Source organism: Salvelinus sp. IW2-2015, linkage group LG32, assembly GCF_002910315.2.
Source record: "Salvelinus sp. IW2-2015 linkage group LG32, ASM291031v2, whole genome shotgun sequence".
Lineage (NCBI taxonomy): Eukaryota > Metazoa > Chordata > Actinopteri > Salmoniformes > Salmonidae > Salvelinus > Salvelinus sp. IW2-2015.
In genome coordinates this window covers 18,745,241-18,889,419 of record NC_036871.1, presented here as the reverse complement: position 1 = coordinate 18,889,419, position 144,179 = coordinate 18,745,241, and the positions used below count along the sequence as shown (strand labels likewise).

The 144,179-nt window shown below is 41.4% G+C and overlaps 4 protein-coding genes across 6 annotated transcripts; 3 read left to right on the top strand and 1 right to left on the bottom strand.

Annotated features, from left to right (window-relative positions):
* The first annotated feature begins 1,874 nt into the window (after window positions 1–1,874).
* On the top strand, window positions 1,875–72,820 carry LOC111957236 (laminin subunit gamma-1). Its single transcript, XM_023978014.2, has 28 exons — window positions 1,875–2,519; window positions 43,849–44,153; window positions 47,539–47,669; window positions 50,921–51,090; window positions 51,835–52,023; window positions 52,904–53,021; window positions 53,407–53,505; window positions 54,848–54,984; window positions 55,181–55,303; window positions 55,433–55,622; window positions 55,824–55,936; window positions 56,598–56,819; window positions 57,486–57,674; window positions 58,718–58,963; window positions 59,154–59,307; window positions 59,565–59,707; window positions 59,964–60,142; window positions 60,357–60,513; window positions 60,850–61,055; window positions 61,515–61,594; window positions 61,872–62,009; window positions 62,183–62,327; window positions 62,635–62,784; window positions 68,090–68,204; window positions 68,466–68,665; window positions 68,999–69,157; window positions 69,626–69,725; window positions 69,940–72,820. Exons 1-28 carry the CDS (start codon window positions 2,147–2,149, stop codon window positions 70,194–70,196), a joined length of 4,788 nt encoding a protein of 1,595 aa, XP_023833782.1. The 5' UTR covers window positions 1,875–2,146; the 3' UTR covers window positions 70,197–72,820.
* Window positions 72,821–76,786: 3,966 nt separating this feature from the next.
* LOC111957090 (laminin subunit gamma-2-like) lies at window positions 76,787–91,578 on the top strand. Its single transcript, XM_023977815.2, has 22 exons — window positions 76,787–77,051; window positions 78,412–78,585; window positions 78,796–78,916; window positions 79,115–79,239; window positions 79,340–79,471; window positions 81,704–81,893; window positions 84,135–84,247; window positions 84,508–84,723; window positions 84,993–85,169; window positions 85,349–85,564; window positions 85,712–85,848; window positions 86,907–87,063; window positions 87,319–87,524; window positions 87,667–87,746; window positions 87,853–87,990; window positions 88,137–88,281; window positions 88,806–88,952; window positions 89,204–89,318; window positions 89,733–89,929; window positions 90,179–90,340; window positions 90,530–90,629; window positions 90,832–91,578. Exons 1-22 carry the CDS (start codon window positions 76,925–76,927, stop codon window positions 91,083–91,085), a joined length of 3,429 nt encoding a protein of 1,142 aa, XP_023833583.1. The 5' UTR covers window positions 76,787–76,924; the 3' UTR covers window positions 91,086–91,578.
* Window positions 91,578–105,260, bottom strand: LOC111957091 (nicotinamide/nicotinic acid mononucleotide adenylyltransferase 2). The gene is made up of 11 exons (XM_023977816.2): window positions 105,039–105,260; window positions 101,797–101,885; window positions 101,037–101,104; window positions 100,464–100,542; window positions 97,258–97,387; window positions 96,953–97,033; window positions 96,786–96,830; window positions 96,478–96,554; window positions 96,014–96,115; window positions 95,751–95,818; window positions 91,578–95,091 (listed from the first exon to the last, which is right to left on the bottom strand). The coding sequence occupies exons 1-11, from the start codon at window positions 105,121–105,123 to the stop codon at window positions 94,989–94,991; spliced, it is 927 nt and encodes a 308-aa protein (XP_023833584.1). The 5' UTR covers window positions 105,124–105,260; the 3' UTR covers window positions 91,578–94,988.
* Window positions 105,261–108,940: 3,680 nt separating this feature from the next.
* On the top strand, window positions 108,941–135,421 carry LOC111956267 (nonsense-mediated mRNA decay factor SMG7). Of its 3 annotated transcripts, none has more exons than XM_023976711.2 (24): window positions 108,941–109,267; window positions 110,930–110,961; window positions 117,725–117,842; window positions 121,424–121,556; window positions 123,196–123,367; window positions 123,490–123,561; window positions 123,732–123,882; window positions 125,624–125,759; window positions 126,051–126,213; window positions 126,521–126,680; window positions 126,893–126,963; window positions 127,082–127,142; window positions 127,258–127,377; window positions 130,019–130,436; window positions 130,631–130,769; window positions 130,947–131,086; window positions 131,299–131,553; window positions 131,733–132,083; window positions 133,003–133,149; window positions 133,811–133,885; window positions 134,175–134,328; window positions 134,482–134,652; window positions 134,862–135,028; window positions 135,211–135,421. In XM_023976711.2, exons 1-24 carry the CDS (start codon window positions 109,242–109,244, stop codon window positions 135,316–135,318), a joined length of 3,540 nt encoding a protein of 1,179 aa, XP_023832479.1. In that variant the 5' UTR covers window positions 108,941–109,241; the 3' UTR covers window positions 135,319–135,421. The 3 variants fall into 3 exon arrangements, with proteins under 3 accessions (XP_023832479.1, XP_023832477.1, XP_023832480.1); XM_023976709.2 differs by having other exon boundaries at window positions 131,296–131,553; XM_023976712.2 differs by lacking the exon at window positions 133,003–133,149 and having other exon boundaries at window positions 131,296–131,553.
* Window positions 135,422–144,179: the final 8,758 nt, after the last annotated feature.

The following is a 144,179-nucleotide window of genomic DNA, read 5'->3' as shown; positions in this document are numbered from 1 at the left end:
ATTGATTTGCACTTTTCGCACCAAAGTACGTTCATCTCTAAGAGACAGAACGTGTCTCCTTCCTGAGCGGTATGATGGCTGTGTGGTCACATGGTGTTTATACTTGCATACTATTGTTTGTACAGATGAACGTGGTACCTTCAGGCATTTGGAAATTGCTCCCAAGGATGAACCAGACTTGTGGAGGTCTACAACTTTTTTTCTGAGGTCTTGGCTGATATCTTTTGATTTTCCCATGATGTCAAGCAAAGAGGCACTGAGTTTGAAGGTAGGCCTTGAAATACATCCAATTGACTCAAATGATGTCAATTAGCCTATCAGAAGCTTTTAAAGCCATGACATCATTTTCTGGAATTTTCCAAGCTGTTTAAAGGCACAGTCAACTTAGTATATGTAAACTTCTGACCCACAGGAATTGTGATACAGTGAATTATAAGTGAAATAATCTGTCTGTAAACAATTGTTGGAAAAATTACTTGTGTCATGCACAAAGTAGATGTCCTAACCGAGTTGCCAAAACTATAGTTTGTTAACAAGAAATTTGTGGAGTGGTTGAACAACGAGTTTTAATGACTCCAACCTAAGTGTATGTAAACTTCTGACTTCAACTGTAAGTAACATGATAAAAAATCCATTTAAAAATATGTCTGTTTTAGCTAGAAATATATGGTTTTTTTGTTGCATTTGATGCATCTCAATCCACCACATCTGCCTATGTTGCAGTTTGTTGTATTTCTGCATCTGTGGGTGAAATGTGTAATGCGGCGTTTGTCAGACCATGGGACATCCCAAACATTTTCTCACAAAAACGTCTGTAGCGTCCAAAAAGTTTGACCTACATCTATTATGACCACTCTATGGAAACGGGAGACTCTCACGAACACGATGGCCGTCTCCCACAAGTGTTAGGGGACTCGTCAGAGGTCCGTACTGTTGATTTGCCTTCTGTTTGTAGCGTCCGAACCGTTTGARATACAAGCTAATGTAACCCCAATGTGGAAAGGGGAGATTCTGACAAACACAATGTTGTTCTCTGTTTTGCTCAAGACGCCCACACGTGTCATGGGACTCATCTGAAGGTAACCAGTACCGGTTTTCAAAAAAATTATGAAAGTATGGTAGTGTTGTGCCTACCCAAAATAGGGGTTAAATATGTTTAAAAATAAACATTTCCTGAGCGTTCTTATATCCTAGATATAGGACAGACACTTCAAAACCTTGTTTCTTATCATTCATTTTTTGACTGTCTATTTTGCTATTTATGAACATGTTATTCAAGGCCAAATTCAATATTTTATCAAATGATTTTGTACTTTTTTTATACCTAAAATTCAAAATCAAATAGCTAAATCCCCCCCACCATGGCTTAGACTTTTAAGAATTCAAAGTTGAGGCATAATAATTACAATTTTAATAATTATAATTTACCAGGTTCTGTAAAGCAATTGTAATGACAGTCCACCACAACATACCCAACATACCCAAGAGTTTCTGGATTARCAAAGGGTAGTCTGTGTTAAATTTCATTTTGTATTATTAACACAGTTTGAGATCATTGTGAGGGGATTTCGCCACTGGTTGACATTTTAGTCGCAACAAAGAAATACTTTTACCCACTACACGGCATTGAAAAACGTTTTATTTGTCTATTGTGCTGTATTGAAATGTTTACTCTTTCTGTGCGGCTTTGCGTTTCTGGCATACTATTACCACAGTCAAGGGTGCAAAACTAAAACAGAGGGGTGTCTATAATAATTGTATGATGTTACGCCCACTTCTGTCCATCCTCTGGGCTGCATCCATTCGTATCTCATCAAAGCATCCTCCATACGGAAGTCAACGTAGTTTTTTTCGTGACTTGCGCAGTAGCTGCTAGGGTGTAGTCGGATATCGTTTTTTTCCTTCTGAAGTTTCTCTATGGCGGTGGACACAAAGCACTGAAACCGTGGGAGTCTGGGAAACAGAAAGAAGGGTGCGCGAGTGCAAGGAGGAGAATTCAAAAAAAAAACTAATTTGTAAAAGAGAAGATATTGAAAGAGTTTAACGCATGGTTTTAATTGTTTTATAAATATAAAAGTTCGAAGGTTTAGAGGGATTCGTGTAGCTGTAGATAAAGTTTTTAACTTTTGCTTTAGACGGGCTGAGAATGCGTTGGTTTATTCAAGTTGTGTTTTCATTGACTTGTTTGGCTATATGTAGCCACAGTGCTATGGATGAATGCACTGATGATTCGAGTCGGCCTCAGCGATGCATGCCAGAGTTTGTCAACGCTGCTTTCAATGTCACTGTGGTAGCTACCAATACTTGTGGCTCTCCCCCAGAAGAATACTGTGTACAAACCGGGGTTACGGGGGTCACCAAGTCGTGCCACATTTGCGATGCCAGGGATCGTAGACAACATCACAGTGCTGTGTACCTCACCGATTACAACAATCAACAGGACACCACCTGGTGGCAAAGTCAGACTATGTTAGCGGGCATCCAGTATCCAAACTCAATCAATCTAACTCTTCATCTTGGTAAGTGTTGTTTGAATGCATCATGTTTTTTAGCTACCATAACAGCACAATTCACAATCTCATCTGCATACCGATAAGGTGGTGGGGATTTAAGTCTGAGAAGAGGTTGATTTCGAAACAAGTCACTGTCAATCATAAACCACGAACAGAATAGAGTTGATGTTACAAAGTTGCAATTTGAAAACAAATCCTAGCTGACGAGCTGAGATTTGCAACAATGTTTAAAATAACGTCTGGCAATCACACTGACTGCATAGTTTTTTCTGTGGCAGGCATGAGACAGTTATGAAAGTTACTAATATATTCATCAAATATATATATTTGCGTGTCCTTTGTATATGATTTTTAAAAATAGTTATCATGCTTTCGGTGCCTTACATTTAGACAGAGGAATATATTTCTGATAATTAGTTCTGCTTTTATATAACGTCATTTACGCAAGCTGCCGCGCCAAAAGTTTGTTTCACAGCTATAAATTCTAGCCTTGACTGAGAAGATGGGGTGTTTTTCTAGCTCTATCTGTGTATAATGAGTATTGTAGGGATTTTGTAATGCATGCCGTGTGAATGGACGATGAAACCAGACATACGTTTATTGAGTGGGGGTCACATCATGTTGTGGAGAAGAAGCCAATGTACTGAGAGAGAAAAAAACTCCTTCGGCTTCATGATTGGAATAGGAATATTCTAAGGCTTTTCCAGAGATTATTTCAGAAGATAAACTTTACATAAGATATTTATGAGAAATGTTTTTGTCTATAAACCCAGCACTACTGTTTTTAAATAGTTATAGACATTCCTGAGCGGTTTAGTCATAGGTCTCGTTGTAACTTCTTTGTAACCTAAGGTAGCAAACTTTGATAAACTGGTGGAGGCTGTAGTCGCCTATTCTATAAGTGGACACAAAGTTGGTGTAATCTGCACTTTGTCTAGTTAATTGTAATTATTCTTAACTTAAAAAAAATAGAAAGAGTTTTGAAACAAAAACTAACGTTCGGACTACACGTTCCTCTATATAACACAGTCCAAGCACAATACACTTCAGTATAAGCACACCATAGGCCAGAGATCAACACCTCGATTCAGCGCAGTTTTGTTTTGTGGATGGTCAATTACAAATAACTTTTAGAGTGAAAATTGACCACATGAATCCTAAACAGATATAATATTAAACTAAAACATCATTTCAAACCTTGCTTCTGTTTGTATACACATCTCTCTCATGCGTGGGGATACTTTGAAACAGATTTCCCAAATTCTAATCCCTTGGAGTTGATTTGCTGGTGTTTTTAGACTTATGTCCAACAATAAAATGTAGTATTTGAATTTGTTTTAAACACGTTGTTTTGGCTCTGTTCCATGTGTTTACAGTATCTATTTGATGCACAAAGAGGGAGATTAGATTAAGCTCTGTAAAATGTCACTGTTCCCTTTGTGAAGTAGCACTCAAGATTACAATTCCTATTGACTATTGGTATTACCTAAACTCCTGGTTCAATGAGCCCTAACATTTAGGGTTGTTGATACTGTCTTACTGATATATTATTAGTATGCTTGCTAGAAATGGCAAGGACACTACTGTTATCTAACATGCCTTTCAAGCTTATTAAGTTGTTCAATCAATCAAGTTTATTTTATATAGCCCTTCGTACATCAGCTAATATCTCGAAGTGCTGTACAGAAACCCAGCCTAAAACCCCAAACAGCAAGCAATGCAGGTGTAGAAGCACGGTGGTATTGTTGTTGATATTAATAAACGTGAAGCAGTATGTGGGGGAAAAAGTGAAACATTTCTGTACAATCATATTCTCTCAACGTATTTCCTGGATTGATTTGTTGGCAACATTGAGCTTTTAATATAATTACATTTTTCACTTAGTCCTACATTACCTCACAAGAGCCTTCAAGGCTGGCACTCGTGGCATGAAGWGACCTCTGCTAGTTTCCCATTATCACTCTACAGTCATGAGTTCACTGATTAGATTGTTCATATTACGCAAATCCCTGAATTTCTGCCAACCAAGCAAAATCATATTGTGGAGGAGGGGATTCTGAGGGAATGGGAAAGAATGCGCTTGAGCACCTATTCTGCTTGTCAGCCACTCAAAGCCACAATGGCAGAGGTGGCCGGCCTGTCTTCCTCTTTTTAAGTTAGGCAGGCCTCTGTATACATTTTGTTTGCCAACCTTTGTTTGAAAGAAACATTGACTTCACAACCAGTTTGGTTGTATCTAGTTGACTTGTTGAAGTCAAATCAAATCTTTTAATTCACAATCATGCTTGTGTAGGCATGCGTTTGATCTTATTCTCCAGAGAATAATTGGTCCAGATGGCTCAATTGGTTCAACCACAATACCAGCAACTTCAAGCAGTTTGTGTTTTAATTTCCACATAGGCTGAATCTACTGAGTATGTGTGTTAATGGTAAGTCACTTAAAATAAAAGCACAGGTTAAATTACCACATTTTTGTTAAGATTAAAGCTTTTGTTTTTATCTATTCAGGGCTTTGATGACTTGCATGTCTGTATGCCTTTGAAGGGCTAGTTTGGGCAGGAAGAAGGCATGTCCCGACTTGATAACACACCAGACATTTAACTAGAGGTTGAAGATTTGGGGCCAGTAGCAGGTAGAGGTAGAATTAGGAAAGAAGGAAGAGAGCAGAAGGTATACTGAACAAAAATATAAGCGCAACATGTAAAGTTTTGCTCCCATGTTTCATGAGCTAAAATAAAAGATCACTGAAATTTTCCATATTAACAAAAAGCTTATTTCTCTAAAATGCTGTGAACTAATGTATTTACATCCCTGTTAATGAGCTTTTCTCCTTTGCCAAGATAATCCATCCACCTGACAGGTGTGGCATATCAAGAACCTGCTTAAAAAGCATTATCATGACCCAGGTGCACTTTGTGCTGGGGTCAGTATATGGCCACTCTAAAATGTGAAGTTTGTCACACAACACAATGCTACAGATGTCTTACGTTTTGAGGCAGCGTGCAATTAGCATGCTGACTGAATGTCCACAAGAGCTGTTGCCAGATAATTTAATGTTAATTTCTCTACCATAGGCCGCCTCCAACGTTGTTTTAAAGAATTTGGCAGTACGTCCAACCGGCTTCACAACCGCGGACCACGTGTATGGCGTGTGGGCGAGCCTTTTACTGATGTTAAAGTTATGAACAGAGTGCCCCATGGTGGCGGTGRGGTTATAGTATGGGCCGACATAAGTTACAGACAACGAATACAATTGCATTTTATCGATTGCAATTTGAATGCACAGATATAACGCGACGAGATCCTGAGGCCCATTGTCGTGTCATTCATCTGCTGCCATCACCTCATGTTTCAGCATGATAATGCAAGGATCTGTACGCAATTTCTGGAAGCTGAAAATGTCCCAGTTCTTCCATAACCTGCATATTCACCAGACATGTCACCCATTGAGCATGTTTGTGATGCTCTGGATCGACGTGTACGACGGAGTGTTTCAGTTCCCGCCAATATCCAGCACAGCCATTAAAGAGGAATGGGTCCACAGGCCACAATCGACAGCCTGTGAAGGAGATGTGTCGCACTGCATGARGCAAGTGATGGTCACACCAGACACTGACTGGTTTTCTGATCCACGCCCCTACCTTTTTTTTTTTAAGGTATCTGTGACCAACTGATGCATATCTGTATTCCCAGTCATGTGAAAGCCATAGATTGATAATTGATAATTGATCATTGATAATGAAATGTATTTCAATTGACTGATTTCCTTGTGTGAACTGTAACTCAGTAAAATCTTAAATTGTGAATTTATATTTTTGTTCAGTGTTATGTAGCAAATAGGCAGATGTTCTAATTGAACTTGATAGGCTTTCTAATAGTGTCCTCCACTCTTGAATCCCTAGCCCTCAAATACATGATGATGACGCCATAGAAATAAGGAGGCTGGTCTCACATTTCTGAATTGCAAGTTCAGGAGTGTTCATGTTAACAAATTCTGTTCCTCAGTTTACCCCACATGTTGAAGACAGATTAATATTCATGATGTGCCCATTTGAGTGGAATTTTCTTCACCTATTCCCTGAAATGTCAGTGTCTATAAAGAATGTGAACAATGAGGGAGGAGACGTCCCCTTGAGGTTGTTGTTTCAAATGTACTTTTTTAAAGGCATTTCTAAAGGTCCTTAAATGGGAAGCTTTTTCCTAAATGGCATGTAAATTCCCCCTGCTTAGGCTATTAACAGTGCACACATGGTTGCCAAGGTTGGTTACAGTTTTTATTCCAAGAGGCAACAACATAATGTAGTAAAGTAAAGCAAACTGAACAATCTTTTAACAATCCTGTACTCTTATGAACGTGCAGTGAACACCTGCAGGATATGAACACTTCTGCCTATTGTCAACATAACAATCATAAAGTACCTTATTAACCCAAGATGGTGACTTTGATTTGATTGTGGCACGTTTAAAAAAAGGCATACATTCTTGTGTACTTCATAGGTTAATGCTGCACCATTACAATATTGCTTTCAATGTACAGGTACTGACCAAGTCTTCTGTTGCTGAAGTTTTGCTTCAACTCTTTGTATGTTCTATCCTGTGTAGACCTACATCCATCTGAAAGCATTCAGTATCAGGATATGAAAAACTCTCCACCATAACTTACCCCTTTGTTTTATTAATGTGACATATATATATATATATATATACAGTCAAATGTAAGCTATGTCTTTCTCAGTATGTGAATCCTGTCTTGGATTCTCCTGTGATCTGGGAGGGGGTTAATGGCTAAAGCTTTGGCCGCTAGCACACAGGAAGCGGTTCGTCTGTCCCAGAGATGAGATGGTGCACAGCAGTGTGGGAAAGCCAGGAGGAGTATTTCTCTGGCCCCTGTGGACTCTAGTCATGTTCTTTATAGGCTTTCCCAAACACTATGAAAGACAGTCACTTTTTAAGACAGGCCAGCTGTTGCAAATTATACCAATCTGAAAGTGCAGTGGGGACGAGACGTCATCCTGGTTAGAACCTATTGTTTTGCCGGTGAAGGAATGATCTCAGCGTGGGAACCTTGTATTTCTAACGCCCTAGGTCAGGGTTCCACAATTGGCATCCCACGGGTGATTTGTTTTATTTTTTATTTATTTGACCTTTATTTGACCAAGTTTTCTGACCAAAAAAAAACAATAACAAAAAAAAAACTTTAAAAACACCAGCAAATCAGCTCCAAATGATTTTATTTTTGGAAATATGTTCTAAGGTATTCCCACGCATAATAGAGCGATATGTGATTGTATACAAATGTAAGCAAGGTTTGAAATTATTGTTTTAGTCAAATATTATATATGTTCTTCATGCAGTGTAGTTGATGATCTCTGCTGTAGGTTTTTCTGATGATCACAAACGTGTGTGTCTGAATAACATTTAGGATTAGAAAAGGTGTAGATACGTTTAACAAAGGATACAAATGATTAAGTGGCAAAGTGCCAATAAGCTCCGAAACCCAATCTGCTGTACATATCCCAGTAATGAAGCTCTGTGGGTATATGTGTACAGGTTTGTTTTAATCAGTTGAATGTTGTTTTGCAATAAGATGGACCACTAGGCTATCTGTTATGAGGTGAATTTGAAGAGCTGAAAGGATTGCACTCACTGTTACCCTTTTCCCCTCTGTATACAGTTTTCAGTAGGCCTATATTGTATTGTGACTTATAAAACAAGGCAACAGTTAACAGTTTGTCCACTACGAATGATGCAGGGCCCCCCCCCTTGGGCCAATTGAGATCACGTGTGACCAACATATTTCAGTTAATTACTATAGCTCCTGCTTTGGGCCAATCTGTAATTTTGTGAATGCAGGATCTCTCTGGCAAGACTCATCATTCACCCAAGTTTTGTCAAAATCAGCCCAGAACTGTCTGAGATCACATTTGACGGACGAACAGAGGCAAATCCAGTCCCTTTCACGATTTTATCGTGGGGGAGAATGTTTTGAAATGTGAAGAAACGTGTTCTATTGGACTTTAGGGACTCACCCAGACATTTGTTTTCAGCCACAGGACACATGTTTATAGAGAGGATGTTGAATACATCCATAAAATGTATTTTTTCATTTAAATATATATATATATTTTTTTTTACATCTATCGTAAATTACTGTCTTATTTTCCACAAAAGACTTTGAAGAACTGCATGGAGGTATTAAAGTGAGTAACTGATCCTGCTGCTATTACCCATTAAATTACCAGTCTAAGTACAGCTGTTTTCACATGTAAGTGGAGGATTCATGTGACAGTCAGGTTCATATGGGATTTCACCACTTTTTTCTTCAAACACAGCAGAGGCAAAAAAATGCAATCGAATGTAAATAGCTGGTAATTAACATGGGGATACAGTGCCTTTGGAAAGTATTCCAGACCCCTTGACTTTTTCCACATTTCGTTACGTTACAGCCTTTTCCTAACGTGTATTAAATTGTTTCCCCCCTCCCCCCCTCATCAATCTACACACTACCCCATAATGACAAAGCAAAAACAGGTTTTTAGAAACGTTTGCAAATGTATAAAAAACTGATATCACATTTCTATAAGTATTGACACTACGCAGTACTTTGTTGAAGCACCTTTGGCAGTGATTTCAGCATTAAGTCTAATTGGGTATGACACTACAAGTTGTCACACCTGTATTTGGGGAGTTTATCCCATTCTTCTCTGTAGATCCTCTCAAGCTCTGTCAGGTTGGATGGGGAGCTATGCTGCACAGCTATTTTCAGGTCTATCCAGAGATGTTCAAGTCTGGTCTCTGGCTGGGCCACTCGAGGACATTTAGAGACTTGTCCCAAAGCCACTCCTGCATTGTCTTCGCTGTGTGCTTAGGGTCGTTGTCCTGTTGGAAGGTGAACCTTCGCCCCAGTCTGAGTTCCTGAGCGCTCTGGAGCAAGTTTTCATCAACGATCTCTCTGTACTTTGCTCCGTTCATAATTTCCTCCGTCCTGACTAGTCTCCAAGTTCCTACCTCTGAAAAACATCCTCACCGCATGATGCAGCCACCACCGTGCTTCAACGTAGGCATGGTGCTAGGTTTCTTCCAGATGTGACGCTTAGCGTTCAGGCCAAATAATCTTATTTCTCAAGGTTATGAGAATCTTTAGATGCCATTTGGCAAACTCCAAGCGAGCTGTCATATGTCTTTTACTGAGGTGTGGCTTCTGTCTGACCACTCAACTTTAAATCGGTTGACCTCTAGTATTCATAACAATCAGTAATCTGCATTTTTGGATGCCGATTGTGGCCAATTACATTGCACTCCATGAGGAGACTGTGCGGCAGGCTGACCACCCGTTTAGCGAGTGCAGCAAGGAGCCAAGGTAAGCTGCTAGCTAGCATTAAACTTATCTTATCAAAAACAATCAATCTTAACATAATCACAAGTTAACTACACATGGTTGATGATATTACTAGTTTAACTAGGTTGTCCTGCATTGCAAATAATCAATGCGCTGCCTGTTAATTTATCATCGAAATATTAACTAGGGAAATTGTGTCACTTCTCTTGCGTTCTGTGCAAGCGGAGTCAGGGTATATGTAGCAGTTTGGGCCGCCTGGCTCGTTGCGAACTGTGTGAAGACCGTTTCTTACTAACCAGGACCGTAATTAATTTGCCAGAATTTTACATAATTATGACATTGAAGGTTGTGCAATGTAACGGCAATATTTAGACTTATGGATGCCACCCGTTCGATAAAATACGGAATGGTTCCGTATTTCACTGAAAGAATAAACGTTTTGTTTTCAAAATGATAGTTTCCGGATTTGATCATATTAATGACCTAAGGCACAGCGCTGTTTATGACTTCAAGCCTATCAACTCCCGAGATTAGGCTGGCAATACTATAGTGCCTATAAGAACATCCAATTATCAAAGGTATATGAAATACAAATGGTAGAGAGAGAAATAGTCCTATAATTCCTATAAAAACTACAACCTAAAACTTCTAAACTGGGAATATTGAAGACTCATGTTAAAAGGAACCACCAGCTTTCATATGTTCTTAGCAAGGAACTTAAACGTTAGCTTTTTTTACATGGCACTTATTGCACTTTTACTTCTCCAACACTGTTTTTGCATTATTTAAACCAAGTTGAACACACTCTACCATAAAGGGCTGATTGGTGGAGTGCTGCAGAGATGGTTGTCCTTCTGGAAGGTTCTCCCATCTCCACAGAGGAACTCTGAAGCTCTGTCAAAATGACTACCGGGTTCTTAGTCACCTCCCTGACCAAGGCCCTTCTCCCCCGATAGCGCAGTAGGAAAAGTCTTGGCGGTACCAAAGTTCCTCCATTAAAGAATAATGGAGCCACTATGTTCTTGGGGACCTTCAATGCTGCAGATATTTTTTGGTACCCTTCCCCAGATCTGTGCTTTCTACACAATCCTGACTCGGAGCTCTACGGACAATTCCTTCGACCTCATGGCTTTGTTTTTGCTCTGATATGCACTGTCAACTGTGGGACCTTATATAGGTAGGTGCGTGCCTTTCCAAATCATGTCCAATCAATTGAATTTCCCACAGGTGGACTCCAATCAAGTTGTAGAAACATCTCAAGGATGATCACTGGAAACAGGATGCACCTGAGCTCAATTTTTAGTCTCATAGCAAAGGGTCTGAATACTTGTGTAAATAAGCTATTTCGTTTTTTTAACAAATGTGCAAATTTGCTAAAATTGCTAAATATATGTTTTCGCTTTGTCATTATGGTGTATTGTGTGTAGATGGCTGCAAAAAATATATTTAATCAATTTCAGTATAAGGCTGTAGGGTAACAAAGTGGAAAAAGTCTAGCGGTCTGAATACTTTCCGAAGGCACTATCTGGGGAATATTTTCTCGCAAGCATGATAGCTGCTTTTACTGTAACAGTTGTTCTCAAAGTAACAGTGAATAGGCACTTTTAGTGATGTATGTAATGTTACTATTTTTTGGGTTAATCATCGATGTGAGGTATTTACAACAGGTGTCGAGTTGATATTTTGTGTATCAAATCAAAGTTTATTTGTCATGTGCACCGAATACAACAGGTGTAGACCTTACAGTGAAATGCTTACTTACAGACCCTAACCAACAGTGACATTTTTAAGTAAAAAATAGGTATTAGGTAAACAGATAAGTAAAATGACAGTGGAAAATAACAGTAGCGAGGCTATATACAGATGGTACCGGTACAGAATCAATGTGCGGGGGCACCGGTTAGTCGGGCTAATTGAGATAATATGTACATGTAGATATAGTTAAAGTGACTATGCATAGATGATAAACAGAGAGTAGCAGCAGCATAAGAGGGGTGGCGTGGGGAGTGGCGGGACACAATGCAAATAGTCCGGGTAGCCATTTGATCACCTATTCAAGAGTCTTATGGTTTGGGGGTAAAAGCTGTTGAGAAGCCTTTTGGTTCTACACCTGGTGCTCCGGTACCGCTTGACATGCGGTAGCAGAGAGAACAGTCTATGACTGGGGTGGCCTTTCTCTGACACCACCTGGTATAGAGGTCCTGGATGGCAGGCAGCTTAGCCCCAGTGATGTACTGGGCCATAAGCACTACCCTCTGTAGTGTCTTGCGGTTGGAGGCCGAGCAGTTGCCTTACCAGGCAGCGATGCTCTCGATGTTGCAGCGGTAGAACCTTTTTTGGATCTGAGGACTCATGCCAAGTCTTTTTAGTTTCCTGAGGGGGAATAGGCTTTGTCGTGCCATCTTCACGACTGTCTTGGTGTGTTTGGACCATGATAGTTATTTGGAGATGTGAACACCAAGGAACTTGAAGCTCTCAACCTGCTGCACTACAGCCCCGTCGAGGAGAGTGGGGGCATGCTCGGTCCTCATTTTCCTGTAGTCCACAATCATCTCCTTAGTCTTGATTACGTTGAGGGATAGGTTGTTATTCTGGCACCACACGGGCAGGTCTCTGACCTCCTCCCTATAGGCTGTCTCGTCGTTGTTGGTGATCAGGCCTACCACTGTTGTCATCTGCAAACTTAATGATGGTGTTGGAGTCGTGCCTGGCCATGCCGTTGTGGATGAACAGGGAGTATATGAGGGGACTGAGCACACACCCCTGAGGGGCTCCAGTGTTGAGGATCAGCTTAGCAGATTTGTTGCTACCTACCCTCACCACCTGGGGGTGGCCCGTCAGGAAGTTGCAGAGGGAGGTGTTTAGTCCCAGGATCCTTAGCTTAGTGATGAGCTTTGAGGGCACTATGGCGTTGAACGCTGAGCTGTTATCAATGAATAGCATTCTCACGTAGGTGTTCCTTTTGTCAAGGTGGGGAAGGGCAGTGTGGTGGTCTGCTTGAAACATGTTGGTATTACAGACTCAGTCAGGGACATGTTAAAAATGTCAGTGAAGACCCCTGCCTGTTGGTCAGCACATGCCCGGAGCACACGTCCTTGTAATCCATCTGGCCCTGTGGCCTTGTGAATGTTTACCTGTTTAAAGGTCTTACTCACGTCGGCTACAGAGAGCGTGATCACACAGTCGTCTGGAACAGCTGATGCTCTCATGCATACCTCAGTGTTGCTTGCCTCGAAGTGAGCATAGAAGTGGTTTAGCTCGTCTGGTACGCTTGTGTCACTGGGCAGCTCGCGTCTGTGCTTCCCTTTGTAGTCTGTAATAGTTTGCAGGCCCTGCCACATCCGACAAGCGTCAGAGCCGATGTAATACGATTTGATCTTAGTCCTGTATTGGTGCTTTGCCTCTTTGATGGTTCGTTGGAGGGCATAGCGTGATTTCTTATAAGCTTCCGGGTTAGAGTCCCGCTCCTTGAAAGCGGCAGCTCTACCCTTTAGCTCAGTGTGACTGTTGCCTGTAATCCATGGCTTCTGGTTGGGGAATGTACGTACAGTCACTGTGGGGACGACGTCCTCAATGCCCTTATTGATGAAGCCAATGACTGATGTGGTGTACTCCTCAATGCCATCGGAAGAATCCCGGAACATATTCCAGTCTGTGCTAGCAAAACGGTCCTGTAGTTTAGCATCTGCTTCATCTGACCACTTTTTTTATAGACCGAGTCACTGGTGCTTCCTGCTTTAATATTTGCTTGTAAGCAGGAATTAGGAGGATAGAATTATGGTCAGATTTGCCAAATGGAGGGGAGGGAGAGCTTTGTACGCGTCTCTGTGTGTGGAGTAAAGGATGTCTAGAGTTTTTTTCCTCTGGTTGCACATTTAACATGCTGATAGAATTTCTGTAAAACTGATTTAAGTTTCCCTGCATTAAAGTCCCCGGCCACTAGGAGCGCCACCTCCTGGGTGAACGGTTTCCTGTTTGCTTATTTCCTTATACAGCCGACTCAGTGCGGTCTTAGTGCCAGCATCCGTCTGTGGTGGTAAATAAACAGCCACGAAAAATATAGATAAACTCTCTTGGCAAATAGTGTGGTCTACAACTTATCATGAGATACTCTACTTCAGGCGAGCAAAATCTAGAGACTTCCTTAGATTTCATGCTCCAGCTGTTGTTTACACATATACAGACTGCCCCCCTCGTCTTAACGGGAGTGTGCTGTTCTATCTAGCCGGTGCAGCGTATATCCCACCAGCTGAATGTTATCCATGTCGTCATTCAACCACGATTCGGTGATACATAAGATATTACAGTATTTGATGTCCCGTTGGTAGGATATTCGTGATCGTACCTCGTCTAATTTATTGTCCAATGATTGTACGTTGGCAAGTAACACTGATAGTAAGGGCAGATTTCCCACTCGCTGTTGGCGTATCCTTACAAGGCACCCTGCCCTGTGTCCTCTATACCTGCGTCTCTTTCTCTTGCCAATGTCTGGGATTTTGGCCTTGTCGGGTGTCTGAAGTACATCCTGTGCGTCCTGCTTGAAGAAGAAAACTTCTTTGTCTAATCCGAGGTGAGTGATAGCTATCCTGATATCCAGAAGCTCATTTTAGCCGTAAGATACGGTGGCAGAAACATTATTTACAAAATAAGTTACAAATAACATGGGAAAAAACACATAATAGCAGAATTGGTTAGGCGCCCGTAAAACGGCGGCCATTTCTTCCGGCGCCATCTTGTGACTATATTAGACAGTACTAGGCTTTGTGTGCCACTCACCAAGCTGCCTAGATTTAATATAATAATAACACGTTTATTTAGACTCTTTTATTATGATTTGGCTGTACTGTATTCGAGTCCAGTTCACCAAAGGTCACTTGAATTTCCGGCGTACAAAAATCTGATTTCCCGCTGCAACTTCCTTTGTCTGCCTGCCTGGCCAAACATGAGCTCTTCCTGTGGAACAACAGGGCCATTTCTTCACTTTGTTGTGACATTCCCGCCTTTTGTACAGCAGACCACCTAACTTCAGTGGCTGAGCACTTACATTTAGCCACACTCTGGTCTCAGTTCCTAGTTCATTTCACATGGATTAGACACCGTCTTCATACATTGAAGTGTAGGCTTTTCAAGTTTGTGTCTCGTACACAAGTACACTGAAATGCCTTTTTTGCCAGCTCCAAACCCAACAATACAGTTATCGATATGAATGTAGCACAAAAAATAATATAAGAAGAATTCGAGAATGTAAGAAGCTATATACAGGGTCAGTTCCAATGCACTATTTACAATGTGCAAGCATACTGGTGATGGAGGTAGATATGTATAGGGGTAAGGTGACTAGACATCAGGATATATGATAAACACAGTAGCAGTAGTGTCAATTCTGTCTGTCCATTAGGCAAAATTGTGTGCCTCTTTCCTAAAACTGAACTTAAATATCTTGTTATATAGTATTGGCTGCGTACACTGATTTGCAGATGTTATCACGGGTGCATTGAAATGCTTGTGTTTCTAGCTCCAACAGTGCAGTAATACCTAGCAATAAAAAACGTACACACAAATCTACGAACTTTTAAATATAAAAGTTTTATAGGATGAGCCATGACTATAATACAGTATATACTGTACATATAGAGTGTGTGAAACAGTATGTAAACAGCGGCAGATAGCCTAGTGGTTAGAGCATTGGACTAGTAACCGAAAGGTTGCAAGATCGAATCCCGGAGCTGAACATGTATAAATCTGTTGTTCTGCCCCTGAACAAGGCACTGTTCCTAGGCCGTCGTTGAAAATATGAATTTGTTCTTAACTGACTTGCCTAGTTAAATAAAGGGGAATAAAAAAATACAATTAAGTGACCAGTGTTCAATGACTCGTCATAGGGCAGCAGTCTCTGAGGTGCAGGGTAGAGTACCAGGTGGTAGCCTGCCAGAACAGTGACTAAGGTTCAGGTAGGCATACTCCATGGAGTCTGCATTTGTGAGTTGCTTAGCCTTTGCTTTAACTATGTATTATTATGTTGTTAGTGCAAGGAATTGAACTATTCCTGAATATTAGTAATTGTAACTTAGATCTTAGGCTTATTTGATTTCTGTTAGATGCACTTGTATTTGAGTTGATGACCACCCTTGGTGTACAAATCACTGCTCAGGCTAACTTAGTTATTTTAAATATTGACAACCAGGAATAACTTTTCCAAGGACACATTATTAAAGCAAAWTTTTTTGCCATATCAGGTATTCTGCCAGTGGCAGTTTAAACGTGTAACTCTTTTGAATAAACATTCTCTCTATCAAAGGCCTTCCAGAGTCTGACGATGACAGAGTCCTATCTTTAGATCTGAGGCATGGGTGACCGCTCCCCACCTTCCCCTCCTAAAGTCCTACAACCTCACAAAACTATTTTCTTTACAAGGAGGAGGGGTTTGTCATTTGCTGGATTAGCCTTTTTGTTTGGTCATTCCTACCCGTCTGACCATATTGTCCCATCTATCCCTCCAATCCTTCTCCCTTTCTCTCCTGGATCTCTTTGTTACTTTAATTTACCTGCCTGTCTTTCCATYTTATAGGAAAAGTCTCTCATGCACACCCCTCAAGACAAAACCTTTTCTTTTTGGAGACCTTACATTCTCAAGATTCATCCTGTGATGGGGATCCCTAAAAAGCTTAACTACAGCCTATGTTTGCTGTCCATTCATCAGTGTTTACTTTGAAGTTGAAACTTAACATTCTTGCTGCTCTGAGCTAATTAAAAAGTCAGTGGTAGGTTTAGGAGCAGTCCTTAGCACTGTCACATGCTGCCCCCCCCCCACCCCCCCTCCAAGGCTAGGCAACGTAGACATCGGAATAGGAGATATAWCCCCTCTTCTCAATATTTTTATTCTGTTGAAATGCAGAGGGCTGAGTTTCCGAAGAAACAGCCAAATGCTTTGGTTTGAGTTCCCTCTGCACACTGTGCTTCAGGAAGGGCTGGATGTTCCACTCCTTATGGGAGATAAGGACGCTGTCCTGCTGGTCCATGATATTTAATTTCCCCACTACCCCAACAAGAACTTGTACTTGGGTCATTCCATGTCATTTCAGTGAGCCATGACATCCACCGTCTGATTTTGCTGAAGTTGTTTTCTGTAGTTAGAAACATTCCGGAAACATTATTTTGTTGCAATATAATAAATCTCTGAGATATTAGGCTAATTGATTGCACCCAAATTGGGCATTTTAATTTATTGGATGAATTTAATATTCAATAATTATAGTACGTAACATCTGATTTGGACCAAACTTTTTTCAGACAATGTGTTAGACATGAGGAATCCAAAGAAGTGGTAAAAAGCCATCCACGTTCCCCCCGCGCCAGTCCCTCAACACTTGTTGTTGTGGTCTGTTTGACAAGAAGTATGTAGCTGTGACTAGGAGTGTTTCTTCATCTTATGTCATGTATTCTCAGTGAAATTGGTGCTCTTTTTTTTCTTCTCCCCTGTTCAGATAAATTAGTCATTGAAGTTGTTAACAATGTATGAAAAACTTTTACTGATAGCAGGAATAGCACCATCTAGTGGTCAGAACCTATTAATATCAGGATGTTGAAAATCAGATTGTATTTAAACAAAATAATGTTGCAGGAATGCTAGTCTTATGTTTTCAACAACAGAAAGGATTTCAGAACAATCTGAAATGGTCAGTGTCAATCCTCTTTCTTGTGCTTTTCGAGGTGGAACGACTCGCTTGCGACATTGCTAACTAAAAAGCCAAAGTGATACTAATTAATACCCTAGGTAGCACAACAAATAAGCTCATTATCCTGTGCTCTCTCATTGTTCTAAATCCTAGGGCAGGGATTATTAAGAGCTCCGTTTACATTCTTATCTAATTGCGTTAGGTGTAAGGACAAAATACTTATACAATGTTAGACATGAGAGGCAGAACATGTAGTGTGTCTGCGTTAACACATTTTGTGTCTCTAAAAGTTATGATTAACCAACTTTTGTACATGTTCTTAAAACTTCAAAACATTTTTTTTGTTTCTAATCATGAGGCATAACAACAGTCTGAAACTCCCAGTACATGGCGCCAGTTTATTATACCTTAGAGGTCTGGATTAAGCCTAATACCCTTGCATGCTGCTGCCGGCAACACAGGAACTACCTGGAGCAAGTAATTGAACCAATTTATACAATACATTGCAAAGTTGTAACTCATTTTTGCTCTGCAATTTTTTGTGTGTACTATTTTTCATATTTTTTTACATAGACAATAGACAACTTAACATTTCACAGACATGGGTCCACTAAACTAGACATGACTGACGTGGCTGGGACTTAATGAAGATGAAGGCAAAGACCAACTCGTACAGTTCCTTCAGAAAGTATTCACATCCCTTTACTTTTTCACACTTTGTTCTTACAGCCTGAATTTAAAATTGATTCAATTTATTTTCCCACAATACCACATAATGTCACAGTGGATTTTGTTGTTGTATTTTTTTGTATTTTTTTGTTATCATTAATGAAATGTCTTGAGTCATGAAGTATTCAACCCCTTTGTTATAGAAAGCCTAAAATAAGTTCAGGGGTAAACATTTGTTTATTAAATCACTTAATAAGTTGCATGGACTCATTCTGTGTTCAATAAGTGGTTGACATAATTTCTTAATGACTACGCCATCTCTACGTCTCACACACACACACACACACACACACATACACAATTATCTGTAAGGTCCCTCAATCAAGTAGGGAATTTCAAGTACATATTCAACAACAAAGACCAAGGTGGTTTTTCAATATCTCACAAAGAATTAGTAGATGTGAAGGAAAAAAACTGATGCTGAATATCCCTTTTGCGCATGCTGAATTTATTAATTAGGCTTTAGATGGTGTATCAATACACCAAGTCACTACAAAGATACAGGCGTCCATCCTAACTCAGTTGCCGGAGAGGAAACTAACTGCTCAGGGTTTTCCCAATGAGGCCAATGGTGATTTTAAATCAGTTACAGTTTAATGGTTGTAATATGAGAACTCAGGATAGATTAACAACATTGTAGTCACTCCACAATACTAACCTAAATGAGTGAAAAGAAGGAAGCTTATACAGAATAAAAATATTCCAAAACATGCTTCGTATTTGCAACAAGGCAGTTAAGTAATACTGCAAAAAATGTGGCAAAGAAATTAACTCTGTCTTAAATGCAAAGTGTTATGTTTGGTGCAAATCCAACACAACACTGAGTACCACTCTTCATATTTTCAAGTATGGTGGTGGCTGCTTAATGTTATGGGTATGCTTGTCTTTGGCAGAGATTAGGGAGGTTTTTTAGGAGGAAAACCTGGTTGTCTGCTTTCCACCAGACACTGGGAGGTGACAGTCACCTAAAACACAACATAGAATGTTCCAAATTATTGACGAGGATGGAATGGTCCAACCCATTTGGTATCCCACCGCACCCTCATATGCCATGTCTTGAAATATGCAGATAGATGGATTAAAAGTAAACTTACGTTGCAAAACTTCTGATTGAAAGTTAGCTAACTCCGCCATAACTTTTGGACTKTAGCACTCCCAGAAGGCATTAATTATTAAGACATTTTTTGTTTTACACTTAAGACATGACTCTGTCTGCTGAGCTGTAGAATTTGTTATACTGGATGAAGTGTACGTTTTTGTTAATTTTGTTAGTTATGTACCAACACTCCCTCCATCTTGTGTCAATATCAGTTATTTTTAGGTCTTGGTKCCAATGTTGTCAGTTGGATAGGGTTTCTGCAAGGTTTTGCATATCTCAGCATATATCGTTTGAGTATCCTTTTCTGACTCAAGTAGGTTTGCTTTGATGTCCAAAAGATTTCAGATCTAAATTTCGTGATATAAAAAGTTTACATTAGTCAGTCCAAAACTGCTTTTTAATTATGTTATGGTTATCTTTTTATTGCCTTTTACCAAGTCATTTGCCTGTTACCTGCCAAGGTATTTTGACTCTGGAGCCTTAAATCTTAACGGTGTACTTAGCACTGGCACCATCTCCTGAGAAATCTATGAGAATGGCACCCCAAGAAGGATGGGATTTGAAAGATCTACGCCCTCAAGCCTGACATTGTTTGGCAAACAACTGAATACCTAATGCGGGAGCTTTTCTCTGACCTCTGTTTTAGCCTCTCCCAACCAATTATCATGGATTGATTGATTGTCAACTGTATAAGTCCCAATTTATTTTTTAAAATGTGGAATAGCAAAAAACTTCAGAGTTATCTAAATATATTTTTGGGGCATACTCTGATTTAGTATTAGATGACAATGCTTATTTGAAAAATGTGATTGGGTGTGATGCACTGTTATCTGGTTAGCCTTGTTTTATTCTCCGAAGCTGTCCACTTATTTGTTCACAGCAGGGTTTCCGTTAGTCGGTAATTGAATGATTAAAATCAAATGCTGATAAATCAAATATTTGGCAGCCAAATTGAACAGGAGACAAACAATCCCATTGGGAAAAAGGTTTTTATTCATTGATGGAAATATCAGTCGATGGAAATATATTTGACCATCATGCTTATCGGTCTATAGGTTACTTTGCAAAAATGAGTGGAATTAAATTGGCGCATGTGTATTTTCTTTAGTCGTCCTGTCTCGTATTTATCACATGCGTCCAGCATACAGAGCCTATTTTGAGTGGAATATCATTTGTTCAACAGTGCTGCTACTGCAGCTCTTCCACCGTTGCTGCTGGAATGAAACGTGCTTTTATAAGCCCAGGCATTGCACAACAATTCTAAATGCAATCGCGTGTTAAACAATTTTGATGGCCACAATAAAAAATAAACAAGCCTTTTTTTAATCAACTGGTAATTGAAGTGCATCTCCCTTCTGCCATTCAAGTGCATAGCCTGCCTACCGTTGACTATCAGCACGCCACCCACCACTTTGCAATGTGAGCTGAAGGCAGTATGCATTTTGAAAACATATACTGAATTGTTTTAAAACCTGAACATTTTTACTTCAAAGTAGCCTAGGAAAAATCCGACCTTAGAAACGTGGAGACAATTATTTTATAAAGACTTCCTCATATGCCATTTCATATGTTTTTGGGCTTTTTATATCAACTTTTTTTGTCCAGAAGCCAAAGGCACAATCCTAGTAATATTAGCAACCCATCCTAGTTGTTGCATCTTTAGATTCCCCCTCTTTCTAAGTTTCTAACTGAAATGTTCATCTCTGTCACGTATGGAACCTCTCACATCAGGTGTGCTGTTTAGATGTTTGAAAATGCAAMTGTTTGAAAATGATGTTTTATTGGGTCCTTCATTACAGGATTAATTACCATAATCTAAATGTGATTGTTGTCATTCTGAGCACTGTGGGTGGACTCCCTAATGAGTTACGCACCCAATGCAAATGTGTCCGGTAAATATCTCAAATGGGCAGAAATTTAGTATCTTCCTGGTCACGTTGTCATGCGCAACGTTTTCCCGAACAGAAACTCTGGTTCATAGACCATATTTAGCATGGAAAGGCCACTGCAATTAACTGTCAATCTTTTTTATCCCATGAGTGCATGAGAAGGCCCACTCAGTTGTACTTTGATACAATCATTTTATTAACTTTGTGCTATTACAGCCATTTAAATCTAATCGCTAGAGTTCATACCTTCACTAATTCAAACTAGCTCAGACAGATCCAGCTCAGAGAGGCCTAGCTCATGAGCTCCATCAGCAGCAGATTTTTATTTAGAATGGAAAATGAATGTGTTTATTCAACAGATGTTAGTGCATCAAATCGTTTTGCACCAAATCGCATCGATTTATTTCTCAGAGGAAAAACAGCATTGATATAACATGCACAGGCTTGCTGTTAAGTCATTAGCTTCGAAAGTTCTAAAAGCTTCTATAAACAATATTATTTTATGACCAGTTAACTATCATATACTTGATAACGTATAGAAAAGTATGCCGGCCTACTGGTTTAACGCAATATTTTTGCGTATATTCTTCTTGTGACCTCTGACTGAAAATGAATTTGGGAAACCCTGTATCAGGGAGAAGATGCCTTTGAACAGTACTTTTGTCTTGTATCTGAAATGAAGTTGTTTCTCTTTTAGTCTTTATAACTTGTAGCTACTTGAATCACATCTTGTTCTGTTCTCTTTAGGTTTTCTGTTTTGTGGCTGGATTAACTTGTTGTATATTGCAGGGTTTTTAAACAAGCATACCGGTACATCTTTCTTGTTGGAGGTCTGTTGATAAGAAACCGGGGTGGGATGCCTTACTGGATGAAGTTGCCATCTTTGCGCCAACATTAATATTTATTTTAAACCTTTGCTTGGCTACTATAGGTATGTTATCTCCAGGGGTGGGCCTACAGATTTTTGGCAATGGGTGTTGAAGCTGGTAGATCACAATTTCTATCAGCAAGGGTGAAATCTTTACCCCAGGATCTAAAACATGTCCCGTGGCTTAAATAAATGTTTGAGAAAACATCAATATTTATATATATATATCCTAGACCAGTGGTCACTCACCAACCCTGGTCCTAGAGAGAGCAACTGGGTATGCCAGTGTTTCCAGGCATTGACATAAAGCCTAATCGTATGTGTAATCAGACCAGCTGTTGTCAATATGATTTACCATATTGACACATTAGGTCATGTTGGCGACCTAGCTAAGTGACGGTGCTCTTGTCGCCTTTTCTAAAGACAGCCATGTCAGTTCACATTCTATCTACTTTCGCCCTGCCATAATCTAAGGCTGTGGTAAATAAACTTGACAAACTTGGTTTAGAGCTTATTCTCACTACAAAGGCTTGCCTAGAGATGTAGATAAAATACTCTCGGCTAGACCTTATACTGTAATATAAACTTACAAATGTTCATATAGCGCACAACAGTCTCCCATCAGTTGCCCCCCCTCCAAGCAGGGCAGTGTACTTTTGAATTGTGTGGTTGAGCCCGATGCTCCTACAGTAAAAATTGTTTATAGGAGAGCAATGTTTTTGTAACAGCTGACTTTTTGAATAGACATTTTCCTGTAATGTAGCCCGAAGAGCCATCTACCTATGGTTCAGCTAACGTTAGCTAACACCAGCATTCAGTTAACTAGTAGCTAGCTATTATGATATAGCTAAGGAGAATGAAGAAATAATTTTGTTTAACAAGCTCTGTACTAGACTATGAATGACACTATGATAACTTTACTGTACTTTTATATTCATGTGAGCGGGATAAACGTTCATGTTTCATAATGTTACTAGCTAGCAGTAGCTAGCTGTGTTATTGTCTTGCAAGCTAAATTGAATGGGTGTAGCTACGAACGAGGGGAAAAAAACTTGAATTGTCTGCTTGTGAATCGTTGCATTATTCAAATCTGTAATATGGTTTGGTTTAGAGGTCAACCGATTATGATTTTTTCAACGCCAATACCGATTATTGGAGGACCAAAAAAGCCGATACTGATTAATCGTCATTTTTTTTAAATTTTATATTGCTGTTATATATATTTGTAATAATGACAATTACAACAATACTGAATGAACAATGAACACTTTTATTTTAACTTAATATAATACATCAATAAAATCTATTTAGTCCCAAATGAATAATGAAACATGTTCAATTTGGTTTAAATAATGCAAAAACAAAGTGTTGGAGAAGAAAGTAAAAGTGCAATGAGTGCCATGTAAAAAAAGCTAATGTTTAAGTTCCTTGCTCAGAAAATGAGAACATGTGAAAGCTGGTGGTTCCTTTTAACATGAGTCTTCAATATTCCCAGGTAAGTTTTAGGTTGTAGTTATTATAGGACTAGTTCTCTCTCTACCATTTGTATTTCATATACCTTTGACTATTGGATGTTCTAATGGGTACTTTAGTATTGCCAGCCTAATCTCAGTAGTTGATAGGCTTGAAGTCATAAACAGCGCAATGCTTTTAACTAAATATGCAGGTTTAAAAATATATACTTTTGTGTATTGATTTTAAGAAATGCATTGATTATGATTATGGTTAGGTACATTCGTGCAACGATTGTGCTTTTTTTTCCGCAAATGCGCTTTTGTTAAATCATCCCCCGTTTGGCTTAAGTTGGCTGTCTTTGTTAGGAAGAAATAGTCTTCACACAGTTCGCAACGAGCCAGGCGGCCCAAACTGCTGCATATTCCCTGACTTTGTTGCACAGAACGCAAGAGAAGTGGGACAATTTTCCTAGTTGAAAGAAATTCATGTTAGCAGGCAATATTAACCAAATTTGCAGATTTAAAAATATATTATTGTGTATTGATTTTAAGAAAGGCATTGATGTTTATGGTTAGGTACACATTGGTGCAACGACAGTGCTTTTTTTGCGAATGCGCTTGTTAAATCACCTGTTTCGCGAAGTAGGCTATGATTCAATGATAAATCAACGGGCACCGCATCGATTATATGCAACGCAGGACAAGCTAGATAAACCTGTAATATCATCAACCATGTGTAGTTAAAAAGTGATTATGTTAAGAGTGATTGTTTTTTATAAGATACGTTTAATGCTAGCTAGCACCTTACTCACCTTACAGTCTCCTCGTGGAGTGCAATGTAATTGGCCATGATCGGTGTCCAAAAATGCTGATTACCGATTGTTATGAAAACTTGAAATCGGCCCTAATTGATCGGCCATTCCGATTAATCGGTTGACCTCTAGTTTGGTTACCTTATTGTCCCCCATGATGAAATCTGGGAAGGGACTGTGGATCTGTCTCCATCCGTTTGTTCGTACACTACCGTTCAAAAGTTTGGGGTCACTTAGAAATGTCCTTGTTTTTGAAAGGAAATCAATTTTTTTGTCAAAAAAAAAAAAAAACATCAAATTGATCAGAAATACAGTGTAGACATGGTTAATGTTGTAAATGACTATTGTAGCTGGAAACAGCTTATTTTTTATGGAATATCTACATAGGCGTACAGAGGCCCATCATCAGCAACCATCACCCCTGTGTTCCAATTGCACGTTGTGTTAGCTAATCCAAAAATTAAACGGGCATTATTTAGACTAGTTGAGTATCTGGAGCATCAACATATGTGGGTTCGATTACAGGCTCAAAATGGCCAGAAACGAATAACTTTCTTCTGAAACTCGTCAGTCTATTCTTGTTCTGAGAAATGAAGGCTATTCCATGTGAGAAATTGGCAAGAAACTGAAGTTCTTGTTCAACGCTGTGTACTACTCCCTTCACAGAACAGCGCAAACTGGCACTAACCAGAATAGAAAGAGTGGGAGGCCCTGGTGCACAACTGAGCAAGAGGACAAGTACATTAGGGTGCCTAGTTTGAGAAACAAGTGCTCAATTGGCAGCTTCATTAAATAGTAACCCGCAAAACACCAGTCTCAACGTCAACAGTGAAGAGGCGACTCCGGGATGCTGGCCTTCTAGGCAGAGTTGCAAAGAAGAAGCCATATCTCAGACTGGCCAATAAAACTAAAAGATTAAGACGGGAAAAAAACACAGACACTGAACAGAGGAACTCTGCCAAGAAGGCCAGCATTCGGGAGTCGCCTCTTCACTGTTGACGTTGAGACTGGTGTTTCGTGGGTACCATTTAATGAAGCTGCCAGTTGAGGACTAGTGAGGCGTCTGTTTCTCAAACTAGGCGTCTGTTTCTGGCCATTTTGAGCCTTTAATCGAACCCACAAAAGCTGATGCTCCATATACTCAACTAGTCTAAAGAAGGCCAGTTTTATTGCTTCTTTAATCAGAACAACAGTTTTCAGCTGTGCTAACATAATTGCAAAAGTGTTTTCTAATGAACAATTAGCCTTGTAAAATTATAAACTTGGATTAGCTCTGTACGCCTATGTAGATATTCCATAAAAAAATCTGCCGTTTCCAGCAACAATAGTCATTTACAACATTAACAATGTCTACATTGTATTTATGATCAATTTGATGTTATTTTAATAGGCAAAAAATGTGCTTTTCTTTCAATAACAAGGACATTTCTAACTAACCCAACACTTTTGAATGGTAGTGTGATTTAGTGTGTGACTATCTCAAATGGCACTGGCCGATTTTGACACAACTTGGGTGAATGATGCATCTTGCCATAGAGATCCAGTAATTACAAAATTCCACCTATTGGCCCAAGGCTGGAGCAATAGGAATTAACTGAAATGTGTTAGTGTGTGACTATCTCAATTGCCTTGTTTAATAGTGTAATATGTTTTAGATTAAACTTATTTTTTTATATATATAGATATATAATTGGCATTGCTTACTGGCTTTGTGGCTACTGTTTTTTTTTTTTTTTTACGGTAAGTTGGGAGCTGGAGAGTAAATGTCTTGTTGCCAGCCACAATGAAAGGTAAGGCAAGGATGTCATGTAAATTTTGAAATCTAAATCTATTTGCAATTCCAGTCCTAAGACTCTCTTCCAACCCACTGACCTCCCAAAAATCAAATAGGAAGTGCACTCGAACTGCATGGAGGTGCCAGGTCGTTTGAGAAATTATGATTTTGGCTGTGCCCAGGAAATGATTAAATGCCTAAGGGAGAGGATTTTCTATTATTATAGACAGTGTGTGTCTGTAGACGAGATGTATAACACAAGCATGCAGACTCTTGCAGGGTAATTTTAGCCTGTTCTGAGTGATGATCCCCTTGTGGTTGGGGGAAAAGCAAGGTAAAAAGTGAATTCTTCTTTCAAGGCACTCTGCAAAGGGGAGCAAACGGATAATTATGGGTAAGGTGTCAGATGTGAAATGATTTATACATAGCTAGTCCAGGTAGAAACGTAATACTTGTACCCTTTTGTAGTTCCTTTGCTCAAGACATCTTTTCAAGGTGTATGTGATAATTGTATAGTTGATGGAGATGGGAGATAATACAGAAGACCTCCAACCTTTGTTGTTCATTTAGGTGAACCCCTAAGTTACTCATGCCCATTCCTGGTTTCATAGTATCTTTAAAAAGAGACATTTCCCCCCCCCCAAAAATATGCAAAAACATTAGTTTGATAAAGACAGCATATTTTCATCAGAATCATTAAGAATAGGGGACAAGTACATTAGTGTCTAGTTTGAGAAGCAGACGCCTCACACGTCCTCAACTGGCAGCTTCATTAAATAGTACCCGCAAAACACCAGTCTCAACGTCAACAGTGAAGAGGCGACTCCGGAATTCTGGCCTTCTTGGCAGAGTTCCTCTGTCCAGTGTCTGTGTTCTTTTCCTCGTCTTAATCTTTTAGTTTTATTGGCCAGTCTGAGATATGGCTTCTTCTTTGCAACTCTGCCTAGAAGGCCAGCATCCCGGAGTCGCCTCTTCACTGTTGACGTTGAGACTGGTGTTTTGCGGGTTACTATTTAATGAAGCTGCCAGTTGAGGACGTGTGAGGTGTCTGTTTCTCAAACTAGACACTAATGTACTTGTCCTCTTGCTCAGTTGTGCACCGGGGCCTCCCACTTCTCTTTCTATTCTGGTTAGAGCCAGTTTATGTTGTTCTGTGAAGGGAGTAGTACACAATTAGCTTTTCTTTCAAAAACAAGGACATTTCTAAGTGACCCCAAACTTTTGAACGGTAGTGTAGCTGTTTGCAGATGTAAGAAACACAAACTAATATTGTAATTATAGAACGCTTGTGGACTTATATTAAGATCAAAGTGGAAACAACATCGTTGTCATCAACATTGTTGCATGTGCTGCATTGACCATGCAGACTGAACGAAAGTGTCTCGTGGTCAAGCAACAGCAAATGCGCTCCTTGAGTGACGGGGTAGGTCTAGGTCTGTGTGGAAAGCGGCATGGAGAGAGAGAAGAGAGGGATGACTTAAGTAGCGGAGTAAACTATAAAAATTGACATTACACACGGCGTATCACATTTAACAAACCAAACATTCAAATACCGTTATAGAAGGTAAAATAAAAACCCAAACTGGTCCGCGCATAAATACCTGTGTGTGTGTGTGTGTGTGTGTGTATAGTCAAATACGATATACCGCCCAGCCCTTAGATGACATGGCCTCCACAATCACCCGACCTCAACCCAATTGAGATGGTTTGGGATGAGTTGGAACGCAGAGTGAAGGAAAAGCAGCCAACAAGGGCTCAGCATATGTTGGAAATCCTTCAAGTCTTTTGGAAAAGCATTCCTCATGAAGCTGGTTGAGAGAATGACAAGAGTGTGTATAGGCGTCATAAAGGCAAAGGGTGGCTACTTTGAAGAATCTAAAATATATTTTGATTTAACACTTTTTTTTGTTACATGATTCCATGTGTTATTTCATAGTTTTGATGGCTTCACTATTATTCTACATGTAGAAAATAGTACAAATGAAAATAATAAAAACCCTTGAATGAGTAGGTGTGTCCAAACTTTTGACTGGTACTGTAATTACGTTTTCTCTGACTCAGCTGCTAATTGCTACCTAGCTAATAAATGTACTAACAGGATTAAGGCCCAACTTGCTAAGAAAAGACAAACTAGCTGTTTGCAGATGTAAGAAACACAAACTAATKGTGTAATTCTAAAACGCTAGTGGATTTATATTAAGAAGCAAAGTCAAAACAGCATTTTTGTCATCAACGTTGTTGCGTGTTCAGCATTGACCATGCAGACTGAACGCAAGTGTCTTGTGGTCAAGGAACAACAAAGCTCGTTACTTGAGTGATAGGGGGCGGGGCTAGGTCTGTGTTAAGAGGCGTGGAGAGGGAGCTATAGAGATGACTCAAGTAGTGTAGGAAACTATAAAAATGGACGTTACTCACGGCGTATCACATTTAACAAAATATTCAAATACCGTTATAAAATGTAAAGTATAAACCCAAACCGGTCCGTGCATCAATATCGGTATATCGTTAAATACAGTATCCCGGCCAGTGTGACGGTTTTCTTATTCTTTCTGAGAACAAGCCATTCCATCAAAGAACATTAATTTCATGACTCCCTTTTCAAATATATATATATATATATATATATATATATATATATTCTTCCCTTTTTGAGTAGTTTAGGCCTACAAAACCCATACAGCCCCCATACAGTTAATGACTGAATCTGTTTTTGTACAGTTAATATTAGGCCAGGTGGTTGTAGTTTGACACCTTTATCCGTGTAAATGTTTTATTGATAACAACAGGCCTGGATAAAGCAGATATTATTTCCTGCTACAACTCCCACCCAGAGGCAGTGATAGGAATCTCACTGTCCCCCTCCTGTGCGTAGTATGCTATTTGCGGAGGAGGGCCGGACATGAGGTTTGGCATGACTTAAGTAACTGTATATGCAGCTGTTACATGTCTGACATGCATGTTAAAACATGCGCCCGGGAAAACTGTTTTAAATACTGTAAAACTGTATTATCTTTTGACTTCGACATAGGTTAGTTTAATAGAGAACGTGTTTGAGAGCCTTTCCATCTACCAGAAGACGACAGTTAGACCTATCATTAGCATCGCTATATTTCTCCTGTTCCTTAATTGTTTGAAACCTGGATGTTTTACTTCATATTATGAGGCATGTCTTATCTTGCTTCAAAGTAGCCTATAGCCAAAATCCCACCATAGAAACGTAGAGGCAATTATTTTATAAAGACTTCTTCATTGTGCACTCTCCTATTCTATTGGTTTTCTTTCAACATTCTTTAATTGTCTAGCAGTCAAAGGCATTATCCTAATCAGATTAGCAACCCATGATAGTTGTATCTTTCAATCCCCCTCTTTATATTGGATATTTTCATCTCTGTCCATAAAACCACTCGCATGTGCGGTGCACATTTTAGAACAGTGTTTTCCCCGCAAATTGCATTTTGGGACATTCATGGCCTACTGCCATGTGTACTTTGCTGCGCCTAAAATGTGAAGAAATAGTTTATCAACATTTTCAAGCTAAAAATTCTGATCTGTTTCCATCAGCCCTATTAATTGATACCTCCACTACACTACTTTGATACGTATCAGTGGGGATTAAGAAGTGCGTATAACAATGTCCACTGAGAAATAAGTGGGTATACCTGTATATACTCTCCACTACACCACTGACTGGCACGCTTTTGGAATACATTTTTGTTCTTGAAGTGCTTTTTCAAGTTGATCTTTAACTATGAGGCTCGCTATACAAGTAAAGACATGCCGTTGAGGAGTGAGGCAGAACCCCTTACCACTGCTGTCTTCCTCTAGATCAGATCCTCCTCAATGTATTTTCATATTTTATGAGCCTAATTCTCTACACTACTACATTGTCCTCTGTATATTCTCTGCTTGTAGAGTTGAAGCGGAAATCAATATCACAAATGTATCACTTGCCCTCAGTCTGCCCTTACGTGAGCAACTGCAGATGTATGCACCTCTACCGCCAGATGTGCCTTATCAGTTGGTTTGTTAAAAAAAGTATTGAATATTTTTCCATTTACGCTTTGGCATACTTAATTATTTAACATTCATTATGCTCAGCTTCACAAGTAGCCTACCCAGTTTAAAGATACAATTTTATCAATTGTGATTTCGATTTGAACAAGGAAACAAAGCACTAGCATAACCTTTCCCACTTACACACATTTTCACACTTGCATAGTACAAGCAGGTATTTTTTTTTTTAAGCTTTGACAATCCAAATGTTTCAAGAGGGCCAAAATGAACCACATAGTAATTTACAAATCCTCAGGCAGTCTCACTGCATACCACCAGCATGTGTGTTGTTATATGGTGCAGAAAAGCCCAATGTTATTACTTGTTTGGCTTTATTTTTTAGAAATAGATGTCTTTCAAATGTCTGTATGATCTGTTTTTTTAAGGTCCCAATGAAGCCGTTGTAATCTCAGTAGCAAATTTAATTTCTTGGTAACAATTAAGTACCTTACGGTGATTATTTTCAATTAAAATGATCAAAAGCCTCTTAGCAAAGGGCAATTTCTCAAGCAAGAATTTTGCTAGGACTGTCTGGGAGTGGTCTGGGTGGGGAGGGGAAACTGAAAATAAGCTGTTATTGGCAGAGAGGTTTGGAACTTTGCTATTGGTCTATTGACTAATTTACTGCATGATGATGTCACCATGGAAGGTCAAATCTCCATCCCACCAAAACAGGCAGAAATTTCAGGTGTAATTTTCAAGTAGCTAAAAGAGCATTTATCATTTTCACAGTATTATTACAACATGGGTTGGGCAGTATCCAGATACCTTCATATCGTTCCTGTACCATACAGGGGTATATGGTATTACCGGCAGTGCACAAAAGGGGCGCTATGACTTTATGCTAACAAATGCCAACGAAGTACTAGCGAATTCCCATATCGGATGCTAGCTAAATGCTAACAAGCGAACATAAACTAAATGCAAGGACAGACAACCCAGCTCATAAAGTTATACAACTATCTCAAAAGGCTGCTCACACTTGATCCAGGAGGGTATTGATTGTCTCTGCTGTAACCAAGAGGCTTGATCTTGCAAAATGGTCACCTATAGCTAGCAAGTTAGCAAACCAAATGCATAGCTGGAGCCCTGAGGTGGAGAAATGTATTTGGCACGTCTTAAATAGTTAACTTATAGTTAAAAGATATTTAGCTGTCAATTTGTTTGTGTGAATTTCTTTATAACCTCACTTGTGCTGCTCAACAGTGGATCGTCATGTCACAAATCTTCCGTTTGTTCCATGCGCTCTTTGTAAACAAACTTAACATGTGACTTGATTAATATAATTTTGGTGAATAAAAATACAAAATAAAACTAATTTGGGACGGTATTGAAAATCATATTGGCGACGTTTCAAAATGCCCCAGTCTACGGTATTTGCGGTATACCGCACAAGCCAAATTCCAACCTCATAGTGTGGAAATAGAAAACATAGGAAAATCACGTTTTTGACTGCACTGGGATTTTAAAAGAGCTGAATGAGATTTCCAGACGGTGAGTGAGTATTCATCAGACCCCTGTAGGGGGCCTATTCAATGTGGTGCTATAAAATTAGATACATTACTCATACTCTCTCAATCAAAGTAATTTTTTTGTTAACCTTTGTTTTCCCTAAGGCATTAGTTAGGCCTACCCGTGTAATACACGTGTTGTTCTGGGTCTAGATACATTTGTTGTTCTGTAAATTGCCTATTCCATGGTAGTTTTTCATAAAGCCACAGAAATAGTTTGAGGACTTGTCCCAACTACAGTATTCAGAGAAAAGCCTGGGAGGGCGGTGAAGCAACACTGTGAGCAAATTGTCCCTGCTGTGTCCTATTGAGATCTTTTGTCTCGATTTAATTTAGGCATGGTGGGCAAAGGGGGACACTTTTGTTTGTTCCTGTCATCCATGTGTTGTAACACCTATTGGCTGGGTGGCTTCATCTTAGGTGGCCTGAGCAATTAAAGCTTAGCCAAAGAGTCTCTGTTTTGTGACCCCCATGGATCTAGGCCTACATCAAGGACAAAACAAAACTTGGTAATCATTTTTTATTGTAACTGTTTTTTTCTGTAATACATAACAGAATAGCCTACAGCACTTTGTTTCTGGTTTTAATCTAGTTTGATCAAGTCAGATGGACATGTTTTATGTTAAACAAGAGACTGCTTGTTCCCTCCATGTATTACCAAAACTTGAGGATTACCTCAATCTTCCCATGATGTAACCGACCCGACATTATTCATTAGTCAAGGGACAGTAGCTAGTGGGACAATCACAGCCTTGCCAACACCACTAGTCGTTTTCTTTTCACACTGGTAACTAAGGAGATGAGATCCACCCCAAGTCCTGAATGAATGATGGGGCAGTGTCTTTAACCATTAAAAGCAATCATTACCTCCCACCCTCCCTTGGTCACTTCCTGCTTGTCCTCCTCTGCCCTCCTTAATTGGAGACCCCATGGTGTCCCAAATAGCACCCTATTCCTGATATAGTGCATTACTATAGTGCATTACTCTGGTCAAAAGTAGTGCACTATATAGGGAATAGGGTGCCATTTGGGACGCTGCCTCAGAGAACCTCCCATCAGCCCACCCCCCGGGATACTACACTGTTGTTCAGTATTCTCAACAATGGTCTACCACGATTAGACTACCTCCGTCTTGCGAGGATGTGCTTCGATTTTAATCTCCTCACCACCAATCTGTGCCTGCAGGCTGCTGTGTTTACTGCTAAAGCAGGGGAGGAGATTGAATTGATAGGAACAGCATTCCACTATCATGTGAAGAATTGCTTATAAGTAGAAATAAGCCTACATTTGTTGTTAAAGATTGCTACTCAATTGATTTAGGCTAGAACTAGGCTATATTGTTTTTCATAGAGTTTTTTTTGTTTTTGTGTTTAACAGGTAGGCTTATCAAATGTAACTAGAAATGCAAACATGTAGCCCAAGTCTTGTGAGTATGGAACACATTGAAACGTGGTTATATATTTAAAAGAATATGAATGTGTCAACAGTATTACAGGTTTTACTGTAATACATGTTCCTGATACCAGCCAAGGCTCCGTCCCAATACTGGCCATTGTCCCTCCCCCTCGTTTTCAAGTGTAGTTCGTGGGGGAGTGGCACTTGAAAATGGAGCAACTAAGTGGTAAGGAGACTTATATAACCCTACGGAATGGGACATCACTACATCACTCACTTACATTTGCTTCCTTCCTAGTATTTTTTTGAGCAACTTCCCAGCCATGGGTCGCAGAGCTTTATTGGACTTTTGGGTACCACTTGCTAGCAAGTCAGCAACTTGATTCACTTTGTTTGGAGGGCCAATTAATGTGCTGAAAAGGCACTACACCTCGCTCAAAGTTGAATCGGGACACCACTCCCACTCAAGGGGGCAGGGTTCCGGTCTAGAAGCAGTTTTGACTGCTCCTACAGCCTTGCTTGGGTACTGCAGTTTAACTGACGCCCATTCCAAATCAAATTTTCTTGGTCACATACACATATTTAGCAGATGTTATTGCGGTAGTAGTATCTAACAATTCACAACAATACACACATCTAAAAGTACAATATAGAAAAATGAGGACGAGCAATGTCGGAGTGTCATTGACTAAACTACAGTAGAATAGAATACAGTATATAAACTCAGCAAAAAAGAAACGTCCTCTCACTGTCAACTGCGTTTTTCAGCAAACTTAACATGTAAATATTTGTATGAACATAACAAGATTCAACAACTGATACATAAACTGAACAAGTTCCACAGACGTGACTAACAGAAATGGAATAATGTGTCCTTGAACAAAGGGGGGGGGGGGGKGGGGTTCAAAATCAAAGTAACACTTAGTTTCTGGTGTGGACACCAGCTGCATTAAGTACTGCAGTGCATCTCCTCCTCATGGACTGCACCAGATTTGCCAGTTCTTGCTGTGAGATGTTACCCCACTATTCCACCAAGGCACCTGCAAGTTCCCGAACATTTCTGGGGGGAATGGCACTAGCCCTCACCCTCTGATCCAACAGGTCCCAGACGTGCTCAATGGGATTGAGATCCGGGCTCTTCACTGGCCATGGCAGAACACTGACATTCCTGTCTTGCAGGAAATCATGCACAGGACAAGCAGTATGGCTGGTGGCATTGTCATGCTGGAGGATGAGCCTGCAGGAAGGGTACCACATGAGGGAGGAGGATGTCTTCCCTGTAACGCGCAGCGTTGAGATTGCCTGCAATGACAAGCTCAGTCCGATGATGCTGTGACACACCGCCCCAGACCATGACGGACCCTCCATCTCCAAATCGATCCCGCTCCATAGTACAAGCCTGGGTGTAACACTCATTCCTTCGACAATAAGCACGAATCTGACCATCACCCCTGGTGAGAGACAACGTTTTTGTTGCCGGTGATGTCTGGTGAGGACCTGCTTTACAATAGGCCTACAAGCCCTCAGTCCAGCCTCTCTCAGCCTATTGCGGACAGTCTGAGCACTGATGGAGAGATTGTGCATTCCTGGTGTAACTCGGGCAGTTGTTGTTGCTATCCTGTACCGGTCCCGCAGGTGTGATGTTCGGATGTACCGATCCTGTGCAGGTGTTACACGTGGTCTGCCACTGCGAGGACGATCAGCTGGCCGTCCTGTCTCCCTGTAGCACTGTCTTAGGCGTCTCACAGTACAGACATTGCAATTTATTGCCCTGGCCACATCTGTAGTCCTCATGCCTCCTTGCASCATGCCTAAGGCACGTTCCCGCAGATGAGCAGGGACCCTGGGCATCTTTCTTTTGGTGTTTTTCAGAGTCAGTAGAAAGGCCTCTTTAGTGTCCTAAGCTTTCATGACTGTGACCTTAATTGCCTACCGTCTGTAAGCTGTTAGTGTCTTAACGACCGTTCCACAGGTGCATGTTCATTCATTGTTTATGGTTCATTGAACAAGCATGGGAAACAGTGTTTAAACCCTTTACAATGAAGATCTGTGAATTTATTTTGATTTTTACGAATTATCTTTGAAAGACAGGGTCCTGGAAAGGGGACTTTTCTTTTGCTGAGTTTACATATGAGATGAGTAAAGCAGTATGTCAACATTATTAAAGGGACTATTGTTCCATAATGAAAGTAGCCAGTTATTCCATGTGTATGTATATAGGGCAGCAGCCTCTAAGGTGCAGGGTTGAGTAACCGGGTGGTTGCTGGCTAGTGATGGCTATTTAACAGTCTGATGGCTGTTTTTCTAAAATAAACTGTTTCCAGCAGGTCCAGTGATTCACAGGGAGCCCTGCTTTACTCATATCATTTGTCCCAGCTTTGATGTACCTGTACTGACCTCGCCTTCTGGATGACTGGGTGAACAGGCCGTGGCTCGAGTGGTTGATGTCCTTGATGATCTTTTTGGCCTTCCTGTGACATTGGGTGCTGTAGGTGTCCTGTAGAGCAGGCTGTGTGCCCCTGGTGATGCGTTGGGCAGAACGCACCATCCTTTGGAGAGCCCTGCGGTTATGGGTGTTGCGCTGTATCACCGGCTGCTACAGCAACTGCAACAGGATGTTCTCAATTGTGCATCTGTAAAAGTTTGAGGGTTTTAGGTGCCAGGCCAAATTTCTTAAGCTTCCTGTGGTTGAAGAGGTGCTGTTGCACCTTCTTCACCACACTGTCTGTGCGTGGACCATTTCAGATTGTCAGTGATTTGTACGCAGAGGAACTTGAAGTTTTCCCCCTTCGCCACTGCGGTCCCTTCGATGTGGATATTGGCGTGCTCCCTCTGCTGTTTTCTGTCCACGATCAGCTCCTTCGTTTTGTTGAGGGAGAGGTTATTTTCCTGGCATCACTCCACTTGTGCCCTCACCTCCTCGGTGTAGGCTGTCTCGTCATCGTTGGTAATCAGGCCATCTACTGTTGTGTCGTCTGCAAACTTGATGACTGWGTTGGAGGCGTACGTGCCAACGCAGTCATGGGTGAACAGGGAGTACAGGAGGGGGCTGAGCACACACCCTCATGGGGCCCCTGTGTTGAGGATCAGCGTAGTGGAGGTGTTTCCTACCTGCACCACCTGGGGGCGGCCCATCAGGAAGTCCAGGACCCAGTTGCACAGGGTGGAGTTCAGACCCAGGATTCTTTCATAGGTATTCCTCTTGTCCAGATAGGGCAGTGTGCAGTGGGATGGTGATTGTATCGTCTTTGGATTTATTGGGGCGGTAAGCAAATTGAAGTGGGTCTATGGTGTCAGGTAAGGTAGAGTCGATATGATCCTTAACTAGCCTCTCAAAGTACTTCATGATGACAGAAGTGAGTGCTACGGGACGTTAGTCATTTAGTTCAGTTACCTTTTGCTTTCTTTGGTTTACGAGCAATAGCGGACATCTTGAAGCAAGTGGGGACAGCAGACTGGGATAGGGCGAGATTGAATATGTCCTTAAATATTCCAGCCAGCTGGTCTGAGGACGCCGGCTTGAGATGCTGTCTGGGCCAGCAGCATTGCGAGGGTTAACACGCTTAAATGTTTTACTCACGTCAGCCACGGAGAACGAGAGCCCACAGTCCTTGGGAGCGGGCCGCGTCGGTAGCACTCCTCAAAGCGGGTGAAGGTGTTTAGCTTGCCCGGGAGCAAGATGTAGGTGTCCGCGACGTTGCTGGTTTTCCCTTTGTAATCTGTGATTGTCTGTAGACCCTGCCACATATGTCCCGTGTCTGAGCCGTTGAATTGCGACTCCACTTTCTCTTTGATTGCCTTATGGAGGGAATAACTAAACTGTTTGTAATCGACCATATTCCCATTCACCTTGCCATGGTTAAATGTGGTTGTTCGCGCTTTCAGTTTTGTGCAAATGCTGGCATCTATCCATGCTTTCTGGTTTGGGTAGGTTTTAATTGTTACAACATCCCATATACACTTCCTGATGAACTCAGTCACTGTGTCCGTGTATACGTCAATATTATTCTGAGGCTACCCGGAACATATCCCAGTCCGCGTGATCAAAACATATTTTAAAAAATTTTCCTTTTTTTCTTCCCAATTTCGTGGTATTCAATTGGTAGTTGCAGTCTTGTCTCATCGCCGTGTGTCCTCCGAAACCCAACCAAGCCACGCTGCTTCTTGACACAATGTCCTCTTAACCCGGAAGCCAGCCGCACCAATGTGTCGGAGGAAACACCGTATACCTGGCGACCGTGTCAGCGTGAACTGCGCCCGGCCACAGGAGTCGCACTAGCGACTCCTGTGGTCGCTAGTGCGACTCCTGTGGCCGGGCGACTCCTGTGGCCGGGCGCGATGGGAAAAGGACATCCCTGCCAGCCAAACCCTCCCCTAACCCGGACGACGCTGGGCCAATGGTGCGCCACCCCATGGGTTTACCGTTCGCGGCAGAGCCTGGACTCGAACCCAGAATCTCTAGTATCACAGATAGCACTGCGATGCAGTGTCTTAGACCACTGCGCCACGCGTAGGGCAGATCAAAACAATCTTACACAGAAAGATAATTTCCATTGAAGGCCACATAGAGAAGTCAGATTTGAAAATTCCTAATTACACTTTAGTCATCACCTGCGTGCACAAAACATCCATTTAATTATTTAAATAATTGTCGCTGAGGCTGATTTTTTATTTTATAACTCACAGCTGAAGATCTTAAAATGTTCTGTTCATCCAATGTCTGTCATGTTTTTGGATGATGTGAAATAGTCGCTGCTCCCTGTGTGCTCTGAGTGCTAGTGTCCATGTGAAGTTGGGCCGTGTAAACCAGATGCAACCCGGATATAGACGGTCCATGAATCGATTTATGCGAATCTGAGTAGATTACGTAAAAAATAACGGTCGGTCATCTTGTACGCAGTCTCCAGGTTTTTTTTATACCTTAGTGCCCCCACGCCATGCGGCTCCACGGGATCGCGCACAAAAGCCCTGGCTTAGTTTAGGCCAACCAGCATCAGACAGTGTTTGAAAGATGTGAGCATGGCAACCTTTTCATGTTTGTCAGTCATTTTCAAAATGGTTAAGCCTGTTGTCCCTTGGATTCCAACTGTCCAGAATATTTTAATTGACCAGCTAAAGTACAACAGTTGTATCACCAGTGGCAATGATTCCACTGTTTGGTGGAAATAAAGAGCTGTCAGCCTTTTGGCATCATTGTGATGTTTCTTAAAATGTTGGGAAAGCACCTCTTTCTGACAGGGAGGGGGCTCCCTGTGAATCACTGGACCTGCCGGAAACAGTTTATTTTAGAGATCAGCCGGGTGAGGGGGGGGATCTTTTCACCCATCTGACAGTTCTCATCGAGGCAGTTCGTAAAGTGTTATCTGCCCTTCAGATTATGAACTTGGGCACATTCCTCAGATTCCTCAATTGTAACATTTCCCTCCCCCACCCTTTCCAAATAAAACGTTCAATTTGTTCCGCTTTTTATCTTGGGAGGTTTTACTTGTCAGACTCTGACCCAACATGGCACCTGTTAGAGAAAAGGAAAATGTCCCTAATGCTGTTTGGCCTTTTCTTTTCTGCTGTGGAATGCAGAAGCACACGGTCATCTCTCATGCAGCTCATGCTTACATTGACAGGGGGGGTTGGGTATACACTTGACAGTGAGGCGTAGGCTACTTGGTGTGTAAGCACACAAGCAAGTGATATTTGATATTAATGAATTAGCCCTATAGGTTACAAGATCCTACTGTGATCATATTAGCGAGGTCTATTGGATTAAGCCCTGAAGTGAATTGATCGCAGTGAGTTTATGGTTATTGCTGTATCCTATCCCAAAGTCTGCCCGTGTATTGGTTCAGTCCGTGGGAGTGTTGAGTTAAACAGATGTTTTACATATCTCCTGAGCAGATGGAGGAAATAGTGTACGGGGGGGGTGAAGTGGACATGCCCACATGTTGAAAGTCAAAGCGGTCATTGTTCATCTCCTATGTAAAGAATGCGATGAGGTCATGGGAGGAAATTTAATTGGACCATGCTGTGGCTCGAGGCCTTCCCCTGGAATTAACCCACACCCCATAACAACCCGTAATCCCCCACCACCTAGATATTTCCTGCTGCTCACCCCCAGGCTGTGCTCTACTGGGTGTAAGGGGATGGAAGGAATGCAAGCAAGAGGCCCAAATCACACAGGCAAAACATCCCAGCAAATCCTCTAAAAGGTGCAAATAAGAGCACACCTTAAAAGTAGCATGTAGAGGGAAAAGTTTCTATATGACACCTCGAGATGATATCAACCCAGAGATCACTTGAAAATGTATGTCTTTTAAATGTCTTATTTTGCTGTTTTCCCCTCAACAATGTACATGGAGCGAATCCTATCGACAAGATTTTATGTCTCAGCTATTTCTACTAATTTGGCTGAACTAATGGGGGTTTTTCTAATGATTTTATGGAATAATTAGGCCTTTCATAAGATGAGGGCTTGAATAATCAGAGTTCTCAGCCAGACAAAAGGGTGACAACCACCAACCCCATATTTGCTCCCCAGGAGGAGTTGGAGAGTTAACGACATATGCAGAGATTGATTAAGAGATTTGGTGGGACTGAGCCTTTTCTCCCAGGAAGACACCGACTTTAGGTACCATTTGATCGTACAGCCTCGCTCTGGTTGCTAAAACACTCAGCCTGAAGCCATCAGCTTTGTTTGTTGATGCCTTTGTGGGATATCAGTTAAACCTTATCCCAAACCCAATCACTAATCATCAGTTTCACCACCTCTACTCTGAGACAACTGAGAGGTGTGTTGAAAGACCCTTCATCAAATAGCCAACAGCAAAACATACCCAAGGATTAACCCAAGGATGTCTACAATACATTCAAAAGAATTTGACGTCAAAATAACGTGCCTCGTCTCAAGGGGTGGGAAGCCACCATATCATGGCTACTTGATAGCCTTTAATCGCATACTTTATATGATTAATTCTGTGTAATAGATTGCTATGGCCTAGGACAAACCTCTGGGTTGACAAATTAAAATGTTCAGTTTTAAACTGTTGTCAGACATTGTCAGGAAGGGAACTATGGCAGTAACCACCTGGCATTGAAAATGTCAATGAGTCTTCCAACAGCCACAATGTCAAGGACAAAAAGTTCTGTCTGTTGGCTGATTGGGCACTCACGTAGGCTAGATTATGAATTAATGTGTGTGGGAGTCTTCCTCCCTTGACTGTAATGTTCTCAAGGAAGGATCTCTACTGTGCTAAAATAGATTTATGAGACTTTTCTGTGCTAAAATAGATTTATGAGATTGTCTTCGGGAAAAGCAATATTTTTTTCTTCGACCGTTCACTGCTTTTGAGCATAGAAATTGCCTATGTGATTAACTGGCCAGCTCGGCAAAGATATTTAAACGTTTTGACAGTGACTGCATGCTATGATATGAATTTACTACCTTTTCAAAGACCCCCTGCTCACCCCCTGGAATATCCCCCTTGGTAGTTATCTACATAAAGATCCTGGATCTGTTGGTAGAAAAACGTTGGTCTTTTCATTGGGTTATTGTTTTGTGTTCAACGGGTAGGCCTATCAAATGTAACTAGAAATGCATGTCCAAGCTTGCTTTGGTGACACACATTGTGTTCTAATGACATGTTAGAGACCCTAAGAAACCACAGTGTCGTTTGTCAGAATGTTTGGGAATGTAAATGTGGATTTCACGCTTACTCCTAAAACAGCCGAATGCATCTTTGATCGTCGGAATATATGTTATATAAGCTGCATTTTTATGAGCGGAATTTACTTGTAATTACACGAGTCGCTGAATATTACATTTAATCTTCAAAGTATGTTTTTAAAAGTCCTTGTTCAGTTATTGCCATTAAACAATTGTAAGCCACTAAAGACAGGTAGGAATTCTCAGATTCAATCAATGCTTCATTTGTTGTTCTTCTGCAGAACTTTTGAAGACAATTGCTGATCAGACGATCCACTTTTAGGAACAGTCACGAGCTTTCTCTCACATTTCAACAATAAATATTTGCCTCCCGACACAGACCATTTCCCCAAACGGTGTTCTCCCTCCCAAGTCTTTCTCTGGTTCTCGTCAGCCATCCACTTCACTGGCGTCACTCTGCCGAGCGGAAGCACATTCCAGCCAGTTCCCTCTCAACCTCCCCTCCCCCAGTCACCACCACCATACCACCATGTCACAGCCTCACTCAACTAGAACATGTTTGAGGAGTGGACAGGTGCACACATGGCTGAAGACCCCTCCTTTAGTTCTCTGCTGTAACTCACAAGAGAGGCTTATAATTTAAAACCTTACTAAGGTGGGTGTCCTGAAAAGTGTTTCATGGGGTTAGTGTCTAACAATGGTAGGGTTTAAGTCCGGGTTAACCAATACCAGTTAATTGAGTATTAGGCTACAGCATCAGAGTTCTGGAGATTTCTTTAAGGCTAATTCTTGTGTACAGTATAGCTCTTCCGAAGCTCGTCATGGTGGCTGATGTGGAAGGAGTTTTGTAGATTGTAAATCTGACAACTCCCCTACCCTAGCCGACCCCCACTGTTGCTAATGTGGAAAACGACCCCACAGTTAACCGACTTGTATGTACCTTCGTCTTTATCTTGCGTCTTTTTAAGCCTTAAAAAAAAAACTTTCTTGTGGAGGAACACAAGGGGTCCCCACAGCCTGCCCTTTGTTTGCGTTCTCCGACTGTACTATTATTTTGCTTCTCAATACACCGATTGTTCTCTAAGGAAAGACGGAATTCCTCTTGGATTTATGCTAGACAGCTCTGGGCCAGAAAACTTGGTAAATCCATGGAACACTGCCATTCATGAATTTCAAATGAAGCTACTCTCCTGTGTAAGTCTCCTTCGGATTAGATGAGACATGAATGGAATTCTAACAACTGAAAATGGTGTTTAATCAACTTTTACATTGAGTATTATTGGCAATTTTAAGTGCATCAGCTCTATCATAACTTTAATTGCAATATTTAACTACAATTAGACATAGTAAAGAATGAATTGTCAGCTATTCCTGCTCACTATTGAAGGTTATTACATTACTGAAATGACAGATTCAAAGGGCGTAGCTGGCCCTGGTAGCCTATGTGTATACTGTACTTTGTACAGTTTCAGCCAATCAGTGAAAGAATGCATCTCAGGCTTGACACCTAAAACTAGGCCTCCAGTGACAGCCACAACATATTGTAAAACTCATTTTGGTTGAGAATGTACTAAGAACCAACTTTGGCCACCAAAGACTATTAAAATCCCAGCTGCCAAAGAGTAACCATGTCCTTGTTCAAAGCTAAACCGTGATTTTCATGGCCCTTTGCTCATTATCTTTAGGACTTGCCCTGCCTGTGAACTAGACTACTAGTCTCTAGTGACTGCCTGACCACCTGTATTCAGTGTTGAGGCTTCCTTTGTCTCCACTGAGTGGGCTCCTCTATGTTGGGTTGACGAGGGGCCCTTTGTTGTTTGGCCCTGTGCTTGCCACTTCATTGCTGCGCCAACAGATGCTGTTTGTCTTGTTTGCGAGGATGTGGGGTGGTTTTAGAAATTAGATGTCAATGATAGTCTGTTCCCAGTATGATTTCCCTGCTGCTCCAACCCTCTTAAGATGTGCTTGTTCACAGAATTTCACATTCAGTTATTCTGGTGTCATGCCTGTGCATTGTAGTGGAAGTGACTAGTGGAAAAAGTAAGCAAATTAGTTGTAAATGGTCAGACAAATTCTCAGTTGGCCAAATTGGTTGAGCTTGAAGTTATTCATGTCTATGTCTCGTTGCACTTTGATTTTAGATTTCCCCCCCCCCCATGTTTTAATTTGCATCTTTCTCAGTGTAAAGCTTAACTTCTTTCTACTTGGTTAGATTTATAAGGAGAAATTGAACATGAGCTAATGGATATAAACGCAAATAATCTACATAACTGTATTACTGTTTTGATTTCATTTGAAAAGATTTCTCTGTGTGTTGAAGCAGACCTGTTGAAGTGCACACCTAGTTTAGTGACTCACAGCCCAGTTGAGGTCAAATTTGTACCAGTCATGTTTGAGTAGGAGACTCACACAGGGCCAAAGCAGGCACTCCGGAACATAGCATACTTGACAGTTCACTTTAATCTCAATGTAACGTATGCGTTCATGACAACCAGCTCACACCCTGCAGTAAAATATATATTGCTTTCAGATTAACCTTGAACCACAAAGCTTGCTGGGTTAAGAGGTCCCTCAAGTCAGGAAGTTCATTGTCATGGTGACTGCAACAACATGCATTAACACTTACTTGGAAGGAAATTAACAGATTGAGAAATCTATATTATCTGTGAGCTACATGTCTTCACCTATATTTGTGCCACAATGGTTCCTGTATATATGTTTGTATTTGCAGCTCGGTTTAGAGAGCAATTTATTTGCTAAAGTAAACTGTACCCCCTGTAGCCATGTTGAAAGATTGTCATTTCTTTTTTTTTAAATGGCCCCATAACATTTCCCCAAGCTCTTAGCAGATAGATTTTGGTTTTCATCCCCCTACCACTCCTAGCCTGCTCAGACATGCCAAATAGGTTTCGAAAGGCCCTCTACCATTACTGGAGGACACTGGAGACCTTTGGAAATCCTCCTTTGTCTTGCCTTAAACCAACAATGCATCTGGAAAAGACTTGTTGTAAACTGTGACTTTTAGTGACTGATTTAGCTTTTGGTATCAATTATCTCATGTTTCTTTTTGGTTCTTCAGGCAAGGCTTTTGACATCACTTACGTGCGACTCAAGTTCCACACCAGCCGCCCAGAGAGCTTCGCCATCTACAAGCGCACAAGTGAGGATGGACCATGGACGCCCTACCAGTACTACAGTGGCTCCTGTGAGAAGACCTACCAGAAGTTCAACAGGGGCTTCATCCGCACCGGAGAGGACGAACAGCAGGCCCTCTGCACCGACGAGTTCAGTGACATCTCACCCTTGACCGGAGGAAACGTGGCGTTCTCCACCCTTGAGGGCCGACCCAGTGCTTACAACTTTGACAACAGCCCAGTTCTTCAGGTAAAAAAAAACCTCAGCTGTTTTATAGGATTTGAGAAACCTTGATAAAATAACTTTGTGTGATCGTCTCTAATACTGTATGTTCAAGCTCAGTTCTACAGGTAAAAAAACGGCTGTTTTTATAGTGTTCTAGAGACCTTGATATAGGAACTTCGTGATGCTTCTTGTTCCAGGTCCATATGTGTGATATCCCATACTTGTGTGTCCCTGGGTGGCTGTTAATATTTTGTTTTATTTTTACAGGGCTGTCTGAGGCACAGAGTTAGTAGTACATCTTATATCAGTAGCGTTGAAGAAATCAATGATGTGGAAGAGCAGGTGGACATAGTAATGATAAGTTGGCCCCTGGACTTGAGATATTTTGGCCTTGACATTTGCTGTTGGCAGGCATGCCCAGTGGAAGGGAGTAGCACACTAGTTCAGGTGGGAAAGTGTGAGAACCTGACCAGTGCCAAGTATTGCAACAGGTTGCTAGGTGACGCCTCCAGATTTCCCACTACAGTACTGATTGAATTTGGCTCTTAAGAGGCACAGCTGGAAATGTTTGTTGCGCATTGCTTTCAGCAAGTGAGAATTTGTGTGTGTTTCCAGACGAAGCCCAGGGAGTCTACTAGCCTACATCAGACTGTAAACCCAAATGACTCCAGTAAGATTGTATAGCCTAACCATTAGGTTATAAACTACTGTATTTGTTGCATGCACCGCGCCGAATACAACAGACTTTACCATGAAATGCTTACTTACGAGCACTTTACCAACAATGCAGAATTAAATAGTAACAAAATAGATAATAATGATGTGGCTATATACAAGGAGTACCAGTACTGAGTCAATGTGCAGGGGTACGTGGTAGTTGAGGAAACATGTAGGTAGGGGTAAAGTGACTAGGCAATCAGGATAGATAATAAACAGAGTAGCAGCGGCGTGTGTGTGTGTGTGTGTATGTGTTGGAGTGTCAGTGTAAGGATGTGTGAGTGTGTGGGTAGAGTCCAGTGAGTGTGCATAGTCAGTGCAAAAAAGGGTCAATGCAACTAGTCCAGGTAGCCTTCAGATTAACCGTTCAGCAGTCTCATGGCTTAGGGGTAGAAGCTGTTCAGGAACCTTTTGGTCCCAGACATTGCGCTCTGGTACCGCTTTCTGTGCGGTAGCAGAGTGGACAGTCTATGGCTTGGGTGGCTGGGGTCATTGACAATTTTCTGGKCTTTCCTCTGACACCGCCTGGTATAGAGGTCCTGGATGGCAGGGCGCTCAGCCCCAGTGATGTACTGGTTTGTCCGCACCACCCTCTGTAGAGCCTTGCGTCATCAGTCGATCTGTTGGGGCAGTATGCAAATTAGTGGGTCCAGKGTGTCTGGGATGATGATGGTGTTGATGTGAGCCATGACCAGCCTTTAGAAGCATTTTATGGCTACAGATGTAAGTGCTATGGTCCAATAGTAATTTAGACAGGTTACCTTGGCATTCGTAAGCACAGTGACTATGGTGATCTGCTTGAAACATGTAGGTATTAAAGACTGGGCCAGGAAGAGGTTGAAAATGTCAGCGAATACATTTGCCAGCTGGCCAGCGCATGGTCTAAGTACGTGTCCTGGTAATCTGTCTGGCCCTGCGACCTTGTGAATGTTAACTTGTTTAAAGGTCTTACTAACATCGGCTATGGAGAGCGAAATCACACAGTTGTCCGAAACAGCTGGTGCTCTCATGCATGGTTCAGTGTTGCTTGCCTCGAACGAGCATAGAAAATATTTAGCTCCCCTGGTAGGCTCACGTCACTGGGCAGCTCGCGGCTGTGTTTCCCTTTGTAATCCGTGATAGTTTGCACATCCGACAAGCATCAGAGGATTTGATCTTAGTCCTGTCTTGACGCTTTGCCTGTTTGATGGGTCATCGGAGGTAGTAGCAGGATTTCTTAAAAGGGTCTTACTATGTTCATGTAAGAAAGTTGTATCTGTAAGCTACTTCTAAAGGGTGTATATTGATGTAGGCTAACTGCCTTTTTGCTAATGAGAAGTAGTCAGCCTGGTAATTTCTGATATTATCTGCTGTTGGCTGATCTTGCCATTTTTTTTACCTGTGTGGAATACCCAAACTTTTCATACAGAATACTCTACCTCTAACAAATTAACACATTTCACTCTGGCACTATACACTTCCATATTTGACTTTCTCATGTGGAATATTTATTCCAAAGCCCAGGACTCTTTGGAAGGGATACCTTTCTGAGGCGTCACAGGGCTACGTTCCATGGATAGTTTATTTGTTAAGTGGAGTCTCTTGGTAATATTTGAATAACTGTTAAAGATTCTTTAATATTGGATAGCGAACATTTTCGTACAACAAAATCAACCAAAACTTTTTCTCACAGACTCACTCTGTACATAGAAAATATAGCCCACAGGTGTCTCAAGATAATTTACTGGGGGAGGAAATTATATTTTCATCCAGCTTTAAATGTCTGCCTGGATACAGTTGGAAATGTATGAGATAGTGACAGTGAAGTCAATTAAGGAGTCGACCAGGAGAGCCATTGGCCTTGTGCCTGAGACAGACGGAACCTGCTTTGACTCATGGCTGCCCTATGGATGTGTCGGACTCTTCTCGTAGAGTTAGGCTATAAGTGGCAAAACATTGGAGCTGTTGTCAGCAAAAACTCTATCCTGAAATATGTTTTTCATTCGTCTACTGGTAGTAGTTAGGCTCCCAATAATTCTGCAGAATGTTTGTTGGCAAATAATTTTGCATGTGCAAGCGAGATGATACACGCTTGACTTGGCTGCGTTTACAACTCCTCTTCAGAAATATTGAGAACATTGTGTTACAATGTTAAATGTGAAACAGACTATTTATTATAAACCTCCATGTGTGGAACAGGATAGACTTTCTTCTTTTTTTTCTTCTTTTTTTTTACAGATGTTACGCTATGGTTTCCAACTTTCTTGGTAATACTCCTTGAGCGATCTTCCGGTGCTCACTCCAGATTTGTCCTCTGCTGCTGTAATTCTAAGAAAGCAAACAAAAGGCTTTCGATATGTTGTTCTGATTCTGGGACCAGTCTGATTTCACGAGAATTTCGGAGGTTTGGTTTAGATTAGTTTTGCTGTATTAATTTTTTTCTTCTAAACAGCTGCGCTAGGACCAGGGATAGGGTTTTGTCTCCCATTTCAAATAGAAACTTTCAACAGGATAAGAATTAGTTTCAAGTCAAACACACCTATTGTGCAGTTATCTTTGGACTCTTCAACCCTCTCCCTTTTCTCGTCCGTCAAGCAAAGTTGTAAATGAATAACTCTCCAAACCAATTTAGCAGGCAGGGCCTGGCAGACATATTTGTAGAGTCTGACCTGGCTGTGTTTTAACACTGTCCATTTGTCTTTTTTCTTTTCAGGAATGGGTGACAGCCACAGATATCAAAGTGACCCTGAACAGGCTCAACACATTTGGAGATGAAGTTTTCAATGATCCCAAGGTCCTAAAGTCCTATTACTACGCTATCTCAGACTTTGCAGTGGGAGGAAGGTGAGAGCAGTTCCCTCAGCTTATTGCTATCTTCCAACAACTGTTGTCAACATCCACTGCCTGGCCTTTCCCTTGTTCACGTTTTTTTATTTGACCAATGCCATTGTTTTTGTCTCTTCTAGAAATTATAGCATAAAAAGTAAAAATAGCAACAAAATTGTATTATATTCCTTTAAAGGAGGAGGCCCTGTCTATTAACCACACAGCATGTTTTCTCTAGTGCATGTTCACTCTATACTTTTTTGGTATGATGACCTGGAATAACTGCAAGAATAGGAATCGCTCTGTTGGAGTGAAGAAAAAATCATTCATTATCAAACCTCAAGTGCTGACAACAAAGATGTTTTTGTCTGGGTGTTGAATCATTCATCTAAAGTAGTGTAGTCTGTTGACTTCAGATCAACTTCATATCACTTATCTGGCCAAATTTTACATTGTGTGGGTTCATTCTCAGTGGCTCAACCGAGAATACAAAAAAACAATCCCTCCCAAATTCAGAACTGAAAAGCCAGAAGAGAATAGGGGATCAGACACGTATTAAACTGCCCCCTTGCCAGTGCAGTGTCTTTTCACCTCAATCTGTTTGAAATGTGGAGCAGATTTCCATTACACAGCCGCATTCTTTGCATTCCTGCCTGCGAGTGCTGGATTACAGTGCACGGAGACTGGAATGGGGCAGTCCCCAATATGACGGCAGAGATGAGTCCAAGGACCAAGCCGGGCCAAGCTTGGGTGTAGTAGGTCTACTCTCTACCTGTCAGGGCACCAAGTTCACTGTCCACCAGTCAGCGACGTCATCACATCCACCAGCTGTATATTATGAGTAAGAAATGGATTTGACTGATATTACACGTACTACAAAATGGAAAAAAGCGTGAGGGAGGTTGGCTTTGTTTTTCTAGATGAACAAACCGCCTATTAGTCTTAATAGGCCCCTAGTGCTGTAGTGTCTTCCTTCCTGTTGTCACTTTTTCCACACTTCGCTGCCAAGTAACACCTGAAACAATACCCAAAGGTGGCTGCCATGCAATTCTTCTCTTGTTCGGAGGGGGTCTGTTGAAGTGTCTCAGGTGGAGAAGGTGCAGCCTTTCTGAATTGGGTAAACACCATGGAGTTATCAGGGTAAATAAAACTCTCCCTGTGCCAAAATTGATTTGACTAATGATGTAATTGAGGACGGATCAAATACTCAGTAACTCAAATAAATTACGTGTATTCGTGATTCCCAACAACACACACTTAGAGTAATGACTCTCAAACATAATGTAAGCTACAAATAGTGGTGTGTTTTTGATAGATCAAATCAAACGTTTATTGGTCGCGTGCATACGGCACAGTGAAATGCTTTCTTGCTAAATCTCCTCAATGATGCAGTACAATAACTTTGTCAATTAAATGCCTAATACAAGTCCAAAAATAACAAGTATTGGAAAAAAGTAATAACTATTATAAGAAGCATGCACAGCTCAGCGTTCAACACCATAGTCCCCTCCAAGCTCATCACCTAGCTAGGGACCCTGGGACTGAACCCCTCCCTCTGCAACTGGATCCTGGACTTCCTGAATGGTCGGCCCCAGGTGGTGAGGGTAGGCAACAACATCTTCGCCACGCTGACCCTCAACACGGGGGCCTCTCAGGGGTGTGTGCTTAGTCCCCTCCTGTACTCCTTGTTCACCCACGACTGCGTGGCCATGCACCACTCAAACACCAAGTTTGCCAACGACATGACGGTGGTAGGCCTGATCACCAATGGCGATGAGTCCGCCTACAGGGAGGAGGTCAGAGACATAGCCAGGACAACAACCTCTCCCTCAATGTCAGTAAGACCAAGGAGCTGATTGTGTACTATAGGAGAAAGGGGGGAGAGCACGCCTTCATCCACATCGACAGGGTGGTGTGGAGCGGGTCGAGAGCTTGAAGTTCCTTGGCGTCCATATCACAAAGGACTTAACATGGTCCAGACACACCCGCACAGGCGTGAAGAGGGCACGGTAGTGCCTCTTCCCCCTCGGGAGGCTAAACAGATTTGGAATGGGGCCCTCAGATCCACATTTATACAGCTACACCATTGAGAGTATCTTGACAGGCTGCGTTACTGCTTGGTATGGCAATTGCACCGCCCTTGACCACAAAGCGCTACAAAGGGAGCTGAGGACAGCCCAGTGCATCACTGGGGCTGAGCTCCCTGCCATCCAGAACCTCCATATGAGTCGGTGTCAGAGGAATTCCCCAAAAATTGCCAAACACTCCAGCCACCCAAGCCATGGCTGTTCACTCTGCTTCCATCCGGCAAACGGTACCAGAGCATTGGCTCTTGGACCAACAGGCTCTAAGACAGCTTCTACCCCCAAGCCATAAGACCGCTAAATAGCCAGACTGCTATGTAGCTCCATTCTTGTGTATTTTTTTAAATTTAAACTCTCTACTGTTGTTCCTAATCAAGCATTTCACTGTAAAGTCTACCTACACATGTTGTATTCAGGGCATGTGATAAATAACAATTGATTTGATAGAATATTTACAGTATGATTGATTTATCAAAATGAAGACCGTTCCATACCAGGAGTAAAGTGACTTGTTATACCAAGTTGGAGTCAACGGCAAAGTTTGCTGCTATCTGTCATGCTAATGTGGATGAATGAACAGTTATTTGTAGATTACTGTACATATAATCTAGTGTTTCCCCTGTAGGGAGACGATGAGGAGCAAGCAGTGGCTGTGCTGTCATTTGTGCCGCTACTCACTCTGATTGCTAGCAATATAAGTTTAAAGTTGGCACTCTGATCTTAAAGGGATAGTGCGAGATTTTGGCAATTTAGCCAAATTGGTGGGGCGCTGCTGCTAAATGAATATAGGGGAAACACTGTAATCATGCTACTATCCTGTGCTGACAGGTCATCGACTCATATGATTACACTGAAGATAAGTGCCACTGATACACAGCATGGTTGGACTATTTGAACTGCTTAAMCAAGTAATTACGTCCATTAATCAATAACTGAGTTCCATTTGATGCTTACGGTCAGGTCCTCTAAGACCAGTGCAAAGGACCGTCTCAGAGTAGGAGCGTCTCAGAGTAGGAGTGCTGATCTAGGATCAGTTTTTGCATTTTACATCATAATGAATAAGATGACATAGACAGCGGGAACTTGATCCTCTTACTCTGAGACACTTTGTGAATACGGACCAGATGTTTGAGTTGTGCATTGTAACTCTCACGATGACTAACAGACTGTTCTCCGCTGTTCCAGGTGCAAGTGCAACGGCCATGCGAGTGAGTGTGTGAAAAACAACGGCTTCGACAAGCCGGTTTGCAACTGCAAGCACAACACAGAGGGTGATGACTGCAATGTGTGCAAGCCGTTCTACAACGACCGTCCCTGGAGGCGAGCTACAGCCAATAACCCTAACGAGTGTCTGCGTAAGTCAGTCCCATGCTTTCCCAAATGGCACCCTATTCCCTATGTAGTGCGCTACTTTTGACCAGAGTCCTATGGGCCCTGGTCAGGGGCCCTGGTCAAAAGTAGTGCACTACATAGAGAATAGGATGTAATTTGGGACACAGCCCAAGAGATGAGTGTCTGCATAAGTACCATAGCAAGAGATCCTTCCTGTTTCTGTGCAGGCCAGGCCGGGCAGACATTCATATCATACCGCAAATGTGTGACTAATCCTGTTCAGAACAGTCCACACCACACTTCTCACGCCCACACTGCCTCAATCTGCTCCAGGCCACATAATCTGTCTCCTAAAACCAAACTTTGCCAGCAGACCACTTAGGGAAAGTACACCTGATATGGAAAATGTGCCAAATGAAATGACCTTCCTTTAACTGCAGGGAAGGTTCAGTATGAAATTAGCTTTCAATCAGATTACTATGTAGCTCTACCACCTCCTTCCCCGTATACAGTAAGTACCTCTACATTGAACCCATCCATGCATTGTCCTTTAAACTGTATGGGATAAACTAATGACTAGTTTACCAAAGCCTGGCATGGAAAATGTGCTTTTAGCTTTTCCCACTCTTAAATCCAGCGGTTTAAAATCACATTAGTCAGTAGTTCTACTGCTCCCTCCCCATATACACATATGATGATCCCACCCACACATTGTCCTATACATTTGTATGTGATAAGCTAATATCTACTTTTTCTGGTGGTCCCAGAGTGCAACTGTAATGGCAAGAGTGCAGAGTGCTACTTCGACCCTGAGCTGTACCGTGCCACTGGCCACGGAGGACACTGTCGCAACTGTGCCGACAACACAGACGGGCCTAACTGCGAGCGCTGCCTGGACAACCACTACAGAGACAGATCTGGCAACCGCTGCCTGCCCTGCAGCTGCAACCCAGTGGGTGAGTGTCTGGACTATACCATTGCGTATTTACTGTTTCTATTGGGGTAAAAAGAGGGATTCGTCCCAATTGGTACCCTATTCCCTATGTAGTGCGCTACTTTTGACAGGAGCCGTGCAGTTCACTATTTGGGACATAGGGTGCCATTTGGGTCGCTGCCTTCCTGTTTCTATTGGGGTAAGAAGATAAGTACAGTATGAAGCCAGGCTTTGTTGTGAAGTGACTGCCCTGTCATTATATTGGATTGAGCAATGAACCACAAGTTTTAATGTATCATAAAATACTTACTGTTTATATTGGCTGTATTGCATTAATTGAAACCAAAACTGATCTCAGGGCAAGTCTGTTTGTTTTGACTAGCAGATGCTACTTTTCATAGCAGGTTAGGAGAATTAGCAAGGCATGTTAGGAGCATGTTTTGTGGCGGGTTAGGGTTGGCTAAAATGCTAAAATTGTCCCAGATGCGACTCGAACATATCTAACTACAACCAGGCCTGCCCTGAGAACAGTCTTGGTTTCCACTAATGCGATGCTGCTTTCTATTGGGTAAAACAATATACAGTCTGAAGGCAGTCTGTGTTTTGTAGTGCTGTGGGTTAACATTTTATTGGATTGAGAGACAAAACGCAAGTCTTAATAGGTTAAATCTGTTGTCACCAGTATGTTAAGTTTCATAATTCCTCTATAACCACATATGCTACCCTTGAAAACCACCGCAAAACAATTGCGACATGGACACCACCAGATCCCATTACAGGCTATTCGAACAAGATTGTCCACATGTTGTGTGAATTGTCTGGGCTGTTTAACAATGATCGTTCACATGTGTGTTGAAATGCTGAACTGATGTTGATCTGTGCTTCTTTCTCTCTACTGCCAGGCTCTCTGGCCACTCAGTGTGACAACACAGGACGCTGCAGCTGTAAACCAGGTGTGATGGGGGACAAGTGTGACCGCTGCCAACCTGGCTTCCACACCTTGACCGAAGCAGGTTGCAGGTATATACCACCAAGCCAATAACTCTTGTTATTTGTGATATTTATATTTGCATTGCTCCAAATCAAACAATCTTAATGTTTTATGATGATTTGTTCTTATTTATTTATTGTTCGCTCTTCACGTGTTTATTTGGGAGTGAGATGGAGGCGGTCAGTCTTAGGGTGTATCCCAAATGGCATCCTTCTCCCTATATAGTGCACTATAATAGGGAATAGGATGCCATTTGGGATGTAGTTGTGTGCCAGGCCAGCAATGGTCCTTTTAGATAAACAGGCTCGCAGCAGGCTTGCTTTAGAATAGATAGTGGTTATCAGACCCATGCTGTTTATGTGAATGGCTGTTCTTCTCCCTTCCCTTCCCCTCCCCCACCCCTCTTCTCTCCAGACCCTGCTCCTGTAACCCTTCTGGAAGCACACAGGAGTGTGATGTCCAGACAGGCCGTTGCCAGTGCAAGGACAACGTGGAGGGCTTCAACTGTGACAGGTCAGTGTCAGACCCACTCGCTCTCTCCGCCACAGGGATTAATTACACAGACACACAGTAACACACACAGTAACACACACACACACAGAGGCACAGTACACACACAAACATGATTTCCTTATACCGAAAATACACTCTAACAAGGTGGCTTTTCAGACAAAGATTGTCTTTGTCTGGGAATTGTTGAATTTTGATGGGTTTAGAATGAAACAGGGTTACGAAAGACTGTCACTTTGGCAGTGAAATATGAGTTGGCTCCATTCAGCTAGTGCAACACAGTTTACGGTATTGTTCATTGGGAAGGGAAACTGTTAAAGATTCATGGCAGCATTTCAGCTCCTCTTCTGTTATGACATTTTGAGGTTAAACCACAGAGGTTTAAAGGCAGCCCCTGACACACAGAAACACAGATACACACAGGAGAGTACCTCTCTCTCAATGAAAGAATGCTCCGTATGTGTGTAAAATGGAATTAGACAGGCAGCATGACTCCCCTAGCAGCGAAGGAGACAAAATAACCCATAGATAGCTCACTCCTCCCCACTGAGACCGACTGGCAGCCAGGCCTTCTATGGCTTCTCCCAAGTCCGGCCACCCTTCCAGTCACCACTGCCTTGTCTGCTGCCTGCCTGAGACACTCTTCTCTCTGCCTGGCAATGGCCACCACCTAACCCCGGCTCCACAGACACTGGTGGGTGTAACATTCCTCCCAGCCCCCCAGCTGGGCCACAGATGGTATGAATAATACCCCCAGTATGGATTCGTCCTAAATGGCACCCTATTCCCTAAATGGTGCCTGGTCAAAAGTAGTGCACTATAATAGGGAATAGGGTGCCATTTCGGACGCATTCAGTTTGTCAGATGCTGCATGGTCACTCACAACAAGTGGCTGAAATTACAGACCGTTGTTTGTCTGTCTGCCTTTTTGAAGACAGCAGTTTCACAGTCTACTAAATTGTTGTTCTCCCAAAGGCTGTCATTCGCTTAAGGTGTCAGCGCATTTTACTTGAAAGGCAATATGGGACTCATAGAATATAGCCTACGCCTCAAACTGAATGTCAATACTTTCACATTTCCAAGCCTAAAGCCATATTTTAACTCAGTTTCATACAGTTAACTTTGTTTTCATATAATTAAATATAAATATAAACCCACTGTTCCTAGGCCGTCATTGTAATAAGAATTTGTTCTTAACTGACTTGCCTAGTTAAATAAAGGTTAAAAAAAAAATATGAGAAATATATATATGTTGACTTTATGTCATATTTGCAGATAGACATACCCATGCTAATATAATTTTTGATGTAAGTTGATGTTAAATGGCTAATGTGGTTTATTTCAGGTGTAAGCTTGGCTACTTCAACATGGACCCCCAGAACCCGCAGGGTTGCACTCCGTGCTTCTGCTTCCAGCATTCCTCTGTGTGTGACAGTGCTGAAGGTTACAGCATCGACACTGTTTCCTCCACCTTCGACAAAGGTGAGCCCATTCACACCTTTTCATTATGGGCTCAGACCAGGCTTACTTTCGAATAAAAAAAGCTGAAGTAAGTTTATAGAAATATTCAGGAAGTATGCATATATCACTGTTTAGATTAGGATCATTCAGAGGTAGTTGTGATGTAAAGATATGCCTTGATAGAATTGAATGTAACAAACATGAAACCTGTTCCTAGGTGATGAGCAGTGGACAGCCCAGCAGCGTGACGGCTCCAGTGTTTCAGTCCAGTGGTCTGCTGGTGGAGAGGAGATCTCCCTCATCTCTGAGGACTACTTCCCCATGTACTTTGTGGCTCCAGGTACTGTGTGACTGACACTAACTCAAATACTTGTTTTGAGAAAGAGGGACTTTTATTTTTAAACTGTTGTGGTGAAGAAGACTTCATTGGAGTGAGCCTAACAAGTATTTTCTTATCTCGTTACTGTAGAGAGGTTCCTGGGCAATCAGCTGCTGAGTTACGGCCAGAACCTCACCCTGAACTTCCGGGTAGACAGGAGAGACACACGCCTTTCGGCTGAAGATGTGGTTCTGGAGGGGGCTGGCCTCAGAGTGGCTGTGCCTCTCATTGCTCAGGGAAATGCCTATCCTGGGGAGAACATGCAGACGTTTGTGTTCAGGTTGGTGGAAATCATGCAGCCTTAACCTACAGATGTGTATACTGTAGAATACCAGCACAACAAAAGTAAATCGTTTGTAATATGAAACTTTTTACCATCTATTCTGTGGTAATAACATAATTTTGAAATTGTCACATAGAAAGCAAATGTATACATTTGTCTGTTATCTGATGTTGTGAATGCCCCTCTTTTTTCTGTTAGGCTCCACGACAGCACAGACTACCCCTGGAGGCCCACCCTCCCTCAGTCTGAATTCCAGAAGCTCCTGCACAATCTGACGTCCATCAAGATCCGTGGCACCTACAGCGAGAGAAGTATGCATCCACTCGTCCGCCCCGCCTCACCTCACAATGTAAACCATACACCCTGGTTTAGGGCCTGTATTCATAAAGGATCTCAGAGTAGGAGTACTGATCTATGATCATGTTTCCCCTGTACATAAAGGGCAGAAAACGGATCCTAGGTCAGCACTCCTACTTAGAGACGCTTCATGAATATGGGGCCTACAGTAGTATCTGTAGGATTGGACCATGACAAGCTTGGGAGTAAGTTAGGTCAAGCGAACTGATACGCTTGGATTTCATATGCTTTTAACAGTTCTGAGGACATCTCTCAGCTAATCACAGAGAGGATGTTGAAACTCCAACCTAGTCATAATATTAGTGCTCAGGTTAAGGCTGAATCTTTCTCATTTCCCCTAAAGCCACCACGTGGTGATGATTTGCCCTGTTATTGAGGTCATCAGATCCTCTCCGAACAAATATCCAGATAACTCGAAGGGCAAAAACATAGTAATAGTCACTTACCTCAATACTTTAGACATTACCAATGAGGCCTAATCAATGCAATGAAAATGGAAAGCTGGGAGACAAGAATGTTGGTGGTCTGTGTCTTTGATTCCATGTCAACATTTCGGCCTAGTGGCCTTTCTCAAGACAAGATGCAGACATCTAATCAATTCTCATCGTTCCCCAGGTGCTGGCTACCTTGACGATGTAATGCTGATCACGGCGAGGAGTGGTCCAGGGACCCCGGCCCGCTGGGTAGAGAAGTGTACCTGCCCTCAGGGCTACATGGGACAGCATTGTGAGATGTGCGCCCTGGGATACAGGAGGAGCAGACCAGACCTGGGGGCCTTCAGTTCCTGTGACGCCTGCAACTGTAACGGACACAGTGACACGTGCAACTCCGACACAGGTGAGTGAGATGACAATGAGTGGCTGACACCCTAATGTTGCCCAATTCCCTATATAGTGCACTACTGTAGAGCAGGGCCCATAGGGAAACAACAAGGAGTAGAGACTGGAGACGAGTCCTCAATCATCACATGACTGGTTGGGTATATGTCTCAGCCAGGAGCCATGCAGTACACCTGGGGTTCTATCTGCTATGGCTAAATGTGTCTGTGTTTGGAACAGTGGAATGTTCAACATTTAAATGTCCTTGTTATCTTAGAGTGGAACAGAACATGGAGTAATAGATCACACCAACATCAGCCAGTAATAACACTCTGCTATAAAGAGATTTGTCTGTGTGTCCAATGGTTTAAAACATGACTGATAGGATGTCGTTGTAAATAAGAATGTATCTTAACTGACTTGCCTAGTTAAATAAAGGTTAAATAAAAATAAATAAAATAGGCAGCCTACTCTCTCCTCATCTACTATAAAAAGGTGTCTGGATATAAAATAGTGGGCCCTTTAAACTCTCATCGGTCTTAGACTCCCCCCTGGTGGCGGGAAGGGAAAGGGGATAGCTAGTCAGTTGCGTAACGGAATGCATTCACCCGAAGTGTGTCTTCCGCGCTTAACCCAACCCCTCTTAATCAGAGACATGACGTGTGTGTTTGATGTCTGTTTGAAGGGATGTGTGACTGCCAACACAACACAGCTGGGCTCAGTTGTGAGAGGTGTAAAGACGGTTACTATGGAGATTCCACTGTGGGGAGTTCCAGCGACTGCAAGCCCTGCCCCTGCCCCGGAGGATCCACTTGTGCTGTCGTTCCTAAGACCAAGGAGGTTGTCTGCACCAACTGTCCCACAGGAACCACAGGTAATATTTAAAGAGAGATTGTGATTAAAAAAATAAAAAACAAAAAACGCATGTAAGTAATCTGTGATGGAAACGTTGCAGATTTATAGATTAGAACCAAATCAACTGTTAGGGATAGTCTGTAGGTAGTTTTGAAAGTGTCAAGTACTGGTTGAATTATTTTCTATTTATCACAATTCAAGACTGTTTATAAAAAATTAAATAAACATATTTATAAACTGGATCAACTTTATAGGTCTCATTTGCAGTAGAGCCTGTTTTTTAATACAAAGAAAAAACAACATATGCATAAATACACAGACACAAGACATATACGCATTAAGAAAAAAAATCACTATTAACATTTAAAAAATCTGAAATAGATTTTTTTAATTGTGTAAGAGGCACTAGAACATCCATTCTAATAGTTTTTTGTAAATTGTTTCACATGTAAGGTGCAGCATAACTGTAGGTGCAGTTACTTTCCGATCTGTGTAGAAACTGGGGGGGGGATCTGAAGTGTAATGTAATTCATCAACCTAGTTTTAGAATGAGTCATTCTATAAGAGATTAGAGATGTCAAATACATTCGATGTTTTTGGATTAACGCTTTATAGATAAATAACATAAAATTCTGCTCTCTTCTGCCGGCTAAAGAGGCCCAAAACTACTTCTTGATATAAGGAATAGTGGTACGTTTTGAAACCAGAGCCAGTAATGAACCTTGGGGCACAACAATATACAGCATCCAAGGGTTTAAAGTGTGGACGCTGCAGCATGAATGTAAATAACATCCACATATTCCAATACACACATAAAGGTGGCCTGAACCATTTTCTTACTATTAACAGATGATAAACAGACTTTGATTCCGTAAAAGAAACCAATCTTAAACTTCAACTTTGTAAATGGATAAAACATCATGATGAATGTTCCAAATTGTGTTTATTGTATGTACCTATTTCTCAATTCAGTTCAGGAGCTGTATGTATGGCAGCTTTTATTAGATATTCAAATATATTCATTATCACGTAATCCAAACTATGAATTGCATCTTTCCCCAGGCAAGCGCTGTGAGCTGTGTGATGACGGTTTCTTCGGAGACCCCCTGGGTGAGAACGGGCCGGTGAGGGTGTGTCGGGCCTGTAAGTGTAGCGACAACATCGACCCCAACGCTGTGGGCAACTGTGACCGAGAGACCGGGGAGTGCCTCAAGTGTATCTACAACACAGACGGCTTCTTCTGCGACCGCTGCAAAGAGGGCTTCTATGGAAACCCTCTGGCCACCAACTCCAACGACAAGTGCAAACGTAAGATGAGAAAATGATCAGCATGACGTGTCTGTGTGTGTGTACAGTTGAGTTCCACATACTGACTGATGTGATAATGGGTCTCTCTCTCTTCCATTCTATCCTGTGTACTGTTGAGTTCCACATACTGTACAGAGATGACTGATGCTTGCAGTGGTAGTCATGGGTTTCTCTTCTCTCCTGTCCCCAGCCTGCTCCTGCTCTCCATACGGCACAGTGGACAGACAAACCAGCTGTCTGCAGGTCACAGGCCAGTGCCCGTGTCTCGCCCACGTCACCAACAGGGACTGCAGCGCTTGTGAGCCTGGCTTCTTCAACCTGCAGAGCGGAACAGGTTGCGAACGGTCAGTACCCACTCTGTAGACCTTCACTCTTTACACCTTAATATCCAGCTTTTAGTAGAAGCATTTCTGAGTAGTTAATAAGGTACTCCCTTGTAGAAAAGCCAAAGAAATAAACATTAATAATTATTAAAATTAATAATTATCTTACTAGAAATGGTGGTCTGTTATATGAATCTTTAGCTGTTTGATTGTGTTCATGGCTATGTTTCAATAGCTAAGTTGTAATATGCCTTGATTTTATTTTGTTGTCGTGACAGATGCACCTGCAATCCTATTGGGTCCATCAATGGTCAGTGTGACATCGGTTCCGGTCAGTGTGAATGCCAGCCCGGCGTCACCGGTCTGCGCTGTGAACGCTGCGAGGTCAACTTCTTTGGATTCGGATTGTCTGGCTGCAAACGTATGGCTACCATACTTTTCCTTCTTTCTCTATCCTCTACCATTGTGATTAAACTCTTGCAACATTTCATATTATGGCGTGCAGATGTGCATTACTATATCACGTGTGGAGTTTGTGTCTGATGGGAAGAGAATATCATTCTAACTTGAAGAGTCCCCTCTGTATTTGTCATTGTAGCTTTTCAAACCTCCACTCTGGAATCACATGTTTTACGAGCCTTTTTCATTTATCCGTTTCTCTTCTTCCTCTATTTCAGCGTGCGACTGCGACCCAGAGGGCTCCTCTACGACCCAGTGTAAGGATGATGGCCGCTGCGAGTGCCGCCCAGGCTTTGTGGGAGCCAGGTGTGACATGTGTGAGGAGAACTACTTCTACAACCGCTCTACTCTCGGCTGCCAGCAGTGTCCATCTTGTTACTCTCTCGTCAGAGACAAGGTACAGACTCTTGGTGGTGTTTTCGTCAGTTGATTGTTTTTGTTAATACAGTTGCATTCTAGCACACCATCTATCCTCCTTCCTTTCCTGTCTCTCTTCACTGTCTTTGTCCAAATATTTAAAAAAATATATATTTAATTAAGTTGTGTGCTTGACATGTCTGTATAGCTGCATAGGCAACCACACTAACCCTTATGGTTTTACACTTACATAGGTGAACCAGCAGAGACAGAAGCTGCATGACCTGCAGAATTTGATTGACAACCTGGGCTCTACGTCGGAGGCTGTCAGTGACAAGGCCTTTGAGGACCGTCTAAAGCAGGCAGAGAAAGCCATCATGGACCTGCTGGAGGAGGCTCAGACCAGCAAAGGTACAGGACTCTAAATATGTCAATTAAAAAAAAAATATATATATATATATATATATATATTTTAAAGTAGGTCTCACTAGCTTGAAACAACTAGAATTAGACAAGAAAGGCCCTTATGTCAATTTTTAAAGATGTATTCGGCCTAATTAACTTGAAAGAATGCTGTTCTATCCCAGTAGAGTTAAATCAAATGATTCAGGAATGTTTGTTGTGAATGCTGTTTTCAGTTATGTAGTGGGGTGGTATGCACACATCCATTAAACCTTGTCCCAGGTGCTGGATCAGAGAGGATTATGTGAAATGTACTTTTATTTACTTCTTATTATATATTTTCAGATGTAGACAAAGGCCTGCTGGAGCGCCTGGGAAACCTGAACAACACGCTGACCACTCAGTGGAACCGTCTGCAGAACATCAGGAACAGTGTGGACGACAMGGGAACCCAGACCGACAAGGCCCGCAACCGGGTCCGAGACGCTGAGGACCTGGTCGACCGCGCCCGCGAGGAACTGGATAAGGCCAAGGACGCCATCAGCAAACTGGTCGGTCATCCCCTAATGATAATTTTGAGAAATGTATTTGTTTTATGCAATATTCATCTAATATTCTACCATGTATGATCAGTTTCTAGATAATTTTTTTGTCATGTTGCTAGGATAATAATGTCCATTCTAGGGATTCTATATGTGATTATATTGCTCCAGGTGTTCAGTAAGATACTTGGAGCTGAATAATTACATATAGAATTCATAGAATGGACATTAGCATCCTAGCAACATGACAAAAAACTGATCATATTTGGTAAAATATTGTATATAACAAATAATTATATTATGAACGGTAGGATCTCGATGCTTTGAGCACCATGTTATTTGTCTATTTTTGTTGTACAGACCCCCAGTTCATATTTGGTCCTGTAGCACAATGAACAAGTCCTCCTGCATGAAAAAAGAAATAACAGGGGTTCATTGATTTCGTACTTTATTATTTTTCTCGCCCAGGACATCAAAACACCCTCAAACACCGCAGATCCTAACAACATGACGCTTCTGGCAGAGGAGGCTCGCAATCTGGCCGACAAGTAAGAACTGCTACAATKATGAAACAATTGTTGTTCTCTGAAATGTATTGCCTGGGATGTCTGGGATGTGCTATTGTTGGCTGAAAAATGGGGAACTCGCAAAAAAATGAAATATTAATTGCTTTAATTAAATCAACATAATTGGTAGGCCAGAACAAAAGTGTATATTTTTGTGTGCGTGAACCCTATCACCACTTTATCTTATTTTTCTTGAGCTGTAAGAAGCCCCGTCACGTAGTCGATGAAAAATATAAGCCTCATCCTGTTACATCTGTAGACATAAAATGGATGCGGATCAAATCGAGAAGATCGCCAAGGATGCCAACAACACATCCACCAAGGCTYTCAACCTGCTGATGAAGACTCTAGATGGCGAGGGAAAGACCAACAAAGACATTGACGAGCTCAACAGGAAGTATGTCACTGTCAGCAACAGCACTTTTCTGTGATGATTCCTCCTTTATTTTGTCAATCGAAATGAATCCCATTTCAGGAACATTTATTCTGTCCGGAACATGTCATAAGCTAGTACAGGTTCAAATCTCCTCACCACTTTTATAATTGAAACCGTCATGTTCACCCTCTTAGGTACAATGAAGCAAAGGACCTGGCTAAGAACCTGGAGAAACAGGCCAACAAGGTGCATGCTGAGGCAGAGGAGGCAGGCGACAAAGCCCTGAAGATCTACGCTAACCTGACCAGCCTGCCACCCTTCAACACCAAATCACTGGAGGTCAGTTGCATGAAGTGACTAATCCTCTTTTAGGGGGAGACAGTGTTGCTTCCCAAATGGCACCCTATTCCCTTACTAGTGCACTACTGGTCAAAATTAGTGCACTAGAAAGCGAATAGGATGTCATTTGGGATGTAGGCAGCATCATCAGGCATCTCTTCATTGATGAAACAACCCTTTGGAATATGTTCCCTGTCACGAATGATTGACAGGATACTCACAAGACATACATGTAAATGGCCATCAGGACATTACTGAAGTCGTTTCCAAGTCTTGAAAGATAACTTACCTTGACTTCTGATTACAGGACGAAGCGAGCAAGATCAAGAAGGAGGCGTCAGACCTGGACAAACTGATTGACAAGACAGAGAAGGAGTACAACGACCTGAGGGACGACCTGAGAGGGAAGGAGACTGAGGTCCGCAAGCTGCTGGAGAAGGGAAAGACTGAGCAGCAGGTAGGACAGGAGACCATTACTTAGGGTTGCAAAATGTTGATAACTTTCCCAAATTCTCAGGCTACCAGAAATCCCAGTTGGAGGATTCCCTGATTTCCTGCTTATTCCAGCCTGATTCCAGGAATCTTCCAACCAGGATATCTGGAAAAGGAGTGSGTGCCACGCAGTCATGGGTTAACAAGGGAGTACAGGAGGGTGCTGAGTACACACCCTTGTGGAGCTCCTGTGTTGAGGATCAGCGAAGTGGAGGTGTTGTTTCCTACCTTCACCACCTGGGGCGGCCCGTCAGGAACCAGTTGCACAGGGCGGAGTTCTGACCCAGGGCATCAAGCTTAATGATGAGTTAGGAGGGTACTATGGTGTTGAAGGCTGAGCTATAGTCAATGAACAACATTCTTACATGGGTATTCCTCTTGTCCAGATGGGATAGGGCAGTGTGCAGTGCATTGGCGATTTCATCGTCTGTGGATCTATTGGGGCGGTAAGCAATTAGAAGTGGGTCTATGGTGTCAGGTAAGGTAGAGTCGATATGATCCTTGACTAGTCTCTCAAAGTCCTTCATGATGACAGAAGTGAGTGTTACAGGGCRGTAGTCATTTACTTCAGTTACCTTTGCTTTCTTGGGTACAGGAACAATGGTAGACATCTTGAAGAAACTGGGGACAGCGGACTGGGATAGGGAGCGATTGAATGTGTCCGTAGACACTCCAGCCWGCTGGTCTGCGCATGCTCTGAGGACACGACTAGGGATGCCGTCTGGGYYGGGAGCTTTGCGAGGGTTAACACGCTTAATTGTCTTACTCAAGTCGGCCACGGAGAACGAGAGCCCACAGTCCTTGGGAGCGGGMCGCGTCGGCGGCGCTGTGTAATCCTCAAAGCGGGAAAAGGCYGTTTAGCTTGTCTGGGAGCAAGACCTCGGTGTCTGCAACATGGCTGGTGTCCCCTGCATGCATACATTGTCTGCGCGTTCTGCAAGATTGATTGTATATTCAAAACATTCAATAAAATGCAAATCAATTACTTAAAAATCATACAATGTGATTTTCTGGATTTTTGTTTTAGATTCCGTCTCTCACAGTTGAAGTGTACCTACGATAAAAATTACAGACCTCGTACATGCTTTGTAAGTAGGAAAACCTGCAAAATCGGCAGTGTATCCAATACTTGTTCTCCCCACTGTATATAATATATACTACCATTCAAAAGTTTGGGGTCACTTAGAAATGTCCTTGTTTTCCATGAAAACCTACATGAAATGAGTTGTAAAATGAGTAGGAAATATAGTCGAGACGTTGACAAGGTTATAAATAATGATTTTCAATTGAAATAATAATTGTGTCCTTCAAACTTTGCTTTCGTCAAAGAATCCTCAATWTGCAGCAATTACAGCCTTGCAGACCTTTGGCATTCTAGTTGTCAATTTGTTGAGGTAATATGAAGAGATTTCACCCCATGCTTCCTGAAGCATCTCCCACAAGTTGGATTGGCTTGATGGGCACTTCTGACGTACCATACTGTCAAGCTGCTCCCACAACAGCTCAATAGGGTTGAGATCCGGTGACTGTGCTGGCCACTCCATTATAGACAGAATGAATACCAGCTGACTGCTTCTTCCCTAAATAGTTCTTGCATAGTTTGGAGCTGTGCTTTGGGTCATTGTCCTGTTGTAGGAGAAAATTGGCTCCAATTAAGCGCCGTCCACAGGGTATGGCATGGCGTTACAAAATGGAGTGATAGCCTTCCTTCTTCAAGGTCCCTTTTACCCTCTACAAATCTCCCACTTTACCACCACCACAGCACCCCCAGACCATCACATTGCCGCCACCATGCTTGACAGATGGCGTGAACCACTCCTCCAGCATCGTTTCATTTTTTCTGCGTCTCACAAATGTTCTTCTTTGTGATCCGAACACCTCACATTTAGATTCATCTGTCCAAAACACTTTTTTCCAACCTTCCTCTGTCCAGTGTCTGTGTTCTTTTGCCCATCTTAATCTTTTCTTTTTATTGGCCAGCCTGAAATATGGCTTTTTCTTTACAACTTTGCCTAGAAGGCCCGCATCCCGGAGTCGCCTCTTCACTGTTGACGTTGAGACGGGTACATTTTAATGACGCTGCCAGTTGAGGACTTGTGATGAGTCTGTTTGTCAAACTAGGCACTCTAATGTACTTGTCCTCTTGCTCAGTTGTGCACCGGGGCCTCCCACTCCTCTTTCTATTTTGGTTAGAGCCAGTTTGCACTGTTCTGCGAAGGGAGTAGTACACAGCGTTGTACTTCAGTTTCTTGACAATTTCTCGCATGGAATAGCCTTCATTCTCAGAACAAGAATAGACTGACGAGTTTCAGAAGAAAGTTCTTTGTTTCAGCCCGTTTTGAGCCTGTAATCATTTTGTGTGTGTGTTTATTTGCACCCATCTCATTGAACTAGTCCATTGCGGAGGCTTAGAATAAAAGCCAATTTGTGCTTGATCCGAAAATGTGGTCGGAGGCTCCGGTGTGACGCAATTGCGAAGCCTCCAGAAGCATGCAGAGGCCAAATCAAGCTCTATACTGCATCACCATGCGCCTCTGACATTTTTTTCTACAACGCGCAGGGCTTTGTATAGCACTTCTCTCCAGAATGTGCTCCCTCCTGCCTATTTGTCAATATTCAGAACTTATTTGTGTTAATTGTGTATGTCAATACCCATTTACATATATCACCAGTAGTACATTTACTGTTAATTCCTATCGTTTCTAATCTACAATGTTTGTTACTTTGGCCATGGTCATTTTTATTATGGCATTCAATATTCTTATTCCTGTCTTTCCATTGTCATTGTCGGAGTGGACACATTGTTTGCGGAGTGCACAACCTACGCCACACTTTTGAGAAACACGTTTTTGGTTTATTTCATTCCATTTGCGAGTTTTGGCTATTTATTTATTTTATTTGGAGCTCTCCTGTCAATGTTTAGTAAGGACATGCACGCATAGAAGTAGGCCTATAGTCTACCTGGCCAAATGTAAGCATATAAATGTGCCCATTTGGGGATCTGATAGTTTTTCTGATTGGCTGAACACACCACCACCAATGACCTGTGGAGCTTCTCAAGGTAATGTTTTCTTCACGTCAAACAAGCAAGCAAACAAGTCTGTTTTTCCATCCATTGAGAATATAATAGTTCTTCAATGTATTAAAAAATTMTTTCCAGCTCTCTCCCTTTCAATAACCACTCTGATCCAGGAAACGTCATAAAATAGGCCAACCTGGTTACTTCTTATCAGTGCATGCTTTGGACTGAAATAGGTTCTGGTACTCATTTTGGGTGCTGGTACTATTTATATTTAGGTGCACGAGCTCCACAATACTTTTGAGATAATATTCTATAAAAGGAACAGGAGCTCAAGCAGTATAACATTTCTGGTACTCTGCTCCGGTGAGCTCCTGCTCAAGTCAAGCACTGCTTCTTAACCCTTGCACAAATAGCCTACAGCTGTGTCTGTCTCGAGCTCACTGGCAACTCTGAGGGACCAGAATATTTTATACAATGTTGCATGTTCACTAGCTTCAGGCAGACCCAAGTTAATAGTTGATACAATGTTTCAAATAAAAAAATTGGTGAGGACGACGAGCACGAAGATGAGCTTATCGGAGACGTTTCTGACCGTTTGTGTAGAAATGCTCACGATCAGGGATGTCAACAAATTTGTTCACGACATTTGAAAGAAGCTTTTTGTGTGTATGGAACATTTCTGCTATCTTTCTTTTGTTTCAGCTCATGAAACATGGGACCAACACTTTACATGTTGTGTTTATATTTTCAGTGTAATTACAGTAGCCTACTTATTTCAATGTAAAAGGTCAACTGTCTGTTCAACTGTTAAATTTGACTGTGTAGCCCATTATAAACCACACTGTCTATTGGATCGCATACAGCAAAACTTGAAATACGTATAGCCTATCTATTTACTAGGCTCAAATTTGTTGTAGGCTGGGAATATGAACCCATCACAGCCAGGAAAGGTGAGGAATTTCTACTGCAATCGTTATGAAAATTAAATGAATAGGAAATAGATTCCTATGTCTAATTATTCTAGATTCCCCCCAAAAAACACACAGCGGCAAATGGCTCCTGTTTTTTATTTTAATTTCAATAGCGTGTCATTACATCCCCCATTTTCACAAAATATGCCTACTTACTTGCCTCCAATGCAATACTTTAACCACTAGATATTGTATGTAAAGTTTAAGGTTTTATAAATGTCAACTTTTGCATGAAAACTGGCGAATGCATGTTTTGTACGTAAGTAACGTTTATAAATGAGGCCCTTGGAAAGTTTGGGAACATTACCAGAATTTCGCAACACTACCTTTTTTTTAACTTTCTCTTTCTTGTGTATATAACCTTTGCTCTAAATAGACAAACGTCAACATGTGATTTTTGCCTCGCATTTAAACCTCGTAAGGTGGTGGTTTCCTCCTTGAAAAAACTGGAGTGTGTCTCCATCTAAGATTAGCTTTAGCGTGCCTCATTAAAGGAGGCATGAAATTGAAAATGACCACATTGTATATGTGAAGAATTACCACAGTATTTATGGGCCTCCTCACTCGTTCAACCACTAAGTATATTGAAAATGAGCAAGTCATGACGCCAGAATTATTCAGATTAATTGAGTAGTATGCATGGCTCTAAATTAACATGTTTCGTTGGTAGCACTGGTGCTCCTAGCTAAGAAAATTTAGGAGCACCCAGAAAAATATGTTTAAATTGACTGATGACTGATTCCCCCATCTCTCTGTCTCTGTCTGTCTGTGTCTGTCTGTCTGTCTCTGTGTCTGTTGGTCTGTCTGTCTCTGTGTCTGTCTGTGTTCTGTCTGTCTCTGTGTCTTGTCCTGTCCCTGTGTCTGTGTCTGTCTCTGTGTCTTCTGTGTCTGTCTCGTGTTGTCTCTGTCTGTCTGTGTCTGTCTTCTGTCTGTCTCTGTCTTTCTCTCTGTCTTCTGTGTCTGCGTTTCTGTCTGTCTCTGTCTGTCTGTCTCTGTCTTCTGTCTCTGTGTCTTTGTCTGTCTGTCCTCTGTGTCTGTCTTGCCTGTCTGTGTCTGTCTGCCTCTGTTGTCTGTCCTGCCTCTGTGTCTGTCTGCCTCTGTGTCTGTCTGCTCTGTGGTCTGTCTGCCTCTGTGTCTGTCTGCCTCTGTCGTGTCTCTGTCTGCCTCTGTGTCTGTCTGCTCTGGTCGTCTGCCTCTGTGTCTGTCTGCCTCTGTGTCTGTCTGCCTCTGTGTCTGTCTCTGTCTCTCTGTCTGTGTGTCTGTCTCTGTCTGTCCAGACTGCAGATCAGTTGCTGGCTCGTGCTGATGCTGCCAAGGCGCTGGCTGAGGAGGCTGCCAGCAAGGGGAGGTCCACCTACCAGGAGGCCCAAGACATTCTGGGAAATCTGAGAGGTACGTAGGAACAGGACTGGTAGAGAGGCCAGAGAAGGGTCCCTCTCTGCCCCATACTAACGTTAGATCAGGGGCTTATTTTATTCTGAATGGTAACAGTGAAAAGCGTATCCAGACTAGTATGTAGGATCTCAGATGGATGTGAAAGGGAATGCTATAATAATAGTATAAAGCAAAGTAGTGAGTCACCATTATTTTTTATCACATATTAGATATGTAATCAATCTGTCTTCTCATTGTCCTTCTCCATTGTCAACACAGACTTTGACAAGAGGGTGAACGACAACAAGACGGCAGCTGAGAACGCCATGAAGAGAATCCCAGAGATCAACGCCACCATCGCTGCAGCCAATGAGAAGACCAAGCAGGCTGAGGGGGCGCTAGGCAACGCAGACGCAGACGCAAAGGAGGCCAAGAGCAAGGCGGAGGAGGCAGAGAAGATAGCCAGCGTTGTGCAGAAGGTACATTATATTTCTGTTATATTATAGCTAGATACATTATATGACCATTGTGTATGCTACAGTCCTGAAATGACAGGGCCAACATCAATGGTGGCCTCTTGATATAAAGTGTATATATAAATGGTGTCTCAGTAGATTAAATGTTTTGTTTTTGTTTTTGTGGTCATTTAATGTGATGTTTCACATAAAATAATAAACCCTCTCTTTCCCCCTCTCATCTGATGTTTCACATACATTAATAAACAATTAAACCTGTAATTAATGTAATACCTACTTTCAAATGGTCAACATCACTAATCCCTTTCTGTTCCCCTCTGCCTGTTCACCCCACAGGGTTCTGCTAAGACCAAGGCGGATGCAGAGAAGGCCTTTGAGGACACCAGGAAGCTGGATGGAGAGGTCAATAACATGATGGACCAGCTAAGTGCAGCGGAGGCAGAGCTGGCCAAGAAGAAGGCTGAGGCCGACCAGGACATGATGATGGCTAGCATGGTGCGTGTCTGTCTGTGTGCGTCCCAAATGGCACCCTGTGTTGTGCACTATTTTTGACCAGGGCCCATGGGGCTCTCGTCAAAAGTAGTGTACTATATAGAGGAATATGGTGTAATTTGGGATGCATACTCTGTATCTGGGGCTCTGTTGTTTACATCCACTGATATCATTCAATTCTCAGAATCTTAGGAACCCCATACTTAGGAATTTCTAGAAGATCTCTTTGGGTTGGAAATCATCCCCAGGTGCTCTGCGTGTTTGTGTACACAGAGCTGGAGTTGCAAAATGTTTATAGTCCTTGTTAAAGTTGTTTAGAGACAATGAGACTAAACAATACGCAATAGGAAGTGGATGAGCAAGCTACTGAAGGTTAAAGGACCTCACAAGTGTTTACTGAGTTATCAGCTATCTTCGTTGTGGTCTGGAATCCTGACCTGACATGTCAACTATGTTGTTTTGGGATTTCAGGCATCAGACAATGCGAAGGAAGCTGAGGACAATTCCCGGAAAGCCAAGAGTGCTGTCAGGACCGTTCTCAACACCATCAACGACCTGCTCAAGTCACTGGGTGAGTGGTATTTGATTTAGCAAACTGGTTATTTCTGTAGGTATATGAATACAAAACAGGGATATAATTGTCTTGTGGTTCTGTTATTGTTTCTGGCTTGTGCATCGCGTGTAACCAAACAATATTCCATCATTCAGGGTTTTACTTGCACAAGTGAAAATGATTGTACTTAAATCATTGAGCTGAAGCTTACACCTCCTCTTTTCCGGTTCAGGCAACATTGACAAGGTGGACCTGAGCAAGCTGGGCTTGATTGAGGGGTCGCTGAAGCAGGCCAAAGACAAGATGGCGAACAGTGACCTGGACCGCAAGCTGGCGGAGCTGAACGACGTGGCCAAGAGCCAGGATGAGATGATCACCGACTACGACAGGCAGATCAAGGAGATCCAGTCTGACATCGCCAACCTCAACGACATCAAGAACACGTTACCCAATGGCTGCTTCAACACCCCATCCATAGAGCGGGCTTAACTCCCTCTATCTCCGACCCCTATCCCGACCCCTGTACCCTTCCTCATATCCCGTCTGTACCACTCCTTCCCACATCTAACACTCGGGCAGAATGCCACCGTTTTACCAAAACAGTTTGTCTTTTTTGGTCTTTTGTTTGTCTTTTTTTCAGCAAGAAGCCAATTTAAGCCAAGTTTCATGTTTTTACAGAAAGGAAGAGGGAAGAGCATAAGCGGCAGAACCTGAAATGAACTAAGGGCGGTCGACAAAAACCGCGTATCCATTCTCCTTAGGTGCAGCAGGTTAGGAGAGGTGTGGCTTACCTCACTCCAGAAAACCCACATGACTGCACCACCTCCAGACTGTTCCTACACTACTACGTAGAGGAACCACACCAACAGAGAAAACAAGGAAAAATGTCCTCAGCCTTTTCAGATGCGTCTGTGTCATATTATATACCTTTTTTTTTCTGATATGGTATCAAACAAGTTATCCTTACCCATCATTCTAGACCCAAGGGCATGTTGGGAATGGTTTGTCTGTGAGAGATTTTTTGTTTGTTGCTAAAGGTATTGAGAAACTTTCAATGCATATGTACCATCCTCTGTGTTATCAACCATTTATTTAAAAAAACTAACCGTGAAGGAATCCTTAAGTTTCTGTTTTGATTTGCCTCCATTCGCTCCCAAAGCTACATGTCTTGCATGGAGAAAGTATTCCTGTTACTATTATACATTTTTACAGTATTCAACACTACTATTCTGTTCCACATGCACAACTGAAAAGCTGTTGAATGAAACCAGCTTGTGGGTCTTTAAAATGGCTCTGATATGTTTGCCAGTTGAGACAGGCCTCTACCGCCCAGTGAAACATCATGGTTAAATATCATTTAAATCATTTATTTTAACACTACAAATCATGATTTTTGTTTGTTTTTTCCTCCCGAAGCTGCTGCTTAATACAGGTTTGCTGCAAATCACACATTAGCATTCTACACTACAAGGCAAAATTCTACACTATGCAACTTTGTACATTTGCGTAGCAAGACTTTATCTGATACACTGGTGCTAATAATGATTTCAAATGTTATATTTTTGTGTGAATGTTTTTTATTATGATAAAGAGTGAGGAATTGTTATTTGTGTAAATATATGCTTAAATGATTCAGGGCTGGCTGATTGTTAAACCCAAGGCCCAACAGCCACCTCGTATAGGTTCTATCACAAAAACAATCAACTGAAACCTCCACATAATATATAAATATATATGATAAGTTCTGTGGTATAATATGCTTGTATACATGGCTCAGTGTTGTTGCCTCATAGCTCTGCCATTATTCATTTGTTTACTTCTCAGTGGGTGGTCACAAGTTAATTGATGAATGCTTTTATAACAAGAACCTTTACCTTTGACTGACAAGATCAGGACTTGTGTGTGTAAGGGATGGCCCTAAAGAAGCCATCTGTCTACATTAAGCCTAACGTTTCATTTGACTGAATTTATATGCTTGTCTCCATGAAAATAAGATTGGTCACAAGTTGCTAGTTAACCATTTTTTTCCTTAGTGTTTTGTGCCTTAATATGTGATTGTAATATTCACATCACTTAGTCCCTAACGAGGGCATCACGTTTATCGCACACATTGCATTACATTTCAAACATACACTCGTCTCATCACACGTTCACTACATGGTGTCCTTACATTTCAGTAGAACAGCAGGGATGTTGTCGACGGGTCCAGAACATCAGTCAGCCAGCCTCCACACAGTAAATGAATAGGTTATAACCTGGAAACTACTCGTCCTTTCCAGTTCCCGTTCAACATCGCTCATATCCTCAATACACCAATACTCACTCCTTTCCTTAGCCTTCTATCACGTTATCTGTTTGATAGTTATGTTTAGCTAACTTTTTGCCTAATTTTATAAGATGATGTGGCAGGGACTAAAACGATCTCCTCTGCAGTGAACCATCTTTTACCCTCTATTACTCCTCCAGGTCACCACACTGCTGTGGACGGATGTGCAGCACATACTTTTTGATGTATAAAACAGTATTTCTAATTTATAATGTCTCAAGTATTTGTATTATTTTGTACCCGTAGATGATGATATGTATGTGTTGCACAATCCTTTTGTGGTCTTTTGACTATGGAGGGCATCTTCTGTTCTGTCGTACAATACAATACATTACAAGGCACCTAGTCACTGAAACATTTCATTTGTAAGGACCTGAGAAAACCCAGCTTGTTACCCATTTGCCTGTAAATTCAATCGTAACATTGAAGTAATAAAAAAATAATTACAGGAACAGTTGATGTGTGATTGTATTGAATGTCATGCTGACTCAGTGTTCTGTACATTGCATTTGCGGAAATATGACAATGTTTCTCATGAATCTACTCCAGTCTACTCCGCAATGTAGTTTTATCTTGAGGTTATTTAGTCTTTAGAACATGCGGGACAATATGTTCCAGTTTATTAGTTGGGTCGTTACATGAAATGAGTGCTTTAAAAAAATGTCAATGTGCACAAATATTGAATTTTAAAAGCCTGTTATATTAAATAAACTCTGCTTTACTCTAGACTACATGGAGAATTGTATACATCAGATTTTTTTTATATGAATAAAGACTTGTTAAAGTGCCGAAGTTCAGCATTTTGACCTATCCTGCCGTGCACCCTCTGTGACTTCTAGGCAGATTTTAACCCAAAAACTTCTCCAAGTTTTCACCATCATTGTAAAGCACTAGTTGTTGTGTTGCTTTAACAAAGTAATTTCTAAAGATTATTTAATGTGATTAGTGATTTCATTTTAAGGTAAAAAATAAACCATGTTAGGTGAAATTAACTCTTGTTTTAATATAGTGTAACTATTCCTTAAAAATAAAAATAAATCTAAAACATTGAACGTCAAAGCAGGTGAGCAGGTTCTACTCTTCTGGCCATTTTATGATGTTTTGTTGTGAAAAACTGAGTGGGTTGAGCATTTCACGCCAACCCTGTTACCCACAGATAGACACGCTAGAAATGGTTAAACAATGTATTTATTTTTGGTGAATTTTGCATTCAATTGCACCTCCTTGTTGTACACAAGCTTAAATCCCCCTTAAGAGATTAACGGCTGATTTAAGATCAAGTTGTCAACCCTGTTAATTTTTTTTTAACTTAATAGGCACTATTATTGATTGTGAAACACTTATAAATCATTATTGATTTGATGATAATCTTGAAAGTACATTAAAAGAAATGGAAGATGCATCTCAGCAACTGTTATGCACAAAACTATGACCGTTGAATGAATAGCTATAGATGCCACAATGTTTCTTATCTGTGCAGTGAAACATGCCAGTGTATTCTCAAAATGAGATGCTACACTTATTTTCAGCTGCTGCATTCATGATCCCCCCAAAAGATTCAGATATCTCCCCTCGTTCACCCTCCAAATTAGTTAAGCAGCCAGATCTTGACTGCACATTTTCAGAAGTGTGTTAGAAAAGTACATAAGTTACATTATTTCCTCTGAATTTCAATGTTGGGTTCACCGTATTGGTTTGTCACGTGACCCGAAAGCAGAGAGTGGCGATAGTGCTTCTCTGTTTATACATTTTAAGAGACATTTAATTTAAGTGTTTTAGTTTGGAGCAATGATGTTAGTGCTGTTGTCAATACATTGTGTTGGCTGGATCCTGGCGATAACATTAGCAGGCTAGCCCCGGGTAGTTCCGACTAGCTCGGTTACTGGGCTGTCACTGGCAAAGCTGTTGGCTCAAGTAGCCGGGACCACTATTTCTGACTCGAGTATAAGCATATCAGATTCAATTATTTGAATACAATTATTTCTGGTACCATCCCCAGGGTCTGGAAAGATACTCCCCCTTCACAAAGGTGGTGACCCGTGTGAATTAAATAATGATCGCCCCAGTTTCAAACTCTCTTGCCTAGCAAAATTTGTAGAATCCATCGTAAATTCTTAACTTAGATCCTTTTTAACTACGAAATGTATTCTAAATGTACACCAGTCATGTTTCAGACCAGGTCATAGCACTATCTCTGCCACTTTGTTTTAAAATAATTTGTTTTTACAAGCAGTAACATTGTGCGGCCCTTTTTATTGACCTGTCTAAAGCCTTCGTCGCTGGATCACTCATTACTTATTCAGAGGCTTTCGTCAATTGGCCTGTACCAGGCTGCATGTAGCCGGTTTGAAAAATGATTTAAAGGACAGAACACAGTGTGTATTTACTCATGGTGTTAAGTCAGGTTTTCTGGACATGACAAAGGGTGTTCCACAGGGATTGATTCTTTGTCCAGTTCTTTTCATTATTTACATTAATAATATTGGTTTATCTGTTCAATAAATAAAATAAAAATATATATATATACTTTCACCTGTATGCTGATGACACTGTGGTGTATGCTATTGCCCCCACAGCTGACCAGGCTCTGTCAGAGCTTCAATTTTCCATTATTTGTTGAGCTGAAATGGGTATAGTACTTACATTTTTACGTGATTTGGAAAATCAGTATCTGATTATTTGTGCATATTGGATGGTGCCCTAATTGATCGTGTCCCTGCTTATGAATATCTGGGCATCTGAATTGATAAAAAGCTATCTTTCAAAAAGCAAGTTGATGAATTACTTAAGAAATTACGAATTAAAATAGACTTCTTCTATAGGAACAGGCCCTGTCTTTCGTTACATTTTAGAAGACAAATAATTCAGTCAAAATTCATTCTGGTTATTGATTATGGCAATTTCGTCTATATGAATGCCGCTGTCACTGTATTGAATCCATTGGACACAGTTTAGCGCATTTCGCATCATTGAATTGACACAGTCTTAATGTGTCACTGCACAGATAAGAAATGTCTAACTGCTTTCTTGTATGTGTGGTCTACATGTTTTCCTGTACATACAGCAAATCACCACCATAGAGCTTCTGTGTGTTTGTGTGTGTATGAGCTGAGGGTGTGGTGTTGGCAGGGGCCTGTGCGTGTCGGGAATGGTGTGGCTTTTAGGGCGCGGTTGCGTCTGTGTGTGAGTATGAGTGTGTGTGTGTATGACTTGCATACATTGTGTCAGATAATGACACTATAAGGGTGTGGCAGCCATTTGCAAACAGTACTAAACTCATAGCCCTTAGGCACCTTTTTTCACTTATCAGGAATCTACTCATCGCTGATGGATGTCTATTGCTGTTTGTCTGGCCACACGTCTGATACCAAGGGTGTGGATATAGAACAATGAAAGATACATTCAATGAATCTGTACAGTATTTCAATCATGGAAACTTATTTCCAAGGAGGCAAAATAAAAATATCAGATCGATTGTACAGGTGACTAAAAAAGTTGCCTTGTAAATTGAACAAATATGATTAAATACTGTATACAGTATGATGTGAAATTAGTTTTGAATTTGTCTTTCAGTTCTTTCACTTGTAACTGACTCGTTCCTTTTTGTCGTGTTATTATGCTTATTTGTTTTACAGAGTGTTCCCCAACCAAAGCCAAACAATACTGTCCATATGCTCAGACACAAAGTGGGGGAATCATTCTCATTGTGGATTGGTAAATAAACTGCCAACCATTTGAGGAGATGGAAAAGTTATTATTACTTCAGGGAATGTTGTCTCTCCAAAGTGCTGTTGCTCAGGAACATATTCAGGTTTCCAAATAAAACAGACCCTCGCAGATTATAGACATTGGATTGAACAGTTCCCACGTCTCCCTTATAAAATAGATTTTCTGACCTCAATGGGACTTCCTGGATAAAAAAAGCAATCATGTTGAGCCATTTATTGAAAACCATTCATCACATTATTGAAAACCATTCATCACATTATTGAAAACCATTCATCACATTATTGAAAACCATTCATCACATTATTGAAAACCATTCATCACATTATTGAAAACCATTCATCACATTATTGAAGAAACGTACAGCTTCAACTGTTGGTTTGTAGTAGGTGCCTCATGTTAGATTTAAGCAAAAAGGCCCAAGGGGGTGTGGCATTTTGGCCATATACCACCATATACCACAAACTCCAGAGGTGCCTTATTGCTATTATCTACAGGTTATCAACATAATTCAACAGTAAACAAGTATTTTTGTGTCATATCTGTGGTATATTGTCTGATATACACATGGCTGAAATGCTCTATCAGCATCCAGGACCCAAGCTATCTGGTTTATAATTTGTTATATAGCAGCTTTTACAGGTTCTTTCTCAGGATGTTCTTGGCTACTCAGTTGTAATCGTCAGCAGGACAATACCAAACCCTTCATAATAATTGGAAACAATTACCTATGTCAGATATGTTGGTTTGAGATGATTAGTAATTGTGCTTTTGCTGAAAAGGTGAAAATACACAAGCATTATAAGCATTGATTCCCATTCTGACATTGTCTTTCAGAGTATGTTTACTGAACTGTAAAGCGGATGTAAAAATGTATTTAAAAACCCTGAGTGAGTGACTGTTTCATGCTGCATCAAACAACGCTCCCCTTTATTCGCGTCTTGACAATTTCCACAATAGTGATACAGAGCCAGCCATTTCCTGTGAGAGAGTGAGCACAGCCAGTGTGTTGGCTCTGAATCACAAGTGAGTAACCTTCCAGCTGAGAGACTGTGCCCGACGTGTCACAGCCTGCCACAGGGGAGGTGTTAAAAGAAGCTCACCTGGGTATCTTGGGCAGAAGCATCAGGTGTAGCCGGCCTGATAAGCCCATTAGTTTACTTATATGAGACTATTGATGTTCTTAATTTCTATTAGAGTTTCTGCGACCATGAAGAGCAGTTGGATATTTCTGTGTGGACTTTCTCTTTGTACCTGGTTGTCTGTCCAAGGAACCTACAGATATGGAGGATGTGAGTGTCTACTATCTTTTATCTTTCCTTGCTGCTAGCCTTGAATAATGTAATAATGAATTGTGAACAATTCCTTAAATAGGTTGTTGCTTTCGAGTTGGGGACATGCATTTAGAATTATTTGACTTCTTTCAGACTCAGACGATAGGAGGTACCCTACAAAACACTATTGTAGCTAATTGGCCTACCTGCAGCATTTGTTTTATTCCTATACACCTGTATTTGTGTATTCTGCCTCTGTAACTATAGCAGTAGATATCAAAATGGCACATTTCCTCTAATGAATTTTAATACAGGTATGCCTTTAGTAGAAAGGGGTTTGTGTTTTAAGAAACATGATAATACTACAGAGCCTCTATAGTCTATGAAGGTCTCACAGTAGATCTTTATGTGAAAGTGGATATGTTTATTTGTGGTACTCTTGGCGAAGAGAGTAAATCAGCAACACTTTCTGATGTTACTTACTTTGTGGTGAGGTGATAAGGTGGGGCAGATATAGGTATTAAGTCCTGGAGCTGCTGAGCTGAGTGTTGTTAAGCCTTTGGGCAACCATATCGACCTGGAGGCACTGAATCACTGCATTGCTGATGACTCTGTCCCTAATGGCATCCTATTCCCTATGTTGTGCACTACTATGGGCCCTGCCCAATAGTAGTGCACTAAATAGGAATAGGGTGCCATTTGGGATGCAGACAATGACTCATGTGGTAATGGGTAAAGTCTATCTCCTCTTAGGGCATGACGACTTTAGGTTCTGAGCTCTGTGTACCTTTCTATATTACCCAATCGACAAAAACAGCTACATGCAGCAGCCTGTCATTACCACAGGAACTCCTCAAAGTTATCATTTAGTGTGTGCAATGAGAACTTGATATCCTCAGTATAGCTTATGCTCGGGAACTTGGTTGTCAAATATTTGTGGCACTACGGGTTTGCTATGATGATACAAACCATTACCATAGCAAACAAACAGACATTTGCTTGATTGCAAACATGTTGTTGCCCACAGTGGGAATAATTGATATTATTGTGAGAATCTCTCATTTCTCATCACTTGGGAATAAGGTATTATGAGATCTGGGCCTCTGACTGTAGTTTACATCACTGTGAGAAAAGACTGAGGCTGTGCTACTGCCAACCCCTCCTTAGATTGTATAAAGATGGAGCCTACATAATAATACATTTCCCCATTTTATGTGACTGTCAAAGTGCAATAGCTAACTCTTCACGGTGTTCAAGAGACTTTATGAGGGGGAGACTGCTTATCCCATAGGCTAACCAATATACTCAAATTAATGTTTTTATGATTCTATACACAGTGCTCACAAATGTCCGAACAATGTGTATGTCACCCCTGTAGCAGACATCTGTAAATGCAATGGAAAGTCACGTTATTGCCTGCCTGACTCTGGGGGCCTCCATTGTGTGGACTGCCAAGACAACACTGAGGGAAGGCATTGTGAGAGGTGCAAGGAGGGGTTCCACCACCAGAGGGAAGGAAACAAGTGTCTGCCATGTAACTGCAGCCGAATAGGTGAGTGAACAGAACAGGAGGGAACATGGAATGATAACAATACCTGGGCCCATATTCAGAAGTGTCTGCTGATCTAGGAACAGTTTAGCCTTTTCGATCATAATGAGTAAGATTACATGGAACAGATCCTAGTTCAGCACTCCTACTCTGAGACTCTGAGACTTTATGAATACGGCCCCTGATGTTTGGTGTCTATGTGGTTTCTTCCAGGTTCTGTAGGATCCCACTGTGACAGTAGAGGACATTGCAGCTGTAGAGCGGGAGCACAAGGGGATAAATGTGACCGATGCCCCAATGGAACACCTATCAGCTCAAATGGCTGTGCTAACAGGTAAAATACATTTTACATTTACTTACATTGTACTGTTTGGTAAGTACAAGAATGGAATTATAGGGGCATAAAATGAAAGGACTGAGAGGACTTCAAAAGGATCTACTGTATTGCCTCTCCTTTCATTATTGAATTTTAGAATAAATATTGACTAATTATTGACTAATTCAAATGTGTGTTCATGTTTTTCTTATGCAGTGGTCAGCTCACTGACAACTCAGTGACCGCTCAATCTCTACCTTGCTTTTGCTATGGACACTCGACCCAGTGCTCACCAGCAAAGGGCTACTCAGTCCACACAATCACCTCAACATTCGACAATGGTAAGTTAACACCGATACGCTTGATCAGAACATAAAATAAACACCTGAAATATATTTAATTTTAAGTTATTTAAATGTGTGTGAATCTTCTGTTTATCAGGGCCTGAGGGTTGGCGAGCGGCCACAGCTCATGGTGTGACCCCATCCCAAGTCCACTTCCGCTGGTCGCCCACTCACAAAGACATTGAGGTCATCTCCAAAGACATCATGCCTGCTTACCTCTATGCCCCTGGTGAGTGCTGCTTTCCCTGTTCCCTGCTCTCAGCTCTTAGCCCTGACTTCTGTACCCTCTTATTTTTGGAGAAACTTTACCTTCCGTTACAACAAAAATCAAACAAAAATATATATACAAAAGTATGTGGACACCCCTTCAAATTAGTGGATTCGGCTATTTCAGCCACACCTGTTGCTGATAGGTTTATGAAATCGAGCACACAGCCATGCAATCTCCATAGACAAACATTGGCAGTAGAATGACATTACTGAAGAGCTCAGTGACTTTCAACATGGCACTGTCATAGGATGCCACCTTTCCAACAAGTCAGTTAGGAAAATTTCTGCCATGCTAGAGCTGCCCTAGGCAACTATAAGTCCTGATATTGTGAAGTGGAAAAGTCTAGGAGCAACAACAACTCAGCTGCGAAGTGGTAGGCCACACAAGCTCAGAGATAGGGACCGCCATGTGCTGAAGCCAGTAGCGCGTAAAAATCTTCTGTCCTCGGTTGCAACACTCACTACCGAGTTCCGAACTGCCTCTGGAAGCAATGTCAGCACAAGAACTGTTCGTCAGGAGCTTAATGAAATAGGTTTCCATGGCCGAGCAGCCGCGCTCAAGCCTAAGATCACAATGCTCAATGCCAAGCGTCGGCTGGAGTGGTGCTCGCCACCATTGGACACTGGAGCAGTGGAAGTGCGTTATCTGGAGTGATGAATCCCGCTTCATCATCTAACAGTCCGACGGACAAATCTGGTTTTGGCGCATGCCAGGAGAACGCTACCTGCCCCAATGCATAGAGCCAACTGTAAAGTTTGGTGGATGAGTAATAATAGTCTCGGGCTGTTTTCCATGGTTCGTGCTAGGCCCCTTAGTTCCAGTGAAGGGAAATCTTAACACTACAGCATACAATTACATTTAAGACGTTTCCGTGCYTCCAACTTTGTGKCAACAATTTAATGAAGGCCCATTCCTGTTTCAGCATGACAATGCCCCCATGCACAAAGCGAGGTCCATAAAGAAATGGTTTGTCGATCGGTGTTGAAGAACTTGTCTGGCCTGCACAGWGTCCTCAACCCCATCAAACACCTTTGGGWTGAATTGGAACGCCGACTGCAAACCAGACCTAATCGCCCAACATCAGTGCCCGACCTCACTAATGCTCTTGTGGCTGAATGAAAGCAAGTCCCCACAGCAATGTTCCTACATCTAGTGGAAAGCCTTCCCAGAAGAGCGAAGGCTGTTATTACAGCTAAGGGGGGACCAACTCCATATTAATGATTTTGGAATTAGATGTTTTGGTCATGTAGTGTATATGTTACATCACATGCTTCCACAATAATAACCCCCTAGAGTCGATGTCTGCGCCCCCACGGAAATCAAATTAGCATAATACAAAAATCCCTGTAAAAATCTGTCAATTTAAGCTAGAGATATATATTTTTGCATTGGCATGCGTCTCAATTCACCACATCCACCAATGTCGTACTTCTGCATCTGTGGTGAAAGATGACAGAGCTAGAGCTATGTTTGTCAGACCATGAGACATCCCAAAAATGTGTCTGCTCACAAAATCATCTGTAACATTAGAACGGTTCAGCCTACAAACTATTATGACCCCTGTATGGAAAGATGAGACTCCCACGAACACGATGGTGTTCTCGGTTTTGCTAAAACCCCCACAAGCATCTTGGGACTCGTGTGAAGTCGGTACACCCGATCTGCCAATTTCTGTCTGAAAAGCTACACACTAATATGACCCCTCTGTGGAAAGGTATGATTCTCACAAATAYGTACATGTTGGTTGATTTGCTCTAGGAAGCCCACAGGCCTCACAAGACTCATCTGAAGTTCCCCCAGTACCAGTTTGAAACATTTATGAAAGCATCTTTAGAGACTRTTTAGTGCCAAAAATAGAGGGTTAAATACAAATGTTTCCTGATCTTTCTTATATCTCACAGATATAGGATAGACACTTCAGAATAAACTTCCTTTTCATTATTGGGGGGGACTATCTGTTGTTCCATGTAGTGAATCTGTCATTCAATGCGTTTGTATGTGCTAATAGCAGTAAAGCCATTTTATATATATTTTTGATACTTCAAGGGGTCTTAAAATTCAAAATCAAATAGCTAAATGGTCCCCCTCCAGCTTAGACAGGGCATGGACTGTAATGGGTTTTAAGTCCCCATTCATCAATTATTATGATTCTAAAATGATCTTGATCTTGTTCTATTTTGTGATGGCTAGACTCTTACCTGGGCAACCAGGAGCTGAGCTACGGTCAGAACATATCCTTCTCCCTGAGGCTGGACCGAGGGGTTCGCCACCCGTCCACGGCTGATGTGGTGCTGGAGGGGTCTGGGCTGAGAGTGGCAGCTTCCCTGGGAGACCTGAGGACCATCGTCCCCTGTGGACAGAAGATCACCTACACATTCAGGTGGGAATCAGGCAGAGCATTGTAGTAGACGGATAAGCTTGATACTAGCATTAAGCAAAACGTGAAGTTATGAATAGTTCCTTCAGAAAGTATTCACATCCCTTTACTTATTTTGTTGTGTTACAAAGTGGGATTTAAAATTTATTGAATTATCATTTGTTTTGCCCAACGATCTAATCAAAATACTCTGTAATATCAAAGTTTTTATATATTTTTTCAATTCATGGAAAATAAAACACTAATATATCTTGATTAGATAAGTATTCAAGCCCCTGAGTCAATACATGTTAGAATCACCTTTGGCAGTGATTACAGCTGTGAGTCTGGGAAAGTCTCTAAGAGATTTAAACACCTGGACTGTACAATATTTGCCCATTATTCTTWAAAAAAATTGTCAAGCTCTGTCAAGTTGGTTGTTGATCATTGTTAGACAGCCATTTTCAAGTCTTGCCATAGATTTTCAAGCTGATTTAAGTCAAAACTGTAACTACGCCACTCAGGAACATTCAATGTCATCTTGGTAAGCAACTCCAGTGTATATTTGGTMTTCTGTTTTAGGTTATTGTCCTGCTGAAAGGTGAATTTGTCTCCCAGTGTCTGAACCATGTTTTCCTCTAGGATTTTGCCTGTGCTTAGCTCTATTCTGTTTATTTTTATCGAACAAAAACTCTCTATCCCTTGCCGATGACAAGCATACCCATAACATGATTCAGCCACCACCATTCTTGAAAATATGAAGAGTGGTACTCCATGATATGTTGTGTTGGATTTGCCCCAGATATAACGCTTTATTTTTAGGACAAAAAAGTTCATTTCTTTGCCACATTTTTTGCAGTATTACTTTAGCACCTTATTGCAAACAGGACGCATGTTTTGGAATATTTTAATTTTGTACAGGCTTCCTTCTTTTCACTCTGTCAATTAGGTTAATATTGTAGAGTAACTACAATGTTGTTAATCCATCCTCAGTTTTCTCCTRTCACAACCATTAAACTGTAACTCTTTTAAAATCACCTTTGGCCTCATGGTGAAATCACTGAGCGGCTTCCTTCCTCTCCGGCAACTGATTTAGGAAGGGCAACTGTATCTGCTTAGTGACTGTGTGCATTGATACACCATCCAAAGTGTAAAATGAATAACTGCACCATGCTCAAAGGTATATTCAATGTCTGCTTTTTTTGTTTTATCCAACTAGGTGCCCATCTTTGCAAACCATAGGAAAACCTCAGTGGTCTTTGTGGTTGAATCTGTGCTTGAAATTCACTGCTTGACTTACGGACGTCACAGATAATTGTATGTGTGAGATACAGAGATGGGGTAGTCATTTAAAAATCATGTTAAACACCACAGTATTAACGCACACAAGCAGAGTCCATGCATCTTATTATGTGACCTGTTAAGCATATTCCTACTCCTGCACTTATTTAGGCTTGACATAACAAAAGCGTTGAATACTTATTGACTGAAGACATTTCAGCTGTTCATTTTTTATTAATTTATAAACATTTCCAAAAAACTAAAATCCACATTAACATTATGGGTTATTATGTGTAGATCAGTGACACTCAAAATGTAACACAACAAAATGTGAAAAAAAGTCAAGTTGTGTACAACACACAGCTATGGGGTACCAAGTGTACCGACTGATAGGAAACAGTCCATCTCAGGGCAGGTACAAACATAATTTGGTCTGCAGGAGATAAGTTTGCAGGTGTGAATAGTGAGATGGATGCCAAAGATAACAATTGAGAAACACATTATAGACAATTTCACATTGTGAATGTGGAGTGTGAAGGGGTCAATGTTTTTCTCACACTGATTGAATGTAAAAGCTTGATAACAGTTAGTAAGCCAGAGAGTCATCTGCTTGTCTGATTCAAATTAATTACAATTAAGGGGAAATGGCTTGGCAACCAGCTTATCTCTAATTGGTCAAATCCAATCCTGTCTCACAACAAACTGCACCATCGTGACCATAATAGTAGTTTAATACAGTGACAACACTGGTTTTTGCTTCCATCAAAATACATGTTTCCATATTTATTCTCATATTCATGATAAGCAAAACGAATAATAATTACAATAGCTACAATGTAATTACAGCAATAACTACAGTAATAAGGACATGGTGGTGTAAAGTGTGACTGTGAAATCCATAAGCATAATACTGATGTTCCCTCATGCTTTATGAGTCTGTGCACGTCTTGGGTAAACATTGCATGCTGTGTCTTTCATTCTCAGACTGGATGAGCAACAGAGCAGTAAATGGAGGCCCCTCCTGTCATCTTTCCAGTTTCAAAAACTCCTCCAGAATCTGACTGCCATCAAAATCCGTGGGACATTTGGGGAAAATGGTAAGTGTTTATTTTTGTATGACTCAGACTATGAGATTGGTTACTGTTTTGCATAAATAGATCCTTAGAGTCATTCCTTGGTCGTAAATAAGTGCTTTGGAACAGTAATATCAAGTTCATTTCAGTAGTTTCATTTTTATTATGTAATCTTTCAAAATCAATTATCAAAAATGACACTGGTACACATCCTCAACACATTGCCTTCTCTTCATCTCTTGTCAATCCCTCAATAAAGCTCAATACCTTATTGTCCTTTGCAGGGCGCGGTTACCTTGACAATGTACATATGGAGTCTGCCCGTCAGGGGGCCGGTACCCCTGCTGCCTGGGTCCAGAACTGTAGCTGCCCAGTGGGATACGAGGGCCAGTTCTGTGAGAGGTGTGCTTCAGGGTATAAGAGAAGTTCTCCAAGCAAAGGCCCATACAGCTCCTGTGAGCCCTGCAGCTGTAGAGGAGGAAGCTGTGAATCTGAAACAGGTTGGTGACATTTTAACTTTGTCCAAGTGTTACTGTATGTTTGTGTTAATATATTTTGTATTGTTGCTATTAATGATGAGATTTGTTTRATTTTCATCAGGACAAACCTCCTTTTGCAGTATGTCATTCCCTGGACAAGTTATAGAAGTTCAAATCAATGCTTGAAAAACGATGTTCATATATAATGAAAATAATGTAATGCAGGACAAATAATGTCTTGATGAAAGTGTGTGTGTGTGTGTGTGATTATGTGTTGTGCCGTTCCACAGGAGATTGCTACTCTGCAGATGAGACCCCTGGTCGCCAGACCTGCCAGCTGGGGTATTATAATGACCCTGCCCAGCCACGGTCCTGTCTGAAATGTCCCTGTCCCAATGGAGCTGCCTGCTCTGTGAGCCCAGGAACCGTCAAGATCAAGTGTGACCTCTGTCCACCTGGCACCACTGGTGAGTCAAAAATCGTCAAAGTAGTGCACTATATAGGGAATAGGATGTCATTTCGGACACAGTCACAGACCATGGCTGTTAGATGGGATAGAGTACTAGGGCATTCATTATTCAATGTCAGCTATTTGCATATTTGATATTTCATATTGTACCTCTTCCTCCCTCCTCACTCTCAATAGGCTCACGTTGCGACACCTGCCAGGATGGTTTCTATGGCAATCCCTTGGGGGAAAATGGTGTCCAGAGGCCTTGTCTGCGCTGCCAGTGCAACGGTGTCAGTAGCTGTGACCCGCAGACAGGGGAGTGCCTGAAATGTCTGAATCATACCGCTGGCTTCTTCTGTGAGAGCTGTCTGGATGGATATCACCACAGCATGCCATCAGAGGCATGCAAACGTAAGGATAACACCTTGTTTGCTCCCCATATCCAGCTCTTTCACACGTAGACACGATGCACATAGCTCCTCCTTTAGATTCTAACAGTCAAATATTGTCTGCAATTTTATATACATTTTAACAACTGTTTTTAATTTTGCGTTCTAGCTTGTGGCTGCAATTCCCAGGGTTCGCTGTACAACAAATGCAGTGACCAGGGCCAGTGTTCATGCAGAGAAGGCTTTGAGGGTCTGAAGTGCCAGCGTTCTGCGTGTCCCTCCTGCTTCAACCCTGTCAAGACCAAGGTAAAATCCACTGGGATTATTTGATCAATGTCTTCTTTTTCCATTCAGGTCCAACATGTCATTGTGCTCTCTCCAATTATTAAATGGCAGCACAGTATGCATCCCAAATGGCACTCTATTCCCTATATACAGACCTTGGTCAAAAGTAGTACACTAGGCTATACTGTATAGGGAATAGGATTCCTTTTGAGATGCGGACACAATAACTGGACCAGAAATAAGGCTACTGGCTGTGGTATTTGTTCTGGCTGTGGTATTTGTTCTGGCTGTGGTATTTGTTCCGGCTGTGCTCACCTTGTCGCTGGTTCAACATCCTTAAAGCTTAGTGGGTCAACGAGAAAATAGCTGTACAAGGATTTTGTTACGAGAGGAAGAGGTTTACTGTCTTCTTACAAGTTGTGATCTGGCATTAGTATTTTTGCAAGAATATTTCTTCATCAGGTCCTCTCAGTAAATATACTACCTCTACCTGGGAGGGGAAAGTACTTGACAGGTAAATTAAATATTTGTGTGGGGTGTGTTCTCTCTGGCATTGCCTACGCATCCTGTGAACTAAGATGAAAGTTCTGTCCCAAATGGCACCCAATTCCATATACTGTATAGTGCACTAATGTCCACCAGAACCCAAGGGCCCTGGTCAAAAGTAGTGCACTAAAAAGGGAACAGGGTGACACTTGGTGTGCTCCCTCCCCTCAGGCTGTAGTGTGGGAGGAGGAATTGAAAGGAGGACTAGTTGAAGTATTGAAACAAAACAGTTAACCTATGAAGTTATTTCTCTTTCATAATGAATACCTTTCAGGGTTTGAATCTACTGCTCCATCTCACACTTTGCCTCCAATTACATATTCTGAATGTAATATGTAGGCCTACAGTAAAGTATTGCAGAGGTTAAAATTTATTTTAATTTTTTTGTTAACCTTTAATTTATCTCGCCAATCTAGACCCAAATATTGTGTGAGTGCTGGCCTCCAGCCAGCTTTCTTTTCATCTATCACCAGAGAATAACCTTTCATAAGCTCTATTAAAGCTTTCCTATCCCATTGGGTCATGTGTCACAGATGGAGGGGTACACTCGTAAACTGCGGGAGATAGAAACTCTGTTTACGGGTACAGAGAGTGGCAGTCTACCAGTGAACGACGCCCAGATGGAGAGAGCCATCAGAGCAGCAGAGGACATAGTCACAGACCTGCAGAGAAATGCACAGACACTCTCTGGTAAGTCATTTATAATAGTTATACATCATAGATACTTAAAGGATCAGAGGATCAGTCATTTTCTAATTAGTCAACATATGTTAATACCATTCAGGATGGTTGCCAGGCATCTGAAACATGGTGAAGCACCGTCCATGCACTGTATCTCTGTCACACCCGAATGTGTCTCACATTCAGTTTGTGAAGCTTTCGGTTTATATGTGAAGTGCAAAGATTTCATGTTGGTGACTTGTTTTGTTTTGTTCTATTGAATAGAATCAGAGAAAGACTTACAGGCCCGGCTCTCAGACATCAGTACAACCCAGCTGAGTGAAGGCAGAGACATCCAGGTGATCTCCAACACCATCAACAACATAAAGCTGCAGGACCAGAGGTACCAACGACAGGTCTCTGATATCCAGACACTCATTCATGATGTGCGGCGCAAACTAGAAGAGGCAAGACTCAACATCAAACAAGCTGTGAGTTATATAGTAGTACAGTAGTATTCTACTTTTATCACTGATGTCATCAAATAAGGAGAGAGTAAGGAGATATAAATATGTCAATGTATGCGTGTTAGTGATCTGTTTCATTAGTGTTTACCTTCCACCCCGATGTTAGAAATTCCCTTTAAGTGATGCAGAAGTGGACACAGACAGCCTCTCTACTCTGGTTCAGAGAGCCACAGGCCTGGCTGAAAAGTGAGTACTGCACCCCTCCATGTCCCATTCATACAGACTGGAAAATCCCATGTCAGAAAATGACTTGTGGTGCTAAGGATGACTCTATGTTGTAACTGTTTATTAGACATCAGAGCAAAGCGGGGACAGTGGAGAAGACAGCAAACAGTGCTCTTGCAGAGTCAGAGAAGTCCCTGGCACTCATGAGAACTGTCATGACAAGGGAAAACAAGATCAGAGAGCTTATCAGTGATCTCAAAACCAAGTAAGAAACTCATGTCAATCTCCTGTCAAAATACAGTAGACGATATATCCTCTACTACCAGCCATGTAATGTTCTGCATAATAACATCATTGATGAACCGTTGTTGTTATATTGATATTTGTTATATTTGGTTTTCCTCTGGTCAGGTATGATAAGAACTCAGCCCAGGTGAAGGCCATGGAGAGCCTGGCCACTCGCCTAAGCAGCTCTGCCCAAGATGAGAGCAGGATGGCGGCTGACACCCTGGAGCAGATAGCCTCCCTGGAGCTGAACATCCCTGGTCCTCTCAAGGTATTGAGCAGAACAGGCCTCTCAGCAGGCTCATTTCTCTGGTCTCTATTTGGTGACTGCTCTCAGGTCAAGACTTCCGAGATATCTTAAAAATCATAATAGGCAAATATTGATATAAATATTGATATAAATATTGATACAAATATTGATAGATATACAGTGTCTCCATCCTGGAAATGAGGGAGAGAAGGATTCCACCACAATGTGCTTGTGTCCTAGAGAGCTGAAAAGACTATTACATTTCAACACCTTTCACTATGAACAGTATGAAATCATTGTGTCTAACCATTGGCAACTGAACCTGTCTCATGGCATGTTTGTAAAGCCAGATCTCAAAAAAATGTCCTTGCTAATTTACATTTAAACAAAACAAAGCAATTAACAATCAAGGATATGAGTCAGCAAAAAATGCAAAGAAGGGGAGGAGATCTAATTAAAACCTGACTGGTGAGGAATCTAGTGCGTATGTAATTACACTTGCACAACACGCTGAGTCTGAATGAGCTCCTGTTTTCTGGCAAAAGGACATTGACAGTGTGGCAGCTAAATTGGATGGCCTGAGTGAACGGGTGGAGGAAAACCTCACAGAGTACCAGGCGCTACAAGAGGAGACCCAGGAGGACAAGGCTGCAGTAGAGGACCTCCTGGCCCTGGGGAAGGCAGCTCAACAGGTACACTTGAGGCCTTTCACTATTCACTCATCAGCTTTCAGAAAACTTTCTGTGTAGGATTGGTAGTATATCATATCTTATATTCCAACTTCAAAGGTTTCTGAGAAATACTTTCCTGCGACGTCTGAAATTCATTGATAGATTATCCAACTGAAGTATTTCAATAGTGTATAATTAGCTAATGACTTCACTAACCCTTATAAATGGTAATAACTGGCACGATGTTGATTGTTGGTATTTCTCTCGTACAGGAATATGACCAGCTCCTTGCTAGAGCGAATGCAGCGAAGGCTGATACAGAACTGGCCCTGAAGGCTATCACAGACAACATTGATGGGGTGGATGATGCGCTGGAGATGCTCAGAGGTATGACTTTCACATTTCAATAGGTCTTATTCCAACTACAGCACAGTAGAAATATGAATAAACTATCAGCATATTATGTGACAAGGCCGGCCCACATATTAGAAAAGCACAGACACACAGTAATTGTAATTATATCTGAGCTTATATTTCTCAGTTGAATCAATAATGATGTTCAACAGCATTACAGGCAGTTACAGCAGCTGTAAGTTAATCAATAACATTTTATTGTGTGTCCTTTGCACCGAATACAACGATTCTCTCATCTAAAAAGCACATATTTATGACATAGCATCTACAACATAGCAAATATATTTAAAACTGTATAACAAAAAAAGATATCTAGATACTGATACATTATAGATACACCTGCCAGAAAACACTGATGGTTATGTCTAAATCTCTTGTATCCTACAGGGTTTGACGGCCAGATCAGCAAGAACAAGGCTTTGGCGGACGAGGCCATAAAGAGACTCCCTGGCATAAATGCCACCATTCAGCAAGCTGTTGGCAACAACTCAGAGACCTTATTCATCATAGGCAGTGTGTCTGATGACTACAATGATGCACTGGGCACATTCAGCAGGCTGGAAGCTGTGGTCTCTCGACTGGAGGTACCCTAACTAACAGACTCTTTCCTTTCAATGGAAATATCCAACTGGGGTTCATATGCTAATCCACAGCTTGTGCATTTAGCTAGAGTCTCTAGAAGGAAAATGTCTGTTGGGAAAACAATGAGGTTAATGTTTCGAGTCACTTATGCATATGAGCCCATTCAATTCCAGACATGACCTATTCACAACCAAAATACTCGCATGGAAACTTCAAAATGAGCTCATTTGACTGTTTCTTGTTGTCTGCAGGGAATGTCCAGCTCTTTACCAGTAGCTCCCGCTGATCTACTGAAGGACGCCACCAAGCTGAAAGGGGACGTGCAGGACCTGAAGAACCAGGCGGTAGCCACTGTTTCCAAAGTGGCGGCAGAGAGGGCCAATGCTGAGGGACAGAGAGACAGAGCTGCAGAGGTCCGTTTTAGTGTGATGCCCTCAGATATGATATGTTATACCTTAACAAACCTGTGTCAATATAAAGGATTCATGTGAAACACTCCAGTACACAACTCCAGCACACACAAATGGTTCTTAAAAGAAATACTTTTTTCCAAATGAAAGGTCTGTAATATTTCTAATGCTTTGTAATGTTCTTTCCCTCAGGCTTTAATGGGAGGAACGGGTGCCTACATCAACGCCAAGCACACTAGAGATGCAGTGGGAGAAACACTCCTGGTCATCAATAACCTCCTGAGCATGATCGGTAAATTCCCCCAACAACTACAATCAACTCAAACGAAACAAAACCATTTGTGTTTTGTCTTATTTCACTCACCGTCCTATCTTCATATTAATGTCATAAAAAAACACATATTTATGACATTATGATTTAAGCTGGTGCTGACCATTGGTCTTCTCCTCTCCTCTCATCTCCATCCCTCCCCCCTCCTCTCCTCTCCTAACAGGTAAGCCAGGCAGTGTGGACGAGGAGAGGCTGGGTGAGTTGGAGCAGTCCATCTCCAGTGCCCGTGGCCAGGTCAACCAGCAGCTCCGGCCTCGGCTTCAGGACCTGGAGGAGAAGGAGGCCGGCCAGAGGGCCAGGTTGTCTGGCCTCAACCTAGATATCGATATGATCCTGGACGACATCAGGAACCTGGAGGACATCCACGCCAACATCCCTAAGGGCTGCTTCAACACCCCACCTATTGAGAAACCTTAATCCCCCTATTCAAAGATCTAATGTTCCACCCCAAATGGCACCCTATTTCCTATATAGTGCATAAGGGCCCAAAGGGCTCTGCTCAAAAAGTAGTGCACTATATAGGGAGCAGGGCTCCATTTGGGGTGCCATTTGGGATGCCTAAGTGTTTGGAAAATAATTCTGAATGTGTTATGGTATTACGTGTGAGAAAAATGTGTGTTAAACTAAATGTATTTATAACTGTCTGCAAAAAAAAAAATCTGTGAAGTTTCAGACTCCAGAGAAGCAATATTTTCAGTGATCTAGTAAGTGTTGAAAACAATGTATTTTCTGTTGTATTCTGTAAAATAAACTGCAATATTTATTCCTTTCTTAACAATACAAACCTGGTGCCACTTAATGCAACACAAACACATTGAATGCATGTCAATTAATATGAATGTGTTTCATGTGTCTTTCTTTTGCTCTTCAACTGAGGGACTTACTAACAATGTAAGCAACTACAAAATATATATTTTTACACACTTGGTTTATTATGGAGGTATTGATGAACTCAGAGTAGATGTTATATTGTGTCAGTCCAGTCAGTCCACAGTTGAAGACGAGAAAATACAAATCATTTCCAACCCAGCGCATATTACATAGGATTCCCCCAAAAATCATTTTCAGGACTCCTATCCAAATAAATCAATGAACAGAATAAAATCAAACATCTCTTGATATTATATCTTTAAGTCATCTAAACCCACTCAGCTCAAATTAAAGCCGCAGGTTCTATGAAACCTTCTCTGAGACTATAGTACACTAAAATTGGCCCATATTAACTAGGACCACGACAATGCTTATTTTTCATATCAGATTTTCCACTACATCTTGTTTATCTAAACCAGTCTTTGAAGAATACAAAGTAACTGATGTTGTGTATGTACGGAGTACCCTGCTGAGATGTGTTTGATAGAAAGACTCAAGGGATGCATGTATAAAGATCATCGGCTTGAAGAGATATTGGACCCAGTTCAGTTTGTACATAATGTATTACATTTGGAGCACACATAAAGAAGCAGTGTTGTGAGTCTGGAGCATCTTACACAGTGTACTACTGATAGTATGTTTTGTAATCAGCTATGAAACTAGCAGACAGATCAGTCTATAAAATAATATTTCTTGCATCCTTTCTATAGCCTCCTGCTGTTTGTACTGGACTCAACCAGTCCTTCTGATCTTAATTCCACCCCTCAGATGTCCACAGACTAACCCGTCTTTCCCAGTACATTACCATTTTACTATTTCCTTTTGCAATACATCCTTCTATTTTACTGTAATGTCTTACAAGAGTCTTGAACCTCTCTATTTGTACCATTTCTACCACGATTGCCCTAAAAATAAATATTTTAGCAAAGCATATAATAATATTTCCCATTGATTGATTGTGGTTTATCAGATTTCCGAGCAGTACTGTTTGTAGGTCCATCTGAACACAGACATTATGACTCAACAACCACTCCTGGACCTGACTCCAAAAGCGAGCCACCGAAGCACAGTACAAAAATAAATGATCTATTGATTCTATTTCTTGGTTGCAGTTTGCACAAGGCTGTCTGTTCAATGCCCCTTATAGTGAACATAATTTTTGTGCCAAGAATTGTATATAATAGTTTAAATGGAAAATAACAGATTGTGTCAAATGTTGTTTTATATATCAGTTCATAAACCCGATGCCGCAGTATTGAAACATCAAAAATCTGTTCCCAACTAGCTTGAATTCTATGCGGTATAGTTGTCAAACCTCTCAAGCTTAAATAAAACGGATACATTTTACGATTTATACTAGTCATTTTAAGCCATGCATGGTTTTTGACTGGCAGCAGACAAACTAATTCATCCTTTTCTCTTATGAGTAATTGCCCCATTCATTTTTATGTGTGAGCTGCAATGAGTTGGTTATACTTTTATGTTGAGCATACATCTCCATAGACTTTTGTTAATTGCTTGTGTGACAACATTTGACTGTCCTTATTTACAATGTCATTCATAAACATGATATCTTCCTTATACATTTTCTCCAAAACAGTGTGTCTTTCCCCTATCAGTACATTCGAGTTTAGCCATATTATTTTCTGTAATATTTGTTACGCCTCATCTGGAGGATGAAATTGGAATTGTAACCAATTCTGTATGGCTTTAAACAGGGTTCCATTTACAAGCATTTTGCTACACTCGCATTAACATCTGCTAACCATGTGTATGTGACCAATAACATTTGATTTGATTGTCAAATGGTTGGTTTTAATGGCAAAGAGCTTTTGAACATTAGATGTGCCTCTCATAGTAGCCTACTCAAAAACCATTTTGGATTTAGATATCATTTTGATATAATGGAGTCTTTAAGTGAGAGGTTTAATGCCTTAATATTAAATAGTTTTAACCCTCCAACTCATGTTTGTTTTATAAATATGCCCGTTTGAATGTTTTCTGGCCATTCCAGATCAAATTAAATATTACTTTCGACACGACTTGAAAATTGTCTATTGATAGTCTTGCATCATGTCAGATTTCTATGTTCTCCACAAGGCTGGAGAATGAGATTACGACATGGACAACTAGCACTTGTGTGTCTATTTCTTAAAAATCATGAACCATGAGATTTCCGGAAATAGTGGAATGCATTTTACTTTTGCTTCATCGGCTATTAAAATTGAATAACCTAATAATCTTAGCCAAATGGACACATATAAAGCTACTGTAAATATGTATGCAAGATGCTTTGGTCACAATTAAAGACACTTATTAAACCAAAATGTGCACACCTATTTACCCTTTCTTGCAGTAAGACTGTCTAAAGCAATGCTCATTAAACTAAACTGTCAAAAGTGTCTTGGCCCTGACCATGAGGAGTTTCAGTAAGAAACTACTGATCAAAGGCTATATCCCCACTTCCTTTGCAGTACAACATTAGAACACATTTATTTCAGATTGATGTTATTATGACAGAGTGTTATGTGCAAGGAGAGTGAGAGACTTGCATATGTGAATTCATCCCCAGGGCACATGAAATGCACTTCTATAGTGTGTGCTGTTGTTTTTTCCTCTATATGTAAAATAATCTAGCTACATAGCACACAGTAAGAAACAGGTTCATTGCATTTGTTTTGGGAGGCGTGGTCATTTTCTCGGTGGCAAGCAGAAGAAACGTGTAAAATCCTTTGCACACAAAAATAAATCAACGTTCAAATCATTCTCTTATGTGCAAACAGATGTACATTTTGCATCAATGCCCAATGAAAACCAAACATTTAGGCATTGATATGCAGTCGCAGATACATTAATACAGATACTGTACATACAGTAGACTTGGAGTGAACAGAAAATGAAGTGAGAGGTGGGTACCCACTATATGTTAGTTTTTCTGCAAACACTTTCACAACATATATCTACAAAGTGAGTAAGTACTCATGCCAAAAAAGAAACATTCTAAGCATGCAGTCTAAAAACGGACAAATTTTAAATCAACAGCAAAGGCCCAAATTCAATAGGTTACAATCTCTGCACCCTCTCTTAATGACACCAAGGWAGCATCCCAAATTGCACCCTATTCCCTATAAAGTGCACTATTGTTGACCGGGTCAAAAGTAGTGCACAATAGGGACAGTTATGCTATTTGGGACACGGCCCAAAACCCCATCCCCCCTCTCTATCCCGCCCGGCCGGCGCAGCCTACACAAAGTCAGTTGTGAAGGTGGTCCACACGTACACACAGCTCTCAGGCACCTCGCTGTACATCCACAGGTCAGATGAGTCACCATGATACAGTAAGAAGGGATATGGATATCTTTAAATGGAAAAGCAGTAGCTCAAGAGGAGTATACGTTTCACATGAAAGACAGACAGGGACAATATGCCAGCAGGCCAAAGCAGTAGTTCCTATCCAGAAGCATTGATGTAGAGCTGACTCTGCAGGATGTAGTCGATGACTGGCTGGTTCAGGTAGTCCACTACATGGCCGTCACCATGCTGCAGGGCCAGTCTGAGGGAAGGGAACAGCCATAGAATTACAATGATTCTAATGTTCTACGGGAACAGCTTAGTTCAACTTCTAGGGGCGGTTTCTTGGACACAGACTAAGCCTAGTCTTGGACTAAAAAGCAAGCTTAATGGAGAATCTCCATTGAAATAGCTTTTTAGTCTAGGACTAGGCTGAATCTGTGTTTGGGAAACTGCCCCCTAATATTTAGCAAATGTTGTGGTTACTCCCAAGAGACACTAAACAGCAACCAAAGTGGTACATTAAGAGACATCCATATTTGTGAAAAATAACCAAACTCTTCGAGAGTCCACAGTGAAAAAGTGACAATAATAATAAAGAACAGTCCATAATTATTTCTTAAATATTCCTAATGGAGGCCCAAAGGATGGTAGATAAATTATAATTAAGCAATAAGGCCCGAGGAGGTGTGGTATATCGCCAATAAACCACAGCTGAGGGCTGTTCTTAAGCACAACGCAACACAGAGTGCCTGGATATACAGTAGCCCTTAGCTGTGGTATATTGGCCATATACCACAAACCCCTGAGTTACCTTATTGCTATTATAAACTGGTTACCAACGTAATTAGAGCAGTAAAATACATGTTTTGTCATGCCCTTGGTCAGCCAATCAGCATTCAGTTTATAATTCACACTAACCTGCTCTTGGTTGAACTGACAATGGACATAGGGTGGTTGGCATCATCTTTTACGACAGTGATGTTATCCTGGAAAAAACAAAGAGAGCATCTTTTACACATTATACAATTAATACATTGACATTTCTAATTATCTATGGTACAGAGTTGATTATATGTTAAGACATTAACATAATAAGCTTCTTACAGATTACATTATCAAGCTTATTGGTTTTCTACTTTTCACCAAGCTCATGACTCATACGCTCACAATGTAGATATTACCTTGTTCTTGCGCAGCACAGAGGAATGGTTCATTATCCTCTCTGTATCAACTCCGTCCCGAGGCACAACAACAATCCCAAAGTCTCCCACAATCACCTCCATCTGCAAACCATTTGTATGACACATTGCAGTATTACCTTGCAATGCTAATGAAATGGGTGACTGTAATAGTTTTGGTAAAGTATCTTGGATGCAGCATTATGCTCATTAGGGTATTACATTATTTGCAGTCATGCCTCTAAGTGGACACTGGATAGATTAAAATGTTGTCCTTATTTAAACTATTCGTCTTGCAGTGTCTCCTTTGACCTCTACAGGTCTGCCTATGTCTGCTTTAATATAACTTTAGCGCATGCCAACAGGCAAGAATGTATACTATGCAAAGTATGAACATAATTCTTCCGTGAATGACAGTCTCACAACAGACCTAAGAAGATGGGGAAGAGAAAGAACGAAGGGCTTACATCACTGTCTTTCCATAGGCCAGGGATGCAGAATGACTCCAGAAGATCACTGCCACATAGGAGCAAGATGCGCAACTCTGGACAATAGAGAGGAAGACAGAAATTAGACACCCAATAAACAAAGAGTTGGATAACATAACTTCCTGTTCAATGATTCGATAATGAAGAAAGTTATTATGGGTTGTTGAGTGAAAATCGAATGACCTAAGGAAAAGCTTTTGTATTCTGACGATATACAAATATCGTCAGTATGCAATATTGGTATTACATAAATCTTATGAAGACATACCAAAAGAGTGTTAACTCACCAATTTCCTCATATCGCATTGCAGTGCCAAGGTTGGCATTTTCATCTTTTGAGATAAAATAAAAAAGATACAAGAAAAGGTTATAATTTAATTCATCAATCATTGTGAACTTACTATACACTTAGAAATGTATGTTTTTCAGGAAGTTGCTTGTGTAGCCTACTTACCGACAAAGGTGAAACGGTCAATGTGGGGGCGAACACAGCAGATTTTACCCAAGCTCTCACTCATCTTCCCCCACAGCTTAACTGTTTAGGTATATGGAAGAAAACATCCAACATTTTCTAGCAGCAAATTACATCCATTGAAAAATATTTACAGACCAGACAATTCATTTCTTGGTACATTATAACAACGTTTCCTCTTTTCCATCAATCATACATTTTCAAAATATTAGACCTAGATTCTCATCCTAATCGAAATGGCATAAATGTTATCTCAAATACGTTTGTGTATGTACACCATCACTCACTGGCAGTGGGCTTGTTGTTCACTGTGTTGTGATTCTGATAGATGGCAGTCTGAGTCTTATTCTGTGGTTGGCCGATCACTGGAGTTGTGGACGGTGTGTTCACATTGGATAGAATACACCCTGTGACTCTCTGTGGACAGGAAAACACCAGAATTGACATTTTCAGTCCCAGAGAATTGCATTTGAGCCAGCTTAGGTCAGCAGCATAAACAGATTGACTACATTCTGACAGAAGGATTGGATTTGTCACATACTACCAACATGATATAATTGAAAAGTGTCAATCTGGTAGGTTTGTAGCAAAAAGATACACATCAAAGAAACATGACGCGTATGTGTATACATTATGTTCAATTGGGGGAAGATTAGTGTCACAATATTGATGCCTACGGATAAGCGCCAAAGCTCTCTCTCTCTCTCCCTCTCGCTCACTCTCGCTCACTCTCGCTCTCTCTCTCTGCCTCTCTCTGTTTCTCTCTCTACATCCTCTTTATTCCCTCTCCTCTTCTCTCTCCCTCCCTTCTTTCACCCCTCCACCCTCTCCCCCTCCTCTCTCTATCTCTCTCCCCACCTTCTAATCCCTCCTCTTCATCTCTCTCTTCTCTCCCCCTCCTTCCTCTCGCTCGCTCTCTTTTCTCTCCTCCTCTCTCTATCGCTCTCTCTCTATCACCAACCCTCTCCATCGCTCCCTCCCTCCCTCTATTTGCCTTCCTCTGTCTCTCTCTCTGTCTATCCCCGACTCTCTCTCTCCCCTCTCTCCTTAGCTCTTTCTCTCGCTCGCTCTCTCTCATCTCTTCCTATCCCCGCCACTCTCTCCCCCCTCTCTCTCTCGCTCTCTCTTCCCTCTCTCTCTTCACCTCTTTCCCTATCCCCGACTCTCTCTCTCTTTCTCCCTTCTCTCTCTCTTCTCTCTCTCCTCTCTTTCCTCTCCCCGACTCGCTCTCTCTCTCCTCTCTCTATTCTCTAATCCCCTCTCCATCTCCCCCTCTCTCTCTTCCTCCCTCCTACTCTTTTTCTCTATTTGCCTCCTTATCTCTCTCTACCTCTTCTTTATCCCACCTCCTTAACTTCTCTCTCCCTCCCCTCTTTTCACCCCCCCTCTCTCCTCTCCCCACCTCCACCTCTCGCTCCTCTCTCCCATCTCCACAGACTAGATATTGACACATAGATATTGACACATAAGTCAATACATTGCATTCAAGGCAAAAAAGTTGGTGATAAATTAGAAATGTGTAATTTGGTGAAAGACAGGCAGACTGACAGACAGACTTATACACTCACAGGCAGATAGACCCTCTGGTACTGCAAGACCATTGTGTCCAATGAAGGTCAAAAAAGTTGACCGTTAACCCACTGTTCCCCGGGTGCCGAAGACGTGGATGTCGATTAAGGCAGCCCCCCGCACCTCTCTGATTCAGAGGTGTTGGGTTAAATGCAGAAGACACTTTTCAGTTGAATACATTCAGTTGGACTGACTAGGTATCCCCTTTCCCCTTTCCCCAATTTAGTAACTTCCTATAATAGCAGGACGCTGAAATTCAATATAAGGCCCCCTGGGGTCACTTGCCCCAGTTTAAATGCCCCAGTTTCAAGCTTTGACATTAAGAACTGACTGTTTTACAGAGGACGGAATGCAGTATTTTTGTGTAACTACAGGGTGAGTATAAAGGACCATCTTGTGGATGAATTAAGCCACTTCCCGTTGCCATAGGAAGCTGAACCTCATCACGAGGCATCCCTGTAAGATCGCGATCAGGTTGTCTGTAAGGATGGTTAGCTAGCTCAATCACAGTCCACGGGGGCATCATGATTATGTAATGGCTGAACGTAATGTTTTTCTATGGAAAAAAGCCGTGTTCTCTGTGGGATGAAGTTTTCACTGTGAAGAGTTAATTTCACATGGTCAGGTGTAGTCTTGCGTTCATCGGGAGTGTCTGCTGAACTATCCCATATGTGAATTGTGTTTCTAGCCTCAATCATTCTAACAATGTCAATCAAAAGCACCTTAACTCTAGGAATTGTACACTTTTGTGACCGGGCGACTGTTATGACCCGACATATGAAATTTAAAGTAAATCGGCACAAAATTATGTTTGACCTCCATTGGACACAATGTTCTTGCAATACTAGAGGAGCTCTGTCTGTCTGTCTGTGAGTGTCTGTCTGTCTGTCTGTGAGTGTGTCTGTCTGTCTGAGTCTTTCACCAAATTACACATTTCAAATTTAGCACCAACTTTCTTGCTATATAGAGGGGGGATTATAGAATAGAGATAGATAGAGTCGGAAGGAGAGCGAGAGAGAGAATGAGGGAGAGAAGAGGGAGAATGAGAGAGATAGAAGACAAAAAGAGAGAAAGGGAGGGAAGGGTAGTGGATGGAGGGGGGAAATAAGGGGGAGGGGTGAGAAGAAAAGGAAAGGGGATAAAGATGAGGCAGAGGGAGGCAAAGAGAGGGAGGGAGGGAGGGAAACCAACAGACATGAACGCAATTGACTTATGTGTCAACTTCTTGATATATATCTATGCATCAATCCTATTGAAAGTAATGTATTCCCTTAGGCATCAAGACCCTGAAGCTTATCTCGAGGCATCAATATTGTGACACTAATCTTCCCCCCCATTGAATGCAATGTATTCACTTGGGCATCGTGTATCTGGTGCTTAACTCTAGGCATCAATACCGTGACACTAATTTCCCCCCCATTAAATGCAATGTATTCACTTAGGCATCATTTATCTGATGTTTAACTCTAGGCATCAATACCGTGACACTAATTCCCCCAGTGAATGCAATGTATTCACATAAACCAGATTGACGCTTTTCTGCTGATACCAGGCTGATACTACAGTAGATGTTTGAAAATAACGTAATATTTAGTTGCCGTTTAAACAATCCCAGCATACAGTAAAGATACAGGTCATTTATAAAAACAGTTCAAATTGTTCTTAGTCCTTATACATACTTCCACTACGCATGTCAACTAGCCAGTGGGCCGCGCATTAATTCAACATCTATGAATACATTCCATACACAGTAGCTAAGTCTGATGCATTTAGTGTAGGCTACCTTGAACTCTCTTCTCTCTGAACTACCACATATTTTATCAAATTGCTCTTGATATTGTCCTTCACTACCAAATGTACAGCTCATGCAATACAGTGTGGTCTGAGTAACCGTAGCCAGTCATTATTCCATGGCCTGGCTTACCTTCATGAGGTCACGATGATGCTCCAGCACGCTGCACGTAGTCTGCCATGTGTCCTGGTAGCACTCCCAGGGATCCACTCTGCAGGAAAATGACACATGATAGATGAACAGCTGTGTACTCCTGGGCCTGTATTCATAAAGAGTCTCAGAGAAGAAGTCCTGATCTAGGATCAGGTCCCCCCTGTCCATTCATCATAATCTAAAAGGCAAACTGATCCTAGATCAGCACTCCTACTCATGCTTTATGAATACGGGCACTGATCTCTATCCTTCTCATTAGCAGGATAATAGGACTGATGATATTGCACATCTGCTAAATACCTCACACACTGTGTTTTGTTAATGACATTGCCAGAAACACATCCTGTCTCAAGGGACTAATAGAGGCCATTCAAGATACTTACTGCCAATCAAGATTCACTTGGACTACATCCCAAATGGCACCCTATTCCCTAGTACACAACTTTTGTCTAGGGCCCATGGGTTCTGGTCAAAAGTAGTGCACAATGTAGGGAATAGGGTGCCATTTGGACGCAGTCTTGTTGTTCTGATCGGATATATCCACTGACTCACCTGATCCAGTCAGAGGACTGGACTGCCAGTTGACACATGGTGAGACGATGTCTGCTGGGGACCAGACCCTGTGAACACACAGGGGATCGATAAGCTGCTGACATTGTGTTCGTTGTGTGCATCCCAAATCGCACCCTATTCCCTATATAGTGCAATATTTTGGGAATAAGGTGCCATTTGTGATGCAGGCATTGTGTTCATTCTCTCTATTGCGTGCCTCTGCATGGTAACCGACTGGTTTTACAAGTTGTATCTATGAGGAACATATATTTGTGGAAAACGGCTGAAGATGACATTCTATAGCTGATGTCAATCATTTGTGCAACCACAACAATGATAACATACTAATCCAATCCTCATTCGTGCTAGAGACACAATGATGAAAAAAATGCACAGAAGATTCATGATCTGACTGAAACAGCATTTCTCTTACATTTATTATTCATGTTTTCTGTTTCTTATAGAGAGAGAAACTGGGACAAGCTTTTAATTTATTCCAGAAACGGCTCGGGAGAATAGATGACGATAGAATTAGAGGTGGCTTATATAATCTGAATGCAGCAACAACACCTACACAGGAGGACCACCCAAAGCAATCACTCATTCATAAAAATAACCCCCAGTTAATTTTCTCTAAATTGCACTCCTGTCACTCAAATCAGATAATTGGTTGAGGTGGTTGTTTGTTAGTTAATCAAACAAATCCACTTCGTGGATACCAAACAAAGCAGTCTGTGAATATACTGTAAGAAGTTCATACCGGTTTGCCATAGGAGTCATGTACAGGAGAGATGATGCCCCCAATCACAATGAACTTCCCTGTTTTGTGCAGGTATTCTTTGGCTTTCTCTGTGAAGCAGATGCAGTACATACTTGTCAACATACTTATTATAGTTCATAGTGTGCACAACATTACAGTTTTAATTAGCTAACCTGTGTCTTATTGTCTGCCATCAGCTAAATGTTGCCATTTCTGTCATGAGAAGTTAATTCACTGAATTTCTGCTTGTAATAAACAGTCTATAACGGTGTTGTCATTCATTCATTCATAAATTGTTTTCCACAGGGCACTATTGTGAATCAACCTGATGTGTTGCTGAATATTTTGCTTAGTTACAGTACAAAAAGAAATTAACCCTGACTCGCCAGTGGATCCGTGCAAATTACAATTTTTACAGTTCATCTCCAGGGAAACAGATCAAGGAATTCCAGAAGCCTTTTTCAGCCTTTTTCAAATTGAAGTTGATTGATGAGGACTTTTGTTTCGACCACAGGGCAAGCATTCATCTATTCATTCTGTTGTTGTTGTGGAGTTACTGCCTGCATGCCACCAATAGAGAAACTCATTGTTTCAGCCCTCTTCAAGCCTGTATGTGAATGTGGAAACCTACTGGAGCCTATGTGTTGCAAGTCATCAGCTCAGCTCAAAGTGTGTGATGTACAGTGCCTGTGTAAATTGACCAGAGCCATTATAGATGTAAAGTCAAAAACATCAATATGATTAGAAAATGCATTATTTATTAAGAAAGAGAGGGTAAACTCTTAGAAAAGAAGGTGCTATTTAGAAAAGGGTAATTTGGCTGTCCTCATAGGAGAACCCTTTGAAGAACCCTTTTTGGATCCAGGAAGAACCATTGTGGTTCCCTTTACACAGAGGGTTCTACATGAAAGCCAAAAGGGTTCTACCTGGAACCCAAAATTGTTCTGCTATGGGGACAGCCAAAGAACCCTTTAGGAACCCTTTTTTGTGTGTATGAGATAGAAAGTTAAGAACATGGGAACACTAGTGTATGATTTGAGGAGAGTCTTAATGAGAAAATTAAAAAAATAGAATAGTTTGGGGTTGTCCTTCAAAGCAGATGGTTTGGGGCAAATAATGAACTCAAGGACTGCGTTCCAAATGGCACCCTATATAGTGCATTACTTTTGAAAGTACATTCTTAGAAAAAAGGGTTCCAGGTAGAAACCTTTTTGGTTGCAGGTAGAATCCGTTTGGGTTCCATGTAGAACACTCTGTGAAAAGGTTTCTACATGGAACCCAAAAGTGTTCTACCTAGAAACAACAAGGGTTATTCAAAGGGTTCTCCTATGGGGACAGCCGAAGAACCCTTTTAGATTCTAGATAGAAAAAAAGGTGCTAAGAGTGTAGTGCACTATATATGGAATAGGGTGCCATTTGGAACATAGCCAAGGGTTATACTAGTGAAGACATGCAACTTTGAATGAGGTATTAATGAGCTACATGCCACCACCATTACCATCTCAAGAGAAGAATCGCAATCCTTCTTAACAATGACTTACAACATAGATGAAACTGAATCAATATCGAAAATGTATGATGATCTGACACCATCCACACGTTTTTATATTCTGTAGTCTTAGTCCATGATACATGCATTTGTCTGCTTCTTCACTTTCTGTTGTTTCATGTAATCCCTTTATGAGTCAGAAGGGCTCACTGGGGGAGTTTCCATTCCACTCGTGTGCAGCTAGAGTACTTTCTTTTTTCTATAACAGCCACTGCAAGGCATGCAGAGAGGTGGTTTGGAAAATAGGTCATGGAAAAATTGATGCTTTTTCCCTCTGCCTCATGATATTCCAGGTTCACTCACTACTGCTGCAGCATAATCATTTCACTCACTCTATTCTAATGACTATCTCTTAGGATTTAGTCATTTTCAGGGTACTAGCCTATGGTGCACCCTCGTATTCCTGATTTTGGATGACAGTAATTGTAACTCACTTTTATATAAATGGTTTGCCTTCATTAGAGGTGCATTCATTTTTTATAGCATATAGACATTACTATATATTGATGGGCAAGATAGCTTATGTGTATTATAAAATACAATACTTTACTAGTTCTACTGTGATTGTTTTCATCAATACACTGATGCATTTGGCTGACTGTTGTAATGTGATCTCCCTAATTGTAACATTGTGCCATTACTGAATTGTGTGTAGAACCAGTAATGTTTCAGGTAACAAGAAAACCATAATATTTTTCTAAGTGATAAGCCATGATGAAATAGTCCACAGTTGTTTAATTGATTAAATGTCAGTTGAAAACTGACAACAGTTAAGGCAAAGACAACAATGTGCTTGCCTTCATTAACTATTCAAATTGTATGTCAGCAGTCAAAGAACATTAAAAAGAAGGGATGTACAGCACAACAATAAAGTCAAAAAGGAGAAAATATTTAGTCATGAGATATAGATTTGCCTGTGTTTTCTTGCCATTTTGCTGCATTTCCATTAATTGGTGAATACCTGTTGTGTTTTAGCTCATTATTTTACATTTTGCTCGCCTGCACAGAAAGATTGTATGCTATTGTGATTTCAGATACGATTTCTCATTCATTATGAGTGACGCAGTATCTACTAGCAGGCAACCAATGCTCAAACATGCTGAATAGGCCCCTTGTGTCCAGTGGCTCAACATCCGTATACATGCTGCATTTATATCTCAAACTAGCCTAGCCTGCTCTTTCAAGTCCATTTGCTGTCGTTTTCAGGGCTGGTCGGCCTATGCAGCATATACCTACGTAGGCTACACTGAAATGATACATACTGTGCGCTCAATATAGCTGTATAGGATAATATAAACCTGTAGATTTAATGGTTCTGTTGTTTATTAATGTCATTCATACGTGGTGTTCAGAAACAGAGAGTGAAATAAAGACCCCCAACTGAAATTACAATGATTACACCATTAACTTAATTCTGACATAATCACATTTCCGTCACTGAGGCCGTAGCCCATTTCAGCACCTCCCTCATGGACAGCGAATACCAATAAAGGTCTATGGCAAAACACCAACCCAACAACCAACCAAACAACACCACGCAATTCTATAATGCTGATATATAGGTTAATTTCTATGCTAACCTACTGTAGACTGCTAAACGCATTGTCATTTTTAAACATATCTCCTACCCACAACATCTGGAGAACAAAACATATCTTTAAAATATACAGAAGAGCGCGTAGGTAATGCTTACCAAACATATGAATGTGTCCTTTAGTGATGGGGTTAAAACTTCCACATGACAGCAATATAACGTGCGTTTTAGTGTTCTCCGTCATGATATGACTGGATATTCGTTTGTTTCTTCAACTACCGATTTGTTCTCCTTTGTTTTGCTATTAGCGACCGCAGAGAGAGAGGCAAGGTTCATTTGGATGCGGCAGTATCCCAGTCTCCTCGCAGGATACAGAGCGTCACTGCCCTCTATATTAAAGGCACAGGATCAAATGCACACAGTACAGGAAATCTGAACATGTATGATTTTACAATACAATTGGCTTTTATTATATACTTTGTGCGGCAAGTAAATCTGAAAGAAAAATATACACAAATATTGGTAATAAAACTTTTAAAGTATTTACAAGAAAAAACAGACAAGATTACCAGCACTTTCTGGCCTGGGCTCTTCCAATTTTATCACTGTTTCTATTGTCCGTGTCCTATTTCTACACGTCTAGATGAAGATGTGTCACCACCTACTGAATGTGCTGAACTCTACAATACTCTACCCTTTTGTCAGAATATTTGTATTACTAATTGAGTTTATGTTAATTGGTTATATACTGAAATCATACTTTGGATCTCATAGTCGCAGTTTAGCCTCTCTGTATGTGAGCGTAGGCTACCGTTTTCTCTGTAAAGAGATCTGGTCTTGGGCGCCCTGGTGGTGTGCTTGGCTCATAACAGCAGTGTAGCTGGTTCAAACCCAATTCTGGCTATTCCGAATTCGATTTGCCCCTTAATTGCTACACTAGTGGCGAAGGTGGGGGATAATCCCGCTGCCTTTGTTGGAAGTACCCCTATTTGCATTGGCGTTGGCTTGTGCAGTATTGCAACCTCCCTGTTGTAAACGAGCATAGCTACAGTGGGGAGAACAAGTATTTGATACACTGCCGATTTTGCAGGTTTTCCTACTTACAAAGCATGTAGAGGTCTGTAATTTTTATCATAGGTACACTTCAACTGTGAGAGACGGAATCTAAAACAAAAATCCAGAAAATCACATTGTATGATTTTTAAGTAATTAATTTGCATTTTATTGCATGACATAAGTATTTGATCACCTACCAACCAGTAGAATTCCGGCTCTCACAGACCTGGTGTTTTTCTTTAAGAGCCCTCCTGTTCTCCACTCATTACCTGTATTAACTGCACCTGTTTGAACTCGTTACCTGTATAAAAGACAACTGTCCACACACTCAATCAAACAGACTCCAACCTCTCCACATGGCCAAGACCAGAGAGCTGTGTAAGGACATCAGGATAAATTGTAGACCTGTACAAGGCTGGGATGGGCTACAGGACAATAGCCACAGCAGCTTGGTGAGAAGGCAACAACTGTTGGGCACAATTATTAGAAATGGAAGAAGTTCAAGATGACGGTCAATCACCCTCGGTCTGGGGCTCCATGCAAGATCTCACCTCGTGGGGCATCATGATCATGAGGAATGTGAGGGATCAGCCCAGAACTACACGGAAGGACCTGGTCAATGACCTGAAGAGAGCTGGGACCACAGTCTCAAGAAAACCATTAGTAACACACTACGCCGTCATGGATTAAAATCTGCAGCGCACGCAAGGTCCCCCTGCTCAAGCCAGCGCATGTCCAGGCCCGTCTGAAGTTTGCCAATGACCATCTGGATGATCCAGAGGAGGAATGGGAGAAGGTCATGTGGTCTGATAGACAAAATAGAGCTTTTTGCTCTAAACTCCACTCGCCGTGTTTGGGAAATAGAAGGATGAGTACAACCCAAGAACACCATCCCAACCGTGAAGCGTGGAGGTGGAAACATCATTCTTTGGGGATGCTTTTCTGCAAAGGGACAGGACGACTGCACCGTATTGAGGGGAGGATGATGGGCCATGTATCGCGAGATCTTGACCAACCAACCTCCTTCCCTCAGTAAGAGCATTGAAGATGGGTCGTGGCTGGGTCTTCCAGCATGACAACGACCCGAACACACAGCCAGGGCAACTAAGGAGTGGCTCCGTAAGAAGCAATCTCAAGGTCCTGGAGTGGCCTAGCCAGTCTCCAGACCTTGAACCCAATTAGAAAATCTTTGGAGGGAGCCGAAAGTTCGTATTGCCCAGCGACAGCCCGAAACCTGAAGGATCTGGAGAAGGTCTGTATGGAGGAGTGGGCCAAAATCCTTGCTGCAGTGTGTGCAAACCTGGTCAAGAACTACAGGAAACGTATGATCTCTGTAATTGCAAACTAAGGTTTCTGTACCAAATATTCAGTTCTGCTTTTCTGATGTATCAAATACTTATGTCATGCAATAAAATGCAAATTAATTACTTAAAAATCATACAATGTGATTTTCTGGATTTTTGTTTTAGATTCCTTCTCTCACAGTTGAAGTGTACCTATGATAAAAATTACAGACCTCTACATGCTTTGTAAGTAGGAAAACCTGCAAAATTGTCAGTGTATCAAATACTTGTTCTCCCCACTGTATATTTGCTAAGAGGTCTCGATCTTTAAAGCAGTGGTACTTAAGAAATGGGCTCAGTTTGTGGAATGGAACTGTACATTGTCTGGGTGATTCCATCCTAGTAGCAAATTCATTTGGATAATTGTTCTTAACCTGACCAAAGCAATGAGGTCAGACTGTATATATTATTATAAACTGGGTGGTTCGAGCCCTGAATCCTGATTGGCTGACAGCTGTGGTATATCAGAACGTATACCAGGGGTATTAAGCATCTCCAATCCAAAATTAAATCTAGAATTGGCTTCCTATATAGCAACAAAGCATCCTTCACTCATGCTGCCAAACATACCCTCATAAAACTGACCATCCTACCGATCCTACCGATCCTCGACTTCGGTGATGTCATCTATAAATTAGCCTCCAACACTCTACTCAACAAACTGGATGCAGTCTATCACAGTGCCATCCGTTTTGTCACCAAAGCGCCATACACTACCCACCATTGCGACCTGTACGCGCTCGTTGGTTGGCCCTCGCTTCACATTCGTCGCCAAATCCACTGGCTCCAGGTCATCTATAAGTCTCTGCTAGGTAAAGCCCCGCCTTATGTCAGCTCACTGGTCACCATAGCAGCACCCACTCGTAGCACGCGCTCCAGCAGGTAAATCTCACTGGTCACCCCCAAAGCCAATTCCTCCTTTGGTCGTCTTTCCTTCTAGTTCTCTGCTGCCAATGACTGGAACAAACTGCAAAAATCTCTGAAGCTGGAGACTCATATTTCCCTCACTAGCTTTAAGCACCAGCTGTCAGAGCAGCTCACATATCACTGCACCTGTACATAGCCCATCTGTAAACAGCCCATCTATCTACCTACCTGATCCCCATACAGTATTTATTTATTTATCTTGCTCCTTTGCACCCCAGTATCTCTACTTGCACATTCATCTTCTGCACATCTACCATTCCAGTGTTTAATTGCTATATTGTAATTAATTAGCCACCATGGACTATTTATTTCCTTAACTCCCTTATCTTACCTCATTTGCACTCACTGTATATAGACTTTTTGTTTTCTTTTGTTCTACTGTATTATTGACTGTATGTTTTGTTTATTCCATGTGTAACTCTGTGTTGTTGTATGTGTCGAATTGCTATGCTTTATCTTGGCCAGGTCGCAGTTGCAAATGAGAACTTGTTCTAAACTAGCCTACCTGGTTAAATAAAGGTTAAATAAAAAAAACTTTTTTTTGTTGTATTTTTACTGCTCTAAAGACGTTGGTAATCAGTTTATAATAGCTATAAGCCACCTCAGGGTTTGTGGTATATGGCGAACGGCTGTATCCAGGCACTCCGCGTTGCGTCATATGTAAGAACAGCCCTTGGCCGTGGTATATTCGCCATCTACCACGCCCCCTCTGACCTTATTGCTTAATTGTAGATCAGAGTGTGTGGATGAGAAAGTGAGACATCCCACTCGCTCGTGTTCTCTAGTTCAAATAGAGACAATGAACTAAGCAGATCAGACACAGCTTCCACCACGTAAGCAGACCCAAACTGTGACAACTTTTTCTATGGTAAAACGCGTGAGTGGGACATCTTAATTTATTCCCTATCTTTGCTATGGCACCCTCTATCTTCGTGTGTACACAAGGCCGGTGGCTCTGCTAGTGACGAACAATATGGCGCCGGGAGTAGCTCTTGCTTCTGGACCAATCGTTGTCTAAAGACCCTTATCGGGCAGGATGAACCTCTGCGGCCAATACTTAAGGTGAAATTGTTTTTTATTTATTTATTAAATGGTGTTTCTTACATACTGCGTCAAATCGTATTTGTGCTATCGCCGTAATTTGGCATGCTAGCTTAGCTAGCAACGCACAACAAGAAGCCAAGCTGAGCATGTTCGAAAAGTGTGACTGAGTTAGGGCCAGGTATTTAGCTAGGTATCTAACTGTAGATAGCTATGGCTGTTTGTTACCGCTGACTACTGTATACAGTTAACGTTAGTTAGCTTGGATGGCTAGTTAACTTTAAATTACTAGCTAAACTAGTTTGATAAGTTAACAGGTTTGCGAACCATACTAACCACTGTGGGCATTTTCCTAGGAAATAGAAAGCTAACGTGTGTCGTGAACAAAATTAATACGTAGATAATTAATTTAATTGTTAACGCCCTCAATAACTAGCTAGTTATGTAGTTAACTAACTCGCCTAATAATGTCAAACTGGTTTATCCATAACGTTAGTTTACACAGCGCCCCTGCCCTTTTTTGGTAGCTAGCATTAGCTAGTTAGCCTGCTGTGCTGGCCATGTCGTTTCTAGTTTGGTTTATAATGAATGTCTGACTGAGTCCGGATATCTACCATTAGATAAATTGGATAACAAACACATTCTGAGGTTTCGCTAATTCGTGATTTTTGGAAGCAAGCTACTATTTCCAGCAAGTCACTGCAGTGAACCTTTCTGTCCACATTAAAGTTACTTGCTAACAATATTCAAAACATGGCTAGCTAAATGGGCCTTAGTATTAGTGAGACGCTAGGTGACGTTAGCTACCATCCCATCTGAGTGTTGTTGGATTAACCATACAGGGATGATTTAAATCAAACAAGTAAAGGCAGCAAGCCAAATATAATCAAAGATGCACCTTCTCTAGTCCATGGTATAGCTTACGTAGCCACAATCGTTGGCTGTCGCTACATGACATTTGGTAAACATGCATTCCAGTTAGGCCTGTTTGAGCGCGAGCTTGCTAGATTGACACTTCACTGTGCATGTCTAACGAAATTAAACTAATAATTTTCTGTTTTAATGAACATATACAGCTACTTTATTTCAGAGGGGAGTAGAGAATATTTGGTTGTTGCTCATATTGGGATGTCATAACAAATCGTGCTTTGGAAAGCGAACCAACAGAAACACTGCACCTGCCACACTGGTAGCGCGAGCCCTGTCTATTTTTCTTTCCTAGTCCAACCATTGAGCTACATGGTGGAAGATATCAGGATAACAACGACAGTAACGTCAATATATGGCCAATATTGATTATTTTACGAAATACCAGTAATAATTTATCATTTGAAAGCATAGCAATCAATAAAGCTGTGTTTGAGTCTATTGGCACAATGAACTTCGCTATAATGAGAGCTAGGCTTTTGCATAAATTGTCTTACGTTTCTGTTTTTAGCCAATCTCTTTCTAGCATGTCAAAATAATACAATCTCCTGTTACATGTTTTGATTACATTGAGCAGTCAGTGGCAGCGGTGGCACACTTTAATCCCCTTTAGTTTTTATTATTTTTTAAATGTGAAATACAGTGCTTTGTTTATTCTACTGGTCTTAATTTCCTATGGTTTATGCTATACATAAAGGTAGAGTGTGGGTCTGTATTGATTGACTTAGCTTCTTCTGTTTGTTTATACCCGAGCAGGCAGGCAGAGGCCCTGAAGGCTGACATGACAGGTATGTTTCACACCTCACCTTTGTGGTTCCTTCTTTGTTTTAACCCACAACCCCTTATTATTAGACACTATGCATTGCGAACAATATTGTTTTTGCTGATATTATGGTCTCTTATTAATTTTGATCTTGAAAGCTTTTCCTTTTCTTTAATGTTTTGGAAGTTTATAATCCCCAGACTTGGGACAGACATTGCATATTCCTTTTTCATATAAAAAAAGAAACGTGTGTGTATATATATATTTTACCAGGTAAGTTGACTGAGAACATTCTCATTTTTTTAAATTTCACCTTTATTTAACCAGGTAGGCAAGTTGAGAACAAGTTCTCATTTACAATTGCGACCTGGCCAAGATAAAGCAAAGCAGTTCGACACATACTACAACACAGAGTTACACATGGAGTAAAACAAACATAGTCAATAATACAGTAGAAAAAAATAAGTCTATATACAATGTAAGCAAATGAGGTGAGATAAGGGAGGTAAAGGCAAAAAAGGCCATGGTGGCGAGGTAAATACAATATAGCAAGTAAAACACTGGAATGGTAGATTTGCAGTGGAAGAATGTGCAAAGTTGAGAGACATAATGGGATGCAAAGGAGCAAAATATACAGTAGGGGAAGAGGTAGTAGTTTGGGCTAAATTATAGATGGGCTATGTACAGGTGCAGTAATCTGTGAGCTGCTCTGACAGCTGGTGCTTAAAGCTAGTGAGGGAGATAAGTGTTTTTAGTTTGAGATTTTTGTAGTTCGTTCCAGTCATTGGCAGCAGAGAACTGGCGACGGGTATGAAGCGAGGGCCAGCCAACGAGAGCGTACAGGTCGCAGTGGTGGGTAGTATATGGGGCCTTGGTGACAACTGATGGCACTGTGATAGACTGCATCCAGTTTGTTGAGTAGAGTGTTGGAGGCTAATTTGTTAATGACGTCGACGATCGGTAGGATGGTCAGTTTTACGAGGGTATGTTTGGCAGCATGAGTGAAGGATGCTTTGTTGCGAAATAGGAAGCCAATTCTAGATTTTACTTTGGATTGGAGATGTTTGATGTGAGTCTGGAAGGAGAGTTTACAGTCTAACCAGACACCTAGGTATTTGGAGGTGTCCACATATTCTAAGTCAGAACCGTCCAGAGTAGTGATGCTGGATGCGCGGGCAGGTGCAGGCAGCGATCGGTTGAAGAGCATGCATTTAGTTTTACTTGTATTTATGAGCAGTTGGAGGCCACGGAAGGAGAGTTGTATGGCATTGAAGCTCGTCTGGAGGTTAGTTAACAGTGTCCAAAGAAGGGCCAGAAGTATACAGGTTGGTGTCATCTGCGTAGAGGTGGATCAGAGAAAACCAGCAGCAAGAGCGATATCATTGATGTATACAGAGAAGAGAGTCGGCCCAAGAATTGAAGCCTGTGGCACCCCCATAGAGACTGCCAGAGGCCAGAACAACAGGCCCTCTGATTTGACACAATGAACTTTATCAGAGAAGTAGTTGGTGGACCAGGTGAGGCAATCATTTGAGAAACCAAGGCTATTGAGTGTGCCGATGAGGATGTGGTGATTGACAGTCGAAAGCCTTGGCCAGGTCAATGAATAAGGTTGCACAGTATTGTTTCTTATCGATGGGGCTGAGGTGCACCCATGACCAGCTCTGAAAACAGATTGCATAGCGGAGAAGGTGCGGTGGGATTCGACGTGGTCAGTAATCTGTTTGTTGACTTGGCTTTCGAAGACCTTAGAAAGGCAGGGTAGGATAGATATAGGTCTGTAGCAGTTTGGGTCAAGAGTGGGGGGGACCCCTTTGAAAAGGGGGATGACCGCAGCTGCTTTCCAATCTTTGGGAATCTCAGACGACACGAGAGGTTGAACAGGCTAGTAATAGGGGTTGCAACAATTTCGGCAGATCATTTTAGAAAGAAAGGGTCCAGATTGTTTAGCCCGGCTGATTTTGTAGGGGTCCAGATTTTGCAGCTCTTTCAGAACATCCGCTGACTGGATTTGGGAGAAGGAGAAATGGGGAAGGCTTGGGCGAGTTGCTGTTGTGGGTGCAGTGAAAGACTGCACCATACACAGGGCAATGTCCCCAATTACTGCCCTGGGGCATTGGTATATTTTATTTTAAATCAGAGGAGAGTGCCTCCAACACCACTTCCAGCTGCATCTTTTCCTAGACCATGTTGCTTTGTGCATAATGGAAACGTTAACCAGTATATTGGTTTTGAGATCAATGCGCAGAGGCAGCAGTGGACTTTAAGAGACGAGAAAAAAGCCCTTGCCTTATTTGTCTAAGAAAAGTGAGGAGCGGGGAAACCCCAACTTATGTATAATCAATAGCCTAACTGTCAAATTTGCCTGGCTTTCATAAGTCATCCATATATATCTACAGAAATAAGACAGATCCTGCTTCTGTTGCCTTTTAAGTGTTTTTTTTAATAGCCTACTCATTCTGTGAGCACCAAGCCTCACGCAACTACAAGTGGGATAAGCAATTTCACAAATTTGCCTGTTTTTAGTCTTTGCTATGCTGTATTAAAGCCTCTCTGGTATTATTTAGAATTTATTTAGTGTTTACACTAAACCCTCCTTTTTCTTGATACCCTCATTGTTTATAATAATAATAAACAAGTAATGTCATTATCATTAGTAGGCTTAGTATAGCAGCCTTGTATAACCACCATCAAGGTTATAGGCTATAGGCCTATGAGCGCGTCCTGTTTAGTCTTCATACCGTAACTTAAGCCTATATCTTCATAGTTATGTAGGCTACTGTATCAATCATTCGTTCATGTCATCACACAGCATACGAGCATTTCAAATCATGAATGACAATGAAGCATTTTAGTTTTAAAATAAAATGACAAAGCGACACTTGAATAATTAGCGTAAACAATAAATAAACCGTTCCATTTCGGAAGTTGCATTCACAAATGCATGTGACTGCTTTATTTTTTGTTGTAATAAAGGCTTAAAAAAGTGTCTGGTAGGCTTCTAATTTATTTTGTTTACATTGTTCCAAACTGACAAAAATAATATTGTAGTTTAACAGCACCGTTTTGGCACACACAATATGCACGCAGCGCTTGCTCCTTACCTCTTTCTTGCTCTCCAGTATTTTCCACAACTAGTCAAATTTATGCCACACATCAGACTTCGCCTTAACTCCTAAGCAACCAGTAAACATTCCCCCGTTTTGAGTTTATTTGTTACGTCCTCTGCATCCATTTTGCTTTCCCATGTGTTCGGAGTTTGTTATAACCTATTTATTGACGTGATTATGATATGCTATAGGTCAGGCCCTATTGGTCACGTGCATGCGATGTGTCATGTAAAGAGTGCAAGGGTTGAGAGAATAGGGAATGTCATTCCTTAACAAATTAGGGATTTCGCTAACAGATGGCTTTAATTATGTTCCATCATTAGCAACACGGACAGCGCAATAAAAACTGATGTTCTGTGATGGTCACTGCAGCAGGGAGGAGAACGGGTGCTACACACAGTCACCCGTTGTAATTATTTTTTTAGACAGTGCTGTAATTCAGGCACAATCAAATCAATTGGATCGCATCGGAGTTTACCCCATCCGTCACCGGTTTCATTAAGTGCAATAAGTCATCCCCACACTTACCGTACATGCATACCCCAACCAGAAGCCATGGATTACAGGTAACATCCGCACTGAGCTAAAGGCTACAGCTGCCGCTTTCAAGGAGCGTGCCTCTAACCCGGACACGTATAAGAAATCCCGCTATGTCCCCTCAAACAGGCAAAGCGTCAATACAGGACTGCGATAGAATCCTACTACACCAGCTCTGGCACTCGTCAAATGTGGCAGGGCTTGTAAACTATTATGGGAAAAACCATGGGAGCCGCTAGCTGCCCAGTGATGCGGCTCTGCCAGACGAGCGAAATGCCTTCTCTGCACGCTTCGAGGCAAGCAACACTACACCATGCCTGAGCGCACCAGCTGTTACGGACGAGTGGGATCACGCTTTTTGTAGCTGACGTGAGTAAGACCTTTTTAAACAGGTTAACATTCAAAAGGCCGCAGGGCCAGAAGGATTACCAGGACACATACTTGGAGAATGCGCTGGCAAGTGACTTCATGGACATTTTAAACCTCTTCCTGACCCAGTCTGTAATACCTGTTTCAAGCTGATCACCATACTGCCTGTGCCCAAGCATGTTCAGGCAACCTGTCTAATTGACTAATTGTCCCGTAGCACTCACCTTCTGAACCATTCAGAATATTTTCTTTATATATTAACCTACCTAAAGGTTTCTGGCAAGGAACATAAGCATGTTCACCTTTTCTGGCTTTAATAGACTGCGGAGTGGGGTAACAATATTGCCTGCTCTGGGCCTACTGAAAACACGTTCACACGGAACACTTTTTGCACAGATGCAGAGGTATTTGACGTAATGTTGGCCAAGAGCGGAATGCGACCCTCATTCCCTCTCCACCATGCCAGTGGGTCATCTCCTGATTTACACATTAGTGGGTACGATGTGAGCTCTGCTTTGGCCGGCTGTTGCACACCGAGTGTGACTGTTTGCTTAGCTCTTCCAAGAAGACTGCACAGTGACGTCTTCTATGGTGAACATGCGCACTCGATCTCAGTTGAAATTGTCCAAAATCACCACTGAAAGGGTCTCGTATCACACTGTAGGCCTACAATGTTTGGTTCCAAATCACCATACAAAGTTATCGGTACCACATATGATAGGTTTATTTTTATTTCCGCACAAGAAAATACAATATGATTTCCATTGTGCTCTAGTGATTTAGACTCTTATCATATCGTTTACTGCATTGGTAACACTCCAGCCCCGGATGCAAAAAGGAAATGTCTCTGGTGTTAAGTTTAATTCAATAAGAGAAAAGCTGTGAAATGGAGAGTTGAAGAGGGCCAGAAAAGTCATGTTTGGTATAGATTTGGTGAAGTGGTAAAAGAAGATGATGGCAGTGCCGGTTATGTGTGATGGTTGGGGCGCTATACGAATTCGACTGTCACAAAACAGGGACTTCAAATAGACATATGTCAAGGGAACTCTTGCCTACTGTTCAGATGGTTAATTGGAAACTGAAGGTCTAACTCCTGCAGAATTAAGCATTTATTTCAGTAAAATTATAGAAAATTATATATTTTATATTATAAATCATACTGTATATAGGCACAATTTTGACTTGTGTAGAAATATGATTTCTTTCAGCATCTTGAGAGAATGCAAATGCAATTAGATACTGTCTTTATCAGCATCAAAAGCAGATGGTGTTTTGCAATCAGATGAAATATGCATCCAAGCCAAACTGAAATCTTATCAGAAACATGTCTCATTTTCACTGCTTTCTATTTCCTTACAAAAGGTCAAACTGATTTTGCACAGAATTTTAATGTTTTGCTTTTTGTCCCCGGTCCCTAAATGTCTTTGCTCCGCGAAGAAGCAGAGATGATGGAGAGAACTTTACAGATGTTAACTGCATTAATTCTATTGATTTGAGTTTCTAGTTAGCAAGGGTTTATTTAGTTTTTGAAATCTCGAGCAACATATGACCGAGAAGCTGCATGCATCTAATTATAGACAAGTTGACTAACAGCTTACCAAAATGTCGGAAATTATAAGCAGAAACGTACTGTATCTAAATTAGGAAAAAATTTAATTGTTTTGCTGTCTGACTGTAGACTACAGCGTATTTTCTGCATTAGCAGGTTAGGCTCTAGTGCAGGCCTCAGATTTTTCCTTTATCACAAAGTTGGGCGATTTGCGTCCTTAAGACTGCTAAATAAACTCAGCAAAAGAAGCAGCCCTTTTCAGGACCCTGTCTTTCAAAGATAACTCGTAAAAATCCAAATAACTTCACAGATCTGATCTTCATTGTAAAGGGTTTAAACACTGTTTCCCATGCGTGTTCAGTGAACCATAAACAATTAATGTACATGCACCTGTGGAACGGTCATTAAGACACTAACAGCTTACAGTCGGTAGGCAATTAACATCACAGTTATGAAAGCTTAGGACACTAAAGAGTCCCCCCCAGAAATGTCCGGGAACTTGCAGGTGCCTTGGTGGAAGAATGGGGTAACATCTCACAGCCAGAACTGGAAAATCTGGGCAGTCCATGAGGAGGAGATGCACTGCAGTACTTAATGCAGCTGGTGGCCACACCAGATACTGACTGTTACTTTTGATTTTGACCCCCCCCTTTGTTCAGGGACACATTATTCCATTTCTGTTAGTCACGTGTCTGTGGAACTTGTTCAGTTTGTCTCAGTTGTTGAATCTTATGTTCATACAAATATTTACACATGTTAAGTTTGCTGAAAATAAATGCAGTTGACAGTGAGAGGACGTTTCTTTTTTTGCTGAGTTTAGTTCGTCGGGGTAGCGATTTAGTTAACTATCTACTTTGACCCTTTTTGCCCTAACTTTTTTTTTTTTTAATCACATGCGCTGCTACCGTTTACTGTCTGTCACTTTATTCCTATTTATGTGTACATACTGTCTACCTCAATTACTTCGTACCCCTGCACATATTCTTGTTACTGGTACCCCTTTTATATAGGCAAGTTAACGTTATTCATTGTGTATCTATTGTTACATGTTTTACTTTTCTATTTTATTTCTCTGCATTGTTGGGAAGGATGTGTAATTAAGCATTTCACTACTAGTCCACACCTGTTTATGAAGAACGTGATGAATAAAATTTGATTTAATCCATCAGAAGTGTATAAAATATAAGTGAGAGGAGTGTGCATAATGTCCTCCTTTCCCCTAGATTCTAAGCTTGGCGCAGCAGAGGTCTGGACTTCAAGGCAGGCTCTTCAGGACTTGTACCAGAAGATGCTGGTGACTGACCTGGAGTATGCTTTGGACAAGAAAGTGGAGCAAGATCTGTAAGTCCCAGTCTACATTAAATTGGTTATGTAATTAAACCTATTAGGCAGCCTTCTATTGCTATTCTTGCTAGGTCTAGGGATCTTAGCCTCACTTCGTAACAATAAGATGGTCCTAATTTTATAATGGGAAACAATGTTTTGCTGTCTTTCTGAAGGTCACAGAATTATGTTATGTATTCCTGTTTCATTGAGTCATTTGACCTTACATCAACATACTCTTTAGTCCAATAGTTGTCACTCTAGTTGTAGTTATCACATTCCAGGCTGTATCACATCCGCCCGTGATTGGGAGTCCCATAGGGCATTGTCCGGGTTTGGCTGGGGTAGGCCATCATTGTAAATACGAATTTCTTCCTGACTTGCCTAATTAAATAAAAAGAATTGTTGAATGACCTTAACTTCTCTGGGATATGTGGGACGGTAGCGTCCCACCTAACCAACAGCCAGTGAAATTGCAGGGCGCCAAATTCAAAACAACAGAAATCCCATAATTAAAATTCCTCAAACATACAAGTATTATACACCATTTTAAAGATAAACTTATCGTTAATCCAGCCAAAGTGTCTGATTTCAAAAAGGATTTACGGCGAAAGCACACCTTGCGATTATGTTAGCTCAGTACATAGCCACAGAAAAACACAGCCATTTTTCCAGCCAAAGACAGGAGTAACAAAAAGCAGAAATAGAGTTAAAATTAATCACTAACCTTTGATCTTCATCAGATGACACTCATAGGACTTCATGTTACACAATACATGTATGTTTTGTTTAATAATGTGCATATTTATATCCACATATCTCGGTTTACATTTGCGCCATGTTCAGAAATGCCTCCAAAATATCCGGAGAAATTGCAGAGAGCCACGTCAAATAACAGAAATACTCATCATAAACTTTGATGAAAGAAAAATGTTTTACATAGAATTAAAGATACACTTGTTATTAATGCAACCGCTGTGTCAGATTAAATAATAAAAAAATCCTTTACGGAAAAAGCACACCATGCAATAATCTGAGACGGCGCTCAGATATAACAACATTTCTCCTCCATGTTGGAGTCAACAGAAATACGAAATTACATCATAAATATTCCCTTTGATGATCTTCATCAGAATGCACTCCCAGGAATCCTAGTTCCACAATAAATTGTTGTTTTGTTCGATAATGTCCATTATCTCCAAGTAGCTACTTTTGCTAGCACGTTTAGTACACATGTCCAAACGCTCGCGCAGATGCAGGCATACTCGGACGGAGACTTCAAAAAGTTATATTACTGGTCGAATAAACTGGTCAAACTAAGTAGAGAATCAATCTTCAGGATGTTATCATAAATATCAAATAACGTTCAAACCGGAGAATTCCTTTGTGTCTCTAGAAGTAATGGAAAGCAAGACGATATCATTTGGAATGCGCATGACCAGGAACTGGCATTCTGCCAGACCACTGACTGAAACCCCTCCCGTCCGGCTCCACATCACAGTAGAGGCTTCATTCAACATTCTACAGACTGTTGACATCTAGTGGAAGGCGTAGGAAGTGCAAACAGATCCATATCTTACAGGGATTTGAATAGGCGATGAGTTGAACATCAACCAGCCTCAGAATTCTCACTTCCTGTTTGCATTTATTCTCAGGTTTTTGCCTACCATATGAGTTCTGTTATACTCACAGACATCATTCAAACAGTTTTAGAAACTTCAGAGTGTTTTCTATCCAATAGTAATAATAAAATGCATAATAATATGCATATATTAGCATCTGGGACAGAGTAGGAGGCAGTTCACTCTGGGCATGCTATTCATCCAAAAGTGAAAATGCTATCACAGAGAAGGTAACTGGATTTTACATTTGTAAGATTGGAAGACAACTGTAAAGAAAGTAGATTAGTAATAACCAGAAGTGTGGACTCAAGTCACTTGACTTGGACTCGAGTCTCGCTCTGCAGAAGAATTATCAGTCCCCGCAGAGGAGCTCGACAGTTAACACTGTCAGCGTTTCCATTTATTGTTGGAGTTGTGATCGGATCAATGCAATATTAGCCGCTTTCAATGCAACATAAAGAAACAAAACAAACTATGAAATACTTAGTATGCAAAACGTAACTATGCCAGATATTTTTGTTGTAGACAGAACACATCGGAGAAGGATTCTATTGATTTGACAGGCATGACTCGGGGCCTGTACTCTACACAGACCGGTGCGCCATAACCAATCAGAGCTGCAGTATGCCAAGTGTCACGTCTGGAGGAAATCTGGCACCATCCCTATGGTGAAGCATGGTGGTGGCAGCATCAGGGTTGAGGGAAAGATGAATGGAGCATAGTACAGAGATCCTTGATGAAAACCTGCTCAGGACCTCAGACTGGGGGCGACGGTTCAACTTCCAACAAGACTACGACCCTAAGCACACAGCCAAGACAATGCAGGAGTGACTTCGGGACAAGTCTCTGAATGTCCTTTGCGAAATGCACTGTACATACCTTTTTTATACCTTTGTTTTTATCAGGTTTCTAGCATAGGCCTACGGTATTGCACAAATTATTGTTTATAAAAACATACCGTTTTTGGTTCTGAAGATTGTAAGTCTGTTTGTTATCCAATCACCATTCATCAGCGTGAGCGCAAATCCATATTAGTCTCCAGAAAGTTATTTGTTTTTGAAAAGCAAAAAAAAAATTGAGTAGGATTATGTTTTATATTATCCATATAAACATTATGTAAAAGATAAGAAATCTACTACGGACACTTATTTGCCAGAACAGTGACGCTAAGCTACCAGCCAATTTCATTGATCATTTTCATATAGACTGGTGGCTACTGGCTATGTCTGAAGATAGTTGTAACATTGCACTGCCTTCAATATTATGTGATGAATGTTAATTTCTGGAGAAATTAAGATATTGTTGATGATGATAGGGGCTACCTGGGGGAGGTGTCAAAAGTTTCACTTTTATCACTGAGCTAACGACTGGATTGCTGTACAGCTATAGCATTGTTTCCACGGTATTATGAGATTGTAGGGAGAGAAGATTGCCACAAATATGCAGCTCCAAAAATGGTTTGCTAATCAAGAATGTGAACTGTGTACTTTGCAGGCTCTCCAGCAATGGGTCATGGAGCAGCAATTACTACTAGCATAGGCGTACTGGTCTTTTCTTTTGAAATTGCTTATTTACTTAACCATTTGGAATTTGTTGTTTTAAAATGAATTATTACATAATCAAAATATTTTGTAGACAATGAAAAGGGCTGTCTGGTAGCCTCAGTAGACAAAGATTAAAAAATATATATATATATTGACAGGACTTCAAAAAACGTGTGACTTGACTTGCTCTTAGAATGCGCGACATGGACTTGACTCGTTCTACTTGAGACATGGACCTTGTCACTTAAGACTTGCTTGTGACTCGAAGAGTAGTGACTTGGTCCCACCTCTAGTAATAACTGTGGAGTGAGTCAATTTGCTCTCAAGCACAATACAACTATTTTAGTGTTGGAATTAGATGTATTATCATTAGATGTTTGATTAAACTCTGAAACAAGAAAGTATACTTTGATTTTCTCACCTCACTTTTCAGCTGGAACCATGCTTTTAAGAATCAAATAACAACACTACAGAGTCAAGCCAAAAACAGAGCCAACCCCAATAGAAGTGAGGTGCAGGCCAATCTGTCCTTGTTTCTCGAGGCAGCTAGTGGATTTTACACACAAGTAAGTTGCAACTAGAATGTAGGTTAACGTTTTTGAAAAATCTTAGGTTTTGGCCAAACCTTATTTGCCAGCTCTGCAGATATACAGTTGAAGTCAGAAGTGTACATACACTTAGGTTGGAGTCATTTAAAACTCGTTTTTTAACCACACCACAAATTTCTTGTTAACCGACTTGCCAAAGCTTTAGTTTGTTAGGACATCTACTTTGTGCATGACACAAGTCATTTTTTCCCAACAATTGTTTAGAGATTATTTCACAACTCACTGTATCACAATTCCAGTGGGTCAGAAGTTTACATATACTAAGTTGACTGTGTCTTTAAACATCTTGGAAAATTCCAGAAAATGATGTCATGGCTTTAGAAGCTTCTGATAGGCTAATTGACATCATTTGAGTCAATTGGAGGTGTACCTGTGGATGTATTTCAAGGCCTACCTTCAAACTCAGTGCCTCTTTGCTTGACATCATTGCAAAATCAAAAGAAATCATCCAAGACCTCAGAAGATAAATTGTTGACCTCCAAGTCTGGTTCATCCTTGGGAGCAATTTCCAAATGCCTGAAGGTACCACGTTTATCTGTACAAACAATAGTATGCAAGTATGAATTTCATGGGACCACACAGCAGTCATACCGCTCACAAAGAAGACGTTGGTGCGAAAAGTGCAAATCAATCCCAGAACAACAGCAAAGGACCTTGTGAAGATGTTGGCGGAAACGGGTACAAAAGTATCTATATCCACAGTACAACGAGTCCTATATCGACATAACCTGAAAGGCCTCTCAGCAAGGAAGAAGCCACTGCTCCAAAACCGCCATTAAAAAGCCAGACTACGGTTTGCAACTGCACATGGAGAAATGTCCTCTAGTCTGATGAAACAAAAATAGAACTGTTTGGCCATAATGACCATTGTTTTGTTTGGAGGAAAAAGGTGGAGGCTTGCAAGCCGAAGGACCACAAATGGGTCTTCCAAATGGACAATGACCCGAAGCATACTTCCAAAGTTGTGGCAAAATGGCTTAAGGACAACAAAGTCAAGGTATTGGAGTGCCCATCACAAAACCCTGACCTCAATCCCATAGAAAATTTGTGGGCAGAACTGAAAAGATGTGTGTGAGCAAGGAGGCCTACAAACCTGACTCAGTTACACCAGCTCTGTCAGGAGGATTGGGCCAAAATTTACCCAACTTATTGTGGGAAGCTTGTGGAAGGCTACCCGAAATGTTTGACCCAAGTAAAACAATTTAAAGGAAATGCTACCAAATACTAATTGAGTATATGTAAACTTCTGACCCACTGGGAATGTGATCACTGAAATAAAAGCTGAAATAAATAATTCTCTCTACTATTATTCTGACATTTCTCTCATAAAATAAAGTGGTGATCCTAACTGACCTAAGACGGGGAATTTTTACGAGGATTAAATTTTAGGAATTGTGAAACTGAGTTTAAATGTATTTGGCTAAGGTGTATGTAAACTTCCGACTTCAACTGTATGTCTAGAATTTATTAAGTAAGCTGTTCATCATATTGACAAGTATGTTAATCAGAATACAAATTATACTGGACATTTTTTAATGTTGAAATGACAGAAGCAAAAGTCTTCAACTCTTAGTAACTTGACCCTTTCCTCTAACAGTTACTACAGGAGCTGTGTACCGTGTTCAACGTGGATTTGCCGTGTCGTGTGAAATCATCTCAGCTTGGAATTATCAGCAATAAACAGACCAACCCCAGCACCATTGTAAAACCCCAACCTAGCTCTTGCTCTTATATCTGCCAGCATTGTCTTGTCCACCTTGGCGATGTTGGTGAGTTCACACTATCACTACAAAATAATTTCACTGGGCAGATCATTTTGAGGTCAATATTTTATCAGGCTCCCAATCAGTGCTTAGTGCAGTTTTGCTTATCTCCTTTCCCCCCCTTCAAGCACGATATCGCAACCAAACCAGCCAGGCAGAGTCCTATTACAGACATGCAGCTCAACTTGTCCCCTCAAATGGTAAGTACTTACAAAAGTTAACGTACAGTATTTGTTTACTGTTACACAGAGCATCAATGTACTTCTTTGCAACTTCCAAAATTTCACCTGATAAGAATCATTTCAGCATATGAAATCTTTTGTTAACCTGTTAATTTCACTGATGTCCCAATGTCTTTCTCCTCCAACAGGTCAGCCTTACAATCAGCTGGCCATCCTGGCCTCCTCTAAAGGGGACCACCTCACAACGATATTCTACTACTGCAGGAGCATCGCCGTCAAGTTCCCTTTCCCTGCAGCCTCCACCAACCTGCAGAAAGCTCTCACTAAAGCTGTTGAAAGGTATCATTGAGTGTTTTTATTGTAGCCTCATGTCAACCACTCTTTTCAAAAGGTGTTATGCTTAGCTGTATCTATTTTCCAACCTTAATCAACCATCATTTGGGAAGGGACTAATGAGAAGTTTGATGTCCTTAACAGGTGTTTATATCAGCCAGCTGGTTTACAGTAGGGATGGGCATTTGGACATTTTTGACTGAGTATTCACAGAATGTGTTTCTGAGCACTCGAAAGAAAATAAGTCTATTTTTAGAATACAAGGCCTGCACTGGAAAATATTTGGCGCAGTTATCTATATTCCAACACTGCAACAATGCCTCATTTATTGTAGCATTACAGAAAATAAATCCTAATAGCTAAATTGCCATATATTTTTAATAAACTATTGCCATTTAAAGAAACTCCACCCACAATTAATATTTGATTTTTTTGTTTTATTAGTCCATTGTTGATATAGTCCCAAAATGTTTTGCATGTCAAAATCACTTTTTAAAGATATGTAACTTTCCAAATGCAGGAAGTCACATATCTTGAAGATGTGATTAAGGACATGCAAAACATATCCTTAAGATTAATTCATTGAAACCAACTGGTTATATTATATCATGGAACACAGTCTTCAAAAAGGCATTAACCTCCACAGTGGTGCTTGCTTGTAGAAGCTGATGGCTGTGGAATGGCATAACCTTGTTGTGTTAATTTAGCAGACAAGACGCTCTTTTTTTCCCCGAGCCCTCATCAGTCAAGACACACCTGTGTTACAGTAAAAATACATGATGTAATATAACAGAATAAAATATAACAGAATATTTTTCCAAGTGAAAAGTTGCCAGTGCGTAGTGATGCTCATCTCGTGTCTGGAACAGTTCTTAAAAGTCATCATTTGAAATGGAGTTGATATACTATCTTTATATATTTTTTTCCCCCAGGTTACAAACCAAAATTTGTATTTTTGATATAGATTTAGTTTATTTTGCCTGTTCTTTTGGAATTTTCTAAATGGATAAAAAATTCCATGTTGAACACTGCATAGTGATAAATTTAAGACCATGACATCAATTTGTTGAGTAGGCCTAGCCTTAATGCTTCAAAATACGCTCTTTATCAAACTGTTTTTGCATATTTTCAGTGTGGAACCTGTATGTTTAGGGGGGGTTATAGAATTGGTTAGCCTAGGCTAAATGGCACTGCCAGTTAGCAAAGTAGCCTAAGCAGAAAAAAGACAGAACAATTATTCCAAAACTAAATCTTGTTGTTGGAACATATTTCCTTACTTTAATCAACAAGTCCATTTTAGAATTTCTGATAAACTGTCATTTGGCAAGAGATCTAGCTTGTGTGTGATGTTTTCTTAGGCATTTATTTCTGTAGGACTAACGGGAACTTGTGCATGGACTTCGCACGCGTGTGTAGAGGGAGCGGTCGGAACGCAATTCAGTGAGCGAGATGGAGGAGGAAGGGAATTTAGCGAGAATGGTGTGATGCTTTGTTATTGTTGTGCCACGCAAATGCACATGCACAAATGCACATGCGCAAATTAACGTGGTCTTCAAGACATTCGGGCAGCCACAGCACATTCCACCAAATAGTTTTGCAGTATATATWTTTTTTTCTCTGGTTAAAGACCGAGTTTTGACGTCCGTTCGAATACTCGATTACTCAAGTCCATCCCTAGTTTACAGTGTGGACTTGAGAGGAGTTGAACTTGTTGTATACATGCTTAATCCCAGTCTGTTATCTTCAGCCACGATGAGGTCAAAACAAAGTGGAGTATGTCAGATTTCATCAAGGCCTTCATCAAGTTCCACGGTCACGTTTACCTGAGCAAGAGTTTGGAGAAGCTCAACAACCTGAGGGAGAAGCTGGAAGAGCAGTTTCAGGTAAAGATTTCAACTTAAAAGTGAAGTTTAAATCCTTTGACGGTAAACTAAGGATGGAGCGATCTTGGATATGTACTTCTCTATGAAAGTCTTTGCATTACTGCACTAAACAAGCTATGGGCTGGTTTCCCAGACACTGATTAAGCCTGTACTGGACTGAAAAGCTTTCTCAATGGAGAATCTCCACTGAAATAGCTTTTTAGTCCAGGACTTGGCTTAATCTGTGTCTGAAGCTACCCCAATTCCATATATTAAAATAGCTTAAACACTGTTTATTTAATTTTTTTGCAGACGCTGATTCGACAGAAAGCCTTCAGCTCCCAGCAGCTGGTCCACATCACGATTATCAACCTGTTTGAGCTGCACCATCTGAGGGACTTCGGCAACGAAGCAGATGACCAGAGCTTCACCTCCGACGAGCAAATCGGCTGGTTCCAACTTCTCGGCCTTTTCAGTATGTCCCCAACTCCAATTGTTTCTCAATATGCATGAGACGATTCACCTTGTGGTTGACATGCCTGTTCGTGGGTATGCAGTTTTTAGTTTGTTACTTTCTATATTTAAAAATCTGGAAGTACTGACAATGGATTTGATAACATGCATCTTAGATGTAATTGTATTAACTTCAAGGCCCAGCTAGCAGATTGTCTCAAACGCTTTTCTCAACCTCATAGTCTATCGGATGTCACCACTCTTTGTCGAATTAGAATGACAGAATTGGATTTACTTGTGGTGGTATTTTATTGCCCTCTTTCTTTCAGTGTCATTTCTGGGTATCATGTGTAGCCAAGCATTACTGAATAAGAACCGAGGAGAGGAGATCATGGGAGAATGTCCACTGCCGGCCATCAAGGTGTCTCTGGACTGGTTCAAACTGCGATCCGCTGTTTTTCAGGACAGTGCTGTGAACAAACGACAGTAGTATGTTTTTCACTTTCGATGTCAACATTTGCCCTCCAGGTGTCATATTTTAGTTTGATACATTCTGCTTCTCTGGTGTTGTAGTGTATTTTATTGTTTACTCATTTTTGGACCTTTTCTTATAGATCTTAGCAATAGCAGGAATACTTTTGAATGTGTTTTTGTATTGTCTGCGTTTTTAGTTAAAAGATTTTGCTCTTATTTCACCTCAGTGTTTGGCCTTGGCTGGTGTCCATTCTGAACAGTTTCCAACCGAAGGAAGATGATGTTTCCTGTGCATCAAGTAATGCCCATTTGAAATCTCTGATTTGATACTCTGCTCATTCTTGGTTAGAGCTCTAATTTTGTGTAACAGCTCTAATTTTGTTGATTGTCTCTAATGTGCCTTATCTGTTTTCCAGTGACTCCACTTCCAGAGGAGTTTGAACTGCAGGGGTTTCTGGCTCTCCGGCCAGCTCTACGGTACACGTATTACTTACCCTTTTGTCTCAGCCTGTCTTCCATATAGACTGTGGTTGTGTGCATAGCATGTTCTCTTGTATTAACCCTGGTCTGTTTTGGTATACCCCTTTCCCAGGATCCTTGACTTCAGTAAAGGCCACCAGGGTGTTGCTGTGGACAAGGAGGGTCTGCCAGTCCGTGCCCGTCACCAGAGGCTCATCAGTCTGGGGAAATGGGTGGCAGAAAACCAACCAGGGTGAGTCTTCAACTATCTACCCACTACTGTTTTAAAGACTTATTACCAACTACCACATCCGTACCGCCAATATAAAAGTTTCCATCTTTGAAAAATGGCCTGCTTTTCAAAAATGCAACAGTCTCTCTTTACCTTAGCACTACTGACTTATTAGGCATTTTCACACTGCGCCTTAGCCCTGGGCTAAGGAAGATTTTAGCTCCAAGGCCAAGCGAGTGTTCACTCTTGCTCATTCTAAAATGAGCTAGCACTAACCTTAGCCCAGGGCTAGCTGGCCCTGCTCTGGAGCAGRGTGAGCACCGACTTTTTGGGGCTAGCCCCAGAAACCTGGTGCCAAAATAGCCAGTGTGAAACAGGGTCAAGAACAACACACAGAATTTTCACAAAAGCTGCACTTTCACATAATTTGCATATGCCTGTGATGCGTTCTGCACAGTATTTTAATAAGTAAATGTATACTATTTCATCCTCATGTGGACAAACACCTGTCAATTTAAAAAAAAACATTGGTTACTATGGCTAACAAAAATGGTTGCTATGCAGGCTGGCTAACTGCAGGCTGGCTAACTGCAAACAAAAAAATAAGAATTTGATTCTTCGACGTCCAACCCATCAACTTCCGGTGTCGACTCCCATTTCTGGGTGTCAAGCGTCGATTCTGTCGATTCTGCTCCTTGTAATTCTTAATTTATTCACATTTAATTGACTTTTATGTAGCCGTGAATATATTTCAACATCATGTCTAGACTATATAATATGCTACACTGGTAACTTGTGCTTGGCTGCCAAAGGTGTCCCCATAATATTTAAATTGATGAAATGTGATCCTAATAATTATTTTAGGGATCCATGGTAGACGTCCTTCCTGCTGAATCATATTTGCACTTGACTGTTTATGAATGAGAAAATAAACTTTGCGATCTATTGCCTAGGACAGGGATCTACAACCGACTACGGCAAATCGTTTCCTTCGTTGCAAAAATACTAAATCTTAGGAGACGAGCAGTCGATTCCTAGCAGAATCGACGCTTGACACCCAGAAATGGGAGTCGACACCGGAAGTTGATGGGTTGGACGTCGAAGAATCAAATTCTTATTTTTTTGTTTTTATCAACTCCCCACCACTACACTTAGATAGCTGACTGAAGGCAGTCAAACTACAGCTGGAAGGGCAGCAAAGAAAAAACTCAAATTTTCATCTGTTATCATAACTTTTCTATTGACATTTAATTGGATTTAGTTATCCATGATGATAATATTGTTGCATGATTTGATTTGGATGAGAAAAGTTGATGTCTCATCCGTGCACAGCATTCGCTGTACGTGGACGATATAGTCTGCCTGTCCGACCTCGGGAAATAATCTATCATAAAATGTTAGGCTAGAAGCTAAATAATGAGGAAGTAATGTGTTTAATAAATACCTTATTAACATTAGTCACGTGTTTGTCCGTAAGCCCATGGCTTTGGAATACAAATGTGACTCCTCATCCTGTGGCTGAAGCTTAGCCCAGGGTTAATAATAGTGGTGCACGACTCCATGATTTTTTTGAGTCGATTCTGACTCCTGTGGTTGGAGTCGACGGAGTGATATCTTGCTCGACTCCCAAAACGGATGCGCACTCACCACCTCATTATTGCCGGGAGGTAGCCTAGTGGTTAGAGCGTTGGACTAGTAACCGGAAGGTTGCAAGATCGAATCCCTGAGCTGACAAGGTAAAAAATCTGTTATGCCGCTGAACAAGGCAGTTAACCCACTGTTCCTAGGCCGTCATTGAAAATAAGAATTTGTTCTTTACTGACCTGCCTAGTTAAATAAAAAAGTAAATAAAATTGCGTTCTAGAGGACTGACATGAGCATGATTTTGCTCAGCAACTTAGCCTATAAAAGGCCAAATTTGTTTGAATATAGGTGATGTGTAGGAATTAATTTACTTTAATATACTTTTGGTTAATTTACAATGCTTTGCTAGGCAAGACATTGCGAGATGCAGATAGACGAAACCGTGCGTATATCTTGGTTGTCTGCCTGCCCCGATCCTCTCTCCCTCTCTGGCTCGCCTGCTCTTTCTCCTTGCTACGCAAAACACTAGTGTGTGTTCAGTCTGTTGCGTGTAGAATAGCTCAGCCTACTTTAGGTAACTTTCACGAGACATTGCCTAAGTCTTGATTATCGATGCACAGTTCTGTCTGCATGGTGGCCTKGCTGTGCCCCTCCCCTTTCTCTCTCTCTCGCTAGCTCTTTCTTTGCTGTGAAATATGCGAGAGTTGGTTCTCGAAGTAGACTGACAACTAGTTTCCTCCATTGAGAAAAAAAATAAAAATACAGAATCTTAAGAGTCAATTCCTAGTGGATTGACGATTGACAACCAGAAATGGGAGTCGACGGGTAAGGAATTGATTATTTTGTAGTCGACTCCCCACCTCTAGTTAACAAATGCTTGTGTAAACACAGGATAAGCTAGCCCAGGGACAGTCTTAGCCTGGGGCTAAGATAGCCCAAAACTAAGAACAATGCAGTGTGAAAAGACCCTTTATGAACTAAACTACCACATGCGCCAATATATCAGTAGTTTCCATCTTACTCGAATAGCCTACAAGATGCAACAGTATGTGACAATGCCTGTGGCTGTGTATTCCAGGCTGATTCAGTACAAATTCAGCGACAGTCTGCTGTTGTTCATCACTGACATTGAGGAGTTGGCCATCGAGGAGCCCCAGGAGAAGGATGCCCCTGTGCTCCAGGAGTCCTCCAATGGAGAGCAGACTCCCAACGAGGGCAACATGGGTCTGAAGTCAGTCCTATCCATGGGCAAGACCCAGAACAGTGTGTTGGAGATCGGCGAGAGACCCGTGGTGACTTTCAAGGAGAACATCAAGCCCCAGGAGCAGAGCAGGGAGCCCAGCAGCAACCAGCACCATAAGGATGCAGGGAAGGATCGGAGGGACTTCGGCAAAGGTAACGGAGCGCTGGGAAAAGGAGAGCAGAAGCGGGATGGCAAGAGGAAGAGTGAGGTGAAGAAGAACAGCCATGAGAAGGCTGCAGATGCAGGGAAACAGGTAAAATGAATGCATTGTTTTTCTTTCTAAAGGTGGAATATATCCTATGATTGTATGTATGCGTCCCTATTGACACACTATTCCCTATATAGTGCGTTACTTTTGACCAGAGCCCTATGGGATCTATTTAGGACGCAGACATGTTTACTGGGGTTTTTACTACCTACTGACCCAGAGTTTGTGTCTTGGTGCAGGTGAAAGCCCAGCCGGAGATGAGGACACCAGTGTCTGAGGCCAGGAAGACTCCAGTCACTCAGACCCAGACTACCTGCTCCTCCCAGTTCATCCCCATCCACCACCCGGGAGCCTTCCCTCCCCTGCCCAGCCGACCAGGTACCAGCACCACCTCTCACAGTGACCACATACCTAGGTTGGACAGTTTTACACTTAAAAGATTTTTAGATCTAAGAGTAGCGAATAACCCTCTCTATTTTATGTGTAAACTGTTTGCAGTTCAATTGTATTCTGCCATGTAAATTCATTAAGCTAACTTGATGTTGAACTTTCCAGGTTTCCCTTCTCCGGCTTATGTGATCCCTCCTCCCGTGGCGTTCTCCATGAACCCCGGCTTCACCTTCTCTACAGGCATGTCTGTCTCCGGGCCATTCCTACAGCCGGCCTCCCACCCTCAGCATCCTGGCTCCCAGCAGGTACAGGGAGAGATTCTGCTCAACTCTAAGGGCAAGATTCCCAGACACAGATTAATCCTGGACTCAAAAGCATTTTCATTGGAGAATCTGTAGGCAGAATTTGCCTGGGAAACCGGTATATCCTCTTGTGTAAGCAAATGAAAGTGCTTGGAACCAAAAAACAATCACACAAAGAAATGAATGACCTTTTTTTGGGGGGGGGGACCCAGCAGGTGCAGGTCCAGGCCGGCAAGCCGTCGCACATTCCATACAGCCAGCAGAGGCCAGCAGGGCCGGGGGCCATGAACCAGGGGCCCCCCCAGGGCCAACAGGGTCCTCCCCAGCAGCAGCCCTCCCAGGCCCAGCAGTCCATGCAGCAGTCGGTGCAGCTTCAGGCTCTGGCCAAACAGCAGCAGCAGTCGCCCACTAAGCCTGTGCAGCCAGTACAGCTGGGCAAAAGCCCACCTCACCATCCAGGGATGCATCAGGTAAATTATAGATCACAATAGTTCTGGACTGGAAAGATACAGCGTCATTCAGGAAAATTTTATATTTACAGGAGTGCTTTTTTTCTAGTGTAAAGTGTGTTGTGTTTTATAAATGCACTTCAAAGAAATGCACGAGCTTGTCTATTATAGAGGTGTCCTGTTTTCCTCCTAACCAACAGTACATGCAGGTTGACCAGGCTGGCCAGATGTGGGGCCAGCACCAGGGGCAGCCCAAGATGCAGGTGCCCGTCAAGCAGCCCTACTATGGCATGCCCCCACAGGACTCCCTGAAGCTCTTCGAGCAACACCCCGTGCAAACGGCTGGGCAGATGCCCATACAGCTACAGCAGCAGAACAGCATGGACAAGAAGATGAAGTACCCGGATGTGAAAATGCAGGATTTTTACTGGGAGCTTCCCTACCGCATGGGGGATAACAGACAGATGGTGGGGGAGAGGATGGGCAAGCGGCCGCCCCCAGGGGTCTTCCACCCAGACCAGGACAACGCACCCAGAGGACCTCCCTTTGAGGTGAGTGTTGTTGAACTCCTCAACCATAGATATAGGACACAAGATAGATTATATACTAGGCTGATATTGTCTGTCCTCAACCGCCTAGCAATGTGAATTAAGGAATGGGGAGTTGGGGCTCTTTTTTTTCCATCTTCTTTAGCGGTTTTGGATATGGATGGTATTTAATTGTCACGTGTTATTGGAATGTTTGTAGGTAACTTGACTCTAAATGTAAGCAAACCTGTTGGATGGGAGTCCATTCCTCCCTCAGAGAAACTGATAAAAATGTGGTTTGAAGTCCTGGGGTTTGTAGCAGATACTGTCAGTCTAACGGTGTGTAGGCTTTGGAAAGTCCAGCTGTAAGTCTAAGACTCTACCAGACCCATCTGGACCCCATGATAGAGGAGGTCCACTATGTAGGATTATACGATCTGTCATTGGACTGAGCAGACTTGTTGTTTGATATAGTAGCCAATTGGGAGCCATGTTATGTTATGCATTACTTAATGCTCTGCCATCACATTGATTTGGTACTAGAGCAGGCTCCTCCCACCTGTTTTGGCCTCATTTTCTCATTTTCAAGGTGATTGAATTGTATAGGAAGGAATTTGAATGTTGAAATAATATATGGTTGTATGATCAGTCACCAGACTGTTATATTAGTTTCAAATGTTATGATTGTAACAACTCAAACTGGAATGTATGGGCTTATATGGCACAATCATTCCTTTGGTAACCTAGCTTGAGGACAGGGCTTGGTTTAAAGTCGTTTTTATCTTTGAAAGCTAGGCCTATCTTTTTACTACCTTTACTGGCTCCTCTTTGCCACCTTTATGAGCTTCATCTTTGAAAAAAGTATCCCTTTGCCAACCTATTTCTTACTGGCTTACCTTTGTTTCTTTTTTCCTCCCTCCTTTTTGCTTCATTCTCTCACTAGGACAACAAGAGCTCCCCTCTTCTGCCTCCAGACCTTTTAAAAAGTCTATCAAATTTTGAGGAGGAAGAGCTGGTCTTTACTAAGCCTCATGGTTTCTACCAGGCCATGGCGAGTCCTCTTAGCACTGCTCCAGGAAGAAACCTATTTGTATGTAGTCTACTTCGCTTAACGTAATCCTCCTGGTTTAACCAGCATGCTAAACATCAGGGACCGTATTCAGAAAGTGTGCTGATCAGTTATGAGTAAGATTACATGGACAAGGGTGGACCTGATCCTAGATCAGCCATCCTACTCTGAGACACTATGAATGCAGGCCCTGATTCACCGTCACAAAGTATGTGATGTGAGTAGAGTAATTGAGTTGCAGGGAGATAAGGCTCATACTTTGTATAAGAGGGCAGTATATGTAAATATGTTTTCCAGGCTAGTGTTGATATAATTGGTTGGTTTTGTTCATTATTCTCTGTTAACAGAAGTCAACCCAATATTTGTTTGACTTGTCAGAACAGTCATTGTGCTTTTGGAAGATGAGGTTGTATGTTGGATGACTCCTGTAAAATGTTGTAGGCTATGCCTACAATGTACACTATAAGATACATTGTTGTACATGATCAGTTTGAACATATACTGTAACTGTGATTTAAATGGGACATTATCCAACATATTGCGTACATTCCATCCCTATCAGTATTCATAGCAAACATACGAACACTGATGGAATAAATTACATTTATCAGAAGGCGCTTCCTAACCACAACATTCTATCTGATAACGTTTTCCCAATCTTCTCCTGTATTTGTCAAATCAGTCCAGAATGGAGAGTGGTGCTGAGGTGATGGGCCAGTCGTCTTCTCTCATGCCCTTATCTGGGTTTCCAATTCAGGTCAGTATGCATGCATGGGAGAATCTCTGCTCTTCAAAGGCCTGCCGCCAGACATATTTTGCCTGCTTTGTGCGGGAAAGAATGTAGACTGCATCCCACAGGTAGTGGTTTGATTTAAGGCTACTCTGTGAGCGCTTTGTTGCTGCAGTCTCACAGAGCTTCTGTAATGTTTGCTCTTAAATCCCAGTTCCGTTGGAAATACCACGTTTAATGTTGTAAACCAAAGGGGAGTGACTGACATTTGATATGACTGAAAGCTGTGTTTTCTTGGTATGTTTTTTTTGTTTAGGAGAGTTCCTATCAAAACAGCATTTTCAGCCAGGCGTATGGGAAAAACATGTCTCCCAACCCCAAGCCTGATGCTCCCATGCTGCACCAGGAACCTTCTCTGTACTCCTTGTTTGAAGGAACTCCATGGTCCCCGTCCCTTCCCGCCAGCTCAGGTACTTACCTCCATAAACATCACAACAGCCCCCCTGTTAATGTTAAATCACACTCTTAGCGTCTGAAAGGGTCACTATTTCAATATAATCATATTGAAAAGCATTTAATAATTTATATATAATTACAATGATATTTCTCCATTTCCATAACAGACCACTCTACACCAGCAAGCCAGTCCCCTCACTCTTCCAACCCAAGCAGTTTACCCTCTTCCCCACCCACACACAACCACGGCTCCATCCCCTTCTCGAACTTCGGCCCCATAGGAACGCCCGACAGCCGAGACAGGAGGATGGTCGACCGCTGGAAGGTGGAAAAGACTGGTTAGTCAGCTATTTWAATTTTTTATACATATATATATATTTCTAACCCTCCCCTCAATCACTTACACCCACTGAAGTATTTAAATGTAATTTTTAATGTTAGCATTGATTTATTTTCACTTTCGTATAATGACGGACTTTTCTACACTTTTTGAAGTAATCGTTAAGTCATGGTGTTTTATATAATGAAAACCTCTGTTTTTGTCCAGGTGCTGTGAGTGGGTTTGGTTTGGACTACCTGCCTGCTGTGTCATCCTCTACAGATCACCGAGCCCCCGAGAACAGCTGGCACCAGGGAAACGCCCCCAGCAGCTCCTGGGCGGCCCAGGAGTCGCCCATGGAAGACTCCTCCACTGTGCTCCTTGACAGTCTGAAGGTACCATACGATACACGCAAACAGATTTGCATGCAATGTCCCTTTTGATTGCCACTAATATTACAATACTATTGTAGCTAGTTGATACTAGTTTAGATGTGTAAGGTTTAGCTACTGTTAGTTACACTAGACTAGTTGAATAGATGTGTCATAGAAGAATATTGTATCTCTGTTCTCCCCAGTCCATCTGGTCCAGCTCAATGATGCAGCCGGGGCCGTCGGCTCTGGAGCAGCTCCTCATGCAGCAGAAGCAGCAGAGGGGCCACGGCACCATGAACCCTCCACACTGAAGGGCCTGCAGTCAGAAGCACTTGTGTGATGAAGTAAAAAAAAAAAAACGCGCTCCAAATCGGAATTACCGGCATATGGAGGCTGGGGAAGGTGAAACGATTTCCCAACAGGCTCAAAACACCCCTCGGCTGACGAGGAGGAACGGTAGAAGTCTTCTCACGCGCTCTCTCTGTGCCTCGCATGGCAACGAGGGCGTGCAAGCACCACCTCCTCCACCTCGCTGCTGAGCACGATGCTACTGCGCGGTCTAATTTGTAGGATTCTTACGTTGAGGAAACTGAACCTCTGACAGCCAGTCACCATGCTCAACAACTGAATTCCTCTGGAGAATGTGGGAATAAACGACCATCCTTCATTCCATTTCACTTGGACTCCATGTATCTGGTCTCCTCTGAAAGCTCCTTGCGCTGCTCTTGGTGTGGATTTACTACCACTCTGTCTTGACTTTTCTACTGTACAAGAGAGGAGAATAAAGGTGGTGCAGGGTGTTTTTGGGAAGGCAAGGTGGGCCTAAAATGGTAGACGTGGTGGTGGGGAAAAAGACTGAAATCTTACTGAATTCTTGACTTAATTGTATTTATCTTGGACTAAGAAACAGGATTAAGATGGACTATGTAGCTGGGGAATGAATGAAGGAATGAGTGGAGTTGTTCTAGATATATTTCCACAGATGGTAAGATGTGGGGGTAAAAGCGTGCCCGTCTTTCTGTGCACAGAATCGTTTGAAAATACCGAAGCACGTTATGCTATAGATGCGAATTTTCCAGTTTGCTAATTGGACTGCAGATTGTTGCTTTCTGTAAATGTTTTCTGAGGGAGGTGCATCTCCAAGTCAGTTGAGGATGATGGGAATGCTTTAAAAGCTCACCACAATGTTAGCTCAACAACAAATGGAGAAAGGGATGAGAAAATAGATGTAGGGATAGTATTATTAGCTCTAATAGATTGCAATTATTAGAAATACTGTATTTTGTGATTTGTTCGTAACAGTTTTAGCTTTATGAAATATTGGGTAACTGTTCAATAGTTTACTGCTTATGGGGGAAGTCTATATTTATATGTTCCTCGTTCCCCTTGCTTTCCCTTCACTCAACTTTCTTTGAGGTGAAATGTAACTCTAGCTTACCTGCGTAGTTTTCGTTTGTTCATGTTCTGCCTTTTTAATAGTTTTAAGTATCTTTATTGGCTCTCATTGTGCCTGGTAAGTTTTTTTTCTTTTTTTTTTTCTTCTTCTTATTACTATCATGGTTGGCACTGTCTTGTAATTGAAACAAGCAAACGGGTCCAGCAAAGCTGCTGGTTCAGCAATATGGGGCACAAGCCGAGCCAGATGGACAGACAGTGGGCTGGGCTAAGGCTGGAGGACAGAGGGCAGGACAGGTGTAGTAGTCCCTGACTCCCCTACATGGCTCAGAATAGGGAAGAAAGATTGATTTATGGTAACCTCTTTCCAACCACTACTATTATCACAAAAGTATTTGCTTCATCCTCTAGGATAGTGGTAATCGTCATATTATACCCCGGAGAGTGGCTTGCATGGTTTCTTGTCTAAAGTCGTAGCTCAGCTTTTTACATGGCTATTGTGTAACTAACTGAACTAATTGTTTGGGTATTAAGTTCCTGTCACTTGGGGTATGCCAGTGTGAATCAGATAATGACTGTTTCCTCCCAAATAATGGAATCCCTGAAGCACTGAGCGACAATCAGCAGACTCAAGAGGCTCTCCAGGACCAGTCTGAGGCATAGCTCTAAATTGTCAGTTGAGTCTAGGGGTCACTGTTGGATAAGATTAGAAATTTGATGACTATATGCAGTGGTTCCCTCTATGGTTTAGGCAGCATAAAGCATTTTGTATTTAAAAGGTATACGAAGACTGAATCTTTTATGAGGGGGAGGAGTGTTTTTATTTTCATGTAGAGAACATTTTATTATAGCCAACTTTAAATGTGTCTATTTTCTGTGTTTTTCCTGTTGCATTAAAATTGTATTTTAAAAACATAGACTGAATCTTGGGACAAATTTTTCCTGAAATGCTTACAAAAAAACAACCTTATTTAGCACATCAAACCAATAGTGGAACTGTGGCCCTGTTTTCTCTCCTCTATCTGCTCATTCTAAGGGGTTCTGATTTGAAATGTGTGTTTGGATTATCATGAATGGTGTTTGTCAGAGGTGTTGAGCTTAACCAGTTCTTGCTGTCTAGATGGGCGGTAGAGGGAGTAATGGGTAGAATGTTGGAAACGCCCTGCTCTGGGCATTCTGCCATTTTACTACAGTGTTGATGTGTACTCACCTCTCTGCCCCATCCTTAATACATTGGTTTGACCGCAGCAAGATGTGTGGAAGAGAACCCTGCACTTTGGGCAGGTGTAACATTCCGTACTTCAATAGTCCTGTGTGACATTACAGGCACTGAAAAATGACCAACCAACAACATTAAGCACTGTGTCCCAGTTTAAGTTCATTGCCTAGGAGAGAATCACTGATACTGCATGAGGATTTGGAATTCAGAATGCTTCACTTGTTATGGGGAGGGAAGGGGGGTTCATTCAGAAATAGGCTTGTGTTCTAAGTTTTGTATTGTCTTTCTGTAGACATTCAGAAACGGTAGAAGCAGCTATGTCTTTAAATAAAGTAAACCATGTTCTCCCTATCTACTCACTGAACTGTATTTTTTTGTTGACTATCATATGYCTACTCTAAATATGGTTTCTCAAAGTATTATGGTATTTTGTGCACCATTTTTCCTACAGCTCGCAATTCCGCACAAATAGTTTAGCATTGAGAGATTTAAATAGCAAATATGACTCTGGTGTTTTGTAGCATTGACAAAAATGATATCAAGAGGATCTTAGAACCTTTTCACACAGGCTCTCTGTCTCCCTCCCCACCAYTCTCAGGAAACCCCAGTGGTTTCAGGTTAGCTTGCCACATGCACAAGTCACCTGTTAGTCTCTCATCAATACAACAAATGATTGAAGAGTTTTTGCTGAGGGGTATTTCAGTGTGTGGACTACCACATTGATTCAAACTAGTTATGTTCCTGAACAAAAACAAATACAACTGGTCAGCAGGGCCGGTCCGAGCCACATGCACATGTATTCTGACCTTGAATTTAAGCATGAATAGCATGCTATTCACCTGATGTAATCCCCCGCACACCTTTACTTGGTGGAAACCGTGAATAAGATCAAGTGAACATGCAATTTCCACTTGGAACCAGTATCTACTTGATTTTTTTCTGTGCTGTAATTTACAACTTGATATGAGCTAGGTAAATGAGTAATGATTTTGGATAAGGAAATAGTAAATATACTATACTTACCTTATCATTGGAGACGTGAAAACAGTCATACAGTATGGCAGCAAACCGAAGTATATAGAGAATGTTCCCACCGTAAATGTAATGAAATGCTGTGCCATTATGCCTTAACTTGCAGAGATGGGCACTCTCAAATGTCTTAATTATAAGCTACCCCGACTTTCTCTTTCCTATTTCTATCATGTTAAATATTAGCCACTATCAGTATCAACTGTCAGTAGGCCTAATAACCACACATATTTAACGGACAATTTACTGTTAGTTTCCTTCAGTTGGTATAGCTTACATTGGAATTACATTGTTTCGCTTACCTGTTGCTTCCTCTGTAAAAACTCACAGCCGTGTGGTTGTTGCTGAGGATCATTAGTAACAGTTGATGATAAATTTTAAAAATACATGTAGGCTAATTAAATCATTATAGAGGAGCACAGAACAAGCCGTTAGTTTGAACACAATGCATGATGCAGTACTTGGCCATGTCATCGCACAGTTCCATAGTTAGTGCAAGCGTTATACAGTTGAAGTCGGAAGTTTACATACACCTTAGCCAAGTACATTAACTCAGTTTTAACCAATTCCTGACATTTTAATCCTCGTAGAAAATCCGTGTTTTAGGTCAGTTAAGGTCACCACTTTATTTGAAGAATGTGATATGTCAGAATAATAGTGTTTTATTTCAGCTTTTATTTCGTTCATCACATTCCCAGTGGGTCAGAAGTTTACATACACTCAATTAGTATTTGGTTGCATTGCCTTTTAAATTCCTTATCTTGGGTCAAATGTTTCGGGTAGCTGTTATGAGAATTGTTATCAATGTAAAAAAACTTCAATTAATCTACTCAGTCTGCAACCCAGAGTTTGTAATATTCTGGTTGAATGAAACAGACGAGTCCCAATTTACAAAAATCAAAGTGTATATTCACGAGAACGTTCTAACAACAAAAATGCAAACCCAGTCTTTATAACACACACAAACAAGTTCAAATCTTAAGCTACGCCTTGCTCAGACAGTCGGTGTTTTTCCGCTACACAAATACATTGTTTAATCTGCAATATGTTTCATAATTTTCTGCAAGCCTAACAGTTTCTCTCCTCCACGGGTGGAGACAGAATGTCCTCTAAGGAACTCAGTAGTCCAGCTTGTCTGTCGATAGCTCATCTTATTTGTTTCACACTTGCACCCCTTACATACTAAGTGGAACAAAAGGTCCTTGTTCTAATTCTGACTAAAACTACACACATCATCAGATTATAGTTTTATGATTCTAATACATTTCATACAATTATATGGTTTCAGAGTGGAATTATTTAATCATCTTTATACATTATTTTATCAGTAGCCTTCCACAAGCTTCCCACTAAGTTGTGTGAATTTTGGCCCAATCCTCCTGACAGAGCTGGTGTAACCGAGTCAGGTTTGTAGGCCTCCTTGCTCGCACATGCTTTTTCAGTTCTGCCCACAAATTTTCTATGGGATTGAGGTCAGGGCTTTGATGGCCACTCCAATACATTGACTTTGTTGTCCTTAAGCCATTTTGCCACAACTTTGGAAGTATGTTTGGGGACATTGTCAATTTGGAAGACCCATTTGTGACCAAGCTTTAACTTCCTGACTGATGTCTTGATGTTTCTAAAATATATCCACATTTTCCTTTCTCATGATGCCATCTATTTTGTGAAGTGCACCAGTCCTTCCTGCAGGAAGGCAACCCCACAACATGATGCTGTGGTTCACGGTTGGGATGGTGTTCTTCGGCTTGCAAGCTTCCACCTTCTTCCAAACATAACGRTGGTCATTATGACTAAACAGTTCTATTTTTGTTTCATCAGACCAGAGGACATTTATCCAAAAAGTATGATCTTTGTCCCCATGTGCAGTTGCAAACTGTAGTCTGGCTTTTCTTATGGCAGTTTTGGAGCAGTGGCTTCTTTCTTGCTGAGCGGCCTTTCAGGTTATGTTGATATAGGACTTGTTTTACTGTGGATATAGATACTTTAGTACCTGCTTCCTCCAGCATCTTCACAAGGTCCTTTGCTGTTGTTCTGGGATTGATTTGCACTTTTCGCACAAGTCTTCTTTGTGAGTGGTATGACTGCTGTGTGGTCCCATGGTGTTCATACTTCCGTACCATTGTTTGTACAGATGAACGTGGTAGCCTCAGGCGTTTGGAAATTGCTCCCAAGGATGAACCAGACTTGTGGAGGTCTACAATTTCTTTTGAGGTCTTGGCTGATTTCTTTTGATTTTACCATGATGTCAAGCAAAGAGGCAYAGAGTTTGAAGGTAGGCCTTGAAATATATCCACAGGTACACCTCCAATTGACTCAAATGATGTCAATTAGCCTATCAGAAGCTTCTAAAGCCATGACATAATTTTCTGGAATTTTCCAAGCTGTTTAAAGGCACAGTCAATTTAGTGTATGCAATCTTCTGACCCACTGGAATTGTGATTAAGTGAAATAATCTGTCTGTAAACAATTGTTGGAAAAACTACTTGTAATGCACTAAGTAATGTCCTAACCGACTTGCCAAAACTGTAGTTTGTTAATTAACAAGAAATGTGTGGAGTGGTTGAAACACTTAGGTTGGAGTCATTAAATCTCATTTATGTAAACTTCCGACTTCAACTGTATGAAGGTGTATAGCCTACTATTGTACACTATTATCCCTATAGTTCTATAAACACTAATCTTCTAACATTAGGGATGGATCGACATTTACATAATGGGTATCTGGAGGAAAATGGGGTATGGTCATGCTTTTCAATTTCAGTTAAGGGGAGGCTTTAGTATTTTTTTTATGTAGTCCTTGGGAGGGTYATGTCCTTTGTAATTGAGGAAGTTTATATTTCTCAGTTTAAGAATTAGTTGACCTTCATCTCTGATTCTCCGCTGGGAGCGCAATATCAAGTGCGCCTATAGGCTATTTAGGCTATGGACCATTTGATTGAGACCACACTATCTACAGTGCATTCGGGAAGTATTTAGAACACTTCACTTTTTCTACATTTTATGTTAGAGCCTTATTCTAACAAATTGATTTAAATCGTCCCCCCCCTCCCCCCTCAATCTACACTAATTCCCCATAATGACAAAGCAAAAACTGGTTTTGAGAAATGTTTAAAAAAGTTGTACTTTGTTGAAGACCTTTGGCAGCAATTACAATTACCAATTACTTCTTGTTTACGACGCTACAAGCTTGGCACATGTATTTGGGGAGGTTCTCCCATTCTTCTCTTCAGATCTTTCTCAAGCTCTGTCAGGTTGGATGGGTAGCATCGCTGCATAGCTATTTTCAGGTCTCTCCAGAAAGTTCGATTGAGTTCAAGTCCGGGCTCTGGCTTGGCCACTCAAGGACATTCTGAAACTTGTCCCGAACCACTCCTCCATTGTCTTGTCTGTGTGCTTGGGGTCATTGTCCTGTTGGAAGGTGAACCTTCGCCCCAGTCTGAGGTCCTGACCACTCTGGAGCAGGTTTTCATCAAGGATCTCTCTAAACTCTCTCTGCTCCTGCAGCATGATGCTGCCTCCACCATGCTTCACCGTAGGGAGGTGCCAAGTTTCCTCCAGACGTGACGCTTGGCATTCAGGCCAAAGAGTAAAATCTTGATTTCATCAGATCAGAGAATCTTGTTTCTCATGGTCTGAGTCCTTTAGGTGCCTTTTGGTGAACTCCAGCGGGCTGTCATATGCCTTTTACTGAGGAGTGGCTTCCATCTGGCCACTCTGACATAGAGGCCTGATTGGTGGAGTGCTGCAGAGATGTTGTCCTTCTGCAAGGTTCTCCCATCTCCACAGAGGAACTCTGGGGCTCTTTTGTTTAGTTTATTATTCAACCATAAAAAAAAAACAAGCACACATAAAACTTAAAAGCCATACATGCACATGAATAAAATCATTGAGGATAACACACAAAGTCTGGGACTTATTTCCATTGTGGTCCTCTTGAGACAAGATGGCTAGACAAGATCAAACACAGTATGGCAGTGAAATAATTAAACAAAAACATAGAACATCTATCATCATCGTCAGTTACATCATAAGGGTTATTCATTTTATAGGAATTAGTTTCTATGTGTTCGTTAACCAGTTAAATTATAACAAAGCAACACTGTCAGTTTCTAAGATTTGTTAGTTCTTATTTGCATAAAATAGACAAAAGACAGTCCCAAATTAACCATAGCGTTTATTCTCGAGAGATCTCTGACGTGCATATAACAAACGTTATTTTTATCCCTTCTGATTATAACGCACATACATACACACTTTATTTGGATATCCCTGAAGTCTATCAGCAGTTTATTAGCCACTTAGCTGACAGTTCCCAGCCCCCCCCCCCCCCCCCCCCCGCTCTCGCTGTCTTCTCTTATCTCCACAGAGTTATTGCTTGGTCGGTTCAAACAGGTTAATGATCCACTTAGTTTTCTTTAGGCACACACATACATTCCTTTCTTCCCATGTACATGCTACATAACCTCTAATCCTAATGGTTAAGTTTCTGTGTAGGATTATTTAATCATTTATCTTAAACCTTGATAAAATATCTTAACAATCCACCCTTAATGACTAAATAATTAATCCTGACATATCAAACACTATATGTAAACRTTCATTTTTATAYAAGAATATACCAAAACAATAGATGTATTTACATTCGATTTATCTATTATACTCAAAATCGACCACACAAAAAAMCAATATGTATTGGTTTTTTGTCTCATCCAGCTTAGGCTCCTCGTATGTGAAGGAGCCAGGTCCATCTACTAGGTCTGGGGACTTGTATTCATCTTTCCACTGGTCAGAGCTCGGAATCGGTCCGTATCTCACCATCTGTAGTGTCATCGATTTCTCCAGAGTCCTGGAAATGAGACCTTCACACCCAGAATCAAACAGCATTCACACGGAACCAAAACACTCATACAGGTGAAAGTGGCCCACAACACAGTGATTATGACAATTTTCCATTTCCCAAACATACAGTACTGTCAAATCCATTTGTAAGAGAATTATCCACCCCCTAGTTCTCTGCCAGAACCTTGGTCACTGATCCGTCTGGAGCTGTGTTATTTAAAAAATAAACATACAGCAATGAATCCCAATCATTCTACATACCCCGCCCTTTTCTGCCAATTTACATATTGAGTCAGTCTATTTTACCAGGCCATGTGGGAGGTGGTGGATAATTGATCAGAGAACCCTTTACGGCATCCCCAGTCCCATTCACAAATCTCTGTTGCTTAYAATAGATGTCATTAATCCAATCCATATTTATATTTATTGTCAACCACCAATATAATGTAGTGGTTAAGTCTTCACCTATTTGATCCATAGCTTTGTATTAATCTGTAACTTCCCTGAGGATGCCAATAGCATCCATCTAAACTCCCATCCTGGTCAAAACTCCTCCTGTGCCTACTTTAGCCTCCTATAACTGGCCTCTGATGACTAACTCGACCTGGTTTGACCAATAACCCCGGGGTGCAATTTCCTGACCACCCTTTTTGGTAGTTTCTGTTGTATACATCCTTTGCTGATACG

Bases quoted from the DNA above. Each gene is read 5' to 3' on its own strand.
- LOC111957090 (XM_023977815.2), top strand. From the start codon at position 76,925: ATGAGACTATTGATGTTCTTAATTTCTATTAGAGTTTCTGCGACCATG. The intron at 85,565-85,711 runs GTAAGGATAACA...TTTGCGTTCTAG, and splicing joins GCCATCAGAGGCATGCAAAC to CTTGTGGCTGCAATTCCCAG. The intron at 90,630-90,831 runs GTAAATTCCCCC...CTCTCCTAACAG, and splicing joins TAACCTCCTGAGCATGATCG to GTAAGCCAGGCAGTGTGGAC.
- LOC111956267 (XM_023976709.2), top strand. From the start codon at position 109,242: ATGAACCTCTGCGGCCAATACTTAAG. The intron at 123,883-125,623 runs GTATCATTGAGT...TGTTATCTTCAG, and splicing joins CTCACTAAAGCTGTTGAAAG to CCACGATGAGGTCAAAACAA. The intron at 127,378-130,018 runs GTGAGTCTTCAA...TGTGTATTCCAG, and splicing joins GTGGCAGAAAACCAACCAGG to GCTGATTCAGTACAAATTCA.
- LOC111957091 (XM_023977816.2), bottom strand. From the start codon at position 105,123: ATGACGGAGAACACTAAAACGCACGTTATATTGCTGTCATGTGGAAGT. The intron at 101,105-101,796 runs GTATGAACTTCT...GTGTGTTCACAG, and splicing joins ATGACTCCTATGGCAAACCG to GGTCTGGTCCCCAGCAGACA. The intron at 97,388-100,463 runs GTAAGCCAGGCC...TCCTGTCCACAG, and splicing joins ATCATCGTGACCTCATGAAG to AGAGTCACAGGGTGTATTCT.